The sequence below is a fragment of the Athene noctua genome, chromosome 1 (assembly GCF_965140245.1).
Source record: "Athene noctua chromosome 1, bAthNoc1.hap1.1, whole genome shotgun sequence".
Lineage (NCBI taxonomy): Eukaryota > Metazoa > Chordata > Aves > Strigiformes > Strigidae > Athene > Athene noctua.
Window position 1 is genome coordinate 108,322,879 of NC_134037.1, and position 144,179 is coordinate 108,467,057.

The 144,179-nt window shown below is 38.9% G+C and overlaps 2 protein-coding genes across 7 annotated transcripts in view; one reads left to right on the top strand and one right to left on the bottom strand.

Annotated features, from left to right (window-relative positions):
• Window positions 1-4,164: 4,164 nt before the first annotated feature.
• On the top strand, window positions 4,165-99,581 carry DISP1 (dispatched RND transporter family member 1). 4 transcript variants are annotated; one of them, XM_074897276.1, is made up of 10 exons: window positions 4,165-4,279; window positions 12,292-12,328; window positions 14,634-14,697; window positions 64,660-65,196; window positions 82,848-82,877; window positions 86,815-86,938; window positions 88,181-88,308; window positions 88,792-88,889; window positions 90,911-91,008; window positions 95,937-99,581. In XM_074897276.1, the coding sequence occupies exons 4-10, from the start codon at window positions 64,691-64,693 to the stop codon at window positions 99,579-99,581; spliced, it is 4,629 nt and encodes a 1,542-aa protein (XP_074753377.1). In that variant the 5' UTR covers window positions 4,165-4,279; window positions 12,292-12,328; window positions 14,634-14,697; window positions 64,660-64,690. The 4 variants fall into 4 exon arrangements, with proteins under 4 accessions (XP_074753377.1, XP_074753376.1, XP_074753380.1 ...); XM_074897278.1 differs by having other exon boundaries at window positions 4,275-4,332; XM_074897275.1 differs by lacking the exons at window positions 12,292-12,328; window positions 14,634-14,697 and having other exon boundaries at window positions 4,187-4,279.
• Window positions 99,582-130,134: 30,553 nt separating this feature from the next.
• TLR5 (toll like receptor 5) overlaps window positions 130,135-144,179 on the bottom strand; it is a 14,639-nt gene continuing 594 nt past the window's right edge. For 2 of the 3 annotated variants that reach the window (XM_074926335.1, XM_074926327.1), the window contains exons 2-4: window positions 136,871-136,925; window positions 136,604-136,704; window positions 130,331-133,331 (exon numbers count right to left, since the gene is read on the bottom strand). In XM_074926335.1, coding sequence (XP_074782436.1) covers window positions 130,742-133,324 — 2,583 coding nt within the window. In that variant the 5' untranslated portion in view covers window positions 133,325-133,331; window positions 136,604-136,704; window positions 136,871-136,925 and the 3' untranslated portion in view covers window positions 130,331-130,741. Of the gene's footprint in view, window positions 130,237-130,330; window positions 133,332-136,603; window positions 136,705-136,870; window positions 137,224-144,179 lie in introns of those variants that run through there. The other variant, XR_012635135.1, reaches the window with a different exon arrangement.

The following is a 144,179-nucleotide window of genomic DNA, read 5'->3' on the forward strand; positions in this document are numbered from 1 at the left end:
TGCCAATGCTGATAACCCTGTTCTGCTTGTAGCTTGATAAACCTTTGGGAAGGAACAACAATTTCCATCATCAGTTTTGATGTTTCACTACAAGGCAGAAAATGCCCACACTGTCTCTTGGCTTGCAGAGCTGCTCTTACTGGCTTTCTCCTGATTTCATAAGTAAGCAAAGCATAACAGAGGAGGCTTGCAATCAGCCATTTCTGTCTGAGTAATATACACAGGAGGCTCCATTTCCACCCTATTCAGCTTTTGGCAAGTTGCTTCTCTTTGCTGCTTCTACTTGATGATATCTTTGTTGGCAAGTTGGGTGTAAAAGTGCAATCTGGAGGGAATCTTTTGGTGAAGGGTGCCTGTTGAGAACTTGCTCCGTCAACTCAGTTGAGTTCCACTTGTTAAAAATCAAATGTAGTTGTTTGCTTCTTTTTGGAAAGCAATTGAAAGGAGCTTTTTCTCTTCCTGTGGCATCATTTTCTTGTATTTTGTCATCTATGAACAAGCATGACTATATGTAAGCTACAGCTGAAGAAGGAAGAATAAGCCCATGAGGCCCTATCCCAATTGCTTCTCTCTGTCACCCGAGGGCTTGAGGTTGCAATGTAGGTAGCAGATTCCTGTTGCTGACATCTCTGGTGTCTGGTGTGATGTGACAGCAGTTCTATATGTGCCTCCAAAAGGGGCAGCTGAGCTATGATCCATCCACCTCATTCCTGTGCTCCAGCAGCTCCAAGTCCTGTTTTGCCAGGTGCTACACAAATATGAAATAAAAGATGGTCTTCACAGCAGCAACCTACTTTTAGTTCACAAGAGATGACAGCAGATTGCGTGCTGCAAGTGAACGGGCAGCACTCATGCCTCTGTACGAGCTGGTAAGGGCAAAGCAGCTGTGAAACAGAGCTGAGTCTTCATCACATGGTTTTCCCAAACCCCAAAAGTTCAAAACCCCCAGTGACCTCTCTGGCTTTGGACTTGGGCAGTCTTCTGCAGCTTAAGGGTTGATAGGTCATTTCTAGCACTTTTCAACTCTGCTGAAAGACAAATATTTTCTGTCTGTTGACAAAAATGAAAAAAAAAAAAATTCAGTCTATGTTCTTGTTAATAATTTAAAATGTCTCTTCTGGAGAACAGCTAGCTGCACTTTCATCAAACCTGCAAAGAGGAATTCTACTCTGACATTATAAGAAGCCTGCACTAAATGCTTTGACAAAAAACATGCACACTTCGAAATGAAATCTTATTTATTGTGGTGTTATTAAAGTGCTAAATAAACAGACAGAAGAGCTGGTAGGATGTGGGCGGATGAATAAATGAGCTTTGATGGCAATGTCAGTCAATGCTAATTCCTATCCTTTGAAGAAAGTGTGATAAACACAGCTGCCAGAAGTATGATCTGAAATTGCACTAATTAAAATTAAATTTAAGTGGAATGAAAGCAGCTGAGCACCTTGCTTTGTTTCCTTTTTAGCTGGACTAATTCAGAAAATAATGACTTTCCAATTCTTTCATGAACAGGTAGGAGGGTAAGTTGTGTTAAATATATATAAGGCTCTGAGTATGCACAAAACTATTGTATGAATTTCTGTATTCGTATTCCTTTTATTGTATTTGCTACTCAGGATTTGTATCTTAATTTTGAATCTGAGATCTTCAAGGGGGAATTGTACTGGCTGCTAAACACTTTCTTCATAGAAATATGGGGAGATTTTGCAAGTCCTTCATGTTTGTCTCAAGTAAGTTTATGCATTAATAGTAAAAGACAGACAAAGGTGTTTCAATGTTATGAACTATTTAACTGCTGATCAGGGCTGCGGATGAGAATAAGAAATCACTGTAAAAAAACCCATCAAGGGAGAAAAGATTAGAAACTGAAGACAGATGATCTTTGGATAATCCCTCGTTTTTTCTCTCCTCTTTGTTTCAGAAACCACCTTGCTCCTTTCTGTAGATGTATTGAAGGATCCAAGCTTTGCAATTTCACTTTGCAAGCAGGATTTTGATTGGGCTCTGATCTGGGTGGCTACTCCTTTTTGGGAGAGATGAAAATGAAGCAGAGTGATACATTATTTCAGGGTTGTGTTTGGGGGTTTTTTTGTATCCATTATTTTCTGAAGCAATCTAATTAGTTACCGAGAACAGCCAGAAGTAAATAAATGATCTCTCTCTCTCTCTCTCTCTCTGTGTGTCTTTGATTTGTGAGTGCTTTTGATTTTGAATAGAGATCGGTGTCAGAACTTAATACCATAAAATAAAAATATGGATGTATCTCTAGATTTTACATATAGAAATATTTTACTAATTTACAAAGATATCTTCTATCAGCGCCATCTATCAATTTCCAAACTGTGTGTGTTAATTACGGCAAATCAAGCCGATACGTTTCATTAGTTACAGCATTTCTTCCATGCGTGAACACTAGATGGCAATGAAAGACAAAGAGCTGTGGTATGGAAACATCCTAAATTTCTCGAGGTTCGCGTACTTCAGTGGAGGATCACTGAAGCACAAATGATAACCTGTAGGTATATTTTGTGAAAAAAGGGAAGGTGTCTCAGGAATTACAGAAACTATATTACATGATTTCATAGTCGCTTGAGCTGATAGAAGAGTTAGAGATTAAGTGGCAGAACATGATATTAAGTGACCATGCCTGGCAGCAAAGTCTTCTCTGCAGCCAGACGGGGAAGCTTTTCCTCTTCCACTTGCTCATGCTGCTTCACAGAGGACATATCTCCTCTAAAATTCATATGCTCTCTCCCATTCACTGTTGTGCTCCTTGAGCACATCTGCAGTGCCAGACTTGACAGAGTTAACATCAACTTCCACAGTATTTCATGTTCTGATCCTACCCCTGCCTGATGAAACACAAGCTCTTGAGCTTATACAGGAGACGTGCTGCTGGCACTTAGGATGAGGCCTGAGTCAAAACTCAAGATTATAATGAGCCTTTAATAAAAACCATGTCAAGTGAACCCTAGAGGAAGAACAAGAAAGAAGGGAGGAGGTCAGTGTCTCTGACTCAGGCTGAAAGCTGACTTGCAAATCATCGACAGTCTGACCTGGGGTGTTTCACATGCTTCAGAGGGACTCTTAGCCGATTACCTTTGCAATGGGATGAAAGTGTAACAGCTTGTCACGTGCAAGGGATAACTGCAAATTCTCCACTGTCTTATCCTGGTTTTAAAGATTATGGAGATGTACTTTTATTCCAACAGCAGAAGAAAGCGCTCAAAGGTTAGGAAACTCTGTGTCTCTGAGTAACAATGCACCTGTATTTCAGCCCATTCTGTGGACTAAATGAGGTGGAGGTCACTTGGGACAAAATGGTATGCATATGTAATTAAAAACTAAAGCATATGCACAAGATGGCACAATTACGGCTGTAGCAAGCTTTCCCTAGGATTTCAGCACTGGATTTACCCATCTAGATAATACTGTTTTCTACATGTGATTTTATATACAGCATTGACATTTCTTTAAAAGCATGAGGACAGTGCATTGCGTGCCGGGGGATGCTGCAGATTCTGCTGCAGGGGCCAGAGAAGGGATCTGTGTTACAGCCTGGGCTGAAACCATCCAAGGGCCGCTGTGGTGCCCTGGGTGAGCTTGGGCCCCTCATTGCACTCCCCTCCTCCCTGATCTTCTTCGCCTTTCCACCCAAGTACCCTGTTTCTCCTTCATGATGCAGAGACCCTCTGCAACCCCCTCAAGTTACAGGACAGCTGCTGAGAGTGCCAGGTTTTGTTTCTTTACTTAATTCCTGCAGAAAAAAAAATCCATCAGGTTTTCCACCGGTAGCATTACGCTCGTTCTCCTTTCCTTACTGTAACTATTTGACACTGAAGACAATCGTTTCAACCCGAGATACGACCTTCCCTCTGTTTAGATCTCTTTTTCAAGCTGTCTGTATGAGGCTGTCATTCTATGGAGAGTTTTAGAAAGCTTCCCCGCCACAACCCCCGCCCGCTCTCAGGGCTTGGGTGTAGGTGGATGACGGGGACGGGCCCTGTGGCGAGCTCTCCGCCCGCACCGCCCTGCGGCCGCGCCACGCTCAAGATGGCGGAAGGCAGGCGCCAGGCCGGGCGCCGCGCTCAAGATGGCGCCTCTCCCGCCCCCTTCCCCGCCCTCCCGGCGGTGACTTCCGGAGGGAGAGGGCGTCCGTCCCATGGTAACTGCGCCACGGTGGAGACGCCGCCGCCGCGGGGGCTGCTCGCTTCCTGCCGCCACCCGGGCCACAACAACGGGCAGCCGCCGCCGGGGCCCCGCTGCCGGCCGCCGCCAGGTACGCGCCGCTGGGGGGGCCAGCGGCTCTCCCCGCCCGCCCCCGGCCGTGAGGTGAGAGGAGCCTGCCGGGGGCGGGCGGGTCCCGCGGGGCGGTCTCTCCGCGCCGCCGCTGAGGTGTGCGGCCCCCGCGGCGGGAGGGCGGTACCGGCCGCGTCAGCCGCAGCCGGCTCCGGCGGGCAGCCGGCAGCCCGGCGCGGGCGGCGGCGGGGCCCCTCAGCGCGGCGCGGGTGGGCAGGCGGGCGGGCAGGCAGGCAGGCAGGCATCCCGTCTGCCTCCCTGTCTGCCTCCCTGCCGCCTCCTGGTCGCCGGGACGGCTCCCTCCGCCTCCAGCCCCTCCGGGCTGGCGGGCGCGCCGCGGCCCCCCTCCCGCCACCGTGCGGGAGCTGCTCTCCCCGCCTTCGCTTTAGAGTAGGTCTGGCCGGTGGCTCGGGGGAGGCGGCGGCGGCCCCGGCCCCGTGCTCCGGCTGTAGCGGGGGGAGTAACCCCCTCGCCTGGGCGTAGCGCCCCGGGGACCCGTTCCCCCGGGACACCGGCGTCTCCTCCGCGGGGGCGGGAGAGCTCTCGCTGGGGCGGAGGTGTGCGGGCGGTCGTGGTTGCCCTCGCAGCCGCTGGGCAGCCAGCCGTGCCCTTGTGTTTTCTGAGTCGTATTTTGAAATATGGAAAAATGAAATTTTTTTAAGTTCACTTTTGAATTTTATGTGTTTATTTTAGTGGGTGCTGGGGATTTTTTTTTTTTTTTTTAAAGTGCCCAGGCACCTAACTTTTTGTGTTCATTGTGAACTGAAATATGATCAGCCTTTAGTGTGCTTTTGGTCTTTGTTCGGGCACACACTGCTTGTAGTTGCCTAGTTCATTTGTTAGGAGCAAAGACTCTGAGAACACAAGGTGTACAGGCAGTGGTTTCTACAGGGTACTCATATGGTAACTCCTGACTTCTGCCTGCCCGGCCCGTATCCTGACAATCTGCTTAAGCATTGCTTCCAGTGGTGGTGGCAACTGCTGGAGATGCGCTGGGGAGACCATTAAGGCAGAGGCTTGTTCAGAGATGTACATCATGAGTAGTGCACAAGCCTCTCCGGTTTCTGGATTCACTGCAAGTAACCAGTGACTGTGTTACCAGCGATGGCATCTGCAGCTGTTGCGGTTAGCTATCGCTGTACCTCACTGACAAAATGGTTAGCTCTCACGTGAAGGATGGCTCACCTGGTGGTTTCTACCCATCTTCCTCCTAGTAGAGAAGGAGAGGATATTAGAAGTTTAATTAAAAGCACTTCTGTGAGAAAGGCAATAGGACACTCTCTCTGTGTTCTCAGCTTCTGGATCAGATTGAAAAATATGATTTTGCAGAATGGTTGATGGTTCATGTTGTATGTCAGCAAATGAGAGCCATCTCTTTTCAGGAGTGGGATGAAGAGCTGCAGTTACTCAAAAGTGTGTCTGTAGCATGTGTATGTTTTAAATGAACAAAAATGGTCTGATAAGAATTGCAAGTAGCTTCTTATAGAATATCTGGTTTAGACAAACCTGTAAAAGAGTTACAAACACTTAGGGTAAGGCATCCAAATTGTCATTGGGCTTTATAAATGTGCTCAGCTTTACAAGTGTTGACTGGTGGAATTGCAGGGGAGTAAAAATGCAACAAAGCAGTTGGGACAGATAGGGACTGGCAGTAAGGTGGGATTTCTTAACTGGGCAAAGGGGTAAGAGCCTGAAGCAAACAGCCTGCAGTGATGGAGGTGGAAGAGATCTAGTGTGAAACAGCCAAGGGGAGGTAACAGTCTTTGGAGTGGGGAAAGCATCTATTAGGAAAACAAATACGTAAAACATTGGCATTTACAGACTCTTGTGGCAACTACTTAAGTTTGTGATCACTAAACTCTTGACTCAATAATGCTTATAAACATTCACAGTATATTATAATGCTTATAACATTCACAAGTTTATATTTATTTTACATACATTCACCTTTTACTCTGAATGTGAAATAAACATGACTTGTGCTGCTTTAGTTTTTTGGCAGCTCCCAGAAACTGCCACTGGTATTGGCATACTGCTGTGCTGATTGCTGAATGTACAAGTGAACTGAGACGCAAATTACAGAGGCAAACAAACGTTCAGGGTATTTTTTTTTTTTTAAGTAATTATCTTTAAATGTTAAAATAACAAAACACAACAGCCTTTAACATTAGTATTCTATTTAGGAATAAAATGGTTGAACTACACCATGATTGTAGTAAAAGATATTTTGGGAGTCATTAAATAGAAAGGAAAATCAAAGGAAAGATTTATTTCCTCCTTTACAGTGAAGTGAGTAATATCCTGTAGTAATATAATAGCCTAGTTTGAAGACACAGTTATTTTGAGATTAGAAGCTTAAATGTATATGATAGTTAAAGGCAAATAGATGTTGAAATTGGGACCTGATAACTATAGTGGTGCAAAATATGGAAGACTGCATTAGGATGTGAGACTGCATAGCATAACTCAGAAAGGTTTTTCTTCCCTTTTGGGGGGTGTTGTCTATATATAGGGAAAAACCAGCAAGGATTGGATTTACATTTTTTTTAACCTGCTTTTGAACTCATTATAGTGGAGTTAAGGTTGTTTGCATGTTGTGTAATGCGATAAATAAGGCTGCAGTGGTGACTTTGCCTTCATGAAACCTGAGTGTTGGTGGTTGGGCAGTCCTCTGTATAGAGCAGTCAGTACCTTTGCTTCAGTCTGATTGCCTTGCTTGCTCAGTAATGTGTGAGAGACATCACTTCAGAATGAAGCATGTTCTCTATTTTTGTAGCAGACAGACTTACAACCCTGCTGAGAAAGTAGGGTTTTTCCTGTTGAATTTTTTTTTTCTCACTCCTTTCCAAATCTGTTACCATTGCAGATTCCCAACTCTGTTGGCGAATGCCATGTAAAGCTATTTTTGACTGATCAGAGAGTTACTCTAGCAAGAACAAAAGACATTGATGGGGGCAAGCGGTCCCAAGGGGCCTTGAGAAGAAAGAGATGGAATTCAGATTAGTAGCCTTCGAAAAAATCTTGCAGTAGAAGAGGTGAAAAATAAGACTATAAAAGAACAAAGGTAAAAAGAACATGTGAAAACACTTAGTTCTCATAATGTTACCCTTTCCCATGAGGAGGCTTTTTGACTGGCTTTCATAGTAATGTTTCTCATATGTTCACCATAGATTTGAGCAGTAAGCTCTACTTTTCCTCTAAGCCTTTAACAGAGCTGATTGATTTATTAGCTTTGATAGACGTATAGAATTACTTTCAAACTTTGAAATACATAATAAGCACCTCAGATAATTAGCAGGCCTACAACTATCTCTCTTTTAAAGTGATCAATGGCATTAATTTGGTTTGGTAACCATGGCTATTTTCTTGTTCAGTGACCATATGGTATTTCTGAGTTTAGTGTGACTTCCTGTGAGCAGTTTTTACAGAGTCAGCTGGGCTTTAGCGTGAATTGCAGCAAAAATTAAACACTATAGGAAGGTGTGAAAATATTCTCATATTAAAAAAAAGAAAAAACCAAAACCCCAGGTTGCTTTCACCTTGGTGTGAGTGAATTGTAGCATCTAAATCATACATTCAGTGAGACTGTAATGCTTGTAACTACAACTTCTTTGACACAAGTTTTTCCCGCACATAACTATTAAGAGAATGGTGTTTTGTTGTAAACAAAATACTTCTTAGCTTTACTGAAAAAATGAGACCCCTTACAGTAACGTATCCTTTTAAGGGGATCTTTTCTTGATGTGTGATGTACTAATGGTGTTGTTGCATGTGTCTTGACATTAAAAGAACAGCCACGTGAAATTTCCATGCAAATTCTGATTTTTGAGGCTTGCAGTAGTCAAAAAAAGTACAAGTTTTATTTGTCACATAATTTTTGGATCACCAAATCTAACAAGTCAGAAGCTTTTGGGAAACATTCTAGGCATCAAGGAGCACAATCCAGCTGAGTTGGTGAAATCAAGGATAACAGAGGATTCCTTCACTGGGAAGCCCTGAGCTTTGTGTGAAGCAATTTTATAAAGGTGAAAGGTGTTGGGTTTTTTTAAGCTGACCTTTACTCTCTGCTTATTAATAGTTTAAATTGCTCCATGGGAGATTCTCCAGCATGCAATATTAAGAGAAATAAATCTGGCTGGGAGAGTTGTGGGGAAGGAGAACCAGTGTCAGATGGTGAACCCGGAAGGAAATGATCTAGAAGTGGAAGCTATCAAGCCAGGTGAGTGGGGCAAGGAAAGAGGTGTTGGGGAAATGGAGTGGGGTGAAGTCAGGGGTTACAGGAGACTAGAGGTTGCTAGTGGCTATGTAGGGTAGCATAGACCTCGGGTGGGGGGGTGTGTGTGGAATGTGGAGGAGAGACAGAGGGAGGAACTGGCTGGTATATAAGTGGGAAAGTGCCACATGAAATTAAGTAGAAATACATCTGAAAGGAGTGGCAAACATGAGAAGAACTAGTGACTCTAAGGTGCATGGTCTTGGAGTGTGTAGATGGAAATGAGAATGGGGGCATGTGGAGCCCATCCCTGTGAGGGGAAACCGGAGTGCTGAGGTGGAGAACTGAGGGACTTGTGGTATGGAGACAGCTTAAGGCATGAGGAGCAAAATGAGAGGAGCTGTACCAGTACTCTCAAGAGAGATGTGGTAGGGTGTCATGCTGGCTGTCCTGAGTGGTGCAGAGCCCGGAGTGGTGGTCACGGTGTGTGCATCTTACAGAAGCTGTGAATGGGAACACTCTTTGCCCTCCCCTGTTCTTATTCTTCTCTCCATCTTTATTCTCTATGGTAGATGTGAAAAGCTTGATTTCTTGTGTGTAGGTATATAGTCAGCCTATGACTGGAAATAGTTAGCTTTCTACATTTAAGTCTCTGAAGAAAGGTCTTGCTGTATATCTTAATCTATAGCATTATTGTTTTTGTAGAAACAGAGAAACGCAGCATGATAAAACCATTCTTGGCTGTCTATAGTACAACATAACCCTTGTGTTATGTGACACAAATTAACAAAAAGGACTAAATTAACCCATAACTATTAGCAGATGGATACTGTGTTTTAGTCTTGTATAGTCTCTCCTTGTTAATGAACTTGACATGCAGACAAAATGGAAAGGGGATAGCTCTGGCTTTAATAGGAGGAAATGTTTCCCTTGTCATTTGAAAACACCTTCCTGGGTGAAGGGTGCATGCCCAGCAATAGCACTTTCTTGTGCAGGGCACCATAGTGTTTAGGAATTAAACTACTGTTACTCCTGGATTGTCAAGAATCTCTACCCCTTCCCCAAGCAGTAATTCTTTATCTTCTGTCTTTATGTAACCAAGGTTGGTCAAGGGCTGTAAACAGCCTTGTTTTAGACTTCCTAGTATTTCTCTATGCCATTGCCATCCTTGCATGTGATAAGACATGACTGTTGGAGCTGTACCAAGGTGTAAATCTCAAAGGCAGGAAGTTTTATTGCCACAGCTGATGCTGTGCTTGTGGCTTGCTTTTATAAAGTATTGCATTTGCTGTTTTCCCTGAGTGTTTGAAGAGTATATCAATGAGAATTGTTTTAGGCTAGAAGGTTTAAATACAGCATCATAATCTTCCTGTGACTTGCACCGACCTGTCTGATCAATGAGTGTGCTTTAAAAATATTTTAGACATAAAATAACTAACTCAAGAAATTGGTTCTTTCAGTGTGCATACCTTTAAGGCTTCTTTATCAATGTCATATTTAATTGTACATGTAACAAGAATTCTTCTATGTTTTAGCTTAGGGAAGATGCGTTTGCCACTGATACGTGTTCAAGCTGCCTTTTGTGAAGTGGTTGTCTGTGATTAAATATTTGTACACAGGATGGAGCATCAGTAGTGAGATTTGAGAAGTCACATTTCTGTAAACACAAAATCTATTTTACCTGGAATGTGAGTGGAATGATAGTGCTCGGATTACACTTGTGCTTTGGAGTAGTGCTGAAATTAAAGCTGGGATTTCTGGGGTTTTTGGAGTTGCTTTTTTTGTTTTCATTTTTGCGAGGCCTCATTTGTAGTCTTCTAAGTTTTGCACTTTCCTATTAGTTGTAAGACATGGTGGGTTCTTGCTGTCTGTAGACTTGGACTGAAGATCCTTCTAGACTTGATGTGAACTTAAAAGACTTTCTTAGGAATTTTCTCCTGTTTGCTGAAAGTAGTTGTTATGCTCAATAATATAGCTGATAGGATCCATTTCTAAAGGTAAAAATGTTTAACACTGAAACACGCTCGTTGGGCAGCAGTTCTTGGAATTTGCATAAAAACTGGGTGATGTGGAGATATCTTTGGGTGGGAGCAAGGAAGAGGGGGATTTGGAGAACTAAGTAAGTAATTAAAGATTGCTGCAGTTGTGATGTTTTGGGCTTAGAAAATGAGAGTACTATGCCACATAGCTTGAGTATGTAAGTAAGTTAAAATTTTTTCTTTAGTATGTATGCAGTTGAAAATAATTATATAAAGCTGAAGGAAATTTTTGCCTCTTGGAATAAACTTTACCCTAGTCAAACATATGTTCTCACTTATTGTTGATATCTTCTTTAATACCATAAAAAACTACAGCAGGTATTGCAAGAATTCAGTAACTTAATCTTAACTCTTTGAAGTTAAATCATGCGAAATGTATGTCATGCTGATATCTTTATAAAAACATAATGGAATTAAACCCAAAATCATTATTAAAACTAAAAGTAAGATAACTAATACAGTTTAGAACTCACTTCTGTGACAGTAAAGTCTAAGATCCTGAGTAGTTCTAGAAATTTCTGGGGCCTGAATTAGTCATCATGTATTTTCTTTGATGGTGAAAAAGCAAGATTTGTATGAAGAGTTTTAGAGTATAGTATTTGTAAATGTATCATTGTGTAATAATGTTTATATGTTAAGACAGCTGAAGAAAGTAGTGTTATGATTGTCTGGGAACTATAACTGGCTTTTTTAGGTGTAACTGCTTAACTGCTGCATCAGTAAACTGTTTTTCTCAGCTTAATCTGCTGTCAAGCAAAACCAGTTTAAGATCTGCTGCAAGCTCAGTACGTTGGCACCTTGTTCTCTGTTAAAAAATGGTGGAGATGACATTAATTGGAAAACAATTACTTGCTTTGTAAGTAGTGCTGTTGAGTTATGACTAAGTATATTGATTTGCCTGGCCAACACAAACTCCAGACAGATTTTTTTTTCATGGCCTTTCCACAAGAGGTCACATGGCTGTTTGTTATTGCCTTGGATATGGTTGAATTCTACAAACGGCTTTCTGGGAAAATTGAGAGGTTTTAAATGATTTTTTTTTTGCGAATTGATTTTGGTCACTGATATGTGATGGATAGATTGGGGGAGGCTTATCCCTCTATGCTTAACTTTTCAAAATCTGTTACTTTGCAAAGTTCTTTAACTTTTGTCATGGCTTTACCAATAACATATACAATAAAGTTACTGACTTTCAGAAATACATTGATTTCTACTCTTTTTGCTATCTAGGTAGGAGAAACTAGAATCTGTTTGCTTGTGCCAAACATGTTTTTTTTGTTTTTTTTTTTTAATTGGCATCTTTTCCTCTAACTTACAAAGGTGATTTGAATATACTGTTCACTGTTCATTTCTGTATTTAGAACTTAGTCTGCTAAATCTGTAAAACCCACAAACTGAAGCTGTAATAATGGTTTTATGAGCTACTGAGGCTTCTTTCTACTTTTGAGGTCCAACAGTAATTAACAGCTGCTCCTTGTCTACTCTACCTTTAAGTATTACCCTCTCTGTCTCAGGGAAGGGTCTGGTGGTCACTGACTGTCTGAGGTTCCAAATCAATATTTAGTAAACTGGTAATAGTTGGTCTGAATTATATCCCAAAATGATTATACTGCTTTGCTCTTCAAGGCTTAATGTCAGCTCTGTCAGCCCTGTTAAGAGGATGTTCTGTGGTATCTTGTTTGCCTTTACTGGAAACTTATATTCATATTTATGTTACAAATTTTCTCCATTGTGTTACAGCTCTAAGCAGAATGACTCGGAGTCGAAAACAAATACAGTAAGTGAAAAGGTTGAACAAAGTAAGTATTCTGGTAGTGCTTAATAAGATCTAGTTATCTCTTCTGTGTGAGCTGCTTCTGGGTAGTCTTCCTTGATTTACTATTTAGTGTAATAAAACATGGGCAAAAAGAAGCACTTACGGTTATTGCATGGAGAAGGGCGTGTGGGGGTGGTAGGAACTGATGCAGCAATATTTTTCTTTCTCACAATTACCCTCTTTCAGTGACTTTAGACTAGCTTCTTGAGAGTCTGTCTATAATTAACAATATCAAGTAGTTTTAGCTACAGATGTGGCTGCCATGTGCAGAACCTGTGCTCTTACTCTGTGTAATGCTCTAGATGACAGCCCTTGTTGGGAAATACGAATCAGAACTTCCTACTACAGCATACAAGCCCAGTAATGTGGTCTTGCTTTCTGCTTATGTGTTCATGGCATAAGACTATTCAATTTGCTAAGCCAGTAGAAAACTACTTGCTTAAGTTAACTTACCAACCAGAAAGCTGAATGAACTCAACATGCGGTCACATGTACACCAGCATGACTGGTACAGCTCAACCAGAACAGGAGGCAAGAGACCTCATTTAGCACTGATGAGGTATTTGATGATCACTTAGATCATTTCCATCTGTAACATAAGGCTTTGTTTTACTGGACTATTGATAACTTGAATGTGAGATGCTGCTGGGCTCTTACTAAATTAAGGTGAAGACAACTAATGAAAGAGCTGAGTAGTGAAAATATTCTAAGAAATCAATTGGTTGCAACCTTTTTGGAAAAGGTTTGAATGAACCTTTTTTCAGAAATATTTAAAATTTCTGGTTTCCTACTTTCATTAAGTATGTTTTTCTTTCTATAAATTTGGTTAAGTGCACGTATTGTCTGAGAGTTCTGACACTGAGACAAAGTTAGGTTAAACAATTTTAGAATAAAGAATAAAAGGTAAATATGGTTAAATAGAAATGCATGATACAAAGAAACTATACTATACAGCAAGCTGTTTACATTCATGTGTTCCTGTCTCTAGAGAGGTTTTCTTCAGGGCTAGCTCTTTCTCTGTATCTGGTCAGGTATGTTTGATACTAAGGGCATCCTTTTATGCTTACTACAATTAAGATACTGTACTTCTGGAATAGTTTATATATGATGCTAAGAATATGGGCTTGGCCTGCTACTAAGTAGAGAAATGTAACATGAGGTTGAGAAAACTGTATGGTTAGTGCACTTGTTGCTTCAGATTTATCTTTATTTTAGGATAAGCTGCAATTATACCTCTCCCCAGAAACAGAACTGTAGGAACCTTCCTTAGATAAGAAAAATAATTAAGAATATTTATAAATGTGCTAATTTGAAAAGCAGATGAAATTCAAACAAGATTATTTTGCTTCATATGGTTCCTGGTCTCAGAACTGTTATCAGTTTCCATGTAGACAGATGAATCTCTTTAAGGAAGGGGAGAAGCCAAGCCAGTACTTGTATCTGAGAGGGGCAGGTGGAAAAGAACTTCTAGAGAACTGGAGACTACTTGCAGAAACATTGCAACAAATACGAACTGTTTGGTAAGCTCTTCAAGTAATAAGTACAAAGGTGTTAAACATAAATGTGAATTTTCTCAAAACAAAATTCACAAGCAGTTAAATCTCCTTTCATGACATGGTATCCAGTCTTGTTTGGATGGAACAAATACCATCTTAGTTTAATGAACTATTCTAATGCTTTTGTCTGTATGAAAAGCAAAGTTCCTCTAAATACTGTAAAGTTAGTGAAAAACCTTAAATAGTTTTGTGGATCGCTGTTAGACCGGAGGATGTCTAGACTGAATGGTCTCTGCAGAGTTCTGTCACTAATTTCAACTTAAGTGAAATGTTAAGGCTATGCAATATTAGCAGCAGATGGTACCAAGCCAGGAGTTGCTGCAAGTGTGTTGGAAAACATGGTTAGGGTTCAGAATGATTTGAAGAAAGTGGAAAAGCAGTCTGAGGAAGAATATGCCTTTTAGGATAAAGACAAGACTCAAGATCCTCCATTTACTGATCATCTCAGTACAAGTAACTGACAGGGAAGTAGAGTGAGTTTTGTGCAAAGGAGCTGGGGATGTTGCAGTTAACAAACCAGATGTGGTTCTGTTAACATAGTTGTTGCAAACAAGTCAGATGTACTGTGATACGTAAGCAGGATAATTTCCCATAAATGACAGTCCTTCTTGAAGAAATGAGGGCATTTCACCTTAGGAAAAGCTAGAGTACTTAGTGTAGAAGAAAGTAAAGAGAACAAAGTCTTGAAAATGTAATTATTTTATTCACAGAAAGACTTGAACTGTTTTCCTTAAAGAACAGAAGACTACAAGGAGAATGAAGAGTTGTCCTCAGGTGAGATATGAACAAGAAGAGAGCGTTTTTCACTGTAGCCACTCTGACTATAGAACCATTGGTAATGTGCTTAAACTGCAACAAAGATAATGTAAATGGACACTAGAATTGTGAACCACTGGAACAGATTGCTTGGGAAGACATGTATTTCCATTTTTAGAGTGCCTTATAAGGCACAGATTAACTATGTCTAGACTGTACTTTTCTCCTTCAGTCCTGAGAGGCAGTATTAGCTTGATTTATTGAGCTCCTTGTCTACCATTATTTAATAGTATTAGAAAATCCTAGAAGGGTTTCTGGAAAGCAGGGGCATACAAATTAAAAAGATATCAGAGTGGTTAATAGCATTGGGCCCACGTTAATCACTTTTTCATTTTTGTGCTAACAGATCTTGCTATCAAAATTGCACATCTGCATTTCCACTCCTTGCTCTTCAAAGAAGAGTAATATTGCATTGGGGGAGAGGGGGGAACTACTTCTATAAATTTCCTGTCTCACTTCCATTTCATGACTGTGAATATATTCCAGTTGATACACTAAGTGTATACTGGTGGCTACAAACTTCCAGAATCATCTTTCTTCCCCAGCTTCATATAAAATTGTTTTGGGAACAAGGGAGAAATTAGACTCTTCAAACCCCATGGAAAGTTTGATACTAGGTTCTGAGATTTCAGACTGCTTTGCTCATTACTGCAAGTTAGAATTAAGATAGAAAATAAAACATTCCCTCATTAGTAGATACAAGCCTTTATCTTAAATACCCTTTTTCTTAAACCTGGCGAACAAGATGCATGAATAAGAGGCAGGTGTAGCCTGGTAGCAGGAGCTTGGGCCTGGCAGACAGAGCTGTCATCATCTTAATCTTAGATATGATGTTGAATTATGTTTTGCTAACGGGCATGTTTAATTACTGGCCCCGTTTTCCACACGTCAGAACATAATGCTGTAAGGATTAATTTTTGTCTGTAGTTACAGAGATGAAAACTCTGACATGTATCTTTTTCTGTTTTAAAAGTTAGTATGTAAGCCCAGGGTTTTCATTCATGGATTCTTAGGTTGTGTTTGAGAACTGCTACAGTATCTTCAGGTTAAAGAACAACCATTTAATAATTTGGTAGGTTAAAAATACCTATCATGGTAGAATTTAGTGTGAATGCAGCCTCTTGTTTTCTTCCTTTACTTTTTTTTCTTCCCCACTACTGTTGAAGATGGCTCCTTTCTCAAAGACTTCACTATACTATAGTTTGGCTCTGTTCATGATTTCTAAGGGTACAGAAAGCTGCAGTATTTAAATTTTATTGGAATCCAAGTTCTTTTTACTACCTAGCTTTCCTAAGTGAGGTGGCTAGATCAGTATAAACTGATTTGACTTTTATCATTGTTATAGCAATACAGCTATCCTATGAATTTCTTTTTTTAATTTAAGTTCCTTAACAGGCTGGGGCCCATGCTAGTATGATGTCATTCTGGTTCAAGAAACCAGCAGTGTTGAAGAGTGAGAGGGTGTGTGGGGTCTTTAGGGCAATGAAATACCTTTTTTTTTTTTTTTTTTTTTTTTTTTTTTAAACTGGTAGCATCAGACTGAAATCCCTGCAGGCTTCTTTCTGCAGGTGTGGGTTTTAAGCTAGGTCTCCACTGAGGTTTACATTTAAATTTATTATTACCATGTCACCCTACAGGGTTTATAGTTCCTTCAGTGAATTCTTTGTGAAAGAACTGGCATCATTTTTTAAAAGGTTATGTTGAATTCTTGTTTCCACAGCACAAGTTGCCATGGATATGTCAGGTTCTTAATGTTTGTTTACATAGGAATGAGGTAGGGAAGGTTCATGCTAGCTATTTTCAAATGAATGTTCTGCATCCAAATGATGCTGTTCTCATTGGGAGTTAACTGGCTAGTGAATGTAAATTCTACTGTCTGTTTTGAAAATGGATTAAGTTTGCTTTGGAGTGAATTAATGCAGAGATGTTCATGTGTCTGTCTTTACTTTGCACTAGCTTGTCAGTTGCTCAGGTTGCTTTTTGTCCTCTGCAGTAAAATTAGCTTGCTGATTTTGTGTGCCTTGCAGTACTTTGGTGTCCTGTCAATCAGCATGTCAATAGGTAGACATTGTACATGTATTATTGCAGTGCCCAGGAACTGAGGAGTGCAGCATGGCCACTGTAAAACCTGCTGTATTTCATGCATCTTTCATGCATGAAGCAAGGAAAGGTCCTAGACTTTTCATGATCTGGGAAAAGGGGATGGTGGATTTTGACTGGCTGAGAGCTGGCATACAGGGACATTAAGCCATAAAACTCCTGTATGCATAGATCAAATGTCCAGAAGAGACTAGTTACATAAGACAACCTTGAAGTATGTTTGTGGTGAGCTCTCTGCCTTCTAAACTATCTGCTTTGCTTCTTTCTAACTACTCATTTACTTTCTTCCTTTACCAAAATAAGGATCACAGAGATGAATGTGTTTATATAGCCTTTCAAATCTTGATTCAGAAATACTGACCACTGACTTTCAAGCCCTTGCAAACTACCTGCACAGCACACTAGACTCTGCTCTTGAGTAACCACTAGAAAAAGTATGCAATTAAAACAGAAGTCAAATGTTAACTTGCTCCTTTCCCAGGTCACACTGCAAGGCATGGGCAGGCATGTTTGAAAGCTGAAGAAAATGAGCCCTGTTTTTGTCATAGTGAAGATACTACTACACTAAGTACTGCTTATGTCTCATTCTAAGCTGTGCAGTCCTTAAGGACAAGGCAAAACCTGTTGCAGGACACATAATTAGTTTTTTGGTCAAAGAAGCCAAAACTCAAGAGGCAACATAGTGAAAAAGAGCAAAGAGGTGAATGTCCTCGTGTAGAAAGTGAAAGATGAGTAAGGAGGAAAAACACCTATTAAAGAAGCAGCTCTGTAAAATACGATGACCACTTTTAATAGGGCAAAAGAAACAATTAGTAGCAGTTTTCTTGGTAAAACTGAGCCTTCTGTACATGTTGAGATAAACTTAATTCTGGAACTCCACAGCCACAAAGGCTTTGTCCCCTTCCACTTCATAATCAAAGGCAGGTTTCTTGAGCAGGAGAGAAGCCTGGGCATGATCTGTGTAGCACAATGCTGTGTACCAATAGCTTCCTATACTAGGTCTAATGTCAACCCTGTTTTAAAGTTTTCTCACATGTAAAGTTTATTAAAGGTATTTTGACAAAAATGTGATGGTCTTATACCTCGTGTGTTCCACAAACCTGAAATGTCTCTATGAAGGAGTGTCTTGTGTATTTTAAAATGTGTAAATAAAGTACCCTTAGTGTGCTAATTTTAGTGCAGTACATCTGAGCTGAGTTTCCAAATGGAGGTAACAAGATGTTCCATGGGTTTGGTATCCATAGCAATAGCCAGAGAGGTGTCTTTGTGAAGTGATAGGTAGAGATAGATGTGTTTATAAACTATGCCTTTTTAATAGAAGAGCTCTTTCATGGCTTTTATGGATGTAGTGCAGAATATCTCTAGTGATTCGTGCAAGATAAATACCACTTAGCAGCCCCCACCAATAAACATCTTCATTTTCCACTCAGAATCTGAAACACATACTCTGTACTTTCTGTACATGTTTGAAGATACAGGTTAGTTGGGTCCTTCTTTGTAGCCAAACATCCAGTCATGCGTGTGTCAGGGAGAGAACCTTTATCTTGAAGAACAGCGAGGCAAGCTGTAGTCTAATTTTCTTTGACACAAATTCAGTTTCTTTGGGAGGAAAGTGGGCATGGATTTGATGACTCTAGTATCATGTCTAAAATTAAATGAAGTTGAGAATTTTCCCACTGGAATTGCTGAAAACCACAGATTTCTATCTTTGGGTTTTGAGAGCTGATACATTATGGCTCCTTCTTGCTGGCTCTAATATAGACCATATACCATAAATTTGCAAATTCAGCAGGATGTTATAAAATGGCAGTGCTTGGGAATGAATGTCTTTTGCAGTCTGTGCTTATTTCATTAGATTAGGGGTTGTTTTAACAATCCCAAGCTGTCTCTTCACTGGTCATCACCAGTGACCAAACACTCGCATTGGTCTGCTTTTAAGGCAGTTCAAGCCCACTTTCCAAGTAGATTTCTAGGTAGAAGTCACCTTGTGTTTTTTTCTAATCATCCCATATGTCTATTTTCCATACTTGGAAATTGTGCTGTAGGCAGAAAAGCCACTTTGGCTAGTGACAGGGGAAGGAAACCCAACGCACTATATACATCTGCTGGATTACCTCATTTTCCATCAATCCTCTTGGCCTGACCCAACAGTTAGCTTCCAAAACTGACGCTACCAGCCATCAAGATCCTAAATATTCACAAAGCAGTCTCTATTCAGTGTTTTCAGATTAACCCTTAATGCACAATGAGAAAATGCCTCAAATGGAGAATGTCAGTAGGGAGGGCGGGAAGAGACACTATTATTCTGAAAGGGATGACTGCTCCTCTGAGTGTGTTGATATGAAGGAAGCTGAGCAGTCACCTTGTTCTTAAGCTATACTTGCCTCTTTATTGCATTTCTGGAACAGCTCATGTGATATGAGGTACATTTTGAACTAAATAACCAAGTGGATGAGGCATTAAAGTGAGAATGCTCGATCTATGGAAAGTGTTAATTTCTGCTCCACTAGGGAAGACTTAATATTTATCTGGTTTTTTTCTTCACAGTGTGTTCACATAAAAGATTCTCTCTCTCATGCAATAAATTTAGGCTTGTTCTATGAGCCATAAAAATCAGTCTTAATATTCTGAATTTGAGACTTAATTCTTCAGTATTGTTGTTTCTCTGTAATCTACTTTTGAGATGATTATTTTCCTTTGAGAGAGAAATGAATCTGTATTATGGTTTAGTAGATTAACTTTTGAGAAATTTGTCCCAAACCGTAGGCTAGGTTGAAAACTTCAAAAGTTCCCCATGGGATGTAGGAGTCTCCTGAGAGCTCCTGATTTGCACTTCTATGTTGCTGTGTGCAAACAGTACTTGGTAGTGGGAACTTCTCTCCAACTGTGTTGTTGCACAAATTTGTTATTCTTGATCTCTGGGGGTATTGCTTGTTTGATCCACATGCTTTTTATTAATGTTCTCTGCTGAATGCCTGCGAGAAATTAAGATAGGTAGGAATGCTCAGTTTAATAAATGAAGGCATTCTTGTGCGTCTCTAATTTCAAAAGAGGACCTCTTTGCTGGCTAGAGCTATATATATGACTGTTCTGTAAGGCTGCCAGGTTTTGAGAAAAGTCATACTGAGAAATGGTATTTTTATAGTTAGTTTCTTTAAGGGTGTGGTTGAATTCATATTGCTCAGTCATTTCTCTCTTACATAGTTCTCTTATGTGGATAAATGTTATGTCTTAATTCTCTCAAAGTGGTGAACAGCAGGTGTGTGGATTCATAAAAACCAAGACGAATACAGAATTTTTCTTACCATACTTTTTCCATTCACATTTAAATTGCTGAACTTTTTAATCATGTTGGCTGTTGCTTTTAGAGATAGTTTAGCTGAAACTTCGGGTAAGAATTCTTTTCTTCTGGTGCTCTTGACGTGAGGTCCATCATCTATAGACCTCAGAGTTGTGTCCAAGGCAGAGACCTAAGGCATTGCATGCCTTTTATGTTCGGTTGGGTTTTTTTGTGAAACCTAAGTATAGTAGTCTAAATATCCCTTTTTCCTGTATTAGTCCTTTCCTCTCCTTTTGGGATTAACAGAAAAACAGTTATCAGCTATTTAGTACTAAATTCTATCTTCTAAGTTCTGTGAAAGGAACCTCTTAAATAACAAAATTAATGGAACTACTGTAAGTATGTGATATTTTTGTGAAACTCCAAAACAGGGATATAAAAAGTTACTCTTTTCAGTGTCTTGACACACTAGAAATAAGGATTTTTACACAGGGAGAGTTCTACTGCATACTTTTGAAAGCATGGCAAGAATGTTAGTGTTCATAAGTAAACTTTGCACTCTCAAATATATTATAGAATACCAGGGTGAAAGGGACCTCAGGGATTGTCTAGTCTAACCTTTCTTGGCAAGAGCACAGTCTAAATAAGATGACCCAGCACCCTGTCCAGCTAAATCTTAAGTGTCCAATGTTGGGGAATCCACCACTTTGCTGGGGAGATTATTCCAGTGGCTGATTGATCTCATTGTAAAGAATTTTCCTGTTGTGTTCAATCAGAATCTCTCCAGGAGTAACTTGTACCCATTACACCTCATCTTTTTCATGTGGCTCCTTGTAAAAAGTGATTCTCCATCTTCTTTGTAGCCACCCTGTAATATACTGGAACATGGTGATAAGGTCTCCCCTAAGCCTTCTCAAGGCTGAACAAACCTCAGCCTTTCCTCGCATGGCTGGCTTCTTAGCCCTTTGATCATCTTTGTGACCCTTCTCTGGACCTTCTCCAGCCTGTCCTCATCTTTTTTGTATAGCTGCGACCAAAACTGAACACAGTATTCCAGGTGTTAACTTGACAAGAGTGGAATAATGACTTTATCTCCGCTGGTGATGCCCTTGTTGCAGTCCAGCATCCTGTTGGCTTTCATTGCTGCTGCAGCACACTGATCACTCATACTGAGCTTGTTGACCCCCTGATCTCTTTCCACAGAGCTGCTCCCCAGCCAGGTAGATCCCAGCCCGTGCTGCACTCCTGGGTTATGTTTTCCCAGGTGCAAGACCCTGCACTTGTCCTTGTTGAACTTCATAAGGTTCTTGTTAGCCCACTCTTCCAGCCTATCCAGGTCTTCCTGTAGGGTGGTTCTCCCTTCTGAAGTGTCCACTTCCCCACTCAGTTTGATATCATCAGCAAACTTCAACAGGGTGTGCTTGATCCCTGGGGGACCCCACTTGTGATAGGTTTCCAGTTTGAAAAGGAGCTGTTTACCACCACCCTCTGGGTGTAGCCTGTCAGCCAGTTCCCCACCCACCACACAGACCATTTGTCTAGACCATATTATATCAGTTTCTCTAGGAGTAGACTGTGGGGAACTGTATCAGAAGCCTTGGAGAAATCCAGGTAGACAATGTGCACTGCTCGCCCCACATCAACTGAGCAGGTTATTTTGTTGTAGAAGGTGATCAGGTTTGTCAAGCATAACTTGCTTTTGGTGAATCTGTGCTGACTTTTCCCAATCACGTTCTTTATTTGACTTGTGATAGCCCCCATGAGGATTCATTCCATAACTTTCCTAGTGACTGAAGTAAGACTGATAGGCCTGCAATTTCCTGTCAGTTCAAGAACTTCTTGGTAGGTGGGGGTTATATTAGCCTTCCTCCAGTCTTCTGGGACATCCCCTGATCTCCGTGACTTTTCAAGTCCACTGCATGGAGACCTGCATTGCATGACATCAGCCAGCTCTCTCTTACCGTACTTGGGTGGATAATGTCAGGGTCCATCGATCTGTAGGGGTCACACTCCTGTAATAGTTTGCATACCGATTCCTCCTTCAGTGATGGTGGGTTTGTGTTTGTATCAACCTGGATTTTTTGTTCCCAAGGGCTGGGGCCCAGCAGTGCTGGTAAGCACAGAGGTAACAAAAGTGTTGAGAACCTCTGCCTTTTCAGCATTGTTGGTGACTAGCTCACCTCTCCTGTATAACAGTGGGACAGTATTTTCCTTCTATTTCTGCATGTTTACATACCTGAAGAACCCTTTCTCATAGTTTTTGACAACTCTGGCCAATTTGAATTCAAGCTGAGCTGTTGCTTTTCTAACTGCACCTCTGCCCACCCTGGCAATGTGCTTGTACTTCCCAATGGTTATTTGTCCCCTTCCCCATCTCTGGCATGCTTCTTTTGGTTTTGAGCAGGCTTGGAAGCTTGCAGTTAAGCTGAGGGGATCTCTTGCTCCATAAAGTTGACAGTGTGTTTAGAACTGATGTTATAAAGCCTACTTCCTGGGTGGTCAGTGATCTGTAACCTTTAATTTCTTGCTATATACCAGTTTTTACATATTTAAGAGAATAAATCATTGATTTATTCAACAACTCTCAACTTTTTTTTTCTGGGTTGACATTTGTGACTTGCTATCACCTCTGAAGGAGGTTATTTGCTCTGTTCTGCATGTTCCTGGCTAAATGGCACGGATGTACATTAGGGCTGAGTATTCAGAAGTCCCTGTTGGGGATTTCTTAAGTATGTACAACTCTGGAAGTGCACATATGGCTTGCTCACTCCCCTGTCCTTGGAACAGTTGTTACTGGCATTCTAGCAGACAGAAACTGTTAACTTTTGAGTTATAATGGTCTTGAAGAGAATTGCTGTGCAGTGCAAATATACATGTATGTATTATAATGACTCATATTTAGCAAAAGACTCTGGCTTGCCTTAATCCTACATAGCTGTTGTTAAACTTTTATTTCTTTTCCCTGATATTTTAGACTTTTTAGCAGCTGTCATTAATCGTGTGGTTGAACAGTTTGAATGCTAGTTGGAAACAGGTGGTGCATGCTTTAAATATCTTGAGATACAGACAATGGTCAACAGTGTTGTAATTGAAAATGTAGGTATTTGTGTCAGCCTGTGTTCATTTTGTTTCAGCAGAACTTCGATATTCTTTGCTGTGGAGAAGTATGTACAGAGAGTTGTAAAATGAAATTAGGGATAAAACATTGCTGAAACATCAATTCATTATAAATTGCTAAGACTGTACAAAACCAGCTTAGAATTCGCTGGCTTAATTGTAGAGGGTATGGATTAACCAGCAGCAGAATGTCATGACTCTTAGCTGAAAGACAGCTTTGTATGAAGCATTTCATTTAGTATTCTACGATTCCCACCCAGAATATTCCTGTGTTCACTGAATGTGGCATGTGTATTAACTGAGACACTTGCATAAGACAGTGAAATCATTCACAAGCAGACACTTTGGGAAGGCTTAAACTTCAGGCAGAATCTGTTATTGTGTACTTTCTTTGGATAGTAAAAACATCCAGTTTACAATAGCTTATCCTGTAGCGTAGTGTTAGTTTTGGGTCTTAAACCTGTTTGCAAATTGAACCTTGTAAACTTGCAGCTAAAAGTGCATAGATTTGGGTGTGCTGTAATTGAAGACTTTAGAGAGGAATCATCAAATTGAGGCAATTAATTAGGCCTCCTTAATTAAATCTGTGGCTCTTATAATTAAATCTTTTTAAAGTATTATCCATATCTCTGTACAGTGTTCTACTGCCAGTCTATTCAGTTGGGTAAATGAGATTTGATTCAGACCTTTCTCTTAAACAAAGTCCCTAGACCATTAAGCTAGCTAAAATAAATTTAAACATTTGGTTTTCATTAGTGTTGTAACTGAAACAAAAACATTTTAATGACTGATCCCAGAGTATTTTGAAGTTTGTGCAACTTTGCTGGGAAGGTATTTAAACTGTAGTATCAGTTGCAAGTTGGCCGTAGGCCATTTTTTCGAAGCTGTTTCAAAGCAAGATGTTGGGTTTCCAGAGTGTTATGAAACAGGAAAACTTTGAGAGGGGAGAAACAGTGGAAGGTAGTTATGGTAAAATTTGCCCTGGTGAAATGAAATTATCTGATAAAAGGAGACAGTGACAGTATTCATGCTGTACTACAGTTTGCTGCTTTATTGGAGAGCTGTTTCAGTTATTTGGGAACAGATAAAGTTTTGAGCTTTAATACTTTATTAATAAAGAGTTAACTGCCCAAGGAGTCGGTGTGCTTTTTAGATGGGTTTTTATTATCTTGCACAAAATGGGATTGTGCTTCGAAGAGAAAGAATTTATATGTTGCTTACAAGATCTAGTTTTAAAAATACTTTTGGGGAAAATACTTGAGTTGCTCTTGGGAGAGGATGACAGTGAAATCTAATAAAAATGTGTATGGATTTGGCCTTTGAGTGGTGTTCCTCAGGGGTTGGTGTTAGGACCAGTGTGGTTTTAACGTCTTTGTTAGTGATGTGGACAGTGGGATTGAGTGCACGCTCAGAAAGTTTGCTGATGACACCAAGCTGTGTGCAGGGAAGGGATGTGCCATCCAGAGGGACCTTGATAGGCTTGAGAGGTGGGCCCGTGCAAACCTCTTGAAGTTCAACAAGGCCAAGTGCAAGGTCCTGCACATAGGTCAGGGCAATCCCAAGCACAGATACAGGCTGGGCAATTAGTGAATTGAGAGCAGCCCTGCAGAGAAGGACTTGGGAATAGCAGTGGGTGGAAAACTGACTATGAGCCAGCAATGTGCGCTCACAGCCCAGAAAGCCAACAGCATCCTGGGCTGTATCAAGAGAAGTGTGGCCAGCAGGTCAAAGGAGGGGATTCTCCCCCTCTACTCTGCTCTTGTGAGACCCCACCTGCAGTGCTGTGTCCAGCTCTGGGGCCTCCAACATAAGAAGAATATGGACCTGTTGGAGTGGGTCCAGAGGAGGCCACAAAGATGACTTGGGGGCTGGAGCCACCTCCCTTATGAGGACAGGCTGAGAGAGTTGGGGTTGTTCTACCTGGAGAAGAGAAGGCTCTGGGGAGACCTTATAGTGGCCTTCCAGTACTTAAAGGGGGCTACAGAAAAGATGGACATACACACACACAGAGTCACTCACTCACTCTTTATCAGGGGGTGTAGTGATAGGACAAGTGGTAATGGTTTTAAACTGAAGAAGAGTAGGTTTAGATTAGATACAAGGAAGGAATTCCTCACTATAAGGATGGTGTTACCCAGAGCAGTGGTGGCTGCCTGCTCCCTGGCAGTGTTCAAGGCCAGGTTGGATGGGGCTTTGAGCAGCCTGATCTAGTGGAAAGTGTCCCTGCCCATGGCAGAGAGTTGGAACTATATGATCTTTAAGGTCTTGTCCAACTCAAACCATTCTGTGATTCTATGAAATTTTAATTGGTAGGTCTACAGTCATGGGAGAAGCTGGAGACTGTTAAAATGCTGTAAAATGAGGATTGCTTATTCTGTATCATGGTGTAGTCACAGTCTCATGGAAAACCTGCTGAAGTTTAAAACATTCTGGGTGATCAGGGATCAGCCAGGGAGCCAGCGACTTGATATCCAGAGCTTCATCATGTCCAAATAGAATTTTTGTAGTTGCTGCTTGGCCTGGGCACACAGACTGCCAATAGTGATGTTTATCGGAGTAATTTTAGATTTTGGTGTTTGTGTTTTTGGGTTAAGTGGCAACTAGAAAAAGACCAGATTACTTCATTAAGGCTATTAGTAATTGATAGTGATTCGAGCTAGGGTGAACTAGCACTTCTAGCAAAAAAACAAAAGTACTGCTCAGATGCAATTGTCTGTCTGAACAGGTGTGGATTTTAATAGGTTCATCCACACAGTATAACCTGAGTGAAGTGATTTAGCTGCAATTGATGAAAACAAAGTGTTCCTACAGTAATCCATCTGTCGTAAGCAAGAAGCAGTGACTGAGAGTGGCTGAAAGTCTGGATAGCTTCTGAGAGTTTCATCCCGATTTTTCAGTTGATGTGTTTATACTTGATTTTATATATTCACCTTTTAGGAATAATGTTCTGATGTAGAATGTGTGTAGCCAAGCTGAATTTAAGTAAACTATTAGTGTATCTTTTGCAACTATTATGTTGTGTGTCTGTTCTGTTATTTCAATTTACAGTATTTCATGTACTATATACATACTTCTTCCTCTGGCTTGCTAAGGATTCTGTTATTTTAGTAAGTTTTAAACAGATATACATCATTTTCCAACAGAAATTTTACCCAAAGTGGCAAAGTGGTCCTCCGTCTTTTTAAAAGACTCTGTTCCGTGCTTGTTATAGAAGTTTGAATGCCTGAATTAAAGGTTTTTACAAATATGGAATAATGTGAAGTTGCTGCTCTTCTGGGAGGAGTCTGAAATATGTCTGAGTATGCCTTTCTTTTTCTCCCATATTCTGTCTCTGGGATGTTTCTCTTGTGGTTTCGCTACTGGGATGTTCTAGCTGAATTGTCCTGCCTACCAAAGCTTATAGGGAATAACCGCAATTCTGAGACTGAATTAAAGGAATGGCCTGTTTCTTACGTGTGTGCAGGTGCTGAAAACACTGTGTACTTACACCTTAATTTTCTGCAAATGGAAATAATGGAATAGATGCAAATGCGTGTTTACGTTGGTACCTTTAGCTACAAGTTAGAAATCCAATCCTATGTTCACATTTATTTAGTTTTTTTGCTAGGCCATGTAAGTTATCTGACCACAACATCATAGTAGACATAAAGATTTCTACTATCTTCTATGGTTAAACTGAAGGTACTTTGTATGAGCTGCAGATCTTTGGAAATACTAGTTGTGTATTGTTCAACACATGAGAAAAATTTGAATGTTGAAGGACTGTGTAGTTTGTCATAATTCAGTGTAAGGAAGATAACTTCATTTTGTGATCATGAAATGCTAGAAATTCATAATAATTGATACTGTGCTTTGCAAGTGCTTCAGCCAGATTCCTTTGTTTTTATAGCTTCCCTCGTTTTAATAGTCATTAGAGGTTTTTTAAAAAATTATTATTTTTGTAAGATTAATTTTAGAACTTAATTACTTAAGAATATGTAATTGAGACTTAGTACTATTTGGCAGCACCATAATCTTGATAATGTAAGTAAATATTAACAATGTGCTGGTACTAACATGAATAGACATATCATACCTAGCCCAGAGCATTAAAAGGCATTAATAAGGGGAGAGCTGTCTAGTACCCCTTGGGTGTACCGGTTTATTCACTACTTTTAGTATTACAGTAGTTTGAGTAGATATGAGATAGAGATGGCAGTGGACTGAGCATTAATAGTAGTGAGCAGGCTGAAAGAAGTTCAGTCCTTGTCTGAACAAGGGCTGTCAGAATGCTGGGTATGTATGGGAGGAATGATCCTCTTGTAAACATAGAGGAACAGAATAATCAGTAAGGGAGAGGGTGCACCATTAAAAAGCTGGAGAAAAAGCAAGTTTAGGAAGAATGAGGAAAGTATATGGGATGTCTGGGGAGAAGCAGCAACAGAAAATAAGATCTGTCCTTGACAGAGGCAGGCATTTAAAGAATATAGAAATGGCAGTGTTGAATTTGACTTGTAATCTGGCTGCTTACTGTGTCACCTCTGATGTCAGCTACTGCCAGAAGTTTCAAGGAAAATGCTGTGGCAGGTAGTTGGGAGAATCTGTTTGCAGCGGCAGCCTCAGCTTAATAGTTTGAGAGAGCTCATAATGGATAAATTTAGCTGTTTAAATGCTTAAGGACCTAGTCAGTGCTAGTCGTCTAGGTTTCCTTTAGAATATATGAAGAGAGACTTAAACTTTTAAAATGTCATTTTCAAAGATACCATAAGACAAATGTTTCAGCAGGCAGTTAAATGCTTCCTGCTCTGGGGGTGAAGTTGCACACTGCAGCTAAAGCCAGTGTGATAGCCTTGTCTCTGCACCTACTCTGGCACGCATTAGGTCCACCTTTGAGTCAGCTTGGCTTGCCAACCAAGGAAAAATATAACCTAGTATGAGGGGGTCAGGGGGAGAATGGTTTTCCATGATCTTTGCCAACAGAAGCAGCTCAGTTCAGGGGCTGAAGAGCACCAGGGCTGATGGGGCAGGGATGGGGCTGGAATCTTATGTAAGGAATCTTACTACCTTAGAGAGGGTAAAGTTACTTGTTATGGCAGACACACTTGTTATGGCTTAATGTCTTAAACATCAGGTTTTTATCTATCTTCCGATAGTTTTTCCATTGGCATTAATAGTGTGAGCAGCTAAATGTTCTTGTCAACCATAAAAATTTGCAGTGCATTAAATCTTGCTGTATTCCATGTTTAGCATCATGTGGTAATGAATTCTAAAGGCTGATTGATTTCAAAGATGTCAAGGTGCCAAATTTAGATTTTTATTGAATGTTCTCTTGTCATGAGCAGACAACTTGCTTTACTTCTGTTTTATTTCTCTTCACTCTTAGGCTGCGACTGAGAACAATATTATTTCTAATGAGACTCCTGAGCGTGAAGCTCCAGTAAGAGCAACAACATCTGGCTATAATACGGTTTTGCTCTCTTTCTTCTGCTTTGTGACTTCCACGTGCCAAATGCTTGGTGGCTTCATCCAGCTACATTTTGCTAATAGGACATGGGGAAGAAAATTGAGGTGCTATATGGAAATGCATAAGATGCAGGCAGCTGAGGGGGAAACAATTTAAAGTGGGAATATAACATGCAAGTCTCATGAATGTGTGAGACTTCTTAGCTCGTCGAGACAATGAGAACAGAAATTCCAATTCTGGCTAACTTCTCTGTGCAGTTATTCTCCATGTAGTTTTTAGTATGGTGCAAACTTTTCCGTCTCAAGGTAGATAATTTATGTAACTTCAGTGTCTTTTGATATAGATGGATTTTTTTCCTGTTGCCTTCTGGGAAAGTACTATAGTCAGAACGGCAGGAGTTTTGTTTTAGTAAGGAAAGTTACGATGGAGGTTAGACAGAAGTTCTGTGATTGGGAATCAGTTTCTTGATGCTGGCGAGGAAGAGCAGCCCAGGCTTTGAGACAGATGCTACAGCTCTGACAAGAACTTCCCTTTGAGAGAAGGACCTGAGGAATCAAGGGAACAACAATGAAGAGGTCTCAGGTGGCAGCTGCACTAAAGATGCATTTTACCATTACAGTAATTGGCTCTAATTTAGAGAGCTGATCAAATGAGCTGTTCGTATCTCTAAAGAACCGGAAGCAGAAAAGTTGAATTAATTAGATTTCAAAGGCAATTAAGTAAATGAGGATTCTTTTTACTGAATCTTTTCATTATTTTCATTAATTTTCTTTTAATGATTGTCATATCTGATCAGGTAATGACTGTTACAAAGCAGGAACAATTAAATGATTTAAAGTATAATGCAAACATAAGTGCACCCTACTGCAGAAGTGAAAACATGATGAATGTCCTTGGGTGGGATGGAAGTTGGGTAGAAGCTGTGGAGGATGAGATCCTGTCGTGGGGGAGAGTGTGCCTTTAAGACTGTATCAATGCCTAATTTAAACATTGATTGTTCCATGTGATTCATGGAATTGTTGATTCGGGGTTTTTTTCCTTCTGTTTGCTTCGTTGCTTGGATAAGTAATGGAGTGAAGTCTGGAGCTGGCTGTAGGAACACTTGAAATTTAGAACTAAACCTTTTTTCATTTGATGAAAGGAAAAATACAGCTGTCTGGGTGAAGATACTGGCACAGTTTCTCTAAAGAAATGGAAAACGTATGGTTTTTTTAGGTGACAGAGGATGGAGTAAAACTTGTAAATAAAACTTGTGTGTATGTTCTTTCCTGCTTCCCATGTTCACATTACTTGGTTAACATCTTTAAAGGGACAGTGACTGAATAGAAGGCTAGAAATATTTACCTTCTACATTTCCAAGAAAAACAGTACAATACTACCTAAAGATTAGAGAAATCTTTTCCCTTACTGTGCTTGTTAGCTCTTTCTGAGTAGCAGTTTTCATTTGTGGCTCTCTTGCTGTTTGCATTCCAATCCAGTGAAAGGACAAGAGGCAACTAGCACAAATTTAAATACAAGAAATTAAGTTTAAACATAAGAAAACCCCCTTCTTTTACTGTGTAGATGATTGAAGATGAACAGGTTGCCCAGAGAGGCTGACTGTCTGTACCCATCTGTGTGTGCTTTTTGTGTGCCATGACAGTTTTAATCATTTAATTGCAAAGTAATACTATGATAGGGAAAAAGGTGTCCAGCACTAACCAATTCTACAAGTTTAGTTGCTTTATAGCAATGCAAAAATTGCAGTTGTGGAAAGTATGAGATGGATTATAAGTGGCATAGTTTGTTTAGGAATCAGAAAAATTTGCTGTATGGTTGCAGAATTGGTGCTGCAGTGATAGGGCCTCTGCCATATCTGAAACTTATCTTAAAAATACCATGGATTTATCTTAAAAATATATTGTGAAACTTTACTCAAACAGTAAAAAAAAACTTTCATAGTTATGAACTTATGGCTCAAAACGTCTAGAAAAAATCATTCCTTGTTGAGTTGTCCATCTTGTGGCAGTTGTATATTTTTCTCTGAAAAATCAGATATTTTGTCATTTTTGAAGACTGAGAAATCCCCATTCTCTTGTGTATTGATTCAGCATAGTCATTCCTATATTTCAATCACACAGAAATTTGGATACCTACAGTTGTATATACAGCAGTGTGTAATATTGTAGCTAGTTTCTGCAAGAGAAATGGCTTAATGAGCTACAGAAAGCAGTAATGCCTCTTCTAATCCATAAATAAGTATGCTTCAGTACCATTACTAATGGCTTCTTATAACTTGGTAAATGTTGGAGAGAACCGATTTACATGTAATTTCTCTTACTGTAGATGCACACCTCTCTGAAAACATGTAAAGCAAACTAACCTGCCTCAAAAATCCTCCAGAAAAAGGACTTCTGGCTCATTTTCTAGAGCAAAGAGAATCTTAGTTTTATTTTTCTTATTGGATATTCACTTTTCAGTGGTCCACTACTGCCATTGATGACAAAAGCAAAATTTCAATATGATTAATGTTAGACATTAAGCAGAGATTAAGTTAAAATTTCTTCAGCATTCTTGGTTAATGGAAAGTAGAGCAAATCATTCGACTCTGAAATATCAGTTGGTCTGCCTTGAAGTTTTAAACTGGGAGTGGGAGTGCTGGAATGCCAGATTTCTGCCTCCACCCTGACTTTGCTGTTACTTTTTGAGACTTTGTACTGCGCTTTTTCAAAGAAAGGTCATGAGCAGGAATATAGTTCTCTGCTGTTCCTGAGTGCTCAAAGTCCTCTATGAGGGGAGAGTGACTAGAATGATAAACTGCTTTCTCTCTTTGCATTACCTCATCCTTCCACCTCCTTGTTTTTTTCAGTATAAACCAGTGTTGCAGACACTACTTTTTTTGCCTACTCTTACAGTGACCTGATGGGCAGATTGCGTATTTTAATGGTGTAGTGCTAGATTTTGCCAGTGCTGTAAATCAGAAATGTGCATTTAACAGTGTTGCTGCTTAGATTAACAACTACAGGAGAAAATAATACTTGTATTGGTCTTAATTTTTCATAGGTGTGTGAGGATCTTTTCATAGTTTTTATTATGAGGCGAGAGGAAATGATAAACCACCTCACTACTTGCATTTACTTCCTACCCCATCCAGCTTTGCCACAGTCCATAAGAGCGTGTCCTGCCTGGGGAATGGAGCAGAATTTCTCAAATGCGTTTCAGCTCTGAGATATTTAGTGGCAACAGCTGTTTCCATCTGTGTGCATGTGCAGGAAGAGATGTTCAGCTGAGCAGGCAGCATGCTCTTTTTATTGTGGTATGCATAATGCTAGCATATGTTCTCAGTTTACATATCTGCAGAATATGGCATATTTTTTCTGAAGCTTATTGAACAAAATATGACTGGAAAAGAGTGCATATATTTGTGTTTTAAAAACAAACAAACAAAACCAAAAAACCACCCTGAATCTTGTTGTGGTAATTGGAAGACAGGACCTATTTGATCATCTATCAAAACTACTTTCTGTTGTAAAAGACAGGTATATTATTTTTCTTTGTGTATTCCATCCTACAAGTGAAACATTGTCTCCAGAGAAGGAGCTAGGGCTTTGGCATGTACTCCCAGTTCTGACAGTGCACCTAGAACCTATTAATAACTGGCCAACATTGTCTCAGACAAGGTTTCAGTTCGCTGAGTCTGTGCACCTCAGTCCACAAAAAGTATTTTCAATGCAAATGTAGTTGTTTGGGCATTGGGATATAGTCATTATAAGGTCAGAATTGCAATTTTGTTTATAAAAAAAACCAACCAACAAAACAACAAACTGAAAAATAGGAATTCTATTTTAGGATAAAGACAAATGAATTTCCCCTTTTCCTTCTAAAAAATCTGGATCTTGTATAATAGCTGCAACTCCTTTTTGCCAAAATAGCGGTCAGTTGCCCTACTGCTTGTGTTCGCTGATGTTGCAAAACAGGAGCTAACTTGAAGCCCAGCAGCCAATTCTTTTCTCTGATCCTGTGATCAAACACTTGTTTCACTTGTGCTTGCAGACTGAAGGGAAGGAATGGTGCAAGTCCCACTCTGCACCAGACAAACTGGATAAAATTAATATATTGACAACTTAGCTTTTGTGGAGAGGAGTTTTGACTTGGAAATCTGAGGGAGTCAGTGAGCATGAAGGAAGAGTTTATTAGGAATAATCAATGTTCTGGACAATCCAGGCAATGTAATATGTGTCTGGCACAGAGCAGCGTTTTCTCTTGATTGTCTGCAAAAGCTTGGAGTTTGAAAGTAGAAAACGAGAAGACAGAAGAAAGAAGCTGAGATGTTGGCACACATCATACATCAACGAAAGCAGTATCATGAATGACGTGAGCTGGAGGAGAGACAAACATTCAGACGCACATTTCTGAATTTGAGCAGGACAAGCTCAGGTGTGGTATTACTGAAGGTCAGCTAGAGAGCAGACAAACTGGATTTGCAGTACCCTGCAGTCTGCACAGAAGGATTAGGAGCCATGGCATAACTAACGTTTAAACTCATTCTAATTGTATTAAGGTATTTGGAGCCAATAGTTAAGTTCTACTTGCTTGCAATGAAATATTTGTATATGGGCATAAATAATGTTAACTGAGCAAACCTGCTCAAATATTCTGTCAGTCTGTTGTTCTGTTTCTTGTAGAGTACAGCTTTTCTTTAAAAATCCATATTTTATTCAAATGCTGTTTGAAGTACTGACTTTCCCCTTCTGCAATACTGTATGTTCCAGCGATCAGTATAGACACGTCCCACTTTGAAGTGGTCTATACTTAATTACCTTGTTGAAATTCCAAGCAGAGCTCCACTTAAAAATTTACGCTGAGATTCCTTCCTGCCCTCATGAGTCTAATCAGTACAGTCTCTGTTTATTTTCAATCCAGGTACAACTGCTGCTTTTTAATTCTCTTCCAAACTTTAAGGAAAAATGGATTTTATAGAAAAAAATAATTTAGAAAGTGTTAAGTGGCATGATATTCTTACACCGATGAGAAACTTTGTTCTGATCTCTTTCTCAAGTATCCTTTGCAGAGATGTGATCTTGGCAAATGAGCACAAATAGTTTGTACTAGCTAATTTTCCATGTCAAGTAAAGAACATACGAATGTGAGATCATATTCCTGGCATAAATCAGGTTTTAAGAGTATTAGAAATCTGCCATCAGCTTTCACACAAATATTTACCTTTTAAGTAAATTATACAGATTTGATTACATTTTGGGTACTGAGTAAGGTACTCTATATTCACGTAGTTGGCAAGATCAACGTGACACAGTTCATCAGACTGATAATTCGTACCTTTCTGCACCCAGCACAAAATGCGTAGAGGCCTTGATTGGAATATGCTTGGGAGTCTTCTGACCTAATGGTAATCTTCAAGGTATGCTGATAACTTCAGGTCATTCTTGAAGGCAAGTCTGCTCCTTTCCCATCACTTCAGAGGCTTCTACTGAGTAAGAGCTTTTTACTATAAAGAAATGAGATTTCTATTTTAAAAAAAAAAAATCACATTGAAGGTTTACAGCAGTGGAAACAGGCTTCTGTGTGCCTAGACATTCTTGACTCATTGAGACTATCAGTCTGAAATTAAGGCATCCATTCGATTTACATGAGCAGTGAAAAACTTGTCTTGATAACATTTTAGTGAATACTGCTTGAAGCTGGCTATCAGCTAGCATGTTAGAGAATTTAATTTCTTACTCCTAATCTCTAAACTGTACAGCTACTTTCTGAACCATTCCGCATGCAGTGTATTTAGTGTTTTGGTATCTTAAAAGTTCTCAATCCTTGTTTTCAGGTTAAGCCATTTAAAATTTTACTTATTTTTAATACTTGAATTATAAATATTTAAATAGCTACTTGCTGATAATTGCTGTTTTGTTGGTAATGTCTAAACTTAGATACAGAGGGTAGATGCTGTCCTCTTTCACTTTGTTTATGATACTTGAAATTTTTTGCTTGAAGATACTATAGATGAAATAATAGATCCATGCCAGTTACATTTTGGAGAGAATGGGAATGTGATCATAATTCCTACTAATCTTGTTATGTAAAAATTGCACCTTGGTCTAAAAGTCCCAAGTTGAACGTAGTTCTGACAAGAAGTCACAAGAAACACAGGAGTTAGATTTTAATTGTATTAGACAAACTAAAAGAGAGGATTACTGGTGAAGCAGCCTCAAAGGGAAAAAAATGGTATTAATCTGTATGATAGAAGGGTTTGCAAGGAAATTTCAAGAATCCATACAGATGTTGGGCTAGTAGTGGTTGGACTCCCTGGATAACAGTAGGGTGTAGTTATGCTACAGCTCAAAAAGACCAAGAGTATGGGAATTCTCTATTGAAACTCCATTGATATGACTGGTTTGGGTGAATAGTCAACAAAGTATGTGAAAGAATGACTACAACCCTAAACTCACTTCCTTTCAGAGAAAAGTTATGCTGTTTCTAGGCACCGAGGTAGTTACTGCTCAAAAAAATGCAAGTGTACCAAAAAACCCCACCCTGTAAGAAAGCTGATGGATGCCTTCAGATACTATTAGCCCTAAGGCTTTTGGGTAAGCAAAACGTCAGCTTCTACCTTACACTTCTGTGATGCTAGTCCCAGTAGCTCCAGGACCGACACCTGCATTTCATAATCTATGACTTTTTCTGTTTTTCAAGATTGACAGATGAGGAAGTTGATGTGACTGTCACTTCCAGGTAATGGAAGTTATCCTTACATCCTTGCATCTTATCACTTTAAGTGTCTTCTCCAAGACAGTGGGTTTCTTTTTTTAGCCTACATGACTTAAAACCAACTACTTGTCTGCTCCATCCCTGCTGCCATTGATATCAACAGCCTGTGTACATCTGTCTCATTAGTTAAGTGTTTCAGCTGACATGTTGCTGCTCAAACTCATGAAGCAATATGCAGATATAAAAACATCTGTACTGAACAGTTGTCAAAGGCTGAAGGTAGCTGCTGAAGGCAGCAATGTTCTACAGGCAGGCCAGCTGCTGTCACCAGCCTGTTCAGATGGCAAATTCAGTTCATGTTACTGATGATAGACAGAATGCGTGACAAATACAAGAATGGGGCCAAGAGCTGCTGTTAGGAGTGGACTGAAATCAGTGGGTTGATTCCAAGGCAGGATATGCAGCTCTCCTTGCTGGGTGGTGTAGCAGTACAGGGAAAGCAACAGATACCCATTGTTCTTACTTTTTTATTTGTGACAAAATGTGTAGATAAGTGGTAACTTAACATCAAAATTATATGCACCCATGTTTCTCAGTTCTGAGAGTTTATTAAAAGCTTTGTTTTTCTTCTGGCCCCCCCCCCCCCCCCCCCCCCCCCCCCGCACTAAATGATAAAGAGGAATTTCTAAAACTAATTTTCAGCTTTTTTATGCAAAAAGCCTAAATCGGTCAAGAGTGGGCAAAAGTTCATGCCAACACAAACAGGATGATGAACTCGAGTTCAAAATGTTGCATGTGACAGCAGTCTTTGCAACAGATGCCCGCAAACAGTGAATCAGTGGCATCTAGGTAGTAAACAACCGCAGTGTCGTAAGATTTCTTAAAACTGCATATCATACAGTAAGATTTATGACTTAGTGTCTCAGGAAGTGCTTCAAGGCTATTTCTAATGTGCTAAAACCACGCACAGGTTTCCATGTTGAAATGGTCAATAAGTTTGCTCTTTTAACCCTTCTCAGGACGGTGAACTTCCATGTACAGCAGTTGAGACACAAACCTCGCTCCACATTTGGACTTTCATTTTGGAAACGATGTGTATTTGCATGTATCTCTGTACTACCTCTGTTTCTTGATGTGCTGGATTTGTTCTGCTTATAACTTTTCAAGTAAACCAGGCATAATTGGCTTAAGATGCTTAATTTTTCTGCTTGCTTGGAATCCATTTTGGATTTCCTGGGATGTAGGAAGGGAAATCAAATATTGCAAAACATTCTTCCAAGCTGTGACAGTGAATGCCTGATAATCTTATGTCTCCAGACATTGTACTGATTGAACCAGCAAAATCCTTACAGAAATATTGTAACTTCTCTCAAATTGATAACAAAGTTAAGTCAGCTTCTTACCTGTGAGAGGCTGTGTTGGGGATTTTTGCCTCTCTTTGGCTTTTTCTTTTAAGGAGGGAAGTAAGTTTTGGGTTTTTTATAATTATTTCTAGACTATCTTGGTAAAATCCTTGTGTTCCAACCTGATGATGATGTTCAGTCTCTCTGCTCTCCTGTAATGTTACTGTGGCTCCTATGCTGATTCACCATCTTCAAGTCCCTTCATTTTTTTTCTTAGAACATTTGTCCAAAAGGCCAAAAGAAAGGATTTACTTTCAAATGTGTAACACTTTGAAATGCACAACACTTCCAGCGATGCTAGGTGTTCTACTGAGCCTTTCAGATTAAGGGCAAGTTGAGGTCCTGCTTTGTCATGTGTATTTTCATTTTTATTTGTCTGATACGCACCCGGTTCTGACTTACTCTTGTGGCCATACTGAGAGGCTATCCTGTAGTTGGCATACCAGTTCTGGTTTGTCTCCTGCTGACCTCCAATCACAAATTCACAGTGGATGTCTGAGCTCCTGGCTGTCAAGCCACGAATTTGGTGCTGAAAGTGATATCCAACTTGGTGTCTGTTTTGTTCTGCGTAGGTAACAATGTGAGGAATATCATCAGACCAGATGCTCAGAATATGAGATACTTGTGCACAAACAGTAGCAGCGGTTGGGCTAAAACACTCTTAAGTGCCTAAACATAGCTTAGTGAAGACACTCCTGTAGCTAAAACTCTATGATTCCTTCCTTGTCAAGAATCTGTTTGCAGCCTAGTCTCCATTCAGTTTCTTTGATATTTAGGATTTTTCGTGTGTCAAAACAGCAGCAAACAATTCAACTATGGAACTCTAATTGTTTGGATTGTTTCTGCCTGCCTGAGACTATTGCTTTAAAAAATATTTTTAAAAGGAACACTTCCTATAGCACTTCAAGGCAATATTCTGTTGGATTATATCATGAATAATTAAGATATTTTGCTTATTATCAGTAATAATATTGATATGTACATTTTTATATTTATTCTTCAGTGATGAATACACTTTTATAAACATGTTTTATAAACATGTACTGAAAAACCGCTATAGACTTATCGGCTTCAGTTTTTTCCTACCTTTGCTATTAGAAACGCAAAATATGTAGATACCCAAATTGCATTCCAGCACGACCTACTAGCAGGCAAGAGGATTTCCGCTTCAGTGCTGCAGTTCATTAAGGAGTTGTAAACAGAAATGCTGCAAAAGCGTACTGTGGGCATGTGACAAGAGACTTCTGATAACTTCAAGGCTGGGTCCCAAATGATCTTATTAATTCTGTGAGTAATCCGGGTAAAATCAGTAGGGTTTCTTTGACTTTTGCCCTCCGAGGTTGCAGTTTTTACAGCTTGGAGCAGCTATTAGTAACAATAGCTCTTGAAGTGTAATTTAAAAAACCCCAGGAAGTGTGTTCCTGTTTTTCTTTCTGATTCAGTTACAACTGACAACTCCTCTTCCTTTACCCACTAATTCAGTGGGCTGCTGTTCCTGGAAACCTGTTTGGAATGTTATAATGAAGTTTTTCACTTGCCTGAAGTACATCAAATGAGCCTGGTTTCCAGCGGAGACTTTATTCTGCGTGCAGTCAGCTGTTTCTCATGAGGCACACTGTTGGCTGGGTAAGAAGGAAAGGGTTGCTTTGTGCAGGCTCTGGGAAGTTCATGATTTCAGTTCTTCTGTATTGGAAAGGCTGCCCTTACAGTTGTCAGCTCATTTGTGTTCAAGGTAACTAATCCAGGACCAGAAAGTGACCTCTCTTCTAGCTGTTAGTGACAATTAGAACAGCGATTAAAATTTAGGTTGTAGGAAATCTGAACATGGACAGTGGTGATGGATGGAAGAAAATCGCAATAAGTATTTGCGTCTTGTGAACATGTTCTCTTTTTTTTTCATGTAGCTTGAAGTTTAATTTTTTCTTCAGTTTCCCTTTGAGAATTATTTTCAGTATCACTAAAATCTTATCTTAGAGTAACAAAAAGAACTATTTAAAGTTGCTTTTCTCCTTTTGCAGCACCTTTCAGAGTGGCATCATCTTTCCTAGAACTGGGCTGCCTCTTCCCAGGTGCTTTTTCTTCTGTTCCATTTTGCCTCCGCTCTCCAGAGTCGATGTGATACAGTCTGCGTTGGAGAGAGCAAGATTCCTGAGAGTATCAGGTGTTAACTGTTTTGAAAGGCTTGTATCTGTGGCCTGTTGTCCGGATGTTACTTATAATATATACAGAACTGTTAATTCTCTATATAAAAGCATTTCCCATTTTAAAATTGTTCCTTCCTATGCAAATTAGTCTTGGCTGTTCTTTAAAACTGCTTTTCTAGCTTAAGGCAGGCGTGCTTACCTTGCTATTCAGTGTTAGGTGGATATGTGTCAAAGAAATACGTTGCTAACTTTGACACTATTATAGTTTTCCAGTTTGGCTAGCTGCCTTATTTCTGCTTTTAAGTCAGGTTTGGTTAAAGTATACCCTTTTAAACCACATAAATGGCAAAGCACATTATTTGATACAACAAAGTTTTAAAAAATTTGATCAGGTCTTCAGTAGTATTTAACCTTTGGTTATTGCAGTTAGGAGATTATGAAAAGTTAAGATTTTTTCAGCTTTTTAAAATTTTCTGATAATTCTGATAGTTTTGAAGCCAGCAGCTGTGTTTACTTGATGCATCAAACAAGTTGATAATATTATTGTGATTAAACTTATCTTTGGAAATCTCTTCCATTGTTTGGTATCTTTTAAGCCTTATAATACCAAAGTCACATTATAACCCTGAAAAGTCATAATATTCGTTATAGCTGGTTAGTATTATTTTCATTATCATCTTAGAAGAATCACAAAATCCAGTAGTGCTATTAGGAAACATGTTATATTTTTTTCTTCAGATAGTTTTGATAAGAAAAAGCTATCTTCTATAGCTTGCTCATGGACTAGTTAAATTGAGAGTTCGTATATTGATTATTTTTTTCCTACTAATTTTCTTTCACTTATCTGCCATAGTTCTTTAGAGACTGAAAGATAACAGTGTCTTCGTTTCTGATTTCAGTCCATAGGAAACATATCACTCACTCATATAGTATGTTGATGGCATTTAGGGCTGTTCTCCTTTTTTCTTCTCATTTTTTTCTAGTTAAAAGAATATAAGATCAATCTTACAAAATAGTTTTTTAAATACTGTTAGAAACATGTTAAAGTATGTTGGAAGTATTTACACATTATATTGATGTACTACACACCTTGGCTTGCCCGCTTTGTAAACTATATGTGTGATACTTGCAGGGTTTAGATAATCAGAGGAGACAGAGCATTTAAAGAGTTTCATGATTATCAGTTGTTTTGAATTCTCTTACTCCCGACTGATCACAGATCCCATTGCAGATGGAGTTGGGTAATGTGCCTGTATCCTTTCAGTAAGTGTATAGGACAGGCTTCTAGCTGTTCAGCTATGAGTTTTAAATGGTAGAGGTAAAGTTTTGTTCTTTTTTTAACTTCTTATGACTTCTAAAGCAGCTTTTGTAAGTATAAAAAGGAAGTTTAAGAAAAATAAGCGCCTCCAATTTCTCAGTATCCACTGCTATTTTTAAAGTTCTATTTTCAAGGGTTTAAAGTTCTAGCACTGGTTTTCAGTATTTTCTTTTATAAAGATAGGAGCTTTGATAGATAGCTAGTGTTTGTTCAGTGGTCTTTTGACAGTTTAAAGTAGTTGATTGGCTTGATCTGCAGTTGGTGAAACATAACTTACAAGCTGAGTAAGAATCATTTAGAAAGGCTTTTCTGAAATATTTTCTTGAAGTCAGTCTGTAAAAACAAAATAATTTTAATGACAACTTGAATATTACAGTTTCTCACTAATCTCATGAACAAAACTTTTGATTTTTGTCTTCCAACTGTTCCCTTTAACAGGATAAATAGCTTTGAAATAATCTTATCCTAAATTGGAAAACTGGAGACATGCCTCATCAGTGAGCTTTATGGTGGCTGACACTTCAGTGTTGTGAAAGGTGCAAATGCAGTGCAGCTCACTGCAATGATTAAAAGGTGAAATGGGTTAATGGAGTCTGTAGAACCTGTGTGCCCATGGAAACCTCTTGGTTATATGTTAAAACTGTCCTGCACATGTAAACTTCTTGCAGTGATAAATAGTGTTTATGCAGGTAGATATTCTATGCATTAAGATTGCCTACAGGACAGATGCAGGGATTTCTCCTTTCTTATCTGCTGCTGCTTCTGGAAATTAATCTTCTCAGTTTCTGGTTCTGCTGATTCAGAAGATTTTGTAATTGAGAAGATTCAGGAACAGAAGAGATAAATATCAAAATAGAAGCAGCAGATGAGAAAGAAGCAAACGTTTGTATGAAAGAAAGAGAAATGGTGCTGTACCTGGAGCGTAAGGAGAGATGGTTATTGATACTGCCAGAGCTGTGTGAAATGACTTTAGTAGTAACAGCCGTACCTTTGAAGCATTTTTTTTCTGGTTTATAGAAGTTATGACTTGTTCATAATTGCTTTGTTGCCTTAGACTGAAAAGCAGACTAAAGAGCCTCTGCTTTCTTTCCTCTTTTCTGTTTTGCCTGTGCAGTGTTCTGAGTTGGATATTGAGGACCTGTAGCTCCCTACTGTGCACAAAACTGATTTTAAGTTTCATTATATTCCTCTGTCAATTACTACATACACTTGTACAGATTCGTAAGGAAATCTGGAATATGCGGGGATGATGATCTCATTTAGATTCTTACCCCCCAAGTTTTCAGCAACTATAAGGGGGGGGAAAATCCAACTTTATTGAATGGAATATACATGCAAATAAATGTTTGTTTTGATAACAAAAGAGACTCAGTGCTGAAAAAGATTTTCTGGAAGGATTTCCTTCTAGTTAGAGTGCATAATTCCACAACTTTAAAATAAAGAATACTATAATATATTGGTACTTTTATTTACAGCTTCAGCTAACATGGCATGATCAGTGGCTTCAGCGTTTTAATTAGCCTCTGTTCTGTTGCAACAGGAGGAATAAATACCTGAGTAGCAGATTTGTGTGAAGTAGGAGACTTTAACTCGGTGTACGCTTACAAAAAGAAAAGGAAAACTGCTTTTGTCTCCATAGTGTCTTCCGTATTTACATCTCCTTTAGATTTGCTGTAGTTTAACTTGTTAGACTATGGGTTTGATTTAATAAATAAACAGGATATGGAGCATTTCTCTTGTAGATCACTTTGCTGAATGTGTGATGCCAGCAAAGACCAAACTGGCTTCCCCTTTCGTAGTAGTGGCTAAGCTGTCCCTGGAGAGGCTCCAAAACATTCACTAGCCATAAAACTGTCACTTATTTTCATTTTTCATGTTTAATGCTTGCATTTTGTTTCTTTCCTTAGGTTTTTTGATTAATCATTTACTTTTACTGAACCCTTACCTATAATGACAGTTTAATTTTTTTGGAAGGTAAATTGAAGTGGCATATACAGTAAAATGACTTTTCAACAGCTTAGTGCTAAATTTTTCCAGATATAGACACAATTTAAATACATCTACACTTTATGAAAAATGTAAATCTTCAGTTCTTTAAGGAATGTTTATTAATACCTTTAATGTTTATAATTTTACATGAGTAAGGTATACATAATCCCTCAGTGTTAGAAAGACCCTTCAATTTTAATTTATTAAAAGATTACTTTACCCTGTCATGGACAAAGTGTCCCCTAAATCCAGTTCCCTCCCATGAAAGCGTGAGAATTTCTCCAGTACTTGGGGTCTGTGCAAATCATCTGCACTACAAAAGAACCCCGGCTCCTTCCATTTTAGGAATCTGGGAAGGGTAAATATTTAGAAGTGCTGGCATAACAATAGCAGAAGTAGAAGGAAATTAAAGTTTGGGACCCAGTGCTGAGACACATTTGGCTTAAAACTGTGGGTCAAAAGAAGAAAAGCTTTTTAGTAAATTAATGAAAGATTACAATTTTAATTCTTGGATTAAGGAAAAAACAGAACTGTTCTGTGTAGAATAAACTACCCGGTTTCACAGACAAGAAGTCTCAGTTTTGGAAATGTAGTCTTTTTAGTTCTTGTTTAGGTGTTTTGCTTTTTCTGTCAGACCAGAGTTCATTTACTTTCTGATAGGTTGCAGGAACTAATATTTCACTGAGCAAAGACTAGCACTGTTAAGTGAACAAGTCTTTTTATGGAAGATTACTGCTGGTGTGAGAACTTCTTGAATGTAAAGCTTAGAGGCTATAGGTTGAATGAATACATGAAGTAATCTGAAATTAAGACCATGGCATAGAAATTGATTTCATTATAGGAACTCTGGTGTTTAGGTTGCAAAGTATTTTGCTCTATAAAAGATTTTTTTGTAGAATCTCTTAGAGAATTTCCAGCATCTGTTGTTTGCAACAGCTGTTAGATATTGAGCAGAAAGATTCGTCTGTCCTCAGAATAACAAGAAAAATGTATTCTTTATCTTGATAAATTCAGTTCAGGTTGAGTAACTTCAGATATTAAAACCAGTTTTTCTGGTGTATTTCACTTATCTTTGGGAGATTTTTGGCACTGTGTTCAAATACCTAAACGTGTATGTTCTAAAGACTGAAGACTGTTTCTGCCAAAATTTTCCGTGTGACTTACGAGTCTATAGACCATTATAGTAACTTAAGCTGATACTTGGCTTGTGTTTATGCAAGACAATTCCAAATAATCCTTTAACTTAATTTTGAACAGTGCTGTGTTTTTCAGGAAGAGACCATATAGAGTTGGCTGGAGAAAGGGAACTGTCCTTTTGCAAAGAATTTCAGTGTTTTGAAATTTGATTTTTTTTTTGATCCAATATAAAAGTTAAAATAAAAAATTCTGCATTTCTTTATAGAAGGAAATAGTTTATCTTCAGGGCATTCATCTCTACAGGTAGGAGACCCAGCTGGGTAGCCTTATCTGATGCCTCAGGGCTCTTCACACTCACTCAGCTTGCTCCAAGCTGTATGGGTCATCAGAAAAGGCAGTTTTCCAGTTAGTTCTGTTGGAAAGTTGACAAACTTTACCATCACCATCATGTTTTAATAGTATTTTTTTGTTACCTTCATATATAATTTTGATTTTTATGTTTTCCAGATGGTAGATAATTCAGTGCAGCCCCTGACAGAGTTTGAATTTCAGATCACCTAGTGTCTTGAAGGCTAGCAGAAGTTGCTCTTCGTATTTAGGTGCCAGTTAGTGCAAGGGGAGCTCAACCAACAGAACTTAGGAACTATAGTGAAATAGTGAATATTAATGAAATACAGTGAAAAACAGTGTAATTTGAGACTAGGACTTCAACATGGGAGTTTTCTTGTGAATTTCTCAGTGTTTTGGGGGTACCTACTTATGGATATCTGTTACCTTGAAGCTTCATTTGCAGGATGACAAACACTTCAGTATTTAAGTGGCTGTTCTCTCTTGGCTTAATCTTAGAGTCCTTTGCAAGTTTTGCAAAGTGAAACAATTCAAAGAAATTCTTATTTCAGTAAGGTCATTTGTTCAACCTAGACATCTGAAGAGCTAAGACCAGTGCCAGGAGGTAATTGAACAACGTGGTCTTACTCCATACCACAATGATACAGAAGAAACTGGCACATCAGAGCAGAGGTTGTTTTGCCTGCCTTGCTCAGAAGCAGATGTGACCTGCTCAGAAGGTGATATTGAATCTCACAGTTGATTAATCAAGCACTTTTTCCAGCTTTTTGCATCGTTGTCTGTTACTGGGTATTCTAGTTACTGCATGAGATGTATTAGTTGCTAAACTCCTTAAAACATTAAGCAGAAAAAAGAAATTACAAAAGGAACTGAATTTATAGTAAATTGAGTTTAGATCATGAAATCTGCACTCTCTGGTAGTTTAGTCTCTTAACTGCAAATTAGTTATCAGTCTACTTCAGATTTGGGGTCTATATGACATTGAATTTTGAACATTGAGTGAACGTTGAATTTTGGTCGTAGTTCCAGGGAACCTGTGACCAGGGTCAGTGCTATTCCAGTATGTCTGCACAATAGCTTTCTACTGGTAAAATAAATCATAACAGAGCATGTTTTAAATCTGTTTAAGGCTTATGGGACTATGAGAACTTCAGTAGGTTCCCGTTCGATGTTAGCGAACATGGCTCAGTTGTGACAGGTGATACTCATTTTAGTGTAAGGTTTACCATGACTGTTTTGTGGGGTTTTCCATTTCTTCCCCAGTAATTCAGCTATAGCACAACTTTACCAGTCAGTTCCTTATGAACCAACAGAATTAAAGATGTTTAGTTTGTTTAAAAATAGGGATTTCAAAATTCTCTTAGTAGGATAGCATGTCATTACTTCTAGAAATTCTTGAAGTAACATTTGACAAAGTAGATCAGAATTTAGGAGGGACAACAAAGATGAAGGCCCTCATTGCATGGGGGAGGAGTGGAGAACTTGATCTAAGCGCATGTAGCACTCCAGTCCCTTTGCGGTCCAAGCACCAAGGCATACTGGTATGTTCTAGAGCAGAAGCTGTGCCCAGTGCTGTTTCTGCCAGTGCCCCCAGTGTCCCAGTTCCACTGCAACAGCCATAAAGGAAGTGTCTCCAGATGCCTTGCAATGCTTTGATATAATTGTTGGGCAACCAAGAAAAGTAAGTCTTGGATTTTATGCTGAAATGCATCTGAAGGATTTCAAGCTCAGGTTTCTCACTGAGTAGTAGACTCTTAACTACTCAGCTGTTTACTAGATTGGTATCAAGGGCATCCTTTGTACAACTAGGAATCCAAAATTTACAGGACCAGAATGAGGGAGAGCACAAGCAAGAGAAACAGGATTTTGTAATCCAATTATGAGGTTGCTTACCTGGAAGGGAGGAAATACAGGCTGTATTCAGGAACTGTGTATGAATTTTACATGAAACAGTACACAGAGATTATTAGCAGTCTTGGAAGCTTAAACAGAACCAAGCACAGCCTGTAAAGTGGTGGATTGAACAATTTCTGCCTGAGTTCCTTTGTAAATAATTGAGCGAAACATTAAAATGGCAGTAATAAACACAGAATGAAAGTAAGATTTTTTTTACATGTGGCTTCATTACTTTTTTCCAGATTATTGATATATGCAAAATTGATTCCTTTCATAACAGAATTTTACATGGTGAAAGCTTCTGTTTAATCTTATTTTAAGCCCCTGTTTAATCTTATTTTAAATGTGCTGATCAAGCTACAGCTTGTGTACTTGCCAGAGAAATTATTTGTGATTTGTGTTATAGTTTTAAGAGAAATGAGCATGTTGAAAATCAATGGAAGTTCTACATCTGTGGATATAAAATGTTGATGTAATAGTGGTGCATGCCAGCACTCATGTATTTCTCAGTTTGTAACTTCGAAGTGAAGAAAATGCAAATGTGTTGTACTTCAGTGCATGACTAAATTAGGGTACTAAAACAGGTTCTTTACTATGTTTACCTCTAGTTTTGATGGTTTAAAAAACTCACTTGTTATTAGCTAAATTTACAATGGCAGTTCTAGGTTTCTAGGAAGCTCTAGTGACCTCTGTAAAGAGGTAATTCAGTGAACCTGTTGCTAATAGTTTCATTCTGTAGCTAATAGTAATGGGTTTAATCCAGGAATTATAAGATGGGCCCCACTTCCCTGAGGGAAGTATTTCTTTCCATCTTTAAATGTACAGGGGGTGAGTGTAAATTTAACAGGACCTGGCTGTTCTTTTATTTTTGAAGTCATGATGCTTTTGCTAAGTACTATGCAGAATTCAGTAATGTGCAACAGAGGGTTTTTTTTGAATTAACTCCATCTGACAGCAGACATGTGTGTTTCACTCATGCTGTTTTAATAGAATACAGCTTTGTTTGCTGTTGCTCATGTGTTTACCCGTGGCCTTGCAAACTAGTTCATGATGGCTGGTATCTCTTAGACATGTTCTGTGCACAGGAAGCCTGACCATTTCGGTCGTGCTCTGACTGATAATCTGAAGAGTATGGAGGCTTCTGCTCAGTGTTTACAGTAGCTGTGTAAGTAGGGTGGTAATGCAGCACTTGTGAAGAAAGTCATAGAAGATAATGACAATGTTGAACTGTGTAGACTTGTTTAGCTCTGAAAGGAAAAGTGCAGTCATTCAACAAAAAAAGCAAGAAACCTGGGAAAATCCCCTCAGTGGCTTTACCAATTGTACTCGACTATGTTTTAGTATTGAATTAGAATGCTAATCACTGAATTCTTCTCCATCTTGTCCTAATGAAAGAAATTCCTGTATGTCGGGGACTGGAATTTCAGTTTGCAAGCACTTCAAACACAGCCCTTTGTTTCTTCTTTGTTGTTTTGTGAGAATTTGAAACTAGTTCAGCAATAACTTGCTTTATAGAAAACTTACAATCAGAAGTTAAGGATCTTGCTTACACTTACTCATTTCATTTACAGTTCTAATTGTTAGTTATATTCTGTCCTTTGTGTTTTTTCTTAAGCAAAATTTTTTTAAAGGTTTCTGTTTAGTGTTGAGTATCAACTCTAAAGCTATTTCTTTTACAGTGTATACTACAATATACATATTATATGCATACATACTTCTAAGTGGACGTAAATAATTAGTGTCACTGAAAGAAGCACATCTCTGCACTCCCGCTGGTTATTCTTGCCTGTTATGGTTGCCATCCTTATGCCAGCAAGTGTGCTTGTGCAGGTATATGGTGAGCTGAATTTAGAAAATTTACTGGGATTAAAACTAATCTGTGAGGAGGAAGTATGTGGGTGAGCATTTTAGCACGTGTTTGCATGATAGGCACTTGCCTCTTAAAATTATCGCCTAGCTGTGAAATTCCTTGTCCTCTGACCTCAGGCCAGCATTCCAGGTTCCCTTCTCTCCCTTCTTCCCTGCCCCCTTCTTGAAATGCGCAGCTTGCTCTCACCCCTGGTTTATAATATGTCAGTAACCAAGGAGCTCAGGGTCACCTGTTTCCACTCGCCAGGCACAACTGCTGGTCCTGCCCTGACATCTTGCACTTGGTTGTACTGGAAAGGAGGGAAGAACGCTGGTGGATATTACAGTCTTTTCTAATGCCTGGCAATAACTTTGTCTGCATTTGGCGTTGAGTACTATGACCAGATCCATGTGATACCTTTTTGTTCCCGGGGGGGGGGGGCGGGGGGGGGCAAAGTGGATATGTCATGAAAGTGTGAAGAACAAGTCATCCAAAATTGATTGGGATGCTTTCCTCAAGGTTAGATTATTTTTTTCTTATCTTTCTCTCTAAAGCAAACTCTTTGGGAATTTTTTTTTTCCTGGAAGATTTATATATAAGTTGTTTTGGAAAGGGTATGTGCAAAGATTAATATCTTCTGACAAATGGAGCAATCTCTGTGGCTGCTCTTTTGCTTTCAATAGCTGGTTGGGCTGTGAATTTTACTGGGAAGGTCAATATCTTGTGCATGCATTGCTCATATTAAAATAGTATCTGGTTGATGTGGTTGATGACTGTTAAATACTGCAGACTAAACAAGGCTGTTTTGTTAAATAAGATTTAAAATTGTAAAAAGAATATTCAGGTTTTAATATCTGAACACCTCCATGAAGGTTCAATGGCTTGGTAGTAAACAGATTTCTTAGCTTTATTAAAATTAGCAGTGCCTGTGCCCTGGACAGGTACACGGCCCAACTGAGCTGAAAAGGGAGGGAGTTGTAAAGGGACCAAACTTTTCTCCTACCCACAGAATGGCTGTGCAGCTGCTGCTGCTGCCGCAGGGCTGCCAGAAGTCTTCAGCAGCTGCTGTATGCCTCTCTCTGTCTCTGATATGGACATGGTTTACTGGTGCTGACTTTGTACAGCTGTGGTACTGCTGGCATACACCCAGTCACTCTTCTTTGCCAGGTTATAAAAAAAACCCCAAACCCTCTCTCCACAGTTGTACTCTGTAATGACAAAAGTGACTATTGTCCTTTCAGCCTCCATATCCTGGTTTTCTGTGCAGAAGACTAGTATCAGTCCTGCTCCTTCAGAGTCCTGGAGTGCTTCATGATCCTCAGTTCCTGGGTACAGAAAGAAACTACTCCTAAATACGTTTCAGCACCTGATCCTCTTCAGGTTCCTTAATTTGTATGTGAAGAGAGTTAATCTGGTACTACAATTCAAGAGACCGGTAGAGAACCAAATCCTATTCCGACGAACATCCTAGAAACAGTATAGTGCATTCAAAATGGGTAACCTGTAGTAATCAGAAAAAACAGTATTGTCTGAATTGGCTACATATATCACAGACTGTAATAGAAGTAATCTAATTGAAGTCTGATCTTGAATTCGATCTTTAAATAGCTATCCAACTGTACTTACTGAATGTAAATCTTAAGAGGTACCATCAGGTTGAAAAAGCCTTCAAGTACATAATCTAAGACATTTGGTCAATACTGGATGTCTTCAATACAAAAATTTTGTTTGTTAAATGGACTTCATGCAGAGAAATAATATATCTTGGTTTGTAATACAACTATAATGCAATTTCTGTATAACCTGTGCTTTTCAAAAGGATTTTTTGATTTGAGAATTGATCAGGAAGGTATACAGTTGCAGTTTTGCACTGACAAGAATATAACTCAAAACTGTGTGACTCCATCCCGGAACCTGTGCACTGCAGAAAATACCAAATCAGATTTTTGAGAAGATATGTCTCAGTATCCGTAGGCATAATATATAAGGAATAGAGGTAGCATAAAAAAAAAAAGGCATGTAGTGGAATGTTTCATAGTTTAGACTGATCTCAAGATTTTTGATTTAAAGTAGCAGGTAGAACAGACACGTATCAAACTTACTTTAGTGAACAGCTTTGGAAATGATGTGACTTGTCTGACAAGCAGTAAATGTAGTTTAGAGTAAACAGTGTGAAATCAGAGGGTCCCAGAGAAATCTGGCATCTCCTTCTAAAGCTATGGAGTTTGGTGCTCTTGGAAGGTCTGGTTCTTGATTTATCTGAATGCATGAGAAATTCCCAGGCTCACATCTGTTTGCTAAGTGACAGGCAGAAAAGATTGACTTCCCATTGCAGGAGTTGTGTTTGGGTAACCCTCTGGCAGGCAAGCAGGGTAGAGAGCAAACATTGAGTTTGTGCTCAAATAGCGTTTTCTCCTGTCTTGCCTGTCAGGCCTTCGTTAGTGTGTCAGTAAAGCTCACGTCAAATAAAAGCTCCTCTATAGGCTCTAGCAATGCTTGTTTACTCCAAACACTTATTTTTTTTTTTCCTGAAGAAAAAAAGATTAGCTTTGGTCCTAATTTCACTTTCCTAATAAGGAAAGGTGAAGGTGTGATGTGGGTTGTGCACAAAATGGGGGGAGCTCTTTCATGCATTATTTGATGGTTTAGGCAGTTAACTTTGAAAATCCTTTAGAAAAATTAATAATTAAGAAGCTCGTAGGGGTTATCTCTCCTGTTACTTTTACTAAGCCAAGGGAACAGCACACTATGTTCAAGGTTGAACTTGTAGTTCTAAAATCTTTCTTCTAATTGTTGCACTTGTCACCTAATTTCCTCTTAAACGAATAGCAAGAACCTGCTACTTTCTTAGTTGTGAAAGTGAATGAAATGAACAACAAAATTTTCAGATATCTGCAACATAAATGTTTATTTTGCGTGTAACTGTTTATATTGCATACATATATGGCAATACTTATGCAGTTGCAATAAATATTCATGTTACATTTTTAGTTTCCCTGAAATTAAGTGCAAAACAATGGTCCCTATCTTAAAACACTGTTATTAATTACTTTAAAAATAATCCCGTACGTTTAAAGACTTTGTTTCCTGAACTAAGAATATGAATCTGAAAAAGTTACTTTTATCTGGATTATTCCTATATGAATTCCTCCAGATGATGGGAGAAGTGCAGTTCTTCGATATTTCTTTGATTATAGACAAGTTAATCTTAATATGAAAGGTACTGTAATGATATGGGTAAAATGCATTTCTCTGTCATTTGGAAAAAAATTATACTGCAGTAGTTGTTTTCACAGTAACATCAGAATGGTGGTTGTAATTTAAATACTGGTGGTGTATGAGTGATGGAATGACTGGTTTTTATGTCACTTGTTTATTTTATGTTCTGATAAAGCATTCTGTTAGTTTTTTCCCCTCTGGTCAGTCTGGACTATTTTACAAGTGACATTATACATGTGTGCACTTACATAAGATACACTTAAGTGTAGTTAGTTCATAGTGGAAAAGGTACACCTGTGAGAAAGGAATGTGAATGAGAAAATGTAACTGAGTGTAAACATGTTTATGCAGCTGCATTTTAATGTAGCTTATTATTGGAGCACTCTGTTTAGAGAGTAAAACTGTTACAACTGAAGACAAGCTATTAAAAATTCCTTAAAAACATTGTGAGCTACGGATAAGTCAGAAGGTATAGATCTTCAATTCTGCTTCCAGGTTGATTTGTACTTTTAACAAGTTTTCTTCATATTGGTATCTGAAAACTATTTGAGATGCTAATAAAACTGTCTTACAAACTTTCCATATTCAAGCATTTTTGCAGAGTATTAAATCTGGGCGTTTTTCTATTTTTCATTATTAATATGCAACTTTATTTTAGTAACGTAAATAATTGCTTCCACTGTGGGGAATGTTTAAGACTTAATAGCTTTTCAAGACGTGTGATGTGGGACTTGAATTACTGTGGAGCTTCAGATATGCATTTCAGTTCAGAGTACATGTGATTTGGAAACATGCAAAATAAAAGATTTATCTCTATTGGATCTTCACTGAAAAAAATCATCAAACTGATGTTAGTATTTCTGTTCTGTAAGTAGATAAAACAAGACAGTTTTATATTTCATAAAACTCAACCTTCACATGACCTGGTTTAAAACTTTAGGATCTCAATGAAAAAATTTAGACAAATACTGCTGGAGTGTCTTGTTTCAGGGGGTGGGGAAAGACTGGAAAATGTCACTATCATACTTTGAGAGCTTTTTAAAAAAAAATCAATAAAGGAAATAGTTTAGAATCCTGCTGTATTTGTTTGCAGTATCATACTGAACTGACTCTTTAATTACACTAGGGACTGAGAGCACATTGTTCTAGGCACTTCATGGACAATGAAAGACCCTCTTTGCCCCCAGAAATTTATTTCTGTGCTCTGACTTTCAGTGTTATTTAAGATGTGACCTTAAATGTCCATTTTCCAGAATATTAAAAGAATGCATTGGTATCTGGTTTATTGAATGTAGTGTGTAGAGTTTAAATTTCCCAATTACAAGCCAGAAATCCTTTGTTTATCAAAAAAGCCCCAAACAGAGCATGATCAGCAGTCGTCATGTCTTAAAATTTTCCCTGTCACTAGTGCTGGAGAAGACTGCTTTGCAAGACTTAAAAGATTTTTCAGCCTCTATACTCACTTAATTCTCAGCCTTTCTTGAGAATATCAATTATGAAAGATTTTGTGATGAAGTCTGGAGAAGGACAGCCAATTTACTTCACATCACCTATAGATCAGACAATATTTCATCCTTGTGGAGCTAGCAGTCTGAAAATGGAAGGCTCAGTACTTAAGGCTTCAGCCATAGATATATGATGATACTGAAGCAGTTTTTCTTATATTATGACCCATATGGAGGTTTGTGTCTTCCACTCCATGAGGAAAAAAAAAAGTGTATAGAAGAATGCCAGTGTAAGAGGATGTGAGTTTTTACATTTAATACCTTGTATTTCATTGACTTCCTTTTCATACTGTATCTCAAAAAAATACAGGTTTTTAATTGCTGGGTTCTTTTTTTTTTTTCTTTTACAATATGTTCTTTCATCTCTGGATGGGTAACACAGACTGTGAATTAAATCCACTGTCTGTTCAGAGGGTCTCAAATGCCAGTTTTGAGAGTTTCCAGCTTGGGGGTGATGCCTTATGAACAGGCTCAGTTTAGGTCTAGGAGCAGATGACTCACATTTGTGTGGCTGAAGTCTCGGATAAGTCACTTGTTTCTTCACCTTGTATTTGTGGACCTGAGAGCACTTTGCACGTACCTACCTGGTGCTATGTATCTCTGCAAAGTTGTCAGATGTGACACAATCAGTGGCAGTCTAGACCTAGTAATGTCTGATGGATCAAGCTGACTCAGTCCAATTCTCAATACTATGCTCTTGGCATGACCCATGTACCACTAGAATCTGGAAGATGCCACTATGTGCTCTATGTGCCTCTGAATAATTGAAGTAGCTGCTGCTATCTCAGTATTACCTCAAATGCTGCACAAAAATATACTTAAGTATGAATAGCAGTAAATAAATGGTTGGTCCCTACCCTATTTCTCCTACTGCATTGTTTTAAATGACATTTGGTAAATTGCCTAGTGCAGGTACTGTGCTGTAGCATCTAAGATGCAATAGAGAATATTATGTCCAAGAAAAAAACACCAGCCAGGAAATTCTGTAGGTGGATAGGAATTGTAATAAAAATTCAATGTAGCCATAATAAAATACTTGCAGAGTACATGTGCTGCATGCAGAACTCATTCTGTCATTTTAATGTGTAATTAGCTCATTATTTCTATTCCACATTCCCTTATTCTCCCCAGTTCATTAGCAATTCCGCAGACTTTCTGCAGCACCTTTGGTGCCTTCTGGCCTTCAAGGATTTCAAAGGCCTCTGTGCTTTTTCCCTGAGCACTTGCTTAGTCCTTCAGCATCAGTTTGTCCCCAGACATGCAACACTGCCACCAGCTCTCCTGTTAACGTCCAACACTGGTCAAAGTCTTTCAGCTCCTTCTGAATCTATCTCTCTTTAAAGGACACCACTGTGACAAGATGAATCTGTGATTCACATCATATTAAGAGGCATGTGAAGGCATCCAGCCAAGCGAAGGTACAGAGAGTAGCTGCACTTACAGTGCTGGAAGGGTGGTAGCTCAGTAACAGCTCTTTCACAGGCAGCCATGGCTAGCAGAAGTGGCTGGCGCTTGATGGCACTGCCCAGTGTCTTCAGTTTAGCTTCAGGAGAGGCTATGAAAGGATCATGGACAAGAATTGCAACTCTTTATAGCTTGTCTGAATAGACAGAATGGTCAGACCATACATTACAATGCAGTATGTCAGCCATGCTTTGTAAATACAGATGTAAGCTTCAATTTTTTAGGCTTATCTCCTTACATATTACACAAACTATAATTCATTTGAGTCTCTAATGTGGTTATCATCATAACAGTGTTGTTTTCCTGAGGATTGTATATAGAATACTGGGAAATGCATTAGTATTTTTACTACTACTTGATTTTATTTGTTAAGCATACTACAAAAAAAGTTATTTTAAAATCGCAGTAAAAAAAAAAGTGCTTGTCATGATGTTATGGTAAGAGATAGTTTGCCTGTTTTTCTAAGTTTAAAGGATTTTTCTTTGATCAGAACATGCAAAGTACTTTTGTTTGCCCAGAGAAGCCTGTCTGTCTTCAAGGGCCTGAAGTTCAAATCACAGATTTTTTAAATTAATCTGTGAATTCTAAAAATAATAATCTTCAAGATGGCATAATAGTAAAATTTTGTTCTGCTCATTCTCTCTTTAATGCGTAGTGAAGCTCTGAGAGTTCATTTCATTTATGATAGAAATTCTGTCACTTGTAAAATGTATTGATAGATCCATAGGTAGGTAGAACTTCCTGATGGATTGAGGATTGTATTGACTTAAACCAAGGCTGAATTAGTAGTGCAGATGTCTTGGAGATTCTCTGCATCTATGCATTTCCAGGTGGTAGATAGAGCAGTGTTACTCATTTATCTTCTCAAGGCCTCCACAGATCAGACTTTGACATCCCTGATCTGCCTTGAATCGATCTAAATTCTTCCATCCTTTTCTACCTTCCCCCAGTTTTCCTGTACATGCACTCCATATGCTGAAGAGCTCAGTTTTATTTCCTAATCACTTACAAATGAAGTCAGCATTTGTCTGATACCGCTGGAGATGAACAGTGGGATAAGTAGCAACATTCAAATACAGTACAGAAGGGGGTGTTAAAGGCTGTATGATAGAGACGTCAAGCCCAGGAGTGTGCAGTGGGGATGTTGGACAATTAATGCTCTGTGCAGGTAGAGCATAGTGTGGGAGGAAGGTTTCTCAGCACTCACAGTGCTGAGTTTGCATTTCAGATACTGTAAAGGCAATAATTGACCACAAGTCTATAACACAAATATATGCTACAGTATTTAAATGCAGTTTGCACAGGAATCATTTTATTACGCATAACCTATGAACAGACATTATACATTCATTTTACTATTGTCCCTGGGAACAAAGTATCTGCAGTAAGTTGATGTGCTAAAATATAGTGACACTATTTTGGGCAGTTCATGTAATCTAAGAGTTTTAACAGACTGTAATCCTTCAGACGTTTATAGTACTTTTCCTCCTAGATATCAAAGCAGTGAGGAATTATGTGCCTCTTGTCACATCTTTGAGGTGGCTAGCAAATACAAGTGTATCTGCAGTGAGGTGATATACAGTAATATTTACATATTTAAGAAATACTTTTATTAGAAGACAGGTTTTTCAAAAATACTCATAGTTCTGTGACTTTGGAAAAGTAGCTTTGAGATTATTCTTGTGACGTTTCTGGGCATGTATATTATGCATTTCAGATATTCAGAAAGTGAATATTGTATTGTAGTCCTACTTCCATTTTGAATTGTGGTTTATCTGCTTTGTAGTATTGCTATTTTGTTCAATAAATACATCTGAGATTCTTGTACAAGAAGTGTCCTGGATCATTAGCACTGAATGGCTCTATATTGGATGGAAAGCAAGTTTTCTATTAGACAATCCATTAATGTTAGAAAAATTATGTTCTAGACAGGATGCTGATGTGTGTGGGAGGTAGAGACAGGGCAGCTGATGCCAGTGAAATATTCCAGTTGAAGCTAAGTGAGAAAGGCAAGGAATATTGACTTAACCCCAAGTTTCCCCTTAGAATTGAGGAAGCAACACAGGCTCTCACCACCTGTTGAAGACCAGATCCAATGAGTAAGAAGAGCTGCTTTGCGTAAAAACTTGGACCAGAGTTAGGGTGCATAATTCTGAGGTCACACTGAGGGAAACTGAGCCCCAGTGTTTCCTTTGTTAAGACTTTTTTTTTTTTTTTTTTTTTTTTTGCTTTACAAAGAGTAAAGGTGCTTGTGGATGAGAAATTCCTTTTGCTACAACCAGTTCAACTTGACTCTGAAATTAGAGCTCCTGTTTATCAGCAGAGGGGAAAGAGAGCTCTGCTAAAAAGCCAGTTCCAGGTGGACTGATCTGCTCTGGAGTGGCAGTGGACTGGTTTATAGTATCTGCCCTAGGAGAATGCCAGTTCCGTGGGTTGCATCCGAGATACCCAGAGCTGATGGAAAACCAGGAGTGACCTCCCCATACAGGAAACTTGTGAGCATATGAGGTTTAGTAGTTAGTTTGAGTATACCCTGGTAAGAGCAGGGTGGGACTGGCTTGTAGCATTTCCTTTAGTATTTGAAAGAGTTCCTCATAATACAGCTCTGGGAATTGAGTGAGTACAGTGTTCCCCACCTGAACACTGAGCTCTTTCTATACATGACCTGCTGCTTTATTGTTGAGGTTCTTGAATGGAGAGTTTAAATATCCCCAGAATCTGGCAATCTCTGTTTTTTCATTTTGACTTGTTAGTGACCAGGCTATCTTCTTGGCTCATGGAGTTCGCAGCTTTTTGCATTAATAGTCTGTAATAACTTAGTTTGCATTTATAAAGTCACTTTTTTTTAAAAAAAAAAAACAAAACAAAAAAACAAAAAAAAAAAACAAAACAAGAAACAAAACAATCTGAGTAGTATATGGAGTTGTTTACTTTTGGACTACCAGGTCCTCAAGTGCTCAGATACGAAGGAAGCTCAAAAGGCATTTTAGGTACAAAGATCTTAAAATCGGGTAGGGGAAAAGCCCTGTTTTTCCGAGACATTTTTTTTTTTTTTTTATTGTTGAAGAAGTGTCATAGATTTGTAGCCACACAGAGGTATTTTGTAAGAATTGCCTGACAACCAAAGGATGAAGTGAGAGCTTGGGGCTGGGGGACAAGGCATTGCCAGGAGCCCGTGAGGGTGAAGTGAGTTTGAAAAACACGTGCCCCTCGGTGCTGTTTTCAGTGTCCCGCCTTCCTGAGCTCCTTCCCTTTCAGAAAGGCCGGTGGCAAGGTGGTGCCGCTTGTGCTTTCCACAGAAGCGAGTGTGTCGAAGCCAAAAGGGGAGGCGGGCGCCCGCCGCCGCAGGTCCCGCAGCCCCGGCGGGCGCGGGCAGGCTGAGCTCCAGAGCGCGCCTCTCCCCGCCAGGTCCGCCTTAACCAAACCAGATCAAAGGGGGCTGGGACCAAGGGCGGGGAGCGGCCCCGGGGCTCCCGCAGGAGCAGGGAGGAGCCGGCGGGTCGATGCCAGCTCCCTGACCTGCTGCGGGGAGGGGCGGGCTCGGCTCGGCGCGGCGCGGCGCTCCCCGCTCCGGGCCACTGTTGGAGCGAGCGGCGAACCGGGCCCGGCTGCCCCCGGGTGTCTGCGAGGGGAATACCTGGATCGAGCGAGGGCTGCGATCTCCTTACCGCTAATCTTCTCCGGCTGGGTTCTGGTAAGCGTCGGGGAGCGTGTTATGTGGGATTGCTTCACATCTGGCCGCGCGGTCCCGTAGTGTATCTTAGGTTACAGCTGAAACAACTCAGGCGTTCGGAGAGTGTGAGGATGTGGGTTTAGCTAAGACCATTGTGTACCTTCAGTTTATCTACGCTGCTTGTCATGCAAGTAGCCTCCTGGGCTTGTAAAAGACTACAGCTGGGTAGAAATGCTGGAGAGCTTAGAACAGGACCCTGCTAGCACTGAAGAGCCTGTTGAGAAAGAAAAACACACCTCCCCCCGACTGGAGATCCAGCTATCTCAACAGATGCGCTATTGTAAAAGTGGTATATGAGGTTATCGTTTGGTCTTCAGAGCACGGCTCAGCAAATGGGAGGCTTAAAACCAGCATACGCTTGGGAAACGAGGCGGAAAAAAAAAAAAAGTTCTCACACGTTTAGCTTTCGAAGAAAATCGTTGTTGGGCTGCTAGCGTAAAACTACTTTGCTATATTTTCTGTACCTAAATGCAAAGAATGCTCTGTGTTTATCGAATAGGTGTGACTGCGGTGTATACCTGTCTGATGTGCCCTGGCGTTCTCACCAAGTGGCTTGCTTGGTTAATATACAGTAGTCATAAAATTATGTTAGTGGTTCTATTAAAATATGAAGAAAAAATGCTGTTACTAGTAAGAGATTCTTTAAAGATGTTCAAATATAGCTTTTAAATTTGGACAGAAAACAAAACAAAAATTACTCTAAACAGGTGGTAGAGAGGTTTCTTAACCTCTTATGTAACACTGATATAGTCAGGACCATAGCAGGGCATAGCTGGAGCTATATCCTAAAGTGTATTGCTTTTGTGTCCCTTCACATCTGTAATAGTTGAAATGTTAATCCCATAGCATGGTGAAGTAAAAACCCGTGGAACTTTCAATGCAAGTAACTCCTTTTACATCCAGAAAGAGACATATTTAGGTTCCCCCCCCCCCCCCCCCCCCCCCCCCCCCGTGTAAGCAGGATTAGAGCTATTTTGGATCGGAATATTTGCAATTACAGAAACTTAAAAGTCTTTCATATGGTAGTGGAAAGTCAGTAAGTTGTGTAAATAAGATTTAGTGTGATGACAGTGTTACAGTTGTAACGTTTGGGGCTTTTTTTTTTTTTAATAGCTTTCCATGCTCTTAAACTGTGCTGAAGTGTATACCTGCTTTCCAGAACTACACAGATTTTTTTCTTGTAGTAGTATGTTTTGTTCCAGTCATTTCTGCTTGGAGCTGTTTCTCTTTCCAAAACTCAGCATGTTTAAAGCTTTTTTGGATTTTCTTAATACATTTTTTCCATTTCCCCTACATATATATATGCTTAATTATTTTTTAAATAACGTTTTAGGTTATACAAAACTTCTGGAAGAGAATTTTCAGGATTCCTAGTTGTTATTTCTGTCTGCAGTTTAGTTATTGTGAATTCTGTCTTTAAAAAGACTTTGTAGTTAAAGCACTGCAATTGATTTCTTTAGTCGAAGCCTGGCATATGATTTCTGTAAATGGTCTGCTGTTGTTGTTGCACAGTTTGTGCTAAGAGGAGTAACTTTAGCTTGAAAGCAAAGCAAAATCTATTTCTGAAGTTCTGAAGAATACCATTTTTCCCACCCTTTGCGGCCTTTCCCAGCTCCCTTACCCCACAGCTGTTTCTGGTGGGTCAGTTCGTGTGCCAGCTTGGCAACACAGATTCACTAGTGCCCATCTGTAGCATGAGCTGTGGTCCTGGCACGGTGACTTCTGGAAACTCCCTGTCACAGGAACTGCAATTCCCGAGCCAGCCTGCGACGCAGGAAATGAGCTCGTGGCGACTCAGGTCCAGGACAGGACAGCTTCTCAACCTCTTGGGCTGCAGAGAGGGATGCGAGGGCTAGCTGGCTCTTGAAACACTTGGTGCAAAAGGGAGGAGGAGAAGCTTCCCTTCTGCAAACCTCTTCTGCTTCCTGATTGTCTTCTAACTACTACTGCGAGGTACAAGTACTTAGATTGCTGAAAATCTGCTTGTTCATAGGGCAACATCAGTTGAGAAAATGGATATTTATAGAATGTGCAGAAAATAAACTGACTGTAATGGCATTTCTCAAAAATAGGAGCTACATTATATCAATCCTCAAAGTGAAGCAGTTGCATTAATATCTCAGGTAAACTTGTGTGCTGATGAAATAAGAACTAGAGGATCTTCTTGAAGGTGAAGTGTATATATTTAAAATGTGCTTTAGACACCTGAAAAAGAAGAGGAAAGGACAGGGAAGTCTTGTTCTAGTAGACGTCTGTATTTTGTATAGTGAAAGCTTTTCAGGGAAGACCTAGTGGTTAGCAGCTGAAATGGAAAAGCAAGAATCAGGGTATTGAGAGAAACCAAGCACCACATATGAACGCATAGGAGTAAGAGCTGGAGAATTTGAAAAATGTCTAGCTGAGAGCCAAAATTGAGATCACAACCATAAAACATTAAAAAGCTGTTTGACTTGCTAAAGACCATTGCAGTGGTAGATAACTAGACGTCTCCCATAAAACCCAGTATCACACACCAGGCACCACCTGTTACTCCTGTGAGCACTGAGAAAAAAGAAAGATGCAAGGAATTTTGGTGATGTGAAGGAGGAGAAAACCCTCATTAAGAGTGGCTGTGAACTGGCTGGCACAGCAAACGAAGTCTGGAGAGAATTTAACTGAGTTTACAGATTGAGACCATGTAACCCATTTGCCGTATTGAAAAACTTCAGCGTCTTAGGAGGCGACAAGGCCATTATAATATTTCATCTGGAAGGAGACTTAATAGGTATCGTTGGGGTTGTTAAATGTTGCTTATTTCAAGAATGCACTGTTTTTAGAATCCAACTGTTTTATGTGAACTTTTGACATGAAAAGACGTTTTTGTTGCTCAAGACATCATGTTCATCTCAGAATCATGATGCTTTGTAGCTGACAGGTTTGCAGGGTACAGAAAACCCGGACTGATTCACTTGGCTGAGTGGTGCAATGCTGACTACAGATAAAGGCTTTAGATAACTTTTAAATGAAATTTGAGTTTTGTCCTACCTTAAATGAAAAATGTAAAGTTTTATAACCAGTTTAGTTTTGTTTTAATGCAAGGTATACATTTGGGGATTTTTTTTTTTTCTTATATGGTTAAAACAACCCTCAACATTTAGCTGTTTCTGTTGTCTTCTAGAGATCTATAAATTATCTGTACTAATATACTAGGTTATACTAAATTTCCACTACATCATTCCCTCTTGAATTTGCACTTCTATCATTCTCAATTGCAGGCATTATGAGTCCAGATGGGATTTGCTGAACCAGTGTTTTTTTAAGTCTGGTTGGTTGTTTTTTTTTTTTTTTTTAAAAAAGAAACTTTAAAGCAAAGGAAAAATTCTTTCTGTTGCAGCCAAAGGAACAGGTGAACTTAATCCAAGTCTAAAAAGAACATGCTAGTTAGGGAACACCAAATCCTATATAGTTTCAGTGTGGTACAGCATTACTTTATTTCCTGAAGGGCTTGCAATGCAGATGGCAGATGTCTGCTGGGTAAGCTGTGTTCATTGTTAGCTCCACAAATAATAGAGGGATTACTCCATAAAACTGTCACTAAGTAACATTGCCTCTACAGACTGTGGTACTTCCCAGATATGACATTCTTCTAAGCTGTTGTTTTGAGCTGCATGTCTTACGTACTTTCTTAGCAGTTACTGTTATCAAGCGTGTAGTAATTAAAGATAATTTTAGTTTTCTTTCCTTAGCAGTCCAGCTGGCATAATTTCTAAAGAGATATTAATGTTTAAAATACCTTATGTCCAGCTAGAGAGGTGGATACCTAAGTGTGATCTATTAAACATGTAGGTTAACACTTTCTCTAATTGTGTTTAATCTTCTATTAAGTAGGGCTGCCAATATTAAAACCTGCATTATTTACAACCGCATTCAGAATACCTGTCCGCTGCTTTAAAGCCTTCAGATGTAAATTGGTGTAAATCTGAAAACCCCACTCTGCTGGAGAATACCAAATCCTAAAGCAGTCTGAGGAATACAGCAAAAATAAACTTCAGCATCAGAAGAATTCAGAATTCTGAAAGACCTTGTTTTCAAATATTCTTGGGTTTAGATTTTTTTTTTTTTCATGAGGAGCAGGTTTTTTGTTTCCCCACCTCCATAAAATCTTACTGTGCTTTTACTTCTTGCATTTTAAATGGCTTATTTGTGCATGCTCTAAAGGAGAGATTCTCAGTTAACTGTTTCCATTATATATATATATGTCTCAGTAAGTTCCCAGTCACTGCAGTTGTGGCAGAGGAGACAAAATACAGGAGAGAGATAATATAGTCTAAGGATATATTTTGATGTGGCAGCTTCAGGTGGAGTTTTGCTGTCAGTGGAGTTGCGCTTACTTGTGTAGAGTATAACACAAATGAAGTACCATAGTACCTAACTTTTAATACCATCAGACATGAGTGAAACAAAACTCAGATAACATTAGACTTAAGTGACATCAACCATCTTGCATTTGTTTAAAAGAATAAAAGCTACCAAACCAAATGAAAATGTACAGCCCAACTCATATTCTAGAAGATTGGTCTGACTCCCAGTTCTTCTTCGCTATGACCGAATAAGATATTTAATCAGATGGCTACCTTAAGCATGTAAAGTAGTCTTACTGTAATATGGCATTGCAAGAGCTTCAGGGTAAGCAGGTGCTTCCATTGCCTTGCTCAGAGACTCCATTAAAATGGCCAGATTTAGGAATAAAGGATCAACTTTATCTCTTAACATTTTTATAGTTTGAAATAGTTCATGAATAACCTGTTCAATAGAAGAACGATGGCAGAATTATATGTTGTGGTATGGATGATGATGTTCTTTGGCTTTTCTTTGAATTTACTAGTTTCTAAAGAGTCTTTCTGAGGATTGTATTTAAACTGAGAGGCATGCAGGTAGATATTACATCTGTTGAAAAGAAAGTATTTGATCTTTGATCATATTACATGGAGGCTGCTGGGCTGTCTGGAATGAGAGTTCTAATCCCCATGTCAGTGTTCACAAGGGGCATAGATACATAGAGGGTCCCAAGACTGTGTGTCTGTGCAGGGATTGCCCAGCTTCCATGGGTGCGGGTTAGCTTGCATCTCTGTTTGGCACATGTGTGCCTTGCATGTAAATGTGAGGTTTCCTTTATAAAGTGATTTGAACCAGCTACTAAAAATGATATCTATTGCTGCATGCTGCACATGTCCTGGATTTAAAGCAGAGGGATGGTGTGTCTATCTTGAAGGGCTAAATATTTTCAGTGTCTCCATACCTTATTTTCAGTTATTATAGTAGTCTGCAGGACAGTAACTTTGATCGGTGTACAGCAGTTTCAAGTGATGATATGGACATGTCAAACTAACTTAGAAATGTAACAACATCACCGTGCAGCCTATCTAAAATGCTGCCAGACGTCTCGAGAGGAGCTTTCTCTGCCTTGATGTCCAGCTCTCGCTCTGTCCACTTCAGCAGGCTTTGAAGCTGCCTACAGTGCGAGAGAAAACCAGACTGTTCAAACACAGTGGTATTTCATGTAACTAATACATCTCTTCAGACTGAAACGAAATTTAGCCAGCCACTTGAATTTACTCTCTGTGCTCAGCCAAAAGTCCTCCATGGGCTGGACTTGCCTGGGCCAGGGGAGGGGGGTACCCGGCAGGAATGTGTGGAATTGGAGGCTGGAAAAAATATGCTCGTCGAGCAGCATATTCTCCTGTTCTGAGCGGTTATCTAAATGAAAGTGATTTCCCCCGGCATCTGGCTCTGCACATGATCTAGAACAAATAGCAGAGGATTAATTTTTGTTTCAGAAGTGAAGGATTTAGCTGTGTCTGGGGGAGATGCTGCGTGGGGGAGCTGCCGGGGGTAGCATTCCACTCTGCAAAGCACTTTCTGCTCAGAATTAGCATTCAGGCAATTAAATAGCTCAGCTGGCTGGGCAGGCTTAGCCCTCTGAGCACTCAGCAAAGGTATTGGGGAAGAAAACACGTTAGAAACTTCCTCGCTTATCTGTCTTAATCTGTATGTTGTGTCTGTCTGCAAAGTTCAGTGTCTGTAATGCAAGCCTTGCAATTTGGACTTGGAATGCTGTCGATTAAATTCAGTATTAAAAAGGTAACACTAAGTTAACCAAAGCAGTTGTAATTAACTGAATCTGTGTTTTAAGCAAGTGTTGATTTAGTCTTCTAAATAGTACATAATTAGTGTTCTTTCTTCCTCTTTCTCCCCCCCCCCATAACTTGGGAAACAAGTTCTTATATAAGTGTGATGTTTGCCGTCTCATGTTATTTATCAAAATAATCCTCTCCAATTTATTTTCAAATCTTATTAACACACTTTTATAGTTAGCATGGGGGGAAATTGGCTGCTGCAAGCACCTCAGACAAGTTTTAATTTTGAGCCAAAGCTCCTCAGTCACCTTTCCAGTTTTAGTTTTTACTTATTTACACTCTGCTTGAAAAAGATGAGACTTTTGAAGAAAATCTTTAATATAATTTGTTTATAGCACAGCGCATTTCTTAACTGCCTTTGGAATACATGTCACTCAGAAGCATGAGCTTCTCAATAAGTACTAATTGAATCCTTTATTTTTTTTAAGCTTAAGAAAAACATGTGGTTGTATTCTATCTTTTTAGTATTTGTAACAGTTCATTTTAAGCTTCTGTTGAAAACCTTGTCTACCATCCAGAAATTTTGACAGATATTTGCAGAAGTGGCTTGATTTATTTAAATAAGACATTTCAAAATAATTTATTCAAAAATAAAAATATACCTAATTTTCAATATAAATTTGAGATAGGAAAGGTAGTTACTGAAATCAGCACATTAATGATTATTAAACAATCTGAACTGGGTGGTCCTGTCTCCTGCTGGCTTTCAAAGCACGCAGGCAATTTGCAGTGCAAGGTGTGCATGGTTACACGGTTTATACAAAAATCTGTTTTCATAAATAGTGGCTATTACTTAATCTTGTGCAAAATGATCTTGTTCCCATATATCTCAACCATTACTTGTTAGCATGACCCAGAGACTGTCAAATGTCTATTCAGTTGACTTATGCTTTGGTTTAATCACTGAGCATTTATGTAACTTCACTCTTAACTTTTTGTCAAACAAATGAAAGTCTTTCAAAACATTCCTGGCAGCATGTGTGTGACTCAGTTCTATTTCCCTGTGTTGTGAAAGATGAAGTTGAGAGAGGAGCTTTACTGATTTCAATCTGAAGTTGTTTCTGAGCATCTCAAAACTCTGTAAACTTTATTTGTTTCTTCAGGAACATCGCATATCCATCAAGAACTTGGAGCATGGCTATGAGCAATGTCAGTGACTCTGTGGTTCTAAGCAATGGCAGCATCTTGTCAAATGCTACTGGCCCAGGTATCGTTGCAGCTAATGATGGAGATGTCGTGGTCCAACAGCTCCCATCCAAGGAAACACCAAGAACAAAAGCGAGTCCAAATGGCTGCCTGCAACTTAACGGTACAATCAAACCATCCTTTCTGCCTTTAGACAACCAAAGAACTCAGCAGATGTTGTCGCAATGCTGCCACCCTTGTCCATACCATCATTCTTTAAGTAGCCATAATAACAAGCAAGAATGTCATTCAGTGGTTGGCAGCTCAGCACCATCTCCTATGACTTCGTGCTGCATGCAACCACATACTGAGTATTCAGCATCTGTTTGCCAAAAACACACCCCCATATATCAGCCTGCCTGCTGTCTTCAGCCCTCCCCATCCTTCTGCCTTCACCATCAGTGGCCTGATCATTTTCAGCATCAGCCTGTGCAGCAACACATAGCCAGGATAAGGTAAGCAGTTTGTATCATTTGTTAGTTCTCAGTATGGCTAACCTTTTCCATAACTATTTCATTTTCTTACAAAAGTATAAGATCTAAAAGGAAGATGAACCAAGTTTCTGCTCCAGTGTTTTTACAAGTTAATCTTTGATGCATTAACAACTTACTTTTATTCAGAAGAAATCAAGTCAGGAAACTAGTTTTGCTGGGCTACATGAATATTCCTGAACCAAACTAGTTCTTTCTGTGGAAAAATAAAGACTGTTTTTTCTTCTTGGGGATTGTTTGGAAGCTCATTAACTCTTACAAGACACAGTGTACACCTATATTGTGTGAAGCAAACCAATACAGAGATAGCTAAGAAAACACTGAAAGAAGTGGTATGTCTGCGTAGTCTAATCCAAATCTGTATTTCCTCAGAAAGATGCACTGAAAAATACTTTCAACTTCTATTCGTAAGTGTACTGGGTCGTTTTTCTTTGTCAGTTCAGCTGGTTCAGTGAGTTGCCCCCATGTCTTTTCAGTGTACATATCTTCTAAACTTCAAAGCTGTGATTGGATTGAGAAATTTTTGATTGTTCCAGGTCTTAATCCTTTCTATCTTCCGCTTCATATGAACTTGCCTTTTTATATTTGATAGCTTTGGACTTCCAGTGACAGTAGTCCCAGCTACAAGGAGCAACAGTCACAAGGAAAATCTTCTACAGCCTGCTGGTCCTGGGCAAAATCAGTCAGTCCAAGAGGCAATTTCTAAAAATCAAATTTTCTGTTACAGTGAGACACTTCTAAGCTTTTATGTAAGGTTATGTTTTTCTGAGTTGCAGTTGGGCCAAACTGGGTGAATTTTCAATGGGATAATAAAAGGTACCCTTCTCACTGTCATCTAACATCTGCATCCTCGGTCCAAAACTTGGGAACTACAAGTATTTCAGTCAGTTATAATGATTATGTCTTGATGAAATGCATGAACTATTTTTAAACTTCTGAGAATATCAGACTGGGACAAATATATAATGTGGAAAAAGTCAAAGTGAATAAAGCTTTTATCCTTAAGGTAAAAGCAGAAAATAAGGAACATAATACAAAGTGGAAATCAGCTTTCCCCTGCCCGTTATTCCTCTTGCAAACTGAAAAAATCATAGGGGTTGGAACTGCTTACAATCAGATGTGGTTTTTTGACCCCATACTTGTTTAAATGTTAAGTAAAGATGAAAACTTGATACTTTTATATAATACTGTATGCAAAGGTATGCAGAAGGTTGAGCCATTACAGAATCAGTCAGTCATACTTTTCAAACTGTCAGAATGGGTGTACTAATTTCACTGTTTTTCCTCTCTGTGCAGCAGGACTGTTAAACTTCATCTGTATTCCATAGTCTTGAGGACGGGAACAAATGTGATCCATAATCTGTGTTTCTGTTCTTAGTCTAGAAAAAAGAGCAGTGAAAAGTTCTTCCAGATATGGTAAAATAATGTTTTCCATAGCACTTCACAAATACAAAGACTTTGTTTTAACTGCTCTGCTTGAGATCTTGAGCCAAGATGCTTTTTACCGTCTTGCACTTCCTCAGCATGGTGTACATTTGTACATAAATGTACATAAATTATAAATAATGATTTATGATAAATGTTTGTCTGTTAGCTGTCAAAATAAGGAAATAATCTGGCCTTTAAAGCACCTGTACTTATTTACTCAATTGTATGCATTAGCATAATCTACATATCCCTATCAAGTGGTTACTGTTTCATTTCTGGACTTGCTTCTGGTTAAGGCAACTGAATTTTCTCAGTGAGGAGATACTTGCAATATGCCTCATGGGTCAGCAAATCAAATGAGTCCATCTTCTAAAAGCCACCTAGCTTCTCGTTGCTGTTACCTGTTTTTTTAGTTCTAAACATGTGGTAAACAGGACTTAGGTCCCATGCCATGCTGGGGAAGCTGGGCTTCTTGTATGCATTTTAACTCCTTAACCTGGCTGTGGCTGCATTAATGGACAGTGCATATATCTGACTGTATCACTTTGTGTTATTAGCATGGAACCAAAGACTTATTTTCTCTCAGAATAGTTTACAAGGTGTGTCTAAATGTAATAGTCACCTGTTGCATTGTGAATCTAGTTTTTCATACTGAGAGGCCATTGTCATTGAAGGCATGTTGGTAGACGGTAAAAACAGGGACCAACAGCCTTGCAGGTGGATGGATATATGCTCTGGAAGAAGCAAACTGTCTCATTGGTAGTTACTTTGCAGTGCTAAAGAGAATAGGAGAGTAAGTGATAAATGTGTATTCATCTTTACGTACTCAGATAACTTTCTGTACACATAAGAGTAACATTTAAGTGTGATATTTTTACATGATCCTTGTTCCGTGCTCTGATTTTATTACATTTTGAGCCTATAATCTGCACAACAGCTTCTTCTCCAGATGTTTTTCTTACAAGGCTAATTGGAAATCATCCAGCTTTATAACATGTGCATGTTTTAACAGGGTTATTTAAAATGCAGGTTCTCATATGATACATTAATTAAATTCAGCGTGTAGTCAAACTAGATTTCATTCTGGTTCTTTGTATTTTAAAAAAATGCATTCAAATATTGTTATAATTTTAAGTTTAAGAAGCAGGGGAAAGATATGATTAGATGGAGTGGGGTGAACACTTTGCAAACTGTATCACTAATGCTTACAGCTCTGGGCAGGTAATTAATTGTTTCAGCATGACAGGTTTTGTCAGGTTTTGAAGCCCAAGGCCTAACGTTCGTCAGTGACCTAATATTAAAGGAATGTGGCTCTGGTATATCATTGAAGATTGGAGTGAATAAAGAAGACAGATTGAAATAATGCCACACTTGTCCTATCCTCTTAAAGCTGGCTGGATCTGGAATTTTGTAGTGTGTTCAGCTTTGAAGTTTAAACTAAATTACATGGAAATGTCATCTGTACACAATAACTCGAATTCGTCAGCAACCTTCACCAGGTAGACAGAAGAAATGAGGAAAAAGAATCAAGTAAGACTGTTAATCTGAAGAAGTGGAAGAAGCATGACAACTGATGTTTAACAACTGGAAGCACTGAGTTAGAAGTCACTGGGGAAAAGTAAAACTATGCAGCCCAGCAGCATGTTTAGTGGGATGAAAGGAGGATAAAATAAATAATGAAGGGTTGCGTATTCAAGCAGAACTAAACACTATGGTAAAGAAATTATGTAAAACCAGAAAACTCTTAAAATCTTCCCTGGTATTTTTCAAAATCTGTTATTTGTATAGAAATGCATGCGTGTAAATTGGGGCAGAAGAGCAAGAATGTGCAGCGATCATTCAGTAAGTCATCTCAGGGTTGTGGAAAGCATGGGGTAACAGTGCTGTACCTGGCTGTTGTCTCTGGTACCAAATGATGTTGCTTCTCTTAGACTCGTATGTGAACTTTTTAATGAGAAAACACCAGTTAAAAGCTACTTATGTCCTTGCTAATCTTGATGCTGACTCATTTGGAATCTCTCTTTGGTGATACAATTTAGAAAACTTAGGTCTATGGACTCGGAGGCAAAAGGTAGGGGAGAAGAGGTCAGGGAGCTGCAAAAGAATTGATGGTACTGTTGGTAAGGAAACTGCCCCGAGCTGCCAGTGCGTGTAGTGCTTGCACTTCTGTGATATTGAACCAATAAATTCATACAAGTACTCTTTGCTCAGAGTAGACCTGCTCTGTATCACCTACCATTATTTACATTTCAAGACTGTACTGTTAATCCTTTTGGCTAAAGCGGTTAAGTAAAGAGAACTGCTCTGAAAAGCATTGGAATTATGTCTGGTAAAAAAAGGCAGGATAAAAGGATGTGTGGGATGATCTCTCTATGATCATACAGTCATCTCAAGCTAGAACATGAAAGTAAAATCAGTTTAAAGCCTCACAGAATCATTAGTTTGGCTAAAAGTTAAGTCTTTGGTATATATGTAAATTGTTCCTTATCCCCCACGAGCCTAGTTTGGAGGTTTTAGCTCCCAAAGCTTTGTTAGTTTGAACTGCTGTATTCAAAGTTTTCACTTGCTAGACCAATTTATATTCTAAGCAAGGCAAAAACTGTAGTACTTCAGAGTCAGGAAACTGGTAAAGCGTTATTATCTCCAGACTACTGTACATCTTCCTTTCAGTTAGATTTAAGCCTTCTTTTGAACTGTTTTGGCATTGCAGATTTATGTGATGGTTCTGGGATTCTGCGTTCTGTTGTATCTCAGAGCGTTCTGTGCCACACACTGTTTAAACAGTATTGCAGATATACTTCAATACTTTATTTAATACTTTAAAAAGATCTATAAAAATGAAAAAGCTGTGAAGATAGAACATTACAGCTGCCTCTTAACCATTTTACATTTTCCTTCTAGTTACTTGATATAAAGATGAGAACCAGAAAGAAATAAAAAGCTCTTGTTTTTTCAAAAAGCAAGGGAATGTTTGCCAAATACCAATCTTAATAACAAGACTTTGTTATGAAACAGCTCCCTGCTTGATTCCAGGAAAAGGATAATTGTTATCTAGTACATTCTGCGTGGCTTGCAGAGCTGATTATATGTATACATGTGTATACAATATTTTCAAATATTCTCATTTCAGCAACATTAACTGTTCACAAGAACTCCAACATGGAGTTCTTTAAACATAGTATTTTCCACCTATCGAAATATTTTCCATTTTGGAAGTTGTTAGCTTTTGCTGTATTTGATGCCTTAAAAGATACTTTTGTTTTTGCTTTTTATATGAAATGTGTACTAATGTCTTGCACAAAATACATATGCATATACTGTTACAAATTAATAAAAGGAACTTACTCCCCCTAGGAAGATTAAAACCAGGTATCTTTAAAATAAAAAAATCCTTTAGGTCAAATTTTCAAGATTGTTTATGAAATTTTTTATCAACCTTTAGCAACTAAAAGGCAAAAGCTGTTACCATAATTTCTTTCAATATTCAGGATGTTGCAAGTATTTTGATTCATGTTGTAGATACAGGAGTTCCTGTGTGATGATAATTTGTACGGAAACAATACAAATTCTGTCTTTATTCTCGTTTAAGCTGTTTATTTCATGCTAAAATAGGAATTCTTTATCCAATGGCTTCCCAGATTGAAGAGGCTGGAGGCACATGGGAACCACAAACTAGATGCTCCCTTTTGTGTCACGGTGTTAACAGCTCAGTGGTGTATTTGGGGATTTTGATATAGTTGAGAAAAGGAAAGGGAATGTGTAGCAGTCACATGCATCCTTCTGAATCTTGAGTCCAAATGTGGGGTTCTCTGTTGTACACGTGGGGAGGAAGAGCTCTCCCTGTGATCAAACAAATGAACTGGGTTTTTTCCTTTCTCAGAAATAATTTTTCATGGCAGTCAGTAATTTGAGATGTGCTTTCTTATTTTTACTCATTTTTACTTTTAGTTTTATATTATCCCTGAGTGTGATACCTTAAGAGGTTTATTGTGGTTTATTAATTCATTTACTTTTCCCACGATAATTATTGCACGTTGTTGGCTAAACCAACAATATGCTGCACTTTCTGTTCATCTTGCACAGAGCTGAAAGCAAAGGGCTGACACGCAGAGGCCGGAATACAAATAAAAAATATAATTTATAATTCAGTGACTGACCAAATTAAAAATAACATGCCTAGAAAAATATTAAGTGCACTTAAACCCCCCTCATTTTTAGGCAGTCCAGGGGATTTTTGCAGGCTTTAAATGTACTAATTAAGCATTAGGATTTGTCTAGACTTCAGATTACTTTGAAGCAAGCATTTTTGCAATAGGAAAAAAGGAATTGGAAGGTTCCTGATCTGACCTGAGTGCAGCGGAGTACCAGCCTGGCTGTGTTTTGACCTTTAGTCTGCCATTTACAAGCTCCAGGTTCTGTGAGTGCTTGAAGGTGAATTTCTTATGCCCTGTATTCCTCCCCTTTCCCTGAATAACAGAAGAGCTAGTACTTAACTAGCAATCTGCTGTTGAACTGCAGTCTTCAGAAGCCATAAAGCTGATAATGTGAGGGAAATGATAGAAACATTTTTTTTTTTTATACTTTCTTTTGTACTAAATGGACTGGAAAACCAGCATCAGCTTTGTTCATTCTTGAAAAGGACTAATCAGTGTGGGCTTTGAGAGGACTTTTAAAACTGAACATTTTAGAACAAAAAATACAGCAGAACAGCCAGAATGATGGCAGCTAGTTGTAATATTTTGATTATGTATAGTTGTTCTCATGCACTTTTAATTTAATAGTAGGTCGTGATAAGATTCAAGTGTGAAGCAAGACAACACTAGACAACAGAGAGCAAAAATCTAAACTAAATGTGGCCGGTGGCCTGTTTTTCGGAACTTTTAAGGAGATGGGCATTGAAAGATTGGAGTATTCCTACTTCTTAAAAGTTTTCAGTCTTCCTTATGATGGGAGTAAAGTGCAGAACGAGGAACATTGACTTTGGAAAGCTCTTTGTAAATTGCCATAATTGTCTCTAGCTCTTTCCAAAATCACTTGTCCTTCCTCTCTGATGATATGTCAATTTGTCTTAGTCTCCTAGTAAGTAATAATTGATGTGCATGCTTTTAAGTAATCAATGGTGCTTGAACAATAAAACAAAACAAAAAACCCCAAACACAATGCAAGAGGGAAATACAGACAGCGCCTGAGCAATTTGGCATTAATTTTGCTACATTAAGATTGCTCTGAGATTTCTGCCCAGAATATCTGCTGAATAAAGAAATCTCTTAAAGCCTTGACTACCAATGCAAAATAGAAAGGAGTTGTTACCACTAACAGATTACTACTAATGTGTAACTACTAATCTTGTAACTAAGGGAAGTTACAGGTAGAAATCCTGATCATATTTCAGAAAGCCTGGCCCCTCTATTTGGGAATCAGTTTGGTTCTGGGTTTTTAAAATAAAATCACGAATAGGTGAATGTACTAGTCTAGAAAAGCTTACATGCATCACTTCTTCCACTTTTCCATTTTTTCCTGTGACGTTAATGGGATACCTTGCCACAAAATTCTTGTTATATTTCCAGTTTGTAGGGTATGGAGTTCATTCAGTCAAATGGATGAACATTTGCTAACTTTTTGCTGAACAGTTTTAATTATATTAAATCTGTTTTATAGTCTGTTTAATCATGCGGTGCTTTTTTGGATCTTGGCTACAATACTGAACACCTTTAAATGTTCAGTAAATACTCCTTTTTTTACTTGCTTCTTAGTGAGCAAACAAAAGAAATTTCATCTCAGAAGATACGGAAGATGATGTCGCATTATATATGTGCAGTTTTTAATCTGTCAGCATAAGTCACAGAGCTGTCTTTGGGTAATTACTTAGTTAATCCTTCTAAATCTTTTAATTGTTTTGAATATACACTTGTTTTATATAATTTAAAAATTATTACATTCTAAGTAACTAAATTCATAGACATTGAAACAGCAGCTCAACACCAAAATGTGTCTTTGAAGCAAAATACTTCACTAAATTTAGAACAGAATTGCTTAAGTAACAGTATTTTCATTTGCTGTAAGAGATTAAATATGTAGAAAGATAAAAACTAGCATTTGGCCCCATAGTCAAATAATTTGGAGAAATTGTAAGGGCTTGTAGTCTATCTTCAGAAAAGCTCTCTGGTCATGGGTTTTCTGAGAACAAAAATGAACCCCCTGGCGACTTACGTTCACAAATTCTTACATCTGCACAGGAAGGAAGACTGAAGCATGTACCAGTTGAAGTGTGATATATGACAGTCTGAAGTCTCCCTACTCCAGAGTCAAACTTATATATGCTTCATGTCAATCATTAATGCATGTAAGAACATGGATTTCGGCCTTCATGAAGAAATACTGTGATTAAAATAGGTGTTCTTGTACATCTCTTTCATTCTGTTTTGTGTCTTGGGATGAAGCTTTTCTTGTGTGTATGTTGTGATTCCTTGGGTCATGTTATAATAATTTCCTATCTGTCAGAGAAATGCAAGATGTGACCATGACCTTGCATTGCTCCATTCAACTGGGAAGTGTAATAAAAACAGCTTTGAAATAAAATATTTCTAAGGAAGGAACTTTTTGCCAGTAAAAATGCTGAAAACTACTCTAGTCATCATTTAAATCCCAGAACATATCTATTAATTTCACTGTAATTACCAAGAAAAGAAAAAAAGACTAATGGTTTTAGACTTGTGAAGGATCTTGAAATAATATTAGTCTGCTCCAAATTAGCTGTTGGCTTGTTTTCAAATAATGATTCATGGTGGTATTTTACTAAGCCTTTTTTATTGTCTTGAATAGTTCAGAACTTTTGTTTAACTTGCCAAGCAGTACTATATGTGGTCCTGCCCTTAGTGCCTCAGAAGTTAAAGGAATATATATATATAGAGAGAGAGAGATTGAATTAAACCTTTTGAAGAATAATATACTTTACATTATGTATAAACTTTGCCATTTAAAGCTGGGACAATCCAGTTTAAGTATGTTGGATGGCAATTGATTATTGACAGTTTGAGAACTGTGTTTAAAAGTGACCACTCATTGGAGAAAAGTTTAGGGAAAGAAGAACACAAAAAAAATATTTTTGGGGTGTAATTACTTGGCTCCTTCCTACACCATCAGCTTTTCCTACAGAGGTGATGATTTATGTCTTGTTCAAGACAAGTGAACCAAGTAGACACTATTAAGGAAAAGAGCCAGCTTTCTTAGTAGTTGATAATATTTAGTCAGTTGTTGAAGCTGAAAGAGGGAAGGCATTAGAAGTCAGTATTGCAAAAATGAGTTTCTAAGGAACCTTAAACTGAAGACTTTGTGAGTAGATCCTGAGCTCTTGCATGTGTACCATCCATATGGACCAGGGAGGGAAAGGAGGGGGGGGAACAACAAACCCTAAACCTTGGAGCTGCTTATAGGACTATTTCAATATCAAGTTATCAGTATGTTATAAATTTATAGAAGTTCCAATTTTAACATATAATGAATCGTACTGGGATAGAAATAGACTGTTTCAGTTGGAAGGAATCTGAAAAATCTGATGATCATCTGGTCCAAGTGCCTGACCAGTTCAGAGCTGACCAAGTTAAAGCATGTTATTAAGGGTATTGTCTAAATGCCCTTAAACCCTGACAGGCCTGGGGCATCAACCACCTCTCTAGGAAGGCTGTTCACTGTTTGACCACCCTTTTGGTAAAGAAATGCTTCCTAATGTTCTGTCTAAACCTCCCCTGGCATGGCTTTCAACCATTCCCGCATGTTCTGTTGCTGGATACCAGGGAGAAGAGATCGGCACTTTCCGCTTCCCCTCCTCAGGATGCTGTAAAGAGTGATGAGGTCACCCCTCAGCCTCCTTTTCTCCAAACTAGACAAACCCAGAGTCCTCAGCCACTTTTCATTGGACATGCCTGCCAGCCCTGATACTAATAACAATAACTTCCAAATTAAAATACCTATATATATGTATAGGATGTCACTATGATTGCATTGACCTTTTTCCATCTCTGTTGACCTGATGGAAACATAGTTTCCTGTTGTATGCTGCCATGATCCAGAAGTTTGTGATTAGGAGATGTCAAAACTACCTGTTACTTTTTCAAAGTAGGTTAATAAAGTTTAATATTGATTTCATGGCAGAAGGAAAGTGAGCAAAACCTTGGCTTAGTTAAGTCTGTAGGGTTTGCCACTGATGTTCAAGGAGTCTGGTTTTACCCAGTGTGTGTGCTGTAGGTCCATAAAGCATATACTTTTATGCTAAATCTAGATCAGAGAGCAAGAATCACTTGGACAGTGATTTTATTATTGTTAACACCATCCTTACAATTGCTTATACTTGCTGTGAACATAGAGTAGATCCTCTGGTAAGAATAAAAGAAGAGCGGACAAGAACCTTTATAAAGCTATCTCAACTTTAAAAATGTGAATTGATATCTATAATGCAGTTGCCAAATAGCATATTGATTTTTGGTCCTTCTAAAGACTTTAAATTTGCTTAATTTTATGCAAAAGAATAGTCTTAGCAGAAATAACTTGTAAGGTTAAGCAAAGCTGTAACATTGAGATTTCACATTTTTTTAATGGGATGAATAGCAGTTAATTTCAAGTCATCTACCCTGATAATCTAGAGATAAAATAAACTTCCTTTAGATCGTTCCATGACATTTTATGTGGGAGAGAAAATTCTTTGCATTTTTCTTGCTTTCAATAAAAGCTTAAAAAAAGCAATTTACCAGAAAACTGAATTCTCTGTCGTCTTTACAACATTCTTCTGCTGTGGGTTATCCTGTTCTTATTTTATAGATGTAAATAAGTAGAGCTAAGTGCAGACAAATACAATAAACACTACACATGTAAAAAACATCAAGAGAGTTCATGATTAGAATCAGGGAAAACTCTACATAGCAAAAAATTAAATTGGGAAGCTTGTAAAAAAGTTTTGGGGCAACTTAATCTGTTGGATTTGTCATCTGAGTGATTGTAGTGATTGTTAAAATGATAAAGCACATAGGTGTTATATGTGATATAGCAGCAAAAGCTAGCTTGATACTTAAGAACAATTCAAATTGTTCTCATGGGTCAGTGACATTCTGAAAACACGAGGATTTTCTTCCTCTGCAGGGATTTAGTTTGTATTATATGTTCTAATGGAAGACGTACAATATGATGCATATCTCATTCTATCCTGCAGGGATTTAGCTTATCCTTGAGTGTAATAATGACAAAAAGCTATATTTTATCACTTCTTGTAACCAGATCTACCAACAAAGAGAATAGTTTCCCTCTGGCAAAGTAAAGCACTGAGGTTAAACACCTCATAATCCTTGGACAGAGGAGTCTTTATATTGATTTTTTGGTTGTTTTTTTCAGTAAGTACAGCTATTTATTGTAACTTAACATTTTTGACTCAAGTGAATCTTTAAGTGAAAAGCAAGAGTGCAAAATTAGTTTTTCTGCTATTGGCTTTTTAATGATTTTTTTTTTTTTAAATATCAGTATGTTTAGACACATGGTATACATGGTACTTCAAAAAGAAGATATAATTTGTGTCCTAAAGAGCATGCTATCTCACAAATATGCGATGTGTTTTTTATGGACACAATGTTATTTGTATTAAGAGAAGTAATACATCCTTCTTACAGATACCTGCATGAGGAAAGTAGAATTAAGATTATGCAAAACTGTCAGTATTTGTCCATGCTGCCAGAAAATGAAGATGTTGCATGTCTACTGCAATGTTTACAATTTTCATTTATTTTGGACCCTGTTTTGCTAGAGCAGTTGTCATGATTGCTTTTGCTGCTGTGTTATCTACAGTACTATTAGTGGTTGCTTTACATCCCTGTGACAACTACTTTATGATAAAAAACTGTAAGCTGTACATTTATTTTTGAAATTTTATGCAGCTCAGCATCAGAGTGAAGGAGTTCGGCCACTTGACCAGTTAGTTTTCTCTGAATGATTGTTTGGAAAATTGGATTTTTCCTAATCTGTCAGTTTTCTGTTAGTGACCATTTCCGTGCTATACTTGCACCTGGGCTTGAGCCCTGAAATTATGATTGGCTGTCACTGTTCATATTCAGATGTCACTGAGCATGGATCTCGGCTGGATTTTCTAAGGGATGATTTATCAGCAGTCAGTACTTTTTCACCTGAGGCCAGTTCCTGCAGTGGAGTAGGAAAAGTGGTTGCAAAGACTGGTGCGTATCTTTTTGAGATACTTCTCGTCCAGTCAGCTGTGGGTTCATAATAAACTGCTGATGGCAGGCAATGGTGTGAAGAGCAGTGCTTCCTCAGTTAGTGCTGGTTCCAGCTGGGAGATGGTACCTTTCAGCCAATGCTGGAAGCTTGCTCAGCTGCAGCACAGCACCAAAATCAGCTGGGTGGTGCTGCTGGGAGCACAGCTTTCTGCTTCTCTTAGCTGCTGTCTCCCAGGAACAAAACCAAGGAGAAGCACCTGTACTGACAGTTTTGGATTTATCTATAATGCTGTTAATCGTTCCCTTATATCTTAGAATAGGGCGCAGTGATGCGAGGCAGTGCCTCTGTGCTGCCCCATGTCAAGGTGGTAGCCCCACAGGCATCAATTTTAGCTTGAAGTCTTAACTGGTTTATTTTTCCTCTAAGGAAAAAAAAGGGGAAAAGCCCTTCTATATCTGAGCTCCACTATCTACATCTGGATACTGTGAAATAAAAATTAATTGCATCTAAGGGGCATGGAATAAATCAGAAATCAAATGTTTAGCCAAGGCACTATCCAGAATTATAATAGGAAATTAAAATGTTTTAGGAAGGTATTGTTTGGATAAGTTAGTACAAATGTATGTTTTGGAATGTACTGATGCTTTTAAACTGACTTAAAAAAAAAAATATTACTAGCAATGTAGGCAGGCGTGTTCCTGTTCAAAATCATATTAGTATCTTTTTCAACCTTTTAGGTTATTGATAGCCGCTAACGCTTTGAAAAATGCTGGTACCTTCACAGCAGGTAGAAAACTCTTCAAAATATGCTTCAAAACAGAGCCTGTTTTCCTAATTTTCTGTTTCATGGTTACTTTCTGGGGTTTCTTGCACCCACTCAGGAAGCAGCTAGCATTGATTTCTTGTGGTGTGAGGCAAACGGTGTTACTTAAGTTGATACTTTTTTCACAAGTGAGGTTTGCAAAGAAAGACTGCAAAAGAATGTCTTGGAATATCTAGATACTTTTATTGTCCTCTGACACATTTGGGTTTGTATTCCCCTGAAATGCATTGGATTAATGAAACAAATACACTGCAAAGGCAGTAAACCATCCATAATTTTATTATTAAGTGTTAAATTCATTTGGAATGGTCCCATGCTGCGGAACATATTCATAAAACATTGCTTTGTGCCGTGTAATGTCCACGTGACATAAAGGTTATAGAACTAGGTTTAATAATGCTTATGATTTCCAAAAGCTTGCTTTCCATAGTGTTTCTTGAAATTGGGACCAAACTCCCCTCTCTCTTATACCCATGCCAATCTATTAATTTTCATGAAAAAACTCATTCAGTGCTGTGGCTGAAAGGAAACTTTGGCTTCATTGAGAAGCTGAAGGCGGTTGTGGCTGAGTGGCATGGCATATTTGTCTTAAGGAAGCTAGAGCACTAGCTGTCATCTTTCACAGATTGAAAAGAGTCTTGAACTGCCCATATTCAAGTTGGTATATACACAAAAGCACAAATGTTTTCTGTTATCTGACTGTTGAAAATATTGGTAGAAACACTGAGCTACAGTGCTTATTTAGGCTGGAGAGGTCTAGTAATTAGTATTAGTTATTAGAGCTGTAGTAATCCAGTCTAGACCAGTGCCATGATCTATCTTCCTGATAGTCTTGATATTTCCTACGGTAAACTTCCAGCTATTATAGCAACACTTTTTAAAATACACCACTCCTCCTTTTCACCATGTTGCACAGAAGGATGCTGGTCATCCAAATACATTTCATATTGAGAAATGTCTGGGATTTTTAACCGATCTATTTCTCTATTCTTTATGTAGTTCCTAACTGTATGATGTGTAGTCTAAAGTCACCATTAGGAAAGGACAGGATGAAGCTAAGCATCTGTTGTATAGGGGCTGAGACTTGCAGTAAATGGTGGTAGAATAGATCCTGTCCTTTTCTTCTGCCTTCCCTTCCCCCCCCACCCCGGTGCATAATATGTAGTAGATTTTAATCAGTGACTCTAATTTATGTAATAACTTGGTTGTACTAGTCCTGTCACAAACAACTGTGATTGTCACTTTCCACTACCAAACTTGTGAGAACTAAATAGAGGGGTAATTTAATACACAGATCAACTTGGCTTTTGTCCCAACAAAATAATGGAATTCAGCGTTTCTTTCTCATGAAAACTGATGAGGATTTTTTTTTTTTTTTTGTCTAGACCTTTTTTGGGAGGTTAGTGGTGTTATTTAAACTGGCTAAATAAAAGTATAATACTTCAAAAATTAGATACAGGAGCATTAATTAAGTGGGAAAGGTCTGGTTTTGCCATGCATTTCTGTATTTTATAGCATAACTAAAGAATTTTTGGGGCACAGTTTTCAGGGATAACTTTTCCTATTGACCGATATAATAGAGTCATCACAACAGCTGCAAGGGATTGGTTACACTGCTGGAATTCACCCGGGTGTGCACAGGTTTTTTTAATCCATGCTTTTCGAAACCAAACAGTTTGATAGCAGGTGTGACCTTTAACCCTCCCTAACTTTGAAGAACTTAATCATCATCATTTGTTCAGCACTGAATATATTTTGCAGGTGGAGGAAACAGAGGGAAATGTAGTTTGGTTTTGATGGGAGAGAGAGATGATGAAGAATGGTTGTGTTGGTATTTTTACCCCTTTTGTGTAAACCAAATTAGGCAAAGTTAATTTTTGAACGTTTTGTTTAAAACAAATTTTATATTCTGTTTAGAAAAACTGTTTTGTCATATAGTTACAGAGACATAATTGAAAGACAGAATAAAGCCTAAAGAGAGGGATTTAAAACATGCCCATTTACTAAGATTTGGCATGCAGAAGGGGCTGGAAGAACTGTGGAAAGAGTGAATATACAAGAAGATACATTGAGAAAGCGCCTGCATCATCTGCAGAGTTATACGTTGTCCTCCTCAACAAATGTTTGTCTTGACAGTTTTTTGAGAACCTCACTGTACCTCACTGTTGGAAGAAACCCTTGTATTGGGGGGGAGTGTGTAGTGATTTGGACATGGGTCTCTGGATGAAGCAGCTGACCCTTTATAAAAGAGTCATGGAGATCATGGTAACAGTTGTACAGCATGGTGTACGATGATGTGGACAGCACTGCTGCAGCCTGTGGAGAGGAAAGCACTGCCTCTATAGGAGTTAATTCTCAACTAAAGCACCTGCTTGTTTTTTCAGCCTTGTAGATTAACCTTGTTGTAAAAGTGGGTACTAAAATTTACAAAGTGCAAGAATATGGAAGGCAGTTTTATCTGCCAGTATAAACTGAAATTGTCATATAAAACTTTATACAAGTCAGGATAATTACAAAGCTTGTACTAGTTGTCCTTGTATGGCTCTTGGTTGTGCCAAATAGTTTTATGGTATTATTGCTCATGGTGGGGTCCATTATGACACATGAAAACAGGACTCACTTTCCCAAGTGACTGAATATATATGGAAATTCAGGTCTTTGCAAATAAAAGCTAGAAATTCATGTTTGAATCACCATATTAACAGTAAATATGTCTGTATGTATTTCTCTCTATTCTGTAAACCCAAGAATGTATGCTGCAATTACAAAAATCTGTTATACCTGACTCTGTAGCTTTGCCCTCTTTTCATATAGGCACGGAAGCACATATTCAGTTTGCGCTCTGTCTTGGTGCTGAATTAGTCCATGAAAGGGCTTGTCTGTTTAAGCATTTCTCTTCATACAGAGTCCTGTTGCTACCAATTTCAGATTTAAGTTTAGTGAGTTCTGACTTCAGTACCTAGTTTCTTTTCATCCAGTCTAGCCTTACTTGAGAAGAGTTGATTTTGTGGTTGAGACTGTAGATAGGACTGCGAGCAGTCCCCTGAGCCTACCACAACTTCTTTTCAGCCTCAGGCAGTTTACTGTTGCAAAATCATTTCAGAACTCAATTTATTTGTGTTTCTGTACATTTTGGCTGCTGACAAGCCTGTTATTCTTGTGGTGGTATCAGAAGTTTTTGGCATCAGATATGAAACTGAGTATGTTCCGTACCTCTGAAAGTCAGATTTGTGCATCTTGGACTACAGTCTGAAGGTTGGAGACATTTCATAAATTTCATCTTAATTTTTGTGTCTGGATTTAACAGAAAGTCCTTGTCAGTACATTTCCTTAATCCTTGAAAACTGCAACTGCAGATTGGTTATTCTGCTTTTCTCCTTTTCTCCAGCTTCCTCACGGCTGCAAGGAGCTATTTTTGCTACTTTGTACTACCTACGGGCATGTACCAGTTAGCAGCTCTACTGCTTTGTTGAGTTGGACCATTTCCAGACAGCAGTGAATTACAGCTGATAGAAATTTGCTTTTATACAATTCTTATTTCTTAACAACAGTTAAATTAAAATGGATTTATGTTTCTTGAGGAAATAAATACAATAGCTTTATATTTCTTGATGAAACGATCCATCATAGTTATATTTATGTACTGTATTGCTTGAGAAACACCATGAATGAAGATGAAGAGTAAAAGAGGGCTTAGAATCAGTGTTTAGCTTTGCTAGTTTAATTTGTTCTTCCATCCTCCCTGCCAAGGAAAGGGATAACAGGAATGGTTACATTTATATTACTCTGCACAGTCAATTACATTTTCATCACCCTTTTGCTATCATGTTAACTAGCAGTGCTTTGAATATGTATCTAAAATGGCTTGTAGCTGCCTTAAGAGCTGGTTTGCATTAGATTGTACTTTTTGTTTGGTGTAACAGTGTGTTGTGCTTCAGAGGCTCAGTTTTATGTAGATTATTTCCCCTGTACAGTTGCTCAGTTAGAAATAGATACGACCTAAGCAGTACTCACACCTAGTCTGGCCATAGTTGCAGCTACCTTGAGATGATTATGCTGGAACATTTTGGTTCTCCTGGACTAGAATTGCAGCACAGTGTGGTGAATCTTGTGCTTTGAAGGACAGCAAATCTCATTCCTGAGCACTGAATTAAGCTTTAAACTTTTGTGAAAATTTCCAAGGAATCTAAGTTTGAACTCTTTATCCAGTGGTGTGAAAGCATACAAATCTACTCTTTTGGAAACCTCAATGTAGAAATACTAAGGGATCTATTTTATGCAAGCAGCTGCTTCCTAATTCCTTGTTTCCTATACCTTTTAAAAGTAGTCATATCAAATATGTCCTTGGTGGTAAAAGTAAAACGAGTCCGTAACTTAACTGAAGCCATAGTACGTTTACATCTTTGGAGTGATTGTATGACATTCATAGACAGGAAATTCTTGAAAGGACTTGCAGATTCTTCATGGGAATTTTTTTAAAAGTGAGGTTTATGTGAAATTTACTGATCCAATAGCTAACAAAATGAAGTGTTCACTGAACAGTGGGAGATAAGAATAATTTGCATTTGGGTTTGCTATCTCCTCATCAAAGTAATATTGTTTATATTAGATTTTTAATAAATAACAAAAACTTGCGTAGAAAAGTTAATTTATATAGATACCTTTTGTCATTTTATTTCCTGTATTATGGTAAGACAGAATTTATGGACAAAGTATTTTTTTTGTAATGTCATTATGAAGGACACTAAGAAGATTTGTGAATTGCAATGTAAGAACATGGTGTTTGGGTTGTCAGTTCCCATCATATGCAAACTTTGTCATGATTGTCAACGGTACTGAATTTTTATCATGTTAGTTTATTTGATCTCTTGTTGAAAAGTGGAAAAGTCTCTGGAATAGTAATCCCAAAAATCAGCTGCATAATGTTCCACTTTTGAAAACCCAGCTGTCTTTGTAGCTGTAATTATTCTCTGAATTACTTGTTTGCAGACTCAATTGAATATGATTGTATGCCCTTTAAAATAATTCATATTCTAAACTATCTGATTTTTAAAGTGTATTTACTTACCCGTGTATGGAAAGAATTAAACAAAGTGGTACATGCATGTATATTTCATATAGTTTCAATTACTCTCTTTTTTTCTCCTTCCAGGCCAGCCAGACCATTCAAGTTACCAAAAAGGTAAGGTCTAATACTGATACATGTGAGGTTTGCAGAATCATAAAGGCAGTAGATGAGATGATGGCAAAGCTGTTATTCCCCACACAATGCAGGAGTAAGGAATGTTCAAGGAAAATACGAGACAATCAAGTTAAAGTGGATTTTAAAATCAAAAAGCATTTTTTTTATGCAGTGGGTAGTGAATTTCTGAAACTGCCACAGGAGACTGTGGAGGGAGATAGCATCAGCAAGTTCAAACAATGTTCAGAAGAACTCATCTACAGTGGGTCCGTAAATAAACACTGGAAGAAGGAGCCAGGGACAAGCTCTTTAGCATTCCCAATCACACACCTCTGAGTGCTGAGGGAGCAGGAAGAGGATAGACAGAAGATGGCCAAACTCACTTGCTCTATTTATGGAGAGACAAGTAGTCTCTCCATAAATACTGGGCCAGAAATTTAAAATCCATGCAGATTCCAATGTTTGCTGTTTTCAAATATTTTATGACATTTTTTATTATAATCCTCTCTGTGTGTATGTACACTATCTGCACAAGCATGAGAACTCTGTGACTTGGTGCCTTTTTGATTAAGGGTGGTTCTGAGAAGCGGCTTGGTTGTATCATCAGTCATGATACAACAATCTGGTGAAAAAGTTCAGAAAATTTCATCAAAACGGTCTTTTATTCTTCCTAAACCCAGAAATTCCACACAATCAGGACCACTAAGTTTGGACTGTATATGCTCTGAAGAATGGCAGGGTCATAGAAAATAGCAGAGCAATTTTACCTAAAACTGTTAGTGCATCAGTAGTAGCAAGAAGAAACCATCTCAAGTGAAAATACATTAAAAACGTAATCCACCTTTCGGATTTGCTTTCAGTGAAGAACAGGCCTGTTCGCTAAATATCTGGTTTGAGTTACATAAATCTGTTAATATGAATTCAGTCACACAAATATCTATTGCTCCTAGTGACCTCTTTACAATATGGAAGCGATATATAATATGTTGCTGTCTCTTTATATGAGACTGGGTAGTGGTTTAACCCGAGTATGTCTGCAGATAGGTGCTGAATTGAAAAGTTTAACATTATCCGCATGTTATGCTGTAGCTTAAAATGGGAAGAAAATGCAAACCCTATCTTTTTTACCTTCTTTTGAAGAGTCTTAGATCGCCTTGGGGCAAATTGCTTGAAACCAGTCTTTTAGTGGTGCTAAATGGGTGAGATAAATATAGATTGAATTACTTACTGTATCTCCTAAGCATTTTTAATTATTGAAAACATGAAAAAAAAAAAAACAAACTCAAACCTTTTTCAGGTGTACGAAAAACGTCAGGGGGAAAGAAATTAATGAAAACTATATGCATTTTAATGATACAAGGCAGCTTAATGTAGTGTTACCATTCTAACAACTACACTGAAAGCAGACATAAAAAGAGATTTCAGTTAGTGTCATAGTTATTGAGAAATCATCGTTCAGTGTTTGAATAGTTTGGAAGGGAAAAAAAAAAGAAGATAATGTATCTGTGTAGCTTTATGTCCAGCTCATTGCACAACCATGGTTTTAATTAGGCGTCAAAAGGCAGGAGGTGTTATTCTGATTTAGAAAAGTACTAAAGGATGTGCTTAGCACTAAGGATGTCCTTTCTGAATGTGATTTAAGCATTTTTCTCTTGGACTCAGACATTTACAGGCAAGGGGTCATTTATGTAGGATTTAAATCAGGGCAATGTCTTACTTTTCACAGAGAAAATAAAAAGTAACTAAACTCCTCTTACGACTTTTTAATAGGTGAGAAACAGAATAACTGCCATCTGCTTAGCCACTGACGGTGGGTTGGGATCAAAGTTGACTGTAAGCAACTTGTTTGGAGTCAGAGCCCTCAGCAGCACCAAATGATGCTCAGACAAATAAAATTAAAATATAGCATAGTTACTCCTTTTTGATGTTCTAGCCCAGGTCAGTTTTGCTTATCTGATTTCTGTATGTGGCTTATTAACATGTTACTAGTGACTGGAGAATTTAACCAATTTAAGAACTGCTGAGCTGAGAATGGAAGCGTAGAGACAACATGTTGAAGTAGTAAATCTGGCGCTAGTGATAAATAGGAAAGTAAATCTTTCAGGTATAATTTTTATTACTTCAGAGCAAATGTCTGTAATAGCTAGCCAGTCTAGCTTGGTGTTTATGATAACATTTACTCCTATAAATAGGAAAATTCTATTAGGTCATTTACTTCCCCTTCATTTCTGCTTTGTACAATTGCTCATTTGGCAAGCTGCCCCTTTCTGATTCACCTTAATATTAAAAACCTACACTTCAGATTGCTTTTCAAGATTTTACTAATTAACCTCTTGTGTGAGAGTGGTAAGAATTATTCCACGTTTACCTAACAGGAAATTGAGTTACATTCAGTGCTGTGAACTTCCTTGCTCCTTATTTAGACCCCTAGAGCCTACCTATTTCCACATGCTATGGAAAGTCAGCAATAAGCTTGCTCACTGCAGTTGATGTTACAGTTAGAAAACTGGGAAGCTGTTGCTGGAGTGAGGAGCTGGGCATTACCTCCCTTCTTAGCAGTGGGACAGAAAATTTCTGTAGAGCCAGTAATTGAACTGTGATTAGATAATGAGTTGCTCTGAAACTGAAAAAGAACCATAATCTTTTAAGATAGTAGAAATAAGTAAAGGAGCACTCTGCTATAAACTTTCATGTTACACTGCATGTAAGTTGAGGAGGAAGTAAGAGTATAGCTCTTCTTGATAGTATTTAGTGTGTACAGAGACTGTTAGTATAGAATGATTCATAGCCTGTAATTATTTTTCTAATGCCTTTTAAACTTTTTGGGACTTTCTGTACTCTCTTTGCTCCCAATATTAGACTGTGTTGCACTTGAAACATAAAATCTATAAATTCAAATCTTTAAGAAATTAAGATTTCTGGCTTTCATTTTATTTTCTGATACTTAGGTATCAATTTAACAAAAAATATTTTATGAAAATATTGAAAATTGGATTTGCATATAAAAATTCTTGCACTCTTAAAATTTAGAATAAGCTAGGAGTTAAAATCCAAGGATATGTGTTATACTAGAAGACTAAACAATGCTGATTAGTTTAAGTATCATGTCACAAATCCTTTGCACCTTTGAATTTACAACAGATTTTATGTATCATTAGTATACATGGATTGAGTATTTTTTTAGTGACTTTTAAATATAGAGAAAATGTTTTCTTTTGAGTTCTACTTTAAAATTGATTTTTTCCTCTCTTTGATATTTTTCTTGAAAAAACTTAAGCTTTCAAAGAAGAAACTGTGATGTTTTCTATCATTAAATTTTTAACAAAGCATCTATTTTCTAGTGGTCCCCAACCATGGATAATATCCATGCAAAAAGTTAAGTATAAAGTCAAGGAAGAAGTACTTATGTAAAAAAATTGTGTTCAGTCTTGAACAACAGTTTATGTATGCCTCTTTTTTTCCCTGCATTTTTTAATGTAAAATCATTTAATGTAAATTACTGCTATGGAATTTTAAAATACTGAACATGTATTAAACAACAGAGATATATATTTCAGTAGCCCACAGTTAATCACCTCTGTAGCAGCACAGAGAAAATCTAAGATAAAGCCTACACTTTTGTCAGAATCCTAGGGGAAGAAAATAGTAGTCTAACATGAAAAGATTTTTCTCTATAAGAATAGAAAGTTTCAGTAGGGAGTAGAGAAATTTGATAGAAAATGAGTTGGGTTTTTTTTGTTTCCTTACTTAAAAAAAAAGGGTGTAGAAATAAACTGTTCCAAATGCTTTCCATCCATTTGTGATAGCGAGTTTAATTTCCTGTAAGCATAACAAAGAAAACAGATCAATGTTTCATCATGGTTCTTTAGAGAACTATGGATTAATTTTGTGTGTAACTTTTATTTCTGTAACATCTTTTTCTCTCCTCTCCATGTAGCTATGCTGCACTGATAGCTGACTGGCCCGTGGTGGTCCTGGGCATGTGTACTGTGTTAATAGTGGTGTGTGCGCTCGTTGGAATATTGGTTCCAGATCTTCCAGATTTCTCTGATCCATTGCTGGTAAGTCAATATTAATCAGTTTTGCTGTCAAATAAGTATTTTTGGTTTGCTGTTTCTTCAGTGATACCAGTAAACAGTAGATGCAAGTACAAGATTCCTCTTAAATTAAGATCTGCCCAGAGGAAAAAAATTACTCAATATGCCTGGAAAAGTTTCCTGTGCTATGAATCTCTTTGGGAATCAATTTTCAGAGAGATTCGTTTGGTAGTAAGCTTGCAAAAGCAAGTTCTGTCTAATGAATCCACGAAAGAAGTGAGTTGTTAAAGAGCCTTGTAGTTCCTCTAATTAAAGAAAAAAAAAATCTTGACATTGGAGCAGCTAATGGTTATACAAAGATACAGTTGCTATCAGAGAGTGTTATCCACTAGCTTAAATTCCTTCTTCATTTTGCTGTTGAAAGGTCATATGTCCTTCAACAGAACTGCTGTAGATTGAATAATGTAAATTCATCCCAGTTTTAGATGTACAGCACAGTACAACACAGACCATACGTTCTAAATCAGGTTTCAAAGAGTGAGGGCCAGGATCTATTAAAGGAAAGGGAATTCTGTGTGCCTTCTGGGGATGAAATTATATCCATATTGAAAGACTGAAAGTAATTTTTATCAGATTCTATTAAATACTGTGGTCATTTCTTACTTTTCATGAGCTGTCTTACCCATGAGTAGTTTTCAGGACTTTTATTGAAAATACTGTATTTAATTATTATCCTCAAATAAAAATACATTGTTCCTATAAGTTATTGTTGCTTATAGTAGTATATATCTATACATTTCCATATGTAATGGATATTTCTTGAAAACAGCCAAGGTATTAAAATTGTTTCAAAGTCACTTTCAAAATTATTTAAAGATTTGCCTTATTCTTGGAGAAATAGAGGAAATACACTTGAGTGCTTTTAATCATATTTATTCAGTAAAGAACGATAAATGAGATACAGAAGAGGACTTTATAGAATGCCCTTGCTCTGAAAACTAAGTGTTAAATGTTTGATGGACTAAATCATCATCACTTCTTGGGGAGAAAAGTTGTATGTGCAAGAATTCTTAATTCCTTATCACTCTATAGTCAGTCATTATTTTGTCTGACTTGTCATAAAGCATTTTACCTTTTAAACGTAGATGCCTGGAGTAACTGTGCTTCATAATGAAAACTATCCATCACTTTGATCATGTTTCCACTTTCCCATTTGAGCTAAAGAGTGAAAAGTATTAATGGAATTTTGTGATGCTCTTCTCTTAGGGTTTTGAGCCAAGAGGGACAGCCATAGGACAGAGATTGGTCACATGGAACAATATGGTGAAAAACACAGGGTACAAAGCAACACTTGCAAACTATCCTTTCAAATATGCAGATGAGCAAGCTAAAAGGTAAGAATTTATATTAAAAATGCACGTTATTTTATTGAAGGTTTTTTTGGATGTACATATTGCTTGCTCCAGTACCCTCTGAAGTTAATATATGTACTGCCACAGATTTCAATAAGTATTGAATCTGATCATCTACAATTCTCATGGCCTTCCACATGGAACTAGGTATTTCCCATCTCAAGCTCTTTAAAAAAGTGTATGATTTTAGTTTTCTCTTTGAAATATTGATATTGTCAGTACTGGGCTCAAAGTAATTTCCTCTGAAGTCTCTAAACAAAAAATTCAGTGAGTGTTTCAGGTTTTGTATACCAAAGTCACATTGGTAAAAATACGTTTTCTCATATGTAAGAGCTATTATGATGTGTGACTTGTTTGGATGCTGCTTCTTTTATTGTGAATAGAAGTCTTTTATTCTTTAGACTTCTAGTAGAAGTCTTTTTTTGTCTTTGCTAAGGTAAGGTAAAACTATTTACTCTGTTTTAGTCATCAAGATGACAGATGGTCAGATGATCACTACGAAAGAGAGAAGAGGCAAGCAGACTGGAACTTCCACAAGGATACCTTTTTCTGTGATATTCCAAGTAAGTGGAGAAACTCTGTGAGGAAGGCTAAAAACTTCTGCCAGTTGAACAATTTCTGAGCATTTCTGTATATGAAAATATTTTTTGCTTAGTATATTCACAACAGCACCTTCTTTCTGTGTGCAGAAGTCTGAAGAAATTGGGCTCAAATGTTGTGTTTTATTGGTTCTTCCTAGGAAGCAACTCTGTTTACTTAAAGTGCTTTCTTTAAGTGGTTTCATTTCCTGTAAAGATTTTTATTAGTTATTGGTAATACTGATCATTATAAAAGCAGTGGTTTGTGTATAACTATGGAGGTAGCACTTAATTCACTCTAGGGAAGAAACTGAGTTTTATCTGTGCCGTTAACTCTAAAAAACCTAAATCAAAATACTTTTCCTGTATATGTCCTAAAAGACATCCACAGATCATATATTGTACAGAATTTAGGACATTGTTTAGGAAAAAAAACCCCACACAAAATACTACAAACCCAGAAAAACCACCCAAACAAAAATTAACCCCCCTCCCCCCTTAGACTATTGAAGGCTTATGAAACTGTCTGAGTTAAACTAGAGGTCAAAAAAGACAAAGAAGTCTTTATTAACTTTTTGGAAGGCATACTGCAAAACTTTGATAAGTCCTGTTCTGGCAGAGAGCTTGCGTTAGCAGATGTAGATCTTGCCTTTATTCATATAATGACCTGGGCTCTTTTGCCGCTACTTCAATATGTGAGGACTGATAACAGCACACAAAAACATAATTGTGAAATTATTTGTTTATATTACTTGATCTGAGAGAGCAATGGCCAGTAAAAACCAGGGTGAAAAACAGATTTATGATTTTTTTTTTCAATGACAGTATGGGCTTTACATCTAAGTGAGAGGATGTGAGCAAGGTTGTCATTTCTGCTCCTGTGAGCAGAACCAAATTAGACCAAGCATATCTTGTGGAAGGATGAGGAAGTGTACTCGAAACTCTACTGAGCATTAACTGCAACGCGTAGAAGAATTAACTCCTCTTATCCTGCCCGCTGTTTCTGGATAGTCTCACTCTCATTCTTTCCACAACTGTTTCTGCGTAGTCTCAGTTGTGTCGGTCATGAAGGAATTGTGCTTCTATGGGAAACTTTGCCAGTCCATTATGTAAAGCAAACAGTTGATTTCCTCTTAAGCAGTTTTTGTCATTCCTGGTATCTTTCTTTCTTTCCTCCAGGATCTGCAGATTTCAGTTTCCTTCATACTAAAGCATGGTCAGAGATCATAACACACTACCCCAAGTCTTTTCACTACGCTCCCATTAAAAGCAAAAATTCTGCACATTCACAGCAGTGAGCCTTTTGGTTTTTGGAATATTGCAATTGAGGTGATAATGTTTCTTAATACAAAGTAACATATATGCAGCACCATGTGTTTGTATATATGTTTCCCTTGTTAGGTACGCATAAAGATCTCACTGCCACTAAATAATTATTTCCTTTCCTAAAAGCTGTCTTCCAATAAATGTGATTTAACTTGTAATTTAAAGCTGTATGTGTCTAAACTGTAGAATTCTTTAAAATGGCCTCAAGGATATCACAATTTCCACTGCAGTCATTTGCTTCTGAAGCAAAAACATTCTTGTAGAAACAGCTTTATAATTATTATTTATATTCCCAAATTACTTACTAAATCAGCCCTTGATTACTATTATCTATGTACTGCCATTATGCTGTGCCAAGAATTTCATAGTTTGCTGATTAGATCTTTTGATTTTTATTTGTTTGTCACATTTCAGAAGATAGTGTGCTTGAATAGAAGTCTGTAGAGCTTCTAAGTGGTATATAGTATTGAAGATGCCCTATTTACTATAAGCACTTTAAGGAAACTGAAACTTTGATGTGGACTGAGTCTTACAGATAAATAGCTCATCTTGAAAGGGAGGTGGATTCCCATGACCTGACGAAGATTTTGTCTGTGTCATTTGAATGGTGGGATTTTGCCTCAGTCTTTGATACCAGACACACCCAAACAGTCTATAAAACCTGCCTCCTGTAATTTCAGGTGATCGCTATTCACGAGTGGTGTTTACATCAACAGAAGGAGAGAATTTATGGAATTTGAATGCAATTAAGTCAATGTGCAATGTAGATAACTTGAGGGTAAGTAAAGATGGCATTTAATTTGTTTAATTTGCGAATCTGAAGCATGTATTTGAAACTGTTTTGCTACCCGTTGCCATCCAGTAGCATATGAGAGGACTTCACATTGTTCATAACCTTTTCAAATGATCAGTCAGCATGCAGATGAAGTTAAAAAACAACTTTCAATTTGTAAATCGGATTATATAGGGGAATGTGTTTGGTTTTGCTACTAATACCATCCAGAATGGGATGGAGGAGGGTTGCTTCAGAAGTTTCTTTGCAGAAGGGACTATCTTAACTTTTGCTGTGTGTTACCTCTTAGAATATTATTCCATGGATTTTTGATTTTGTTTCTCAGCAAATAATTCATTTTTCTTGCATTTTCACCTTCAGGTGAATTAACTGCCTCACCCAGTGGGTCACTCAGACTTCTTTTTTTAAAGTTCCAAACAGAGTTAGGTTGGCAGGTAGAGATCAAAGGAACGTAGATACAGCAGCGAGAAATATAGTCCAATTAATTAGATGTGGATGGTGATACTTTCAGAGTGATACTAGTTTTCTCTTTAAAAGTGGATAAATGAAAGAAGACATGTTGGTCTTGTCTGTCTGGCACTTTTGTAATTTTTTTTGGCTTTCCTTGCACTCGGTACTGTGCATAGTCAAAACAACCATTGTAATAGCCAACTTCAGAGGCTACCATACCTTCTTTTGCATGTGTTAGAAGATAATTTAGCACTTCACTGGACATCACGTTCTAATAGAAATTGATGTCCAGTTTCAACTAATGGAAGTTAACTGACAAAGGCTAAAATCATTGAGATGGTATATTTGTAAAATAAAAGCTTGTCACTTGTGAAGTGAACTCCTTCGAACTGCTGACTAACCATAAATTTTTGTTTAGTAGTTACTTTGTATGGAAATAAAGCAATACGTTTTTCTTCTATTAATAATGTTCTGTTTATTTCCAATTTTTTCTCCTAAAAAAATCCTAAACAATTAACTTCATATTATACCGCATTTATTTAATAAGGAATATTTTCATTATTAATTTTATCATTGCCTTTAAGACAACTATATTAATTTAGAGAATTCCCAAACTGTTTTCCCTAACACCTGGCACTTGCTTGCTTAAAATGTTGAGCTGTAGTGAAACATTGTATAATGAATCTCCCTTGTTAGTCTGCTGACAGGCACTTTGTCCTGGGTGGCCTCAGTTGGTGTAAGTGGTTTTTGACCTCACATGCTCGTGAAATGTTCCTTTTTCCCTATCAGAGATTATTGCATCGACAGGATGGCTCATGTGGTTACCCTTTATCTCTTTCAATCAGAATGAGCTAGGTGAGCAAAGTACAGTATTTAAACTAAACCAGCTCAGTTTTGAATGAACTGAGCTAGGGAGTAATCATAACACCAGTTCAATCAGGAGATAGAGTGGTGAAGAATCTTTTACAAGGGCAAAAATTAAGTGTTAGGAAGGAGATGCTAATCTGTGTATTTAACTGTACAAGTTTAGTCATATATACAGCTGATTCAGGTAAATCCTGGGTAGTGTAGATCATTGCAAAGCAATGCAGTCTGAATAAAAACCCCAAAATATTCTTGTATTAACAGAATAAGGACAGTTAATTACCTCTGAAGAATAATATTTGTAATGGTTGCATCGCTACTGAGGAATTTATTTTTCCCTTATACCCACACTTTGATAATAATGTATTATTTCAAATGCTGCTTTACTTTCTGAGGGCAGGATGAAACTACTTCACTTGGACAAGCACCACACATCTTGTATCCTTAAAAATAGCTCTTCCTTTGAAATAAGAACACTTCAGAAAATTAAATGTTGGTTATTTCAGCTACACCCATAGTTGTATAGATATTTAGAGAGAATATTGTTGCAGGTAATGTGTCTATGGGTCTTTTTTGTAATTTAGGTCTTTACTTAAGAATATAGTAATCTAACATCTCATCTGAGCAGAATGACAGTGCATCATGATAGCAAGCATTGATTTTTAGCTAGTTAGTAAATAAAACAAATTGCTCTGGTTAGTTTTGCAATTCTTGCTGGCCTACATGTAAATTTATAATAAAAATTAGGTACTCAGTGCTCAGAAAGGACTGACACTTTTTTCATCAATTTTTGAAAAAAATGCTTGTTACTTACAAATAACATGTTTAAATGATTTTAAGACTTTAACAATTTCTAAGCACTTTCTAACGCTTTTTAGAACACATGAAGTGCTGTGATATGCCCCACTTCCGAATGCTAAGTTCTGCTAGCAGTCAGTCCCTAGAGAGGATGCTAACTTGCACTACAGCTATCGGAAGAAATTGATGATTTCAGTGACCTTCTGGTCTTACAGACTCTCTTCTGGCCGTAGTTAGTTTTGTTGTTGAATTCATGCTTGTTTAGGGCCACAGTTCTGTTGAAATAAGTGGCAAAGCTTGTTGTATTCAAAGACAGGAAAATCAGACACTAATTTTCTGGAAATGCAAACCTTAGAACTTTTGTATTTTTCTGATGATAAGCAGCATTTCAGCACCAACTAGTATTTGCTTTAGTATGAACTAACAGTATATCCCCTGTGTGTTAATTGTATTCCCATCTGCTTGTAACTACTTTAACTATATGTTTTACTGACACTTAGGGGCTCCATCCTGCAGCTGCTTAGCATATGGTAGTCCTATAATCTTCATGGAAACTTTATATACAAAATAGCTGTAGGAGGTGTTCTAATTTTTTACTACTTGGATAAGAAGGGCCCTTTTTTTCACCTGTTAATTGCAGAATGTTTTCCCTATAAACTGTAAACAGTTCTTTTATAAACTTCAAAGACCATAAATGATCTCCTCAGACTGCTTCCCCAAAACGGTGTTTTTGTGATTCTCCGTCACTGTGTAGATCCGTTTGGGTAGATCTGTCCACAGATACAGCATGTGCACAGGTTGCACAGCTTAGTTTCCTTACTTGTTCCAAAATAAATGAAAACGTTGCCAGTGGCAGACTAAGTCTGGCAACAGCAAAATGGCCTTTTTCAGTTCCTTTGGATCACCAACAAAGCCCAATGCTACAATATATTAACATTTTACAAAGTATTTTAATGAGCTATCCAGACCTAAATTTTGTATTTTAATTTCTAATTTCCAGCTGCCAGCTCATGTTACTTTATCTTTGGCAACAGTTACTTTACCAGTGAATGTTTATGGCCTGCAGCAAGTGTTGAAGAACAGCGTATCAACCTTATTGTCCCATCTTGAACCTGAATACATAGAGAAGACAATACAATCCTTTCCTCCCAATTTGCCTATTATATCCTCATAGGATTAAGCTGGAGATGTGCCATGAAAAATACAGATATGCTATTCCAGTGCTTCCTTTTATTTAGTAGGTTGTTCAGCTTTTCCTGAGTTTCCGTGTGTGAGTGTTTTTATCTGGAAACAATCAAATGTGAATTATCCTGGTTTTTTAGAATGCCAGTTTGTTATTGTTCAGAAACTGGTTGACAAAATTAAGTCCGTACTAAAGCTTTTATCACTGTCATTAGAATCCCCAAGTGCAGTTTTTTTGTCTGCATTATAAAGGATTGTTAATAATAAACTAATGTGATTTTGCTTTAAAAAAAAAAAAAAAAGCAGCAAAGTGATATATTTCAGAATACCTAAATTTAAAACATACATGGACAATGGTTTCAGGGCCCAATCCTGTAAACTCTTAAGCACGTGGCTGTATTAATATGTGTCCATTCTGTGTAACTTGATTAGGACTGAAATTTTACAAGTATCTAACTATTTGAAGGATTAATTCCAATTTATCACATAAACCAAGCCAGAAGTTACAGCTTTTAAGATTTATATTCCCTGTGCCCTATCAGGATTGAATTTTCCCAACTTGAGAAAATGGTCCTGACCTAGACTTGTTACTTAAGAGTTTCTATTCTGGTTTATAGATCCTGTCAATTTTGCCTAGAAGTGCCTTATGGTGATTTAGATAAGTTGTGCTCTTACTTAAGCTTCAGCTAAATCAGGAATATTCTTGAAATAAAAGAAGAGTATCCACATAAGGGATTAACATTTAGCTAAGGAAAGTCCTTAACCAAAATGTTAAAATTCCTATAATTTTTGTAAAGCCCTGGCAGGAGTTCCTAGGCTTTGGGCAGTCACTTGAGCTGACAACAGCAGTCCTCCCCCACGATGTGGCTCTGTGCCTGCTTGTCCCCACGACTTCTCTAGCCTTGCTGCTGCTGCATCTTCCTCCACTCCATTCCTGAATCAATTCTTGGGAGTTTGTCCCACGGTGGGTGCAGCAGGGCATTTTTTGGGGTGCATCATGCCACAGCGGAATTATCTTGTGCCTTGGAAATCCTGCATGCCTTAGGGACACACAGTGGCAGGCTGGCCTGGTTGGGGGAAATGTCTGTCAGCTGTACAAGAGCTAAAAAAGACTCACAAAGTGAGGGCTGTAGAAGAGAGGTCAGATGATGGAAGCCATCATAAAGCTGTCACATCCTTTCTTTCTGGATGGTAAGTCCCTGCCTCTCCTAGAAACTTCAGCATGTGATTCCAAGCAGAATGAAACTTCATCGATGTATGGCTGATAGTGTATTTTCAGGAGTACAGCACAAGATAATAGAGTTAATGGCCCTCAGTCTGGAAAGAAAACCCTCAGTGCATCTTCAAACAATAGAATTACAATATTCTTAACACCTCTGCCAATTTTCTGCCACTGTGACAAGTCAGTGTACTGGTTTACTGCTGGTTTAGTCTGCTGGGTGTAAGAGGATACTGATCAAAAACAATGTGTGTGGAAGTAAGAATTTAAAATGTTAACACAAAAGGACCATAAGCTGAATTGTCATCACTTTGGGATTTTTTTGTGTGTGGGTGAATGTTTCTAATAATTCAGACTACTACTTTAAACTGGATTTTTTGCCCTGCCTGTCTTTATACAGATCAGATCCCATTCCCAGTTTGGCGATCTCTGCCAGAGAGCCACTGCTGCTTCGTGCTGTCCCAGCTGGACACTGGGCAACTATATTGCTATTCTAAACAACAGGTCATCGTGTCAAAAAATTGTAGAACGAGATGTGTCTCACACCCTAAAGCTGCTTCGCACATGTGCCAAATACTACTACAACGGAACCCTGGGGCCGGACTGCTGGGATATGAATGCCAAAAGGAAGGACCAACTCAAGTGTACAAATGTGCCTCGCAAATGTACCAAGTACAATGCTGTTTACCAGATCCTTCACTATCTAGTGGACAAGGATTTTCTAAGCCCAAAGACAGCTGACTATGTCTTACCAGCTTTAAAATACAGCATGCTCTTCTCTCCGACTGAGAAAGGGGAAAGCATGATGAGTATTTACCTAGATAACTTTGAGAACTGGAATGCTTCTGATGGTGTAACAACCATCACAGGGATTGAGTTTGGAATAAAACATAGATTGTTTCAAGATTACCTGTTGATGGATACTGTGTATCCTGCCATAGCCATTGTAATTGTTTTATTAGTTATCTGTGTATACACGAAGTCCATGTTTATCACGCTGATGACTATGTTTGCAATAATTAGTTCCTTGATTATTTCTTATTTTCTCTATCGGGTAGTATTTAATTTTGAGTTCTTTCCATTCATGAATCTCACAGCATTGATTATTCTTGTTGGGATTGGAGCAGATGATGCTTTTGTCTTATGTGACGTTTGGAACTACACAAAATTTGATAAACCTCATGCTGGAACCTCTGAAACAGTGAGCATCACATTGCAGCACGCTGCTCTTTCCATGTTTGTCACCAGTTTTACTACCGCTGCTGCCTTCTATGCTAATTATGTCAGCAATATCACAGCAATCAGGTGTTTTGGTGTTTATGCCGGCACTGCCATTTTGGTGAATTATGTTTTGATGGTTACATGGCTACCTGCTGTAGTTGTATTACATGAACGATACCTTCTCAATATTTTCAGTTGCTTTAAGAAACCTCAGCAGAGGGTATACAACAACAAAAACTGCTGGACAGTGTTGTGCCAAATGTTCCACAAGATTATTTTTGCAGTCTCAGAAGCATCCAGGATATTTTTTGAAAAAGTTTTGCCGTGCATTGTTATCAAATTTCGATATATTTGGCTTTTCTGGTTCCTTGCCTTAACAATTGGTGGAGCGTATATTGTGTGTGTAAATCCAAAGATGAAATTGCCGTCATTGGAGCTCTCCGAGTTTCAGGTATTTAGGTCTTCTCACCCGTTCGAACGATATGATGCAGAATACAAAAAGCTTTTTATGTTTGAACGTGTCCATCATGGAGAAGAGCTCCACATGCCAATTACAGTAATCTGGGGTGTCACACCTGAGGATAATGGTGACCCTTTAAACCCTAAAAGTAAAGGAAAGCTGCAGCTAGATAGCAGTTTTAATATCGCTAGCCCAGCTTCACAGGTTTGGATTTTACGTTTCTGTCAGAAGTTAAGAAATCAAACATTTTATTATCAGACTGAAGAACAAGATTTCACAAGCTGCTTCATTGAAACATTTAAGCAGTGGATGGAAAATCAAGACTGTGATGAGCCATCTCTTTACCCCTGCTGCAGCCACTGGAGCTTTCCATACAAACAAGAAGTTTTCGAATTATGTATCAAGAGAGCTATAATGGAGCTAGAAAGAAGCACAGGGTACCATTTAGATAGTAAAACCCCAGGGCCTCGCTTTGACCTAAATGACACCATCAGGGCAGTGGTGTTGGAGTTCCAAAGCACCTACCTCTTCACGCTGGCTTATGAGAAAATGCATCAGTTCTACAGAGAGGTAGACTCATGGATTTCAAGTGAGCTTAGCTCTGCTCCTGAAGGTCTTAGCAATGGTTGGTTTGTGAGTAACCTTGAATTTTATGATCTTCAGGACAGTCTTTCTGATGGTACTCTAATTGCCATGGGTCTTTCAGTTGCTGTTGCATTTAGTGTAATGCTTCTTACAACTTGGAATATAATTATAAGCCTTTATGCAATAGTTTCAATAGCTGGAACTATTTTTGTCACTGTAGGTTCTCTGGTTCTTCTTGGATGGGAGCTAAATGTGTTAGAATCCGTCACTATTTCAGTGGCCGTTGGCTTATCTGTAGACTTTGCTGTTCATTACGGAGTGGCTTATCGTTTAGCCCCTGACCCTGACCGGGAGGGAAAAGTAATTTTTTCTTTAAGCCGTATGGGTTCTGCTATTGCAATGGCTGCATTGACTACATTTGTAGCTGGAGCAATGATGATGCCCTCTACAGTGTTGGCGTACACGCAGCTTGGCACTTTTATGATGCTTATAATGTGCATTAGTTGGGCTTTTGCAACATTCTTCTTCCAGTGCATGTGCCGATGCCTTGGACCTCAGGGCACTTGTGGCCAGATCCCACTACCAAAAAAACTGCGGTGTAATGCCTTTTCTCAGACCTTTTCAGGAGCCCAAGGCGGCAGAGGTCAAAATAAATCACATCCTGTTAGCAAATATCAGCTGGACTCCAGAAGTCAAAAACCAGAAATGGAGCATGAGCGCTATGAGCTCGAGCCTCTGGCATCACAAACAGGTATCTGTAACCCTGCAGAGAAAGTGACTTACGAAGAAACTCATATCTGCTCAGAGCTCTTCAGCAGCAGGCCCCAAAACACATGTATGCCTATGCATTCAGCCTATAATAGTGAAGTGAGTAAAAGTATAAAAAATGTTGCTAGTTCAGCTATACTACAGACATCTATTGACCAACACAGCATATGCCCAATTTTCTCTCAAAATAGGCACTGTAGCTGTCCTGATGCATATAAGCAAGTGGCAGTGAAGTGGAGCCCACACTCATGTCAGCAGTTAAGTGATGCCTTCTGTTACCAGTGTTCTCCTTCACCGGCAGCTGTACAGATCCAAAACTCTGTAGCTCCTATAAATGCTTTACAGCAAGCTGCCGAAGGGTACGTGCATCCAGTCCAGCATGTCCTCCACTGCAGTTGCCTTCAAGGAAGGCTCAAAAGAACGATGACGCAGAACTCCCTGCCTAAAAACTTTTTCCTCCAGTCCATGCAGCAGTTTCAGGCACATCAAAGAATAAATAGGACAGATTCACATACTCATCAAAACCCAGAGGAAAATGTAAGAACTGTTCCAAGGGTGATGAGCTCCTCACAGTTTCTCTGTCGAAACGCAGGACCTCTAATAGTGCATTGCTCTGAATGTGAGAACAGCCTATCAAATAACCAAAAGGGATTCTGTCAGCAGACAGACAAGTGTGATGAAAAGAGTGGTACAGAAGCGAATGGGATTGAAAGCAAGAAAGCCTCTCTGTCAAAGCAGAAAAAGAAAGCTGAGAGCAAGATAGATCAGCGTTCTTTGCAGAATGACGGGGTTTTGAAGGCTGACCGAAATGATAAAAAACATCTGCTGAATAGGTCAGCGAGAGAGGCTCGCTACGAGGGTTGCCGTGAAAATTTACACTGTTGTAGCAAGGCTATCACAGTGAAGTGCAATTCTGTTGACTGTCAAATGCCAAACATCGAAGCCAATGTGCCTCCTATGTTAATGCGCCCAGAACTTTCCAATGAAAGTTTGTTAATAAAAACACTATAATAAATCTTTAATTTGGCAATCCTGTGTCTTTCTTTTAAAAGTAAGTTTAAAACACTAATTATTATAATTTGCATTTTGGAATGAAAAATGTATTTTATAGAACAGTAAGATTTATACATTTCATAAAGCCATTTCATGTAGTAAATCCTGATGTTGTCCAGAATGGTTTTTTGCTGTAACTCATAAAATGGATTATGCTTAATTTAGTTTTTGTCCCAGGGCATTAGAGTTTGAATTCTCCTTATAAACCATCTCAAGAAATAAAGTGTTACAAAGAAACTCTCCCTTTTCCAAAGCCAGGACTTGTGAGATTGAAAACATTTGGGGTGGACTGAGATTGCCACATTTTCCGAGTACATCATTTACCTTTATTCTACTGCTGCCTTGGCAGGCTTGTACCTTGAAACAGCAGCAGGACTGGAACTGTGTTTATTCAGGATTGTCTGAAAGACCAGCTCTGCAGTGTAGCTTGTTTGGGAGTTTTTTTGGATTCTTTATCCTAACAAAATCTAAAGAAAAGCTCTTCAGAGGTCAACAGCACTTGCACTGCCATTGTTGCATATCTGTGTAAATAGTGCAGTAAAACATTTTAAATTGCCCTTTCTGTCATTTACTGTATAGACCATTAAATACCAGAGAATACAGGTGGAAACAATAGTAAGTGAACATTATTTACTTCTCAGTGATGACAAGAAAACTGTAATTCATGTGTATGACATACGTATGTATATAAGATCAGGAGTTATAAAACTGGGCATGGAGTGCCTTGCAATACTGAACTTTTTCCCACAAAGTATAGAAACCAGAAGTAAATCTACTGTGGAGAAAGGCATGGTTAATGCACATGTACTAGACTTACTGTCAGTAGTATCAGATTAATTCAAAAGGCTCAAATCCATAAATTAGAATAGTGTGCTCTGAGATTTCTTACCCAGAGAAGTTCCAAGATGTAGTTACAAATACTGAACTAAACCATGTAACCAAGACATTGGATTTCAGACACTGTATTGTGTAACTACAGGGCTTAGTCAAATGTCGGCTACGGTTTGGTTGTGGGAATACTTGCTGGTCTCGTCATTCAGGGAGAGTAGATTTGAGAGTTGGGACTGTGTCGTATGTCATAATTGCTATGCACCTTAATGACAAATCTCTCCTCATATAATCATTTGGTTATGCTGATTAGGTTGATTTACTATACACAGATAATAGAAGATAGATTTCATGGGCTGATGTGGGATCATGTACTTGGTGTGCTATGAATCACTGGAGGAAGATTCTGGCTTTTGCTCTTCTAAGGTTCATACAACAAACCACTTTGGTTTGTCTGGGAGCAGTGATGTTAGTGCTTATATATCCCAGTGACTGGAACAGAGTAAGAGTTTGAAATCTACAGAAAAAGCTAAAATAATTTTACATGGTTTAAGAGGAGTGATGTTATAGATAGAAAATAAAATTCATTTTTAGTTCTTTTAAAACTCATAACTCAATTTAGATCCAGATTCTTTCTAAATGTTTGTAATGAGAGCAATTCACAGATTTTCTGTGCACCATAGGGGCCATTAATTATAAAGAGCTAAGACTTGCAGTGTTAGCAATCTGAAGAAATTAAAGGGGATAAGAAATAAACTGGGCTGTTGCTGTTGTCCAGCTTTCTTCCTGACCACTGCACTTGCTTGCGTGCAGTTTCTGTGAGGGGTGTATGCAACACACTAAGCAATAAATCGTTCCTGAAATAAAAATGACGTTATGATAGTTTAATTGACCTGCAGTCAGACCTTGCCAAAGCAGTGTGTAATGCTTATGTAGTGCTTGTCACACAGCTGTGCCTTGGAGACATGGGCCTTAGGGAAGGTCCCCAGCTAACACACCTACAGAACATAAGACATTTTGAGCTGATGAGCTCAAAAGTGAGGTTTTTTTCTAAGCCGGTTTTCCACAACTGCATTCTGTCTAAGGAAATCCCTTTCGACTGCTTATATTAATAACTTCTTTTATAATGGTGAGGTAAGCGAGAGAGATTAATGTTATATTTTCATTATGATTTGTATGTTCTTAAAGGGTGATACAGTGAAAAAAATGGGATAGATAAGGAGTTGCGATGTAATGTACTCTTAGAAAAATTAAAATGAGCTAACGTACTTTGCTAGCAAACAGTATCGCTGTTGTATTTGCCTTTTGTGACTTTGCCATTGCCTCCCTGCTAACTGCTTTATTCTTTCCAAATCACTTAGCTGGACAAGGAGCAACCACTGAAATAGTTGGTTAATATTTATGTATGTAGCACCGCATGTGTGTGTACTGCATCTATGTCAATTCATGCATGGACTCTGAAATCCAAGCCAATACAGCTCCTGGAGAGTGGAAGAGAAAAGGAGTTTGTTCCAGTGACAGTTGAGGGCTGATGAGGCTATGCATTACTCTATCCCCATAAAACTCATGAGAGAAAAAAACAAAAAGAAGTTTTTACAGGCTAGTAGGAGCAAGCGAGGAGAGGTGGAATCCTGTTCCACTTGAGGAAATCTTAACAAGGACCATTACATCCTGCTGAGACATCTCTTTAAGACTTGTCAGTGATTGCCAAGGCCGAAGGGAGGCTGAGGAGCCTAGAATACTCTGATTTCCATTAACTGATTCACTATCACTTGAGGCCCTCCCTTGCTTTGGGATCGCACAGTGAATCTGGATGTGTGCACACCATGTGGGCTCAGTGTGGTGCTTCTCTTCGAGGCTGCCCACTTTGGGTAAGGGCCCTACCACTGATGCTGGCTAGTGCTTCCACCATGGAGTGACAGGGTCCTGGCTTTAGAAGATGTAGAGCTTTATGGATAACCTATGCTGGGGTATTTACCAAACATGGAGGGTGTTTGGTAATTGTTCTGGCAATGATGACACATGTAGCTTGGGACATGACATGAGCTTTCTGCCTTTTCAAAGTCGAGGGAAGACTTTACTGTAACTTGTATGTGCAGTGAGTCTTTAAAGTGACATGTCTTTGATTATCCAAGGAAAGAAAGACTTTATGTGGGAAGACAGTAATCTGTTTGTGGCTCTGAAGTTGCTAGTATGCTTTCTTCAGGAATAAAAAATACAATCGAGAATCTTCCTGGGAGTGGGAGTTGCATCTGAGAGCAACTCTCAAATTCACCTCACCAAGGGTAAAAAAATTGTATTTAACGTATTAGATACCTCAGTTGTCTGTATTGTCCTTAGGCTCTATGTTTCTCAGGTTACAATCACATTTGTAGTGTGGGTAATACAACAATTAGTTTAACAAAAAATGATACAGCAGTTTACAGTAAGTCTCTTAAGGTATTACACGAGGCTCAATATATAATCACTCTGAATGCAGCTGCCTCATACAAAGTATTGGTAGATGTGTAGGCATCTGGTACAGTAATGTAAAGGGTTTTTTTTAAGTTACTATTTCATTGTTAGTTTTTTAAGAAAATGAAAATCCATCTTTTTACAGTCACCTGCAATCACTTTAATTTGGTCTTTTTTACCTAATGTGGTAGAATTGCTTTGAAATGCTTTGGATTAGGAATACCTCTCATTTTGCCAGATGGAGCCCTGGCAGTCAGTCCAAGAGAGCTCTGAAAATACAGATTGACAAATGACAAAAATTTTAACACTGTAAGAAATGTCAAACGTGATCAAAGTTGAATATATTTTATTTATATAGAGAATGTTATACTACTTAATATAGGTAGCAGATGAGTGATTCGGGCCAAAATCACACTGACTTCATTGAATTGGACCTTAAATTTTTTCCACGTGCTGGCAAGCTATATTAAACTTTACTTCAGCCACTAATATCTGAAGTGCCTAATACATCTAGCATTTGATTTATGATGGTGAGTTGGGCCTCTATCCTACTAAGTATTGTGTATTCCCACAGTGTGAAACAATGCTTGCCTTTGCAAAAAAAGCTCAGTCTATATACAAGAGGTGGAAGAAAGGCAATGGCTTCTCCGAGTTCATAACAGATCTCTGCAGACTCCTGAATTTGGGTCCAGTGTGACTACTGCAGAACTACCCTCATTTTAATGACGTTATCCTTTGCTTATTCTGTATGTAGCATTAGTCTAGCATCACTCATTCTGCCTCTGTATATCTCACCAGTTCACTCACTTTATCAGAATAAGGTCTTTGAGGTCTGGAGAGTCTGTAAAACATATCATGTGCAGCTTAGAGAGGCTGTAGTTTTTAGCTACTGCCATGCTGTAACTTCTGAATGCTAAGTAGTCTTACACACCAAGAACTCTGACTTTTCTGTTTCCCTTTACTTGGCAGCTTGTATTTGGAGTGTTTTTTGTAAGGTCTCCACTTTAGAAAGTTGCATAGACTCAGGTGCCTCCTGGAGATATTTTCAGTTGATTCCTAAAATGTATTGAAGGTAATATGTCCCACTTGGATTTGGATTCCATGTTTTAGGTTTTGATAAATGTCACTTTACCTGCAAATGGATAGACATATTCCAGAAAAGCAGATGGTTGTTACTTTTATTTAAATTCTGTTAGTTAAAAATGTATGTTGAGTCTAGTTTCCAAACCATTAAAGTTAATTAAAACTGGTGCTGATTTGTCTTCTTAAAAGCTGCAGGGATAACACATGTTCTCTTGCTGCAGGCTGGCCACAATGACGGTAGTGTTAGAAGTTGAACTCTTCCAGCAACGAGCCTTCAGAGCAGATGGATGGCTTTGCTTTGAGGCCTAAACAAACTTTCTTAAACCCTCGTAAAGCCTTAACCAAAATTGTCCGTAGATTTATCTTAATAGAAATTCTAGCACATTTCTCTATGGCTTAGGAAAGGAACAGTTTATTCATAACTGACTCTTTAGTAATGCTGACTAAATTACAGTGCCCTGATCATCGGAAAACAGTATGACTAAAATATAAACTGAGTAATGTCAGGCCCTTAAAAATTTCACCTAAGCCATGTCTTGTGCATATAACAGTACTCAATAATAGGAAATGTCATATTATAGTTTAAATCTTAAAATGGATGATGTACTAAGATTATTACTGAGTTTACATATATTTGAAGTAATTTTCAGGACAAATGAATGACAAGTGAGGACAGCTTAGCATGGGATGACCATAGAGGTGACACCTCTGCTTGTTTGCCCTTACCCAATCCTGGCAGCAGGTCACCTGAAATCATCTTGCTGTAACAGCAGCGTTTGGGGCAATAGCTGCATCAGCCACCTCTTACCCCTTCTCTCACTGGTCAAGTTCTTCATTATGTAATAAGAAAACCTGTGTGTTGCAAGCTGGGACAATAATTCAACTCTCACTTTAATGGTATAAATCAAAAGTAATTTAATTGGAGTTACTGGAGCTGTGTTGGCATAAGAAAGAGGTATCACAACCTCTGAGTTCTTGGCTCTCATAAAAATTTCTAGTACACTTTGGTGTTTGGCCTTAAATTCATTTTATAAGAGATGTTTATGTGCAAAAGTAGAACCCACGGATGTTCTTAGAGTTAAGGTAAAAATGGACAGAAATCGGCAACTGGAGGCACATGAACTCAGTACTAAAAGGATTGACAGCACAGAAGGATTGGTTTAGCAGTGCTTTGGATGGAGAGCTCTGTTAGTACCATCCTGTAGTACAAGGCTAGATACAATGCTCTTTCTTACAAAATTCTGTTTAAATATATTTATTAATCTATGTTTTTAAAAATTATGTTTTCAGTATCTATTTTTATAATAAGTAATAGTATTGTCCGCAATATTTTCCAAGTGATCTGGTATGACATGGCTGAACATCAAATCTTTTTCCTAATATATGCTTTTTCCAATCTGATGAAGCTTGAATTGGTGGCTGTCATAGCAGCAAGACCCTTATTCACTGTTTCTTCTATTCTGTGTTCTTAGTTAGGGTTCTGTCTCATCTGTCTCTAAAATTTTGGGCTTTTCTTAGATGCCTTAATAGCTTGATTTCTTTCCTGACCTAGTACTGAGTCTGTTAAGTGCCAGTTGTAGCTCATTTTGACATTAATATACACTAAAGGTAACCATTTTTCCCTGTATTTCATGTAGTTATAAAACTGCATGTAGCAGGCCTTCCACTCCTTTTGTGAATTCCCGTTTCTCTTGAGTTTTTGAAATACAACTTGTGTAGTTGTGTAGCATAATCTCTTTGATCCTTTCTTATTAGAGAAGCTTTATTTACATTTGGGGAGTATAATATGTCAGCTTTTTAACAGTTCACAAGCAGTATTACACTATTAAATAGGGCAGAAATAAAGAGTGCTGTGTTACACTGACACTAGTTTGACTACTAGCAGTGGGTAGTTACATGATTTGGAGGTGTTTTACTTGGCATAGCTCTGAGAGAGTATAATCTTTACAAAGATGGTCATTATGAATTTTGTGACATAAATGACAGATAATGACTTTTAGCTTCTTTTGTGTAGCATTCTCTTCACACAAAAAAACTTTAAAGAAGTAATTCAGGAAGTATTAAGCAAAGCAACATAAAATTGAAGAATGCTAGGATTACAGTGGTTGGCCAGGAGGTAAGCTCTCAGCTCTATAAGGACTTTTTTAAACCACCTAGGTTAATATGTCCCAGGTGAACAACATGCTGTTGTTGAATGCAAATTCAAGAAGCTGTCTTCTGATATCTAGACAGTATCACTTTCCAGAGAAGTTTGAATATGTGAAATAACAGCACTGGGGAAAAATACCTTACCAAAATAAGGTGTCATAATGAAGACTCATTCAAGCATTACTCAAACTGGCATTTTCATCATTTGCAGCTGCGAAGCAATATGGGACTTGAACTAATATATTTTAACTGCAAGCTACTCAAGCCCGTATGCAAGAATTTGAGATAGCTCAGGAGGTGCACTGGGTAACAGATACCTAACTTTCAATTAGCTACCCTCATTTAAGACGTAGTGGGGAAGAGAGAGAAACATACCCCAAATCCTTATTTGCACTGAAATACTCTTGTCCACAATACAGAGGGAGCAAATGTCTTGAAAATGTGTGTAAACCACAGCATTTGAGACTGCAATAACTTTTATGATCTCAGAGTAATGAGCATGGAGCAGAGTTGCAAACAACATCATATAAAAGGTGACTGTTGTTTAATTAGGGAATTGTAAGCTTATATGCATTTAAAATCAGTGGTATTTGTAAAGCACACGTTCCATGAACGTGCAATAAATGCTGGTACTTGTTCAAGATGACTGGTAATTTAGTATATCCAAAGAGTTCTTAGTGCTGTAACTTTGATATACTCCACTTGGCATCTATTATACGGGCTCACAGGTACATTAGTGCAGCAAATTTGGCTGTCACCAGTCGGGACTTTGGATGGAAACTGAACTGCCTCCTGCATGAGCCGCTCAAAACTGAGACCATCCGTAAAAGCAGAGTGTGAGTAGCCTGTTTGGCTTTTGCCAGATACTGGTTTGTTATGGGCAATGGAGGAGGGAGATTGAAATCTGTGCTTCTGTTTGTCCCCTGAATACAGAGGGTGATAACTTTGACCAGTGTAGATATTTCAGAATTCAAAAGGACAATTAAGTCCTTGTGATGCTGTGTACATGGAGCTAAAACTGTGTGTATGTGCTTGGATTTCTTGGTGTTCCAAATACATACTTGGATTTCTGTAGCTAAGAAGTTACTGATATTCAAACTGATTGTTTGATTTTTCAGTTCACCCTGGCTAAGTGTAAAAAGTGGTGTGATCTGTTTCTGTTTTGGCACTCTCAAAGAAATACTATGCTCTTATGTTTAAATTCATATTTATTTTAAATATATAAAATCTAGAATAATATGCCTCAGTCTTAAACTCCTATTATTATAAACTAATGTTTAATGTTATCATTACTTCAGTATTTTTATAAATGGTCCAGCACTGTAGGGACATATAAACTCTGTTTTCATTTACCATTTTTAGTACTTCATTGATTGTATTTCATGATGTCTTTAAAATAATACATTCAAAATGCTAGGCCTGGACACACAGATGATTCAAAGTACATACAGCTAGCTTTAAAACTGCTTGAAACAACTGGGGGGGGGGGGTAAAGAAGACAAAACAATTGACCTACAATAGTAAGACAAAGACCCAATATACTTCATTGCTAGCAAGTCTGTATACAGATGTCTCATGTCCAGCTTGCCCTTTTCGCAACCCTCCTTTCAAGACTACCTCCACCTTTGTTCTCTCTTCGAGTTCTCCTTTCCAGCTCAGCTCTGGTTTCCTTGCGGTGTCTGAACATGAATCCCGAAGGACAAGAGCTGGTTATCATACTGCAAGGGGCCAGCCAGTTCGGAGGGGCTGCAATTATGCCATTGTGTGTCTGCTTTTTAAGTGTATGTTCCCAGACACGGAGCTTGAATAAACCCCACTATTATATCCCACCAAGTTCTCTGACCGTGAGGGAGTGATTGATCTTGAGCAGCAGAGCAGGTGTGATGGCCTGTGCAGCAGGGGGGCACTGGGACATGCAATCCCCGAGGATTAGTCTCCAGTCATAAGAGCTCTCAGCAATTTATCTTTCTGATATTAGGCCCAAATTTGCCTTTTGTCCATTGTCATTGTGCTACTCTGCAAGTTACTCCCCCTCCTTTGGGCAACCGAGAGCGGCTCCCTCCTGGTTCCTCAAATCCTTGCAGTCGCTGCTGCATGCAAAGAGGCCCTGCTGAGGAAGGAGCCCCCGCTGCTTGTGTACAGCCTTGTTGGAGCCCCTTGTCAGTGGAAGATTGCTGGCGCGATTCATTTATTTAAGTGGCCTTGCCCAGAAGATAGCTATTGTTTGTATTGTAACCTCCTCTGCCACCTGGGGACTGGGAACGGGGCAGGGGCGGTGTAAGCTTCTGAGGTGGACTGTAAATCTAAGGGCTGCGGATTTAAACCTGTTTTGTCTTCTGTCTATGCAAGAGCTCAGAAATCATCCTGACATTTAACATTTGCTGTCTCAACTCCTGATTTTTGATACACTTTAGCCTGAAAAGCCTGATTGATGTGATCCTCCCTGCTGGAGTTTTCAGCTTTCACACTTGCTCTGGTTTCACATTGTTGTATTTTAAGATCAGGGGAGCAGAGATTCATGTCAGATGTTGTTGTTTCTAGTGTCTTCCCCCTTCCCTCCACCCATGTGGAAATGGGTCCACCCTTCCTTAGGAAACCCAGACAGCGAGGAAACCACAGCCTCTTCATGTTTTTACGTTTAGGTGTGCCTGACTGAATGTAGATTTCCTCAAAGCTATCGCATCTCTCAGATTGGTTTGTTTTTACTTCAGAGGATCTGAAGTTGTATCTCAGTATATCGAACTAGATGCAACTGTTGTTTGTAACCTGTCCTACAGTAGGAGGAGAAATGGGGGAGACAAACTGGAACTGTGTCAGAAGATTCTTTCATCCCTTTTCTATAGGACAGTGGCTGATCTGTGATTGATGATCTGAACTGGTAATTTGGCTCCCAGCTACCAAGTTTTGGCATATACTGAGTTAGTTCAGTAAAGTTCTGAGATCTGAGAGCTTCAGCATGCCTGGGTATGGATGCAGCAGACGATAAGTATGCCAGCACTTAGAGCTGACTGCTGTCACTAAGAAAAAGCATGTGCATCCTGGGCTGTGGTGTCCTGCCTGAAATTCCTATGTTCTCATTACAGAAACCCTCCAAATTACATGTGGGACAGGAAGCTACTGACTGCACGATAGCAATCTGAGACGTACTCCCACTGTCTTCTTCAGACACCAAATCCAGGTGCAGCGTTTTGGAAGCACCTGTGTCTCTTTGCAGTGACTGTCCAGAGAGCCCAAGATCCTAATTTAGGAGCAGTAAATTGTACCTAACTTGGAACATCACTCTCTGAAGGTTTCCAGAGGTTGCAATGTCTTTTTGGCTAACAACGCAGTATAGTCTCTTTGTTTCCTGTAAACTAAAATACAAGTGGATTGAACCCTGAAACTGGAATAACATGGGAAAGTTGGACAAGAACACGCACAGGTGAAATACTTCTTTCCTCTTTGAGGCAGCAAGCTTGGCAAAGGGGCTACTTCGCTTCCATGAATCTTTTTATTTGACCAGGCAAAGGAAGGGGTTGACAGCCTTACCTGAGATACATGCCCTGCTCCCCTTAGCGACCAATGGAATCAAGCTGGGACAACACAAGCTCTGGCCTGGCTTATTTATCCTGCCTTCAGTACTCAAGCTACCATGTGTATCGCTGTGCTGTGGTCTGCAATAGGAAATCAAGTCATAAGCCAGTGTCGACTTCTGTTGAAAGTCATCCTATACAACAGTCTTTAGCAGTTGCCTTTTAGGGACAGAGCACCTCCTTTTCTGGGTAACTGGTTACCTATTTCATGATAGGATAGAATCAGTGGTTACAGTAGTCCCTGGGCCCAGCTCTCTGAGCCCAGCTCTTGTCTCTTGTCTTCCCCATGCTGATGTTTTAAATGCAGTTCATTTTCCTGCTAACAGTCCACCATCAGCTGTGTGCTGCTTGGGAAAGCTTCGTTCAGTTGACTGATCTATTGTTCCCGTTTGTTTGTTTGTGTAGGTTTTAACAGGAAAAGGTGTGGGTTTTAATCTATGGCAGCGGACAGCACTCATCCAGGACACCTAGTAATACTTCTTTGTGTGCAATATGCATATTAATAAAGGAGTTATAAATCTTGTGTGCTTTTTGTAAACTGAAATACTGGATTTCAAGTTCAGAGTCTTCCAGTGTGTAAATATAGAGGATAGGAAATACAGGTGATCTATTCTTGTTTTTACAGATCAGCAGTTTTCTTGCACACCTCTGTACTTAAATGTAGGAACCATCATTTGATTTAGGTTTTGAACAAACCCTCTCTGACCCTGGAATTTACAGTTATCCTGTCTTGTAGGAAGAAATGAAGTCAGTAATTTCCAGTGGGAAACAGTTTTTCTGGTAAAGTTCTAGCATCGTATACATATATACGATGTATACATATATAAGTGTGTGTACAAAAATATAAAATAAAGGAGAAGGCATAAACCCAGATTTCTTTAAAGGTTAGATCTGGTCATAAAGGTTGAGGCTGTAAGAACAAGTTTGGGGTGGATTTTTTTGGTAACCATTTACCGTGGTGTTTAGGTCAGCTGAAGCTTTGAGACACATCAGCATACTTTACTTGAGGAAGCTCAGGTTTACATTAGTTTCTAAAAAAATGTAATCTTTCACTTCCAGCTTTCTAAGAAAGTTTGGCTGTTCTTCCCTTACACAGCATCTGGCCACATTATGTCAATTCATTCATCACCTCCAGATTGTGTTACTGTGATTTGTTGTATCTAAAGCTGGTTTTGAAGATGATGCACAGATTTCAGTGGGGACAGCATGTGACTGCCTGCCTGCCTTCTCCATGCTTCAGGCCACAGTGGGCATCTAAAACCTGCTCTCTTCTGCTTCGCATTTAGTTCCAATACCAATTTAAGGCCCTGATCTAGTTTTCAAATCATTGAACGGGTCAAGCTACAGCCTCATTACAAGCTGAATATTAATCTATGTATAACTCTGGCTGCTGCATTTTTGTAGGACCACACCGGACACACAGCCCAGACATCCCCATTCTCTTGGTATTTGACAGGAAGAAACCTCTCAGAAGGTATTAGATGAATTTAGAATCAGAACTCCCTGAGGATGTATTTCAGACCTTCCTTAGAAAGCCTTTTTATACTTGGGTACTTAAATTGTGAACTTCATTCTTGTATCTCTAAATCTTCTCCCACCTGCCCTTTCTCTACTAAAATATTTTCCCCAACCAGTGTTGACCTTCAAGAGGGAAGGAAGACTGCCAGTCATGACATGGTATCTGCTGCATTTCTGCAGTATTACAGATGGGGCAACAGTGAAAAGAATGCCAAAATAAGGCAGATAGTTTGGTTGTCCCGCATTTTTAGTTCTGTATTGCTTCTGCAGCCTTTTGTGGATGTTCCAGGATTTACAGATAAATATAAGGCAAGAATATTACCAGAGGGAAACAGATATGGGAATTAGGGAGAGACAGATAACTGATATACATATTAGCTACTTCTGATTCAGAATTTGCACAGCTCTGGGAGAAGTCACCATCTCATAAATTACATCTCCACTGTGACTGTGTGATTATTCTTATTAAAAATGATGTATGAACTAAAAAGACAAGCCTAACTCTCAGATGACGGGTTAAATCTACAGCACTGTCAGCCAGATAAATCCTTCTTCTGCCTGGTAAATAAAGCAGAGGCAAAAAACTAGCCACTCAGAGGTGTATTTAATATCAGCTGAAGAAGGAATAAAAGGAACATATGTAGAGACAGACTAGCTCAGCCCGAGTTGTACATGTACCTCTGAGAGTGTGTATTACTGTCTTCTTGAGTAGTGGATGTTAATGCGCTGGAGTTGAGTTAGGAAGAACTGCCAGACTTAACGAAGGTAGTTTGACCTTGCAGGACCAGTAATTAGAAGAAGTAGAATTAAACTGTGATATGGGTCCTTGGTGGATTTGCAGACAATATGCTGTGAAGTAACTGTGGTACCTTAACAGACACTCATTAATGTGTTGGCATGAATTGCAGCAAACAGCCATATGTGGCTCATCTGCCAACATTTCAAGAGGAAAGCCAAAATTCCTTTATTACCTTGGTCTGGATTGCTACCCTATTTTTTGTACTGCTGTAGGAATTTTTGACGCGAGTGAGTTGTCTGGTCAAGTGTTTTCTTTGTAGTGCTTCCAGTTGTGGCTGTTTCAAAAAAGGTTTAAATGCTTATTGTGTTCCCCTTGTAATTACATTGAAGTGTTGTGTGGAGTAAGGGTGAGGAAGCTATTTTTTCTTGAGCTCAGCTGGCGATCAGTTTATCCCCTTGAAGCATGACAGTTGATATATTTGGACATTTTTCATTAGCTAGTGTAATATTAGATACTGTCCTTATTGGTACGAATGTCTAGTCCAGCTTTTGTTCTCTGAGCTGGCTCTGCCAGAGGATATCCGAGATGAAGAGAGATGAAGAACAAGGAAGACAGCGTGCTGATGTTACTGGGAATGCGTAACAGTAATTGCAGGTTTTTCCTGCCCTAGATTCCTCTTCCTGTTGGTACTGAAGTTTATGAGGATTTGAAATAATTCTTCAATATTGTGTTTGTATATTAATTATTGATCTTATAAACAATGAAGCCTTTAAACATGCAACATACTGGCATGCCATCAGGAAATTTTAAGTGTTGTTGCTGGGGGGCTGGGGAGGTCACACAAGATACAGTGCAAACAATATTTATTCAAGTGAGGCAGGAAGTCAAAACCTTCCCTGAGCCTTTATAGTTCAAGAATTCGTTAAAAATTTTGCCAAGAGAGCAACTTGTCTAAGAAAGCAGTTTCTGGAGTAAATCAAAGTCCTTGTTGCCCTTAGGGCCTCTCTGAGATGTTCTTCTCAGATATCAGCTGCATAAGAGATGAAAATGTGTCTTTCTGACTGACTGCTGTTCTACCTTGTCTTTCCAGCAGCCTGGAGAGAATTAACAGACTCACGGGGCTGGAATGAGTTGTCAGAAATCTCAATATTTGGGAGGCCTGAGCTTTAAGTGAAAACCTCAGAACATGGCTGAACTAGAAAATCCTTAAGGAAAACACAAATACAAGAAATTTAGCCATTTAGAGAAATAAACCCTGTTTATCAGCCCTGAAAATTACAGTCTTTAGCTGTGTCTGGCCATGGATTGGCAGTAGCAAGTGCTAGTTTTGTTCTGCTTGCCATTCACCATAAGACATTAGGCAGGAATAAGAAACAGTGAGCCCTGTACTCCTCTAAATGTTGTCTTTAAAAAGAAACGCTGGAGAGAGAATAAGAAATAAACAATCATGTAATGCTCTTTTTTTTCAAACTGATGCTGAGTGATACCTGAATCCAGAGACTCCGACCTCCAGGCTTATTCTTTTGTTTAAACTGTTATTACTACGGTTTTATTCAAGTGCAGTTTGGAAAATCTTGAAATGGTCAGAAATGCTTTGTAAGACTCAGAGTGTTATTTTAGGGCTTGTGAAGTAATGATGGTAGAAAAATTATGTTTGAAGGCCTTTGCATACAAGCATAAACACCTTATTAATTCAAAATATTTCACCAGCATTTGTACAGAAAATGTCCAGGTTTCTTTGTGGCTGCTTGACATTTTCTCTTTTTCTCTCTCTCTAAATCTTTCCATTTTGCCACTGAAAAAGTGAAAGAGGAGGAAAGTGATAAAGAAAATCAACCAAACAAAGAAGACAAGAAGACTGAAGCTTCTTTGATCAGTTTCATTTCTTAGGAAGATGATTCTGAGAATAAGATTTTTGCTGGAAATTAATATTTTGAATGTTTCCTGAAATGAAAAAAAAGCCTCAATCTGATAAGGATAACTTATTTTGTTTAAGAACTTTGATCTCTTCCCTGCCCCTGGCCTTTGTGCAGCTTTGTCTCCCATTTGTATAAATCACAGGCTGGTCTTTTCACTCCAATTTGGGAAGAATGTCAGGTATGCCTGTGTCAAATTGCCCACATAACCTTCATTGCTTTAAGGCACACACTGACATTAAGTTGTCTCTGTGTAACAGTGTCCAAGGTATCTGGTTTATCTCTGTCACCTCAAACCGAAGTCACCTTCTACACTGACTTTTTTCAGGTAACTTGATTAAAATCAGTATCTGCCCAGACTTCTCAGCTCTGCCCTGCGTACCTAATGGTATGGCAACACGAGTCCCTGCAACCAGAGACCACAGATGAAATCCAGCTCCAGTGAAGTCTGAATTTCTGTTCATTTTAGCACCATAAAATTTAAAGAAAAATGCTTTTCTTTCTCCCATATTGCCAAACTTTCTGGGTGGAGATGCCTGGATCTCCAAAATCTTACACCTTCTTTTCTCTTAGGAAAAGTTTTATCTTCTTTCAAGTGCTGGCACCCCCACAGCCTATCAGTGCTTAAAAAAATCAGAGAACACTCTGTGGTTTTAGTGAGGTTATTTGGGTCGTTTTGATTCTCATCAAGATGTTCAATACAGTGTTGTGCCAATTTCTCTTGCTGTATACCTTAATTTCTATTTGAAATTCCTTTTGCTCTCATCTCAAATTAGTCTATCCCAGTAATACTAAGTTGTACTTCTTTGCTTATTTCCATGTTTCACACAAAAGCTGTTTATAATATTTTGCTTAGCAATGGTACTTAGAAATTAGGGGCATTGTAAGAATAACTGTGAAATGCAATACTTTTAAAAATCTAAACCAAACCTCCCTCCCTATGAAGCAAAAGCTTTTATGAGTCAAGAAAAGGCAGTTCATCAAGACTGTACAATGAAACTGCTATCACAGAAAATTGCTGTATTCCCCACTGAGGTGTTCAGTGTGTCCACACAGTCCTTGAGAAAAAAAAAAAAAAAAAGAGTTTATTTACTAAGTTGAACAAAAGTTAAACTATTTGATTGTTCTTTCAAAAGATTTTGGATGGTCCAAAAGGTGGCTCAAGCAAGAAACATAAGAATTGTGACTCTGGCCCAGACCCTGGCTTTTCCAATTACTTATACTGCTTAGTTTCTCTGTGCTCTCCAGTCTGAGCAGTGGGGAGGATAATGCTGATAATTCAGAGAACTGAGGAAAGTTTACAAAGTACTTTGAAACTACAGGCTTCAATATAATAGCATGAATTATCAGCAGTTCACCCAGACATTCCTAATCTGCTCCTGAAAGGGACTACCTACCTACTTACTGAAGCCAACCTACCAAGAATCCTAACTGAAAAAACTCATCGTCTCCAAACAGACATGGGATGATATCGCCATGAACAAATAGAGAGGAAATGTGCAGAGACGCAAGCAGAGCTTTATCTTGTCATTGCACAGTTCTGGTTCTAGAGCCAGAAGGATTGAGATTGGGTCTTGACTGCACGTTTGCATTTGTCTTCTATTTGAGCACAGATTAAAACTAATAGTATGAGTTTTGGAGTGGGGTTTTTTCCTGTATGAATTCTTTAATTATTCTCCAAAATTCTGCAGTTGATCCCATTTCACACCTCGTATCTTGCAGCTCTTCAAGATCTCTATACAGTGTTGTCATACTTCAGGATACATGTTAGCTTAATTCATCCCATATGTCAGATATTGCTTGGAAATGAGATAGAAATGGGCTGGAGTGTGACTTCTTCCACGTGATACTAATGCTATATAAAAAGAAATTTTAGATACTGAAAAACTTCCATGACTTAACTGATCTCCCAAGGTGCTGGCACTTAACTATCCTATGAATCCACATTGTCCTAGGTCAGTTGTATACGCGCTTAGCTTTTGCAAATGGTTTTCTTTTGTAGTACGTACAAATGGAGTGGCAGTCACAAAAGCCACTCATATGTATAATCCAAAGCCAAATATGGTACTCAAAACTCTAACAATTTTGTCTTTAAAGTGTCCTTGATCGATTACCTAGTTCTTCCTGTTCCAATAATAGCTTCTCTGATTCTTTCTCTGAAAAATGAAATCACATTATGAAATTACATTAGTGTGCATTGAGAGAGTACCAGTTATCTGATCTGACATTTTATATATTGATTGAAATGCTGAGAGACAAGAAAGTCATGATTTATAACATTGCAGTGAAAAACTGAGAAACAGACGAGGTAAGGTCACAAAACATGAACAGTAAATGGGAGCTGAGTGCACTCAGCTCCTGTGAAGCACGAGCCTGACAGGTCTGCTCCATGATGGTAAGGAAGGATATGGGGGCTTCTTATTCCCCGAAACAATTTTGGTTTGCTTAGCTGTTTTATTTTCCTATGTAGTCTTACCAACCTATATGGAACAAAAACTGCTGATAGTCAGAATATACAGTAATTCCTAATCCCGAACTTATTTATAGGTCTAAAAAATACTTCAGAAAGGTAAAGCAACAGACATGTCCCAAGGTTAGGGGGGGAGCCAGGACAGCCCCCAGCAGTATGAACCCCAGCCCAGCAGTCTGTCCTTTTGGTTGAATTGCCTGTAATCATGAGAGCAGGGAAGGGTGATGTCAGGATTGTGTTGTCGTCCACAGTTTGACATAGCTGGGCAAGTTACATTTAACTTGAACTGTTTTGTGTGGCATGTTTGGCTTTGTCAGCCTGCCAACCCTGGCCACTAGGGAAGAGCACAGAGTATCTTTTAGGGGAGGGTTTTTTAAAAACAAGATTTTTGCTTTAATTGCTATTTACACGTTCCACCCTTTGCCCTTTTTCAGCTGCAAGGAGATCATGTTCTATTTTAAAAGCTAGGGCAGGAACTTGAGGCTAGAGGCTGCAGCCAAATCAAACAGGAATCTCACCAACCTAATAGAGGGTTGGCTGATAATAAAGGCTATCTTCCCAAGCCTTTAAAGCTCTCTTCTTCCAAAGACACTCCCTTATCTGAAGCCTCTGGCTTCCCATGAGAGGGTATAAACATCTCCCTATGCAGCAGGGTACCCTTTGACATTAAGAGGAAAGTACAACTCAAGATAAATTGAAGAGGCTTTTATGTCTAATCTCAGTAAGCATTCAGAGTCTGTGAATGTCTTTTTATCCTGAGTTGTTGAGGTTTGTTTTGTTTTTTTGGCTGGGAACACATTTTGCTTGGAGTTTTATTACATCCCTCATAGATATTTTTTTTTTTTAGCTAAGTTGTCAGTGCAGTATTTGTTTGGTCAAGACTTCTGTGTTTACTTGGCATCTTCAGTATATAAAACTAGCGCTATTCACATGGCTTCCATGCAGCCAATTCTGCTAATATTTTAAGGCTCTGACTAATGTGGCTTAAGGGTAAATGTTTTCTGACTTTAACATTGTATCTTGCTCACAGGAGCAAGTGTTGATGGCTTTTTTCATTGGCAGAATTTTCAATTTTGTCAGTTCACTGCTATTCGTCGTTAGAGGTTTTTTTTTTAAGAGGTAGCAAAGTTTTTATCCTTTGTTCATAGCTGTTGGTTTCCCATCAGTGAACAGCTCATAGAAAGCCCAGCTCACTTTCATACAAATGCATTAGTACATCCATCTGATTGCTGAAGGCAAGACCCTTACACTCTCCCTGTAACAATAATCTCCTCTTCTAGGAGTGCTGGGCTCTGATGCGTTCTCCGCGACCTGTTCACTGCTCCTTGTTTTGCGTCCCTTCCCAGCCCTTGCATCCCAACCATCCTCCTGGCTAGTGTAGAGCAAATGAGATCTCTTTCAGAGCCTGGCATAAGTGGCCCTGTTGTCCTTAAGGACTGAGGCTGAAGGATGTGAAGTGCTTAGTGCCAGCCCAGGGCCGTATGCTTTTTTCTGCTGCACTCCGGACTGGTTGGAAAGACACTGGAGTTGACCTTTCCCTCAGCAGTGCCAAAGGCCTCTCTCTTCTGCTCACTGGGAACCAATTAGAGAGAAAACAAAGACATTTCAGCATAAGATTTACCTCTGTGGCTTAGCAGCAGTGGTGAGCATCAGTGGAGGCTTTACTCAAAGGCTGTCTTGAACTTCCTTCTTCTATCCCATGAATGAAGGCTGGGAGTCCCTCACATGTTCCCAGTAACCACCACAGGCCCTACAAACTGGGTGTTCCCCCATGTTCCAGCCACCCTTCAAACTACCCAAATTTCCTTCAAAAGGAAAACGTCCCTTGGGGCTCATGATATGAACTTGTTTTCAGATAAAGCACATGTATTCAACTACCATAATTAACCTTCCATTTTAAAACCTCCATTTTCAGATCAGCTCCCTACAGGCTAATTTTTCTGTTTGCAGGAATGTGTGAGTGATGCACAGATGCTCTGTCAGGATACTTTACCTATTCATTAAGTTTGATTAGATAGCATTTGCACTCTGCCATCTAAGAGTGCACCACTTTCTGATATAATTAGTGTTCCTCCAATTAGGATAAATGGCTGTTTCATTACTTTTAAGTGGGTCATTAAAGTGCCATTCCTGTCTCATGCCTCTGGAGCTGACAAGGGTACCTGCACACTCCTTTTCACAAAGTCAAATCTAATTTCAGAAGGCTAATGGAGAAGGTAATGTACCAGGGCAGATGTTGCTTGTGATTCCTGCTGAGAGCAGTTCCTGGGTAGTTGATTTTTCTGTGTGCTTGATACTCTGATTTACAGAAGTACCTATCTGCTAAGGCACCTATTGATAAAGTTCCGGGAGGCATCAAAACCGGGGAATTATTTGAAGTACGTATTGATAAGCTGCTGTTACTGTATGAATTCCTGTTCTGGCTGTGGAAGTGTGTGGTTGCCACAGGGAAAACACAGAGATTGTGCCTTATTAAGAGCAAGCCTTGCATCTTTGTTTTCTCATCCCCACATTAGTCCACAAGGATGTCTTCTCTCCAGGGGTCATGCTATTTGCTTGTAACCTGGGTGTAGCAGTCCTTTCCATTTCTTGAAGAGGTCTTGCAATTCCTGAATCATTAGATAATGAAATGCAATAAACACCATTTTCTGAGAATTGGAGGGCAGATTTTTGGTCCACATCAGAAAAATGTGACTCATTTTGGGAAAGGATGGAGACATTTTTTGCAAGGCAGATTTGAAAGCAGTGAGTCACCATGGTGGTCTCTTTCTGTGACTTCTCCTTTTTAGATGTGGAACTCATAGACAGCTGCATATTTTAAAAATGCTTAAGGCCACATCTGCAGGAGAATAATCTTGATCATTTTGGATGCTGTAAGTCAGAGACTGGTCCAGGGCTGAGATCATCTGATTCTTCCCATCAAGATCTAATACTGTTTTAAAAATTTCTCAAGAAGAGCTAAGATTTTGAAAAACAAAGTTTATACTTCTTGCTGTGGGATTAATCTACTCAAGATGTAGTAAAAATGCCTCTTTTTTTTTTACCTACAAGATTTATGGAACTCCCTGGGTATCTTCCTATTGATGAAACTGGGTCAGATCTTAGATTTAAAATGTAAAAAGCCCATTTATTTTTCTTTGCATTTTTTGGTTTTCTCTAGTTTTCTCTGATTTTCAAGCCCTTTTGTTTTCTTCTGCTTTGTGGTCCCTGCTTCTCCTTTTACCACAACATAATGTGTAAGACTTCTCCCCAGTTCATCCAGTTTACAACCATCTAGATATTTCTCAGGCTCTCATCTCAGATGACTCATCAAAGCCAAAACACCCATTAATCAGTCACCATGTTACTGATCAGGTTTATTTCAGTTAAGTGTATTAGTACTGAAGAAAAAATTGTTAGAGATGTTTTTCCCATCCTCCTCAAAGTCAGTGGATATAGGACAGGCGGGCTACAACCATTATCCCCTTCAATGACTTCTCAGTGGGTAGATTGAAACATGCAGAGTAGTCACAAAAGGCAAGTGGGAGCTAGGCAGGAGGGATTAAATCTTGAGGAATTTTATTTAATTAACCTTCCTACTGAAGCAATCACATCTCACTTCTCGCTCTTACCCTCCTAGGTCCTGTTTTCTCTATCAAACTGTGAAGTAACACACAGGATTATATAGCCTTCTCGGTATCTTTGATTTAAAAAAAAATAAATAATCCTGAAGTGACATGAAAGTATAAATAGAGGGAGTATGAAAATATTTACTACTGCATAAACAGTTATCAGTCTGTCAGAAATCTATGCAGCTGCTGGGTCTCTGTGGGAGGCAAGCCTGAGTCTCACACCTTGAGCCACTTGTGACAAAGGTTTGCATTGATCCCAGATGCTACTTTGAAAACTGAGTCTTGATACATCTCTAGCCTTTGCAGGAAGTCAGAATAAATCCAACAGCTTGTCTAAAATCTCTGCTGGCTTTGCTATGGATGGTGTTTTGGTGGTGTCGCAGCTTTTAGTGATGATTCTGGCTTTGGATACGCATCCCAGGAGAACAGAATGATATTTTGCAAAGCTGAATTTCAGTGACTAAGGCATCAAACATATTGTGGTAGCTCATCAGGCATTATTAATGAATGTATTTTGGAGCTCTAAAGATGAGGGTCTGGCCAAAGGTTCATAGGTTCAGGCAGGATGTGCTGCTTTGTCATGCCAATGAAATACAGTCAACAGGATATGGGGAGATCTCCAACCTGAGTGTAAGGGCTGCTTCTTCTATATGTGAAGTACAAGCTGTATCCCTCCAGAGTGTCTCCAGCTAAGCTTCTTCCTTCAGAGGGGTAAAGCTGAGGTCAGAGAGCAGTAAGTTATTAAGTTAAAAATTCTGTATTCTGAGGTCATCTGAGAAGCAGCAGAATCTACAGCATGGCAGAAGGAAGGGTGAGGCTTTGCCAAGAAGAGCTGCTGTTGTGCTTCTGTGAGATGTAGCTCTGTTTGGTGGATTTCATCGCCCATTGCCGTGTCTCATGTATGTGAAGTATGGGCCAGTTTCTTGATAAACGTCTCCCATGGGAGAACAGACATATAAGAAATACCACCTTTCTCTGAAAATTGAGAAGGCAGAACAGCCCAGCCATAGTAGTTACCTGCAGCTACATACTTTGTAAAATATTCTTCTGCAAATATTCCTGATAGGTCCCTAAGTTATAGTGCCAGTCCTCTCTTCTAAGGGCTTACAAATACTGAGTATGTGCAAGCCTGAGGTGAGTCATAAGATCCTTCCTAAACCTTGGACCCTGCAAGGAGCCCATGGAGAGTAACTGAGTGGCAGAAATTACTGCTTACTAAGAACAGTGTCCCTGAAGTCAGTCAGTGGTGTCTGAGCAGGCTGCCTGTTCAATGAGGATAAAGCTGGTAGAGTGGCCACTGCCACCTCCTCATTCTACTGTTTAAAATTTTGATTTAAGTAGCTTCTTCAGTCTGGCAACCACCACAGTATCAGCAGGATGGACTGTCCCTGGGCACCTCTGCTAAAAAGGTGCCCCTCTGGTGCCTTTGGCAGCTGCCAGCAAGTATGTTGGAGCTGTGTAGAAAACTGCAGCATCTTTATTTGTTCTTTTTCCTTAAGCTTCGTATGACTGGGCAGCCCTTTTATCTTCCAGCAATTTAAGGAGCATAACACATGCTGATGTAGTGGCGTTGTGCAGGTAACACAATGTCAGGCTTTGTAGCTATGTGCTTTATAGCTTATTTGGAACACAAATAAGATAGTTTAGTACTGTCCCTTCAGCCAACACCAAAGTACGTTATAACCCATCCTCAGGCTAACATTTTCTGCTTACACTGATCTTTCCTCCTCACAGGGCACAGTACAGGTAGCGGAGCAGCAGATGGGTCCCCAGCGTGTGGATTGCGGTTGGCCAGCTGCAGCTGGGCCTGCCTCTCTCTTCAGGGTTAGGCTGTTGGCCGACTGGGTCAGTCTTTGCCAAATTATTTACTACAGCTACTCTCAAGCATTTTATAGGCCTTCCTCTTTATCTCTTAGCTTGCAGGTAGCTTATTCCTTTCTCAGGAGGTGTACGGTACGCGTTCTGACAGCACACATGTCCTGGTGTGGAAATAGTCACGGTGCCAAATCCTCTAAATATTGTAAAATTCCAAGACCCAGTCCAAGTCTCCTAAAATAGCATGTCTGAGCAAACTTCCTGGGGCTTTTTAAACAGCCTTCTGATGTGTGTGCTGGGATATGAATGGAACTGCGGATTTCTGAAGTGTCAAGGGGGCGAATGTGTGTATACCCAAATGAGAATATTATGAATGAGTCTCTTCAGAGAAGAACATTGATGAAAAGGACACTGTTAGCAAAAACGACCACAGAAGTATGAGCAAATACTCGAAAGGAAGAACACCCAGGGGGAGTGGGTTCCCACTTTCTAGTGAACTACATTATTTTCTTTTCATAAGTCATGCTAAATAGGAAATATTTTCCAGTTTTAGCGAAAAAATGAAATAATGTCTGTCCTCAGTGAAAGGTCTGGGTGTGAAGACAAGTACCAGTGTACTTCTGTGGCCATAGGACAAGCCTATGGATTCCTCTTCTAAGAGGCGAGTACGTTAAACCCTTATCTGTTTTTTGTGTTTATGTTGCTCCATCAGTATGGTGCTTAAATGTCTCTCAATTTGAATGTATTTACAATTACAGCATCCTTAGGATAGAGGACTTGTGCTAGTCTTCCCATGAAAAAGATGGAGTGAGGCATGAAGAGGGTGATTTGTAGAAGTTTCTTTACAAGTCAAATTTGTCTCCTCTATTTCAGGTTATTGGCCTCTCATACCATTCTTTACCTTTCATGTAGTCATTTCATCTACAGTATGAATAGACAGTGAGTTGGCAGGGATGGTGCCCTCTGTAGTAATGCAGCTCCTCTTTCTTCACACTGGAAAGTTCTGCTAGCTTTCAGATATAATTTTCTTGCAGCCATTGTTGTTGGTAGTTCTTTTGCTTCTCTGGGTTCTTCAGCTCTTTCAAATCAGACTACAGAACTTCTGCAACCTGTCTTTTCTTTCATGAAGTGATTTGTTTCCATCTTCAGCCAGAACCTAGGCTAGGAGAATTGCACAAAAATGGAAGACAGGGCAGAAAACTGAATGGGCTTTTCTAAAGCCTGTCTTGAATTTTAGGAACAAAAAAGAAATTCCTTCATTATTTAAACTAACCGAGCTCTGTCATTCCCAGCTTGAGTCTGTTCTCCATCAAGTCACATTCCAAATTACTCCTGATAAAGAAATGTAAAAACAGAACGGAATGAAATACCACTAGCTTTGTATTAATCAACAGTCTACATTTTCTGGACGTGTCCCTGAAGAGTATCGAGGGATTTTTGTAAAGTTGCTGTGTGTTCTGGATTTCTCTTTGTTCCACACAAGCTTGGATTTCTCTTGTGCCATAAGGTCTGTCAGGGGCAGCACTGACTGCTACAGCTGAAGGCTGAGCTGGCATCTTCTTAAAAAGTCATGCCTCTGGCAGGACAAGTGCAGTCCAGACTTCAGAGACATAAGAAAGGGCTGTGATTAGTCCATGAATTTTCTCAGAAATCTGGGTAGTGAGTATGGCAGACATACATCGTTCCTAACTTGTATTTAATCGCACAGGCATTCCTGCCACGCAGCATACGTCTCAGCTGTTAGTCCTCACTCACAGCACAGGATGGTCCTTTCCTAGGTGGGTGCAAATCCATTTGCAACAAAAGATGGTCCAGGAATGTTTGACAACATGGAACTAGAGAGATTACGAAAAGAAGTTACAAAGCAGTTAAGGTTTGAAATTAAAGAAGCTGACACTGAGAATTGCAAGATGCTTCCAACAGGGTCAATTGGAATGTATTCACTTTGCGGCTTGAAAGCTATTGTCCCTAGGAAAAGAGTGAGAAATTCAAGGCCTGCTGTTCAGGAGTATTGAACATTTATGTCAGGAGTGCTGCAGGTGCTAACACTCTTATAACAAAATAAATGATTCACCCTTCAAAGGGAAGGCTGGGTGCATGGGCATGGGGTTTTATTTTGTGATGAGCAGTTGTGGGAGTAAATTCCAGAACATCAGATCTTTGGAAAAAGGAGGTTATAGCTGGGATATGTTTATTAATTTCTTGTACTTTCTACCATTACTGTCTCACCTTTTTTTTACTTATTCACATTAAATTCTTAGGCTCCATTGTTTTCAACAACATATCCAAATGGCTCATTCCAAAGCTTTTTCCTGATCATTGATGAAATTTTAGTATCTTAGAGTTCTCAAAGAGAGTTAATGTGTTTAAAAATACTTTGACTTCTCCCTGTTCTCCCTACTCTGTTGCTGGCATTCTCACAGGTGCATCTTCACATGGACTAAGCCGTATGTCCTCCACTGATTTTCCTGTTGTTTTTAATTTGCATATCCTCATCAGAAATACCAGCCCATGTGGCTACCTGAAAAGTGTTAGCAGCTCCCAGTGAAATGCCCAGTGCTCCTATCCTGAATAGGCTCAGATCATCCCAAAATCACTGGCACTCAAGTTGGTAACTCTCAATCAATATTCAGCTACCTTCTCCCTGTAAAACTAGTTCTGCCCCACACCAGCAAACTGGTGGCACATTAAGTGGAGACTTTACACTGTTAATTAGTTCTGCAGATAAATAGAAGACTTTAGTTTCCAAGGTAATAAAAATGCATGTTGTAAAACTCCTACAAAACAGAGCAAACAGACCTAATAGCTTAACCTTTGTCAAACCTGAGTTCTCTTCCCAGTGCTGCCCATGACAAAAGGTACGTAACTTCATTCTCTCTGTCTCAATTCCTCCATCTTTAAAGAGAAAATAATAAAATGCACTTATGGTTTCACTATTACAAGATACCACATGTACCAAATATCTATGTTTTGATACTGCATCTAATCATGATGCTGAAATTACATTGTCAATCCAGTTTTTAGTGTCAACAGACTTCATATCTTGAAGTACTTTGCTTTGGGTGGCAACAGGAAAAGGTTACACTGCCTGGTATGTATAAACCTTATGCAGAAAAAAACCCTGCCACATCAAAACGGTTGTTTTGTATGAGGATCCTCTGTTTGCTCCACTCTTTCCATCACTGCTCTCTGCTTGAGGCAGCCTGATAATGCTGTTCTCATACTATGGAAGCATGCATACAGGTGATCAACCCAGTGCAATGACTGCTCATAAATCCATTTTTGCAAGAGACTGGTGAACTGGTAAAGATAAAGATACTCTAAACAGCAGTGTAGCAATTGGGACACCCTAAATAGAGTGAAGCATTCTTTGATACCTATTGATGTTTACATACCATGCAATTATTATTATCATTGAAAATCCCGACTTCCTTTCTTTGACCATAATGTCTAAACAGGAAGAAGCTAACCTTCCTGTTTGGAGAATTGTTACTTTCAGAAGAAATATATTTTTCTCTCTTACTTGCAGTTTTCAAAGATTTTATTTTTAATACAAATGGAAAAGACAAACAATAGCCTATCTAAAAGGAAGGAAAACCGCATGTCTGAAACAAACAGAGTCTGCTATGAATAGATAGTCTTTGCGCTATGAAATAACTCATGTCATACCTATATACTGACTTTTGCATATTGGGAAAGGAAATGTAGACTTATTTTTGGCACCCACTACACTGTACATACAGAACACAGAAAGCAAAGTTAGGGTTAGAAAGGGTAGAGAAGCCTCCTGTCAATCAGTACAAACAGCAAGGAAGATCATGCAGGAATTGGATTGGCCCAAAACTAATTCCTAGATGTGATGCAAGGCTGACGAACAAGGATGAATTTAAAATTTCTGATACCTGTGTGGCATCCAGCATTCTCTGTGGTTCATGTCAGTGCTCACAGTGGCCTTCTGGTAAATCTCAGCTTCTAAACTTTGCTTTTGCAGCTTTTGTTTAGTTGGAGGAAATACTGCTGGAGCAGCATCTCCAGTTCTGTTCCAGGTGTATGGAATCTTTGATGGCTGCCAGGAGCAGCATAGTGAGTCTGAAGACCAAGACGCTCAGCTCGGCTTTGTGAGGGACAAAACAGAAAACAGGTAAACTAGAAGCTATGTATGAAAAGGTGCTTATACCCAAAAGCAGAATGAGCTGTTTGGCATCTCAAATGTGTTTGATAACTTCTCAGAGACTGACAAGCAGCCTAATGGAATAACCACCAGAAGAGGCCTTGAAAAGAATACTCATGTAAACTTGTCTGTATAGGAGGTCTTCATATTGTCACTTCACAGGTTATTTCACTGCAGTCAGGATTGTAGTTTTGCTGATCCTATTTATCAGCAACAACTAGAAAGTCTTGCGAGAATGGAAGAGGATATATGTGATATAAGACCACTCCCTAGAGCGGGCTGGGAAGCTGGAAAGGCCAGCCTGTCTTTTTTTCCCTGTCTTCCTAAAGCTCTTCCTTACTTAAGGCCTGACTAATTTAAACGTACTTCACAGTTAAGCAGAAGTCCTGAAATACTTGGATTATTTCTTGTCTCTTGTATTTATGGACTACATGAATATCCACCTTCTTATGATCATGGAGAAAGTGTAAAAGTATGTTCTTACAGGGTCAAATACCAGACTTTTCTAATTGTTTTCTAATCTTTTCAGTTTTTTACACTAGTCTTCTGATTTTAGGCGCCTTATTTTACAGAACTGCATGCTAATTGTTGGTAGTACTTTACAGTGCACCGAAATCTTGCAAATATTTGCTAGTGCTAGTCCTATTTTAAGTTAAATCTGTACTAGGGCATTATGTTTGGTCATGCTTGTAGAGTCTGAGCCTAAAAATGTATCTTGTTCTTGTCTTTGCTTGCTTCAAGTTTCCACTTCTCATGGAACCTAAGTCCCCTTTTGATGGCAAGATGCTCAGATGGTCATGTGTACCCTTCCTAATTTTGCTGCTTTCCCAGAGAATTGCATGTGCTGCTACTGCTCCAGCTGCAGTGTCTTCACCACTCACTCCTGCCACTCAGTTGTGTACTGCTCTTTGTCTGTAAGTATTTTGCCAGGTATGGGCCTTGCTTTGTGATTTAACTGGACTGCTGCTATTCACAGTTCCAGCAAGAAAAGAACATGTTAAAGCCATTGTAAAATAATCGGCACCACATGAAATTGAGAAGGTGGGCTCCAATAATCTGAAACCCAGATGGTCTCTGGCAGTGAGAAGTAGGAGAGCTGTCATGCTGAAAAAGACCCAGAACTCAGCAAACGAGCTAAGTTAATGATGTGACACAAGAAAATTAAAGGCAGAGTGATTCTGAGCAATATATGTAGCTGTGTCCCACTCAAGAGATTGAACTCTCTGTAGTCTTACCCATGCTAGTGTTCTCCACACAGGTAGTACAGCTATTGGGGTGGCAGCAATGATGGACAGTAACTGTGAATTAACAAGGTGATAGATCTACCAGCATGTGGAACAGTCTCTCTGGGGGGGGGGAATTAGCATTTGGGATTAGCAAATATAATTGGACAACACTTTGCTGAGATTAGGACGCATGTCAAACGGGAGTGGGGGAGAAGCCTGATTTCACTGTATGTGAAATAATAATTACGTAAAATGTGAAATAATATGTGGGCATATAATTTTTGGCTTCTGTTACCCTCCATAGGAATACATTTGTAAAATCTGTTTTCTGGTCTCGAGTGCCTTGATTTTGAGTAGGAGCCCATGCAATCTTTGGACTCTAACAGGCTGGCTAGCTGTTGCTGTTGAACACTACTGCCTGCTTGACCAGTTAATGTTTATAATACATCTTGCAATGGTGGGGGTAGGTTTTTTACTATTAAATACCCGAGGTGATACCATGTGGCACTGAATCATTGTCCTCTGAATATTCCCTGTGCTGCTACTGCAAATAAATTTACCAGCTTCCGTCTTAATAGCTTGCTTTAGAGCCAGTGCCACACTTCACACCCTATTCTGGACCCTCTCCAGCAAGTTAATGTCTTTCACTGAGGAAGGTGAGTAAAACTGATGAGAGTATCCTTAACTAAGGAGCCATAAAATTCTAATAAAGCAGTAATGTCCCCAGCGAGCCTGAAGGGAATCAGATCAATAGTTATGAGGCTGAGGCTCAATTTATGGCCTTAATTCATCAAGCATAGTCATTCTCCATTTTTGGACAGGATGCTTTTGATATTCCTGCTGAGCAGAGGAGTATAAAGTCAGCACAAGCCCTTTCTTGACAATTCCCCAGGCTTTGTCATTTAAGAATAGGTGACTCTATAGAGGTGGTGATCAGGGTTCTGTGACCTATTTGAAGTATTTTTTTTTCATTGTATAGGACAGACTGTACCAACTGCATTTGTTCTGAGTTTCAGGCTTGGAGTGGTTTCACAGTGAGTGAAAAAGGAAGTTATTTTGGATCTCTTTAAATTTTGGCACTGCAGTTATTCGTATGCCTGCAAACCAGTCCACAATCAGGTATGGCTCAGTAGTATGTTCCCCAAAAATCCTTTTACTGCCTTTTGTAGACCCCTTGCAAAATATTGCAAGGGGTGGATGGGGGCTGGGCTACCTCTATGTTTCTAAGCTGCCTCTGTGGTAGAAAGTTTTTCCAGCTGCTCCTGACACAGGTTTGATCTCTTTAAGTTTCCAAAATAGTATAAGAGCATGGAGGTAGACAATGAAATGCCATCCAAATGTTTTGTGAAAGCCATTATGTAAAAAGTCAGACCTTTCCAAAGACGGAAGTAAAGGCAAGTTTTTTGCAGCCACTTCCCACCAGTGGCAGAAGAATGAAGTAGACAGAAACATTTAAAACGAAATGGAAAAGCCTTACTTAAAGCAATCTCAGTAATCTCTATCTACTTGTCATTCTCACATACACAGGTCAGCAGAATAAAGTTTTAAGTATCTTAAGTGACAGGAGTGTCATGTAAGCATACAATAAAATCCTAACTGGAGAGGGCTCTCAATCAACACTTGACCAAAAACGTTTTGTGACATTCATCCAAATATAATTTCTTAAGTATGCTTCTAGAATTCCCATCTCTTACACCATGTACAGATCCATTGGCTAACAGCCTAGACTTGCACATGATCTTCATTGTACAGATTCATTCCTGCTTTTGGATGTCAGCGCTTTTTATGTGAAATACTCCCTGGTATAACCTCTGACTTTAAAGGATGACTATAAATATTTGCACTGGTTGGGGAAAGAAAAAACAAAAAAAGGTTGGCCATTTTCAGAGAAATGGAAGATGTGCAGAGAGTTGAAATGCAGGTGGTGGCTTTTCTGACAGCCCACGGGGGCTCCGGGAAGCCAGGGCTGCTGGTTCTTTCTCAGACCTCTCCCTGCAGCAGCATTTTCCCTGCTGCCAGCAGCTGCAGCGGACGGGAGGCAGGAGGAGCTGGGAAGCCCGAGCTGTTACCTAAGCCAACAGCGACATCCAGGGCTTCCTCAGCACAGGCAATCCCTTCTCTGACCTGCTCCCCCGTGCCCCATGGTGCCTGGAAAACGTTCCGAGATTTAGCCCTTTTCCGTTCCTGAATGACTACACTGATTGAGAAGGAAGTGATATTTTACTGTAGTAATTTTACTGATAGAAAACCCGTGTACTGGTGCACCGAGAGTAAATTAGATCAGCCACAGGCACCTCTATATTCAATCAACTGTATTCACATGAAGTGGATTGTACTTTTTCATCTCTATCAAAATAGTTAACATGGTATTATTTGTTTGCAGCTAAGGTCAAGACAGCTTATAAAACCTCCTATTCCTGCTTCCTCACTACACTAAAAAACTCACTGAGGACATACTGAAATTATTTTAGTAATGAATGTATAAACTGAGATGAACAGTAGACTCAAGGAGTATGTCACCATCGAAATAACAGGTACAGGTTCTGTAACAGTGAACACTGAGTCAGACTTTTATTAAAATGACCCTGAACAACCCCCGGAAGGCACATACCTGAACAAACAGTGGTAAAATGATTACAGAGGTAAGAGAATATCAGGCGTTAATGACTCTACAAAAATATTTCAACAGAAGCAGAAAAACACCTTAGAATTGATCAGGACACAGGATGTACAGAGAACAACCCAAATTAGACACCAGCTGTCTGTACTTTCCACTTCCAGAGAATGTGGCAGTCGCGGGGCTACTGGCCGTATCACCAATGTACGGCCCACACGGCTGCTGAGGTAGTTTCTTGCTTGCTTTTCCAGCCCAGGCTTGCTTCAGATCTGAAGGGAATACCTGTTCCTCTCTGCAGGGCAGTAGGCAGCTCAACTGAAAAAGCACCAGGCTGAAACAGCAGCAAATGAAGTAGACTAATGACTGTAGCTTTACCACCAAGCAGAGAAGTTGTGGAGGGGATGAACAAGTTCGCAGTTTGTATGTTCCAGCTGAGAAGCTGAGGCTGAGTAGAAAACAAATAAATGAAATCGGTGTTACAGCAATTTAAAGCATACAGGTGCAAAACACTGATTCTACTTTGAAACAGCGTGAAAAGTTACAGAGTTCAGAAAGTACAGGACTAAGTAATCCATGAACTGATGGTCAGGCTAGGCCATACATGAAAGCATACTTGCTCACTCCCATACAGAATGGGCATCCTTCTCTAACTGAAACAGACCTGTAAGTAGTACTCTGAAAATCAGGACTAAAGTGTCTGAAGCTGAGCATCCAAAATGTGAAGTATCCATGAATCATTTAATTCTCATGAAAATGTGTTAGTCCATAAAATAATTGCACTTTCATTTATCTGCTGGTTGCTTTCAAGCTGTTCCCATGCTTAGTAGGATTTATACTGAAATAGTTATCTTTCTACCTCATTTTTCAAGGAAAGATAAAGCAAACTTGTTCATTCCTGCCATGACACAGCTGGAAATGGGGTATTTAGAAAGCCAGCAACCCATACACGATCAATGTGAGAGTGTTGCTACAGTCTGCAGCTCCATACTGCTGGCTTTCCTTCGCACTTTTTTTTCCTTCAGAATTTGGCAAGAAAGGTTATTTAAAAACCAGTCTACATCTTGGTAATCTTCAGGCCACCGCAAATATCGACTCCTTTGTAAAAAGTTTCGTATTGGTTTATGTTTCATCAGTTGATATTGAGAAAGTGACCCAACCACTACCATAATGAGGACATCTTTCAGATCACAAAAGTACCTGCTTTGGGCAAAATTAAAGGCTTCCACACACCACCCATCTTTGAGAAACTGCCTGGTCACAATGCAAATTGTTTTCCTGCTGTTCCAAATGGCATCACGAATATTACTGATATGTTCTTCTCCAGGCAAGAAATCTCTTTCCTCAAAGCACAACGTAAATCTGTTTTTATCAAAATACTGTGAATCCAGGTGCTTTAGCAAAGAATTCTGGACCCATTCAAAGTCATTTTTGCTGTAGCACAAATATGCATCATATCTGTATTCACTTTTATCTTCTACTTGTGGATGGCTGCCTATAATTTTTTTGGTGATAGTTTTATACCAGACAAAACAAATCCCCCGACAGCGAGTAAAAATGATGACTGCCATCAGAAACATAAGAAGAGTGATGGAGGTGAAGAGGAACACTGAGAACCTGAGTGTCTGCTGGAGTTCATCTTCACTGCAATCATCATATGTCAGAGACGACAGTGGTACCCCTGCAAATGCAGGTGGGTATACACAGTACCTGTCAGACTGTGAGCCAGCAAGTGTTACATTGGTTTCATTTAGCCACACCAGTAGGCTCTTTAAAGTACAATCACAGACATACTTATTATGTGTTATATCCAGAATACTCAAAGTCATAAAGACTTCAGGCTCAGGGGAAAAAAGCTGGTTCCCAGATAAGTTTAGGTTTGTTAGGCTTTGTGGGAAAAGCCCAGGAGGAAGATGAAACAACTGATTGGAAGCTAGATTAAGTCTTTTCAGAGATGTTAGACCTCTAAAAATATCCTCTGGAAGAACACTAAGGTAGTTGTTATTCAGATGTAGAACCTGTAGTTTGGACAGTGCCCTGAACACATCCAAACATAAATCTCTCTCCCACACAAGCTGTAACATATTTTCACCTAGATCCATATAGATTAACTGATTGTTTTCTATAACATTATCACTTTTCACACAGTAAGAGAAGCGATTCTGTTTTAAGAAGATATACTGCACATCTGGAACTTGGAAAAGAATATACAGTTCACCCAGGTTTGCCAACCAATTTCTTTCTAATTCAAGGTGTGTTGCTGCTATTTTTGTGTCAGCTATAGACATTAGCTTATTGTCACCTAAAAAGGCAGAGGTCAGAGGTGGAAAGGAAGGGAGTTTTTTAATGGCATTGTCTCGGAGATCAATTATTTTCAGACTTACTAAGTTACTGAATGATTTTCCACCAATCATCCCAATATGATTTTGCTGTAAATCAATACACGTTACACTATATAGACCCTCAAAAGTATAATCATACAACTCACCTAAAAGATTACTTGAGAGATTGAGAGTTTTTAGGTTTCCTAAGCCAAAAAATGCTTGCCTTTGGATTTGATTTATCTTGTTTTTGAAAAGGTTCAGCAATTCCAGATTACCAAGGCTTTGAAAGATGAAAGAATTGAGAGAGAAAATGTAACCATTTGAAATATCAAGCAAACGAAGATCACTTCTTGCTAGCCCTGCAAATGTATCATTATCTGGATTTTTTAAATTATTAAAGCCAAATCCTGAACCCATTGTATGAGAGCTAAATACTAAAGAACCAATTTGAGTCCCTTCAATGGCTCTACAGAAATATTGGACTTTCTCTGTGCTCCAGCCATTGTCACTAAGGTCTAGTGAATTAAACGTAATATTTCTGAAAGGATTTGGGCATTTAGCCCAGGCTATTTCATCTGTCTTGTACAAATTATTAGAACTGAGGCTAAAAAATAAAAAGTGTTTTCCTTGGAAGCTGGTAAGATTGCTTTCACATAGGTTGGATATCATGTTGAATTTCAGGTTCACAGTTTTCAAGACCGTTAGGTTATAAAATAAGGGATGAGGCTGAAGTTTTGTGATTTGGTTCCCTGAAAGATCCAATTCTTCTAACGAGCTCAAATCTTGAAAGTAACGTTTCTCCAGGATGGAGTCTCCAAGGTGGTTCTGAAACAGACGGAGTACAGTCAGACTTTGCAAGCCCACAAAAGCATCAAGATCCAGTTGAAGAATCCTATTGTATCCCAAGTCTAAGAGACGAAGGTTTGGCAGGTTCCTGAAAGCTTCTTTTCCTATAGTAACAGGATAGACATACTGCATTCCGATTTCCAACAGCAACAAGTGCTCCAGCAGAGGAAACGAAGTTGCAGTCACTTGTCTGATATAGTTGAAAGTTAAAAAAAGCTTCACTGTATCCTTTGGCACAAGTGGAATATCTGTGAGGTTGCAGAAATAATATAGGGAGACTTGGGCTTCTGAGTAACAGCTTTTAAGTGCACATATATCACTAGCTAGTGATATTCCAAAGACAAGTACTAGTTGTTGATGTAACATCACGAATCTATGTGAAAAAAAGTGAAAATAGCAAGCATTAATTCTGCAGTTGGCTACCTATGTAGTAAGTTGTAGAGCACATTTTTAACAGTTGTAGAACAAAAGACTGAAACTTACTAGTGATCTGGGGTTTATCCTTCTCTGAAGTCTAACAGGCATCATCTGATAGGCTTGCTGGTTAGAAGATGGATCCCAAAGAGATGCGAGCAACTCCTATGACCTGAAAAGTGACCCTCCTTTATGTATGTACCTTAAGGGCAGCACCAAATCCCTGCTAGGTAAACCTGAAAATCTTGGCCTAGCTACGTAGTTTGCACCATGGAACTGGTGAAGCTGTTGTATTTGCTTAATTCCTTACTCAGTTATCCAAACAAATTTAAACAGTTTGGATTGTTAAAGTGTGGCCATCCAGTCATCTCAACAGAGCAGGCCAAGCTGCTCCTTCCTTGAGCACTCTCCTTTTGAGGGCAATCATGCTATTTGGAATTCAGATTGCTGTCACACAGAGTGCCTAACAGACACGAGTTTTTAAAAGGGGGACCTCTTTTGGGGCTCCTTGAGCCTCAGATTAAGCCTGCAATGTGAAATTGTTTTTGAAAGGGTTGTAAAACAGTTTTGAAAGTATAGGCAGGAACAAGGCTAACAGCGAAGGAAAAGAAAAAGCACAGTACCCTGAAATTATGCTGCAAAATTTCACATTTTCCTGAACCAGAAATTCCTAAGTTATACAAAAATGTGTATAACATAAATTATGCAGCTCACTGACAAATCCACTTATTCATTTATTCCCACTCTGGATTTTTCTTGCATTATGCCATCTGTCTGCCTGTCTCTTTATCTGAGACAAATACCTCTTCAAAGCAAGTGAGGTCTTTTTTATTGAGCATGGTAAAGAACAGAGCAAATTATTAGCCCTAAAGTGGTTGGTTGTGTACTGTAGTTTTAAAAAAACCTTCTAAGATTGCAACCACCTGCCTCTCCTTTTAAAAAAGCATTTATTGAAATGAAATGACAACCCAGTGGAAGAATTTTTGCGACCTCCAGCACAATTTGCTAAAAATTGTTAGGTGTAAATCTTCATGGAACCAAACCCTCAGTGGCCATCTAACATCTGCAAAGTAAATCTACTTCAGAGAGGAAAAAAGTTGGGCTTTGAGCCAGTAAATTAAAGAGAGGAAAACCCTGCTAATTATTATTATGATCTGAACACACTGCTTCTTTAAAGCACAAGTACAAAATTCTATGCAGAATATTGCACATGAACTAAAATCATCTTACACTTGTTGCCATCGTACAAAGTGATTTCTGAGAAATTAAAAAGTATGTCAGTAGAAACCACTATGATATTCCCAAGTGAGCTAGCCATTTTTTAGAGACTATCTGCTAAATAGGAAGTACAAGGATATTATAGTACCATCAGATCTCCTGTACCTAACATTTTTGGTAGCTGTTCTCAAAGTCATTTGATTAAACTAAAACCTAACATGTAACAGCTGTGACTACTAGGGTGAGTCTGCAAATTTCCACTCCAGAGGCTCAAACACCAAGTGGGAAACATGTATACCTTGCAACTTAAAATACTGATCTTGTAATTTTTTTAAGAAATTTCATGGTTTTGGGACAAGATCTGATTCTTGAAAGTAAAAGAGATAATGAATACAGGATAGAGTGCTGAATTCTGAGGTCCTGAAATTCCAATTCCATTCACATTTTCTCACTAAGGAATTTAGGATGCGTTGCAAAGAAAAGAAAATTGCAGGTAGCACGTATCAAAATTCTGTTAAGAGATTTTACCGCGTCTATGGGGAATAATTCCTAATACAACAAAACTATTGTGTTTTCTGCCCTCTTTTTTTTGACCTAGTGTGCATTGTTAAAAGGGGACAGTACAAACAGGAAACTATATAATGTTTGTCTTTATGACTTCAAAATGTTGTAGGTTATTAAAAAAGACACAACTAAACACACAGCAGATCATTCAAGATCTTGTTTACTTTCTACTTTTCTTTCTGCTTGAGCCATGAAAACAAAACACCAAGTTTCCCTTTTATTGTTTGTTAATGATGGTTCTTGTTGACACCATAATATGTTTAGCACAGATAGTTTTAAATTACATTTATCTTTCAAATGTTTACATTTTCATTCCTTGTATTTGTCCAAATGCTATGGCTGGTTTGTAAAGTTTGGGCAAAATCAGAGCACCACTAAAAGCAGTGACAAATAGAAAGTACTCTGGCAATCAAAATTTAAGAGATGTGTTTCAATTTTCACAAGAGAAAGCTAAAATGTTTAGAACAGAAAAATTAGAAAGCATTGTTATCTTTAAATCTATAAATGTAATTTTTATTTTTATCATTAGAAAATAAGAAAATGGTGAAACATTTCTAGCCCCCTTTGCTTTTACACTTCCCTGCTTTTCCACATACTTCTAAGTTTAAAAAGTCTCTAACAATCTCTTAACAGTTGTTACACTCTACCTCTGCTCTGGTTTGGTGACAAGGAAGATTTAATTTGTAAACTCTTTGCTCCTTCAGGTTTTTTCTGCATAAGTTACTACTTTCTCCCTCAAATCTTGGCCCTCCATGAGCAGGAGGAGGATGGTGGCAGTAAGTAATGCCTCTTACTGCTTTCATGAGGACTGCAAAGTTTTTTAATTTAACAGAATCCCTCCATGTAGCATTTCAGACAACACTTCACCATTGTTCATTATCACCTAAAACCTTTTGGTAAGAATATTCTTCCCACAAAATGATGATCATCCCATTCAGTTATGTGCCTGTGCATGGACATGGAGATCAAGGGATGTGTAAATGCTTCATTTGTCATTGAAAACTGGAGTAATGAAGTTCAAGGAACCAGAGCTCAGCATGTGAGATTTTGTTGCCTTCTACTGCGCTGATGTCAGGAGTAAGCGGTAAAGGGAAGGGGGAAAGTAGAAGGGGAAGTAAAAATGCAGCAAATGCTTTTGGGATGGAAAGTCTGAAGCTGGGTATGTTTCTGAGCAATGGGAAGAACTTTTACAATGCAGGGTGGATATTCTACCTAGACCTAAAGGCAGCAAGTGAGTGCATACAGAATGCAGATACTTTAGCTCTGGTCTCAGCCTCCTCAGGAAGTGTGTGTCTGGATCAGGGAAGGCCGATGGAGATGCTTTGAGTCATCTGGAACTGACCAACGTTATTGTACAAACTTTTTAAAAAACTCACTTTTGTTAACTTGGTTTTAAGTCACCTAGAAACATTCACTAGCATAGCAAAAAAGGAAAGGAACTGACAGTACCTGAGAGTGGATGTTGTAGTAGTGCCTGTCCGTCTCAGCACAGCGGTGTACACCTTTAGGACATCCACAGAGGCTGTCAGTAAGCAGGGCCTGAAGTAGAGCTAAAGAGGAAGACCAAGACTGTTTCCTTTTTGATGTACACAAGCCAGGAAAGAAGTTAGAGTAACAACTCTCCCATGGAGAGTTAGAAAGCCCTTGCCATTCCCTTTTCCACACCCCCAACAAAAATGAACTGGAGTCCCCATAAATAAAGAACGGGTTACATACCCTATTTTTGTCCTTGGTGATGGCCAAGAGTATTTGCTTGCTTTTTAAGAGTGATCTGAAAGGAAAATTTTGGTCTCAGAAGTGGTTTTGTGCAGCATTCAGTAGCATGCTCACTCTCTTCAGCAGCCTCCCATGCTTCCGCCACATAACCCTAGGTCAAATATTAACCAGCACATGCCAGTGGAAGTGATCAGACGTGTACCGTAGGTGCTCATGAAAATGAGCAGTGGCATAAATGGTTCTCATTTGTCAGCCATAGGTTTTGGAGAACCAAGCAGCAGAGGCACTGGCTATCTGGGTGCACTCTGGAGAAGGCTATTCTGATATAATCATCAGTAAGATTTAAAGAGTTTAAAAATCTTTTCAATAACCTATTGCAGTGACCATGATATCCCCCTAAGGAGATTTTTCCTAGATGACAACTCAGTCAGAGAAACTGTGTGCCCACTACAAGCACAGATTGCTTGAAATGATTAAGAGATAAACATTAAACCTACTGCCAAGTTGGAAGACTTTTTTTTTTTCCCTTTAGCTCCATAGCTAAGGGTCTTGGTGTTTGGACAGCAAGATGTGAGAGATCTCTTGGACCCTGCATGAGTGCTGCTGTTACACTCATGTCTTTCTGTGAAACACCACTAGTTGTCACAGGTAGCACAAAAGCTCAGCAGAGAGAGGGAAGAAAGAAAGATAGGATTAAAAAACTTCAGGGTGTTTTTCTTGCCTGTAAAGTCAATGCATAGAACATAGTCCTCTCTTCTCCCCTATACACCCAAAACCATTAGGCATTGAAGAGACAATCATCTTAATTGTCCCTTACTATTTTTTTTCTATAGTGAGATGTGTTTGGGTATAAAATTACACCAACTTAACTTTAAATTTGATATGCATGCTGCTTTTGTCATCAGTGTACAACTTCTCATGTGAATGTTTTGAAAATACATTTAAGCCAACTTCTATATGTATATGTCCAGAGTCCAGCTAACTGAACAGTGTTTTGTATTCATCTAATATAAACTACACTGAGTTTGCAACAGTGTTTATGAATAAGTTTCTAGACAGACTGGTGCTACACTTCTGCTTTCTGGCAAATGCTAAGATTTGACATAATCCTCCAGTTTCAAATTTCATCAGCAGTAGATGTTTCTGTGTGAAAAAACTCATATAATTTCAAAAGTTTTGCTTCTGATTATTAGATACAAATATAAATATGTTCTTGACAAATTCTGTCCCTCTCTTACGTTCACCTGATAGGGATAGACACATTTATAGTTGTGATATAATAAACTGGTGGTCCTGCCCATATACAGCTTCTGAATTCTGCTTGAAGTGGTTATGCTCTTAGTATGAAATCAATCCGGCATATGGTGCCTCTACATGACATCCAACGTTACTGACAAAGGTTGCAGGATGTCTTTCCCAGACCAGGAAAAACAATCAGCTGTTAAATAGTTTTGGGACAAGGATTAACTGACTCCTAGAAGAATTAGTTAACCCCAGATCTTTCTGCCAGAAGCTGGCAAAATGCAGCACTCGCAAACTGTATCAATAAAGAACATGCAGCTACAAAGCACGTGGGCATGAAAGAGCCACTGGCAAAGGGAAATAATGAACAGGAGTTTGGAAACTTTGGGTAGTGAGGACATTTTTGCTTAGTTTCAGGTTAAGCCTGACAGTATAGATAACCTCAGCTAGGAAGACCCTGAGATTTCAAAGGGCTCTTGATTCGGTCCACAAATTCTGGAACAAGAACCTCAAAAGTCAAAGAAATCCTTTCTTTCTTCTCCTTCCTCTTTCAAACCCAGTTAACTTTTGAGAACAAATGTTGAGAAAATGTTCTTATCCTGACAGTATTAAAGTTTAAATGCCTAATCTTTGTACATCTGTAACTGATCTTTGGCCATGTTGCATATAAGGTACTTGGAACAGCTCCAGGAAAAGGGTTATGGTAGATAGGACATTCTATTACCACTCAGCCATGCTGACAGGACAAAGCTGAGCTGTAAGATACAACAAAACACACAGAGCTTGTTGGCAGTTAGGGCTGAAATGGTCTCTCACAGTTTAGCAGTGTGGGATGGCTCAGCCAACCCAAAAGTGCTGCCGGAGCCTGTGTGAGACTCTGCTCCTGACCTGAGACTTGGTAAGTCAATGAATGATCTCAGTTCCCATCTCCATCTTCTTTTCTTCACTCCCTTTCTCTTCTCACTATACTTTGTCTTAGGCATGGACCAAGGGCACCAGCATATAAAGGGTGTTTAGCTCCTACTTTAGTATGACATACTGCATCTGTCTTTCTACATTACTATTTAATCTGGATGTAAGAGGGAATTTTGGATGTTAGCTGCCCAGTCAGAAAGGTAACCCCTGATCAAAGTCTCAGAACAAAGACTAGAAAGCATGCACAAACCTAACGCAGCCCAGGCACAATTCTCTATCCCCTGCAGCCTGTGTCTTATTTGGATTGCATTGATCCTTCTGTGGAAACACCCAAACAGAATTAAGCAGACTTTTGGGGGTAGGAGCATAACAAGCAAATCTGTTGCAAATGGTGGAAACTTGTGTCTCTGGCTTATATGTCATGGGGCTGAGACTTCCTCTTAAGTATCTAGAGCAGTTCAACTGGTTACCTATGACTTACAAGTTTTCTGAGAATGGATCAAAGCTATTGAGGCTAGAGCTGTATTTTGGAAACTGGTACCTCAAAGTGAAAGGAGATGCTAAAAGAAGAACTGAGGAGTTAACTACAGTTTTCCAGTTCTGGAAAACCAAGGAAATACCAACTGGATGCAACATTATGCATCCTCTACTAGGGAAGTAGAGGATAGTAACATCAGTTGCTAATTCTTCACTCAACACTGGGCTCTAAAGATGAAGTCTGGTTATGGATTTTGACTAAACCATCATTCCAGATTAAACAACCAAAATTGAGCAAGCAATGTTCTATTCTGAAACAGTTCAAGAAGCTTATCTTCCAACCTCTGCTCAGCAAGATATCCTTACAGTTCTCGCATTCTTGTTTGCATAACCAGGCTTCTGTAGGAGAGATATAAGGTACCATTACTGAACATACTTACGTGCTTATAGCCTCATGGTTAAAGCAATTTCCTTGAGTGAGAACCACACTGAAGCTTCTCAGACTGAAGAAGCCTAGGTACTCAGGTTTTCCACTTCCTTTAACGGTCTAACTGGGTCATAATATCAGAGACCTCTCCTTTCCTTGGCTAAAGTCTGAAAGATGATGTCCACGGCTAGTATGCCCTGTACTAGACCCAAAGCCGAGCGCTGCTAGAAACGCTCCATGCAGGCTCCCCTGAGGAGGCCTGCTTGGGGCCGCGTTCTTCATATTGATCTCCACAACATCTGCAATGTCTGTGCAGGGCTCCTCACCCTGGGGTGCTCCTGTACAATGGCTTGAAGGTACTGGGAGCAGCAGCAGAAACAGTGGTGCCACAGGGGCTTCTGACTGAAGGAAAGGCCATTTGAATCAGATTTTGGGGACTTGGCTGCCTAAAATCTACTGAAATTCACCTGAATAGATAAATGTGTCTCAATCTCATTATTCGGTTCTTGAGTCCCTTCCTGCCATCCAAATAAGAGAGACTCCCTCTTCTGTTTTCCCTATATATTCAAATGTCACAATTCTGTAGGGAATTGAGAGTCATTCCTACTTCTTGGACAAAGTGCAGAACAAGTAAAATATCCTCACCTAATACTCTAATATCATTAGTTTTTTCTTCACTCATGGCAACAATTATGGGCATCTTTCCCAGAGGCTTGTGATATACACTGACTGTGAAGGGCTATTTGTATTTGGCGCTTGGTAAAATATCTCAGGAAAAAACCCTAAGACCTTCAAAGAGCACCCTTTTTCGTTTAATCTGACAGAAAGCCTCCTGACAAGGAGTTTGTTTGCAATATTTATCTAGGTCATAAAAAAGATCTTGAAAGATATATCACAAACAGTAAGCCTTTGTTCTTAGGCTGGCCACATAAAGACCAACTGTTGTGAAAATTTGTATTGCTGCTGTTATCTGATGAGATCAAATCTACTTACTGAAACAAAAATAAAGCTCCAAGCTTTTGCCTAGGCTCTAAGCCATCATAATATATGCATTTGTGCTCATAAAAAGCTGTGCAGTGTAAACACACTTTTCTTCATGGGGCCCCTCTAGCCAATTACAATCTTAAAAAGAAACAATTTCATTCATCAGATGATTAATGAATGTGCCCCTTCCCACCCCCTCAGCCTCTCCCTGAAGTTGCTGGGATGTCTAACTCAAATACAGTATTTTCCAATGTAAAATCAGGAGGCATGTTGTAAGGCAAGTGAGTACTGTGACAGTTTCTATCATTGATGGGGAAAACCCAAAACAATAAGACATTTCATGACCTGACAGAGCAGAAGGATCATAAAAAACAGCCACTAGTTTGGGTAATCAGAAGCTACCTATGGGATGTAATGATCTAGCTCCTGTTCATCATCTAGATTTATTTTTGTTTTAATATCCCCTCAGGTTATATGTTGAGATGCAGACACACACAGATAGTATGATTCCTCTATTCTTATTATAACAGTTCTTTAAAAGAATGCAGTCTCCAGAAGAATGGGAAAATAAACTTGAAAATGTAGACTAAAACATGCTCTGGGCTATTTCTTGGGGGGGGCAGGAGTAAACTAGATAGGCACAGGGAGGGTGCTGTATCCCCAAACTCCAGCCCCTGGCCCCAGCTCTGTTGTTTTAGCAGCTAGCACTGTTTGGAGTGTCTCCCTCCTGAGCGGAGCCAGCCTGCTCTTTTCCCTGCCTGAGCAGCCAGTGGAGATGGTTGTTCCAGTGAAGTGCCCAGTGCTGGTCCATCTGCCAGCCTCGGGCAGCCCAGGCTCCTCTGCCCCTGCGTCTGTCAGGGGATGATGAAGGCAGAGAGAGTCTCAGGTAGGCTTGAGAAGAGGACCAACAAGGTTTTTTATGCTACTCCAGGTCCTAAGGAAATTAACTTCTTGAGGATTCAGTGAGAGGATAGCGAATAATCCTGTTTTGTTCTTTCCCCCCCCCCCCCCCCCCAACTTGGTGCTACAGTTGTTTCCCAGCACCTGTTCAAAGCTGCACAAACCACCCATGTGTGGTCACAGTCACCACTCAGGTATTCTTGCCTCACACCCTGAATCCATGTTGACTTTCTTTTTCTTTGAAAACTGTCATGTGATAACTGCCTGGTCTCAACTAGAAACAACTCCAGGAAAACTGTGCTTCCCTCCTGTTAGTTTCCCTTCCCTCTTAGCTATCATTTTTTCACAAAGTTTTTCACAAAGTGGATTTAGACCAGAGAAAAAATGTCCTTTTTTTGTGCTCACAGGATAATTAGAAGCAGCCAGGATTAAAACTGTCACCTGGAAAAGATCAAAGTGTTAATAGGAAAGAAATCTCAAAAATGATAGCCAGGTTTTTAACTTACAGGAGGCCAGTTTTCACAGATGGGACAGAAATTCTTGAGGAAGCAGCAGTTAAGTGGAGGAGCAGCATTCAGACTGTAACTCTTAGGGTCACAAGCATAGCTCTGTACAGCCTCACCTGCAAAGCTAACCTTTTTACAAAGCTCATCAGCACTGTCATGCCTGTGAAATAGTGGTCAGGTATAAAACAATGGTAATGGGTGGGTAGCTGAAGTCAGTAAAGACGACTAAATGGCTTGCCGGAGGGGAAATGGCATGGTTGCCACACCTGCACTCCTGGGACCCAATCTGGGCATGTTATTTACTGAGGAACGATTAAAAGAGTATGGAGACAGGTGCCTAAATATGTGGAGCCAAACAGAACAAGGGATAACAAAGAGACGTGTGCTTTTGCAAGTATGTGTTTTGCACATCTATTGTTAAAAAGCAATTAAAAGATAAAAGCTGCAAATGTCCAGTGACCAAAGGACCACAAACATAGTACAAAAGAGAGACAGCCAGCCAATCTGCGCAACATTTAACTGGTTAGAAACCTGCTCCACTCTTTCCTGAAATGGAGATGTTGAAAGGATACCTCCTGAATTTCTTTGAAATAGGCTTTAGATCAGAATAAATTTGAGTTAGCACTTAACTTGGTGGTGGAGGAAAAAAATATGAAAATTACATTCACAAGTATAGCTGACATAACTTTGTACTGTAGAACCCATTGCACAAAGGAAACCTAACAAGTGAAGAAGGTAGAAAAGTAGCTAATAGCTGTTCTGAAGCAGTTCTTGTGTGAGGCCATTGGTGAGTTAGCTATTTCATCAACTCACAGTATGGTAGGGCTCACCTGCATATATATTCCAGGTCAAGTGCTTATCTACTGATTATCCTTATACAGGATGGTCCTAACCCAACCAAGAAGAGTAGCTGCTAAACAGGCTAACCTGCATGCAAGGCATTTAGAGTGGAAGCAGGAGACTGAATTATACACTCCATGCACTACATGTAGAAAGACATGCACCTGATTTCTGAACCCATAAAATACCTGCAGTCTGACACCTAGGAATGCCAGAACAGAAATCCCCATGCAGGTTGTAGTTTAAGTTCTGTCCCTACCCAAGCTATTTCTGGAGAGAAAGCTATCGATGTTTTCATTTGGCACATTAATCTATCATGTAAAACAGCTACAGTCAATTCCGTTTTCTGCACAATGCGATACCAAGCCCTTTTATCTCACAAATACTCATTAACTGTGGAAGCATTGGTTATTTTAGACTGGAGGCACTCTCCTCCTCTTGTTACAGCTCCTCCAACTGAGTGAATAATGCTCAAGATTGACTAAATCAAAGACATGTTTCAGCCTAATGAGGGTTGGGGCGTGCTTTGTATAGGGGCCAAGGGAGGGGAGGGAGAACCGCTCTGGGCAGTTTCCATATTCTGACTATGTTCAGCCCAGAAACCATGCTTAGAGAACAGCCTGGAGGCCCTTCTTGCCCTCCCCTCTAGTTCCTGCCTCTTACCAACTCAATCAACTTCTAGAAGTTCTTGCACAATGACCACAACTTCAAAAGGAGGCTGAAGAGTGCGAAAAAAAGCCTGTCGCCAATTAGGGGGAAGACATATGTCTCATTCACCCTCAGGCAGAGGATGGAATTGAATGAACTCTCCCATGACCTGGGTGAACGCTCCTAGCAGTAAACCACGGTATTAAAGGTGTATAGTGACAATTCACCGCTCCATTTTAAAACAAAGCGGCAGCCACTGGTGCGTTTTAGGCTGGGTCTCAGCTAGAAGCATGCCTACATCAAAACACCCGTGCAACGTCGCCAGAGCAGATGCTGAGTAATTAGCCCTGCCAGACTCGGGCACTGCTGG

Bases quoted from the DNA above. Each gene is read 5' to 3' on its own strand.
- DISP1 (XM_074897276.1), top strand. From the start codon at position 64,691: ATGGCTATGAGCAATGTCAGTGACTCTGTGGTTCTAAGCAATGGCAGC. The intron at 65,197-82,847 runs GTAAGCAGTTTG...TTCTCCTTCCAG, and splicing joins CAACACATAGCCAGGATAAG to GCCAGCCAGACCATTCAAGT. The intron at 91,009-95,936 runs GTAAGTAAAGAT...GTCTTTATACAG, and splicing joins GCAATGTAGATAACTTGAGG to ATCAGATCCCATTCCCAGTT.